The 121,896-nt window shown below is 40.6% G+C and overlaps 3 protein-coding genes across 3 annotated transcripts in view; 2 read left to right on the top strand and 1 right to left on the bottom strand.

The window, feature by feature from the left end:
* The first annotated feature begins 478 nt into the window (after positions 1 to 478).
* On the top strand, positions 479 to 42,333 carry tfpia (tissue factor pathway inhibitor a). The gene is made up of 7 exons (XM_069154844.1): positions 479 to 640; positions 22,931 to 23,134; positions 34,134 to 34,310; positions 35,946 to 36,023; positions 36,991 to 37,050; positions 40,545 to 40,736; positions 40,934 to 42,333. Exons 1-7 carry the CDS (start codon positions 556 to 558, stop codon positions 40,999 to 41,001), a joined length of 864 nt encoding a protein of 287 aa, XP_069010945.1. The 5' UTR covers positions 479 to 555; the 3' UTR covers positions 41,002 to 42,333.
* Positions 42,334 to 44,054: 1,721 nt separating this feature from the next.
* Positions 44,055 to 77,439, top strand: calcrla (calcitonin receptor-like a). The gene is made up of 14 exons (XM_069154843.1): positions 44,055 to 44,323; positions 64,385 to 64,634; positions 65,246 to 65,354; positions 66,125 to 66,272; positions 66,663 to 66,773; positions 67,510 to 67,622; positions 68,054 to 68,145; positions 68,244 to 68,370; positions 68,530 to 68,683; positions 68,804 to 68,864; positions 69,559 to 69,625; positions 70,631 to 70,849; positions 72,161 to 72,202; positions 73,529 to 77,439. The coding sequence occupies exons 3-14, from the start codon at positions 65,280 to 65,282 to the stop codon at positions 73,748 to 73,750; spliced, it is 1,431 nt and encodes a 476-aa protein (XP_069010944.1). The 5' UTR covers positions 44,055 to 44,323; positions 64,385 to 64,634; positions 65,246 to 65,279; the 3' UTR covers positions 73,751 to 77,439.
* Positions 77,440 to 117,685: 40,246 nt separating this feature from the next.
* LOC138201387 (protein FAM171B-like) overlaps positions 117,686 to 121,896 on the bottom strand; it is an 8,981-nt gene continuing 4,770 nt past the window's right edge. Inside the window, exons 4-8 of the mRNA XM_069154841.1 lie at positions 121,611 to 121,769; positions 120,827 to 120,997; positions 120,374 to 120,490; positions 119,798 to 119,921; positions 117,686 to 119,173 (exon numbers count right to left, since the gene is read on the bottom strand). Coding sequence (XP_069010942.1) covers positions 118,243 to 119,173; positions 119,798 to 119,921; positions 120,374 to 120,490; positions 120,827 to 120,997; positions 121,611 to 121,769 — 1,502 coding nt within the window. The 3' untranslated portion in view covers positions 117,686 to 118,242. The remainder of the gene's footprint in view (positions 119,174 to 119,797; positions 119,922 to 120,373; positions 120,491 to 120,826; positions 120,998 to 121,610; positions 121,770 to 121,896) is intronic.

Raw genomic sequence — 121,896 nt, 5'->3', positions numbered from 1 at the left:
AATAGGATATTTTAAAGAACAGGGATGAGAAACTGATTGGCTCAAAAGCGCGTGCAGCGAGATCACTGGGCAAATATGATGACGGAGTGATTTGACAGCGTGGGAAAACGGAAGTGACGCAGAAGATGGCGCAGCAGGATTCATTTAGGGAGGTGGAATTAAACCATAACGGGAGGTTAAAGATCTTCACTGTGATTGCAGTTACGTCATACACAGCAAAAATGATAAGAGATTGTAACAATAATACGATGATAAACAACATCATTATTCCATTTAATTTCTCACTCATCGTTATGAATATCATGGATTATTGTTTTTGTCTTATATTGAAATGTCCCACCAGGAAATTACTGAGTATTTCAAATTCATCGAGCCTGCAGGCTGTCACCGTGTTATCAAACGGAAGTACGCACCCAAACACACACACACACTCTCTCTCTCACACACACACACACACACACACACGCTCACTCACAAACTTCAGCCCTTCAGCTTGATCAGGTTCTCCTCAAAACTTTTACACTCCTGCCAGATCAGCTCCTCCAGTTTAGCAGCATGCCTCTGTCCAACAAGTGGCTGATTTTGTGCGCCGTGTTGCTCTCCTGTCTCGCCCGGTTCGGGTCCTGCCGAAGAGATAGAGGTAAGACGATGGGGGAAAAAAAAACAACTAAAAGTGTGTGCAGATTTGTTATTTCGACCGGGTCTCCTCGTGTTCACATTCCCTTTGTGTTGTTGTACGACCGCGGAGGGGAGAAAGTTTCCTGCCACTAACTCGTGCGTAAAAGGGAACTGCGTCCGTTTTTAGACTACTGTTGTGTCCTGGCTGTAGTTTATTATTGTTGGAATGTCGCTTTTGGACTTGTTATCTTATAACACGTGTTATTTTTTTTTTTTTATCATATATTCTTATAATGCGGAATTTTCTTTCTTAAACTCGTTCTCAAACGGCATATTTGCGCTTTAAAGTGACTTGTTAAACCAGATAACGTTTGTAAAACTGCAGCTTTACTGAGGAAATGATCGATCCTTGTGTCTACTCCTCATAGCAGCCGATCTAACCAGTCTATTTACTTCAGTCTTGCGCGTATCAATACCACTGATCACGCGTTACTGAGTTTGTTTCGTTACTGAGTTTGTTTTGTTACTGAGTTTGTTTGTTGTGTTGGAAGCTTTTTGCCTCTGCTGATTAGTGAGCTGAGAGATGTGGCGTAAATCGAGGCCAAAGTCCAGCTCACTTCTGCAGTTCTCATGCCGGCCCACGACCCACACCTGATCCTCCTGTGCACCTCCTTCCTCGTCCTGTCATGTTGCAACAACAGCCTCTGCGGGCGGTAATGAGGCTGTTGGAATATTGGATGTCAAGATACCCAACTAGCAGTGAAAAGGTCTGAGATGAGGCAGGTCTGGTCCAAATGTGAAAATTCTCTACTTCTATTTCTTCTTCCCTGCAGGCATATGCGGGTTTCACTAATGAATAGCTATGCAGTTAATAGGGGAAGTGCAGAAAGGTCACTTCAAGAGTGTGGCAGGTCAGATATTGGCTAAAGGCTGCAGAGAGGTTTGTTGACGGACTGTAAGCCTGTAATGTCAGCGTCTGCCCTCTCTTATCTCCTGCTGACATACAGCTTGTTTTATACACCATTTCCCAGTATGGAAATAACATTTTCAGGAGTTAGAGTTTGTAATCCCTGGAGCCTGGAAACCATCGTTCACAATGTCAGGACTTTGATCCTAGATTCACACCAAATTTACATTCAAATACAAATGCCCTAGATATGTCTTAGTATAGTCTATCATTAACATTTTCTTGGTAAAGACTCGTCAAAAATCCACCACAGGTTACTTTTCCCTTCCTGATTCGCTTCACATTAGTCACCTTGGCCAGGGCTGGATTAAACTCCTACTGGGCCTGGGGGCAAGATTTAACTGTGGTCCCCTTTTGACTCCTTCAGTGTTTCCCACTCTCTGTGCATTGTGTATCTATCCTGCTGGGTTTGGGTACCAGTTAGGTACAATGCACAATGCCAACAACACATGGCAGTTTAAAACATTATGTCCTTAAATTTTATATATTTATATATATATATATATATATATATATATATATATATATATATATATATGTATCAAGGTATATAAGTAGGAAGGTGATTGTTGTGGTCAGGCGTTCAACCTCGGAAAGGCAAATGGTTTTTGACCGTTTTTGGGGCTTGTTTCTTTAAGTGTGTGTTAAGTGGACTCTTTTGATGGTTACATGGATATTCAAATTTATGCACAGAGGATGCAACAAATGCATTTTTTTTCTGCAAACTAAGAACAGCCTCTGGACTTTTATTGAATGCATCACACCTTAAGTAGCCAGGTCACTCCTGGGTAAAACACCTCAGTAGCTTCGTAATGGACAAAGCTTCTTTAATAGTGAACATGCTTGGAATAACCTACTTGAATGTACTTTGGCTTTATTTATTACAGGATTGAATCCGTTATATGGTTTCCTTAAGCAAGCACTCAACATTTTTGCATTTAGGAGGCTCTATTTCCCCACAAGCCATGAGCTGACATTTATTAATGCTTAACATTTGAAAACAACCAACGTTTATCATTTCAACCTTAAAGCACATAAGGACAAATATGCTTAAATATTCCAAAACAACATTGCAGCATCCAGACAGTTTTACAACAAACAACACCAGCGGCGATTACACCTTTCATCCATCAGAGATGTGAGAGTGCAAGCCATTGGTAAATCCAGAAAGGCAATATGTGCTCCATACATTAGCATGGCCTTCATTAGGGTTCTGTTTACGGAGCAACATTAGCTTTGACTATCTGCATATGTTTTAGGTGCTCTCGAGAGGTAAAAACAATGAGGCACTCAGTTTGGACTAAAACATCAGTATCACCGGACCAACGGTCCTGAGTGCTCCACTAATCGTCTCATGGAGGTGTAAACACTGTGTCTCATTAATTTGTGGAGAAATTTAATTAGATGCTCGCTTGCTGTTTGAAGTGGTCCTTTTATTGGGGAGCCGTTGGGCCGTAGACCGAGGAAACTGTGGAGCATGTGATATCTTCATTAACGGTAGACTTTAGAAGTACCGTCTAATACTGTCAGTAAAAACATTTTACCATAAGATAAATAACTGGAAAGTCTTCTCTGGCTATGACTATTATCAGGTGTAGCCTAATGCTTTCCGCTATTATCCAAATATGCAGGCCCTTAAGATTTTTCTTACTTCTCAACCATTGACTGCATACAAAAGTAGACGTAGCTTTCGGCTCTGAAAAGTGAGGCCGATGCAGAAGTGCCTTAAGGTGTAATACCACTGAGTGCCACTCGAGGTTGGCTCCAAAAAGCCTCCGGCTCCGTAGACTCCCATTAAACTAGTCTCATAAAATTCTCAGTCAATAAAAATTCTCCACAAGTTATCTCGGTGTTGCTAGATAAAGTCGCTCCTTCTTATTAGTTGTCTGGTGGTCCTTCTAAAAATAATCCCGTCATTAATTAGAAAATATGCCTCAAAAAGATATGTTTTTGGGGGCGTTTCTGTTTGATTGACAGGTCTTCATGTTTCAACATGAATCTCATTAAGAAGCCACTTCACTGCGACAAAAGCAGCGGTCCTTCCTGGGGGTCACCGCAGCATTATAACACAGACTGTTCATGAGTATTCCTGTGACTAGTGTGATTCACTATTCCTTGGCTTTTTGCTGTTTTTTCACACACCCACTCCTACTTTTTTATTTGTGTGTCAGTGTCTGCCTGTGGCTTGTGTTCTGTCTTGTTTTATTTTCCAGTTTTAATTTACATTTTAACAAAGTCTGGGTTTTAGTTTGTCGTTTCTGACTCATTTAATTATGCCTTTTTTTTTTTTTTACCGTGACAGATGACTGCAGTCTTTGTCGTCCCCAAATCCATCCGTAGTGTTTAATAAAAGCACAGTGTAATATTTAGACTTTGACTCAAGTTGATGAGGTTTAATAACTCAACTTGGACTCACCTGATGTGAGACTTGACTGTTTAGACTCAACTTGACTTGAGTCCAAAAGGTTGAGGAGACTTGACTTGTTGACCCATAGATACATAAAAATGCTGTGCAGTGCATAGTTTAAATAATGTTTGGGGTGAAACATGAATAATTAATAAAATAAGAGGGATATTCAGAACATCTCTGTAGTCTCATGCACACTTGCATTTGCAGCCGCTGGCACCAGAATAAAAAGGGGAAAATTCAAAGCTTCAGATTACAGAAACTTCTTCTGTAAACTGTAAAAATAGTAATACTAATTATAAACAATGTAAAAATGTTAAGGTTGTTTCAACTTGAAAGTATGAGTGACCAGCCTGCCTTAAACAATTTTGATAAACGTTTTTATATCATCAATTTTTTTCTTTGGACTTGTTGTTAGACAAATTTAAGATTTTGTTTAGTTAACAGCTGCCACTGGTAAGAGCTGCTTGTGCAGCCGGATTCCCAGTCGGGTTTATTTTGGCTTGATTGTAACGGCAGGTCCACAACTACTAATTTTTCTGCTAAATTCAAGGATTAGATGTTCCTTTATAGGTTAGGAAATGCTCCCAACTTTTTAAGCTAAATGTACCAGTCTAAAACCCACTTGGATTCATTGGAATATCCATTGTTTTCCTGAGCTTGTTGGCTTTTTCAAAGATACATGGTTCTTGTGGACCGTGAACAATGCAAGTACATGATCATCTCATGCAATATGATGCATTACTGTAGATGAAACTAACCAACAGTACATAAAGTACTTAAAATAAACACAACTTCCAAAAAATAGTGCACTGAAATGGACATTCATTGAACAGAAATAATAATTCAATAACAGTACACTACATATGTGTACTTTTACTTTTGATACTTAAAGTATATTTAGCTGAGAATATTTACATACTTTTACTTAAGATTTGAATGCAGAACTTTAACTTGCGGTGTTCATAGTTTTACTAATGTAAAGGACCTGAGTACTTCTTTCACCACTGGATCCTATTCTTTCGGTCATGAACCTGATGATGACAGGTGAAGACAGGGATGTAGACCAGCAAGTAAAGAGAGTCGTACCTTACAGCTCTGCTCTTTCAGATTCAGATTCAACTTTATTGTCATTGCACGGAGTACAAGTACTATGACAACGAAATGCAGTTTTAGCATCTGACCAGAAGTGCAAAAGAAAGCGGTAAAAGTGCAGTGCAATGTGCTAGATAAATACAGTATAAACAGTATGAACAGTATAAACAATGGATATGAAATGCAGATATATATATACAGTCTATATATATAGTATAAATAGTAAGGTGTGTATCGTGTATTTATTCACCACTACAGTCCAATACAGTGACAACATAACAGTTTCCATTTCTTCCACCATAATGAGATGAAAAGTTCTTCAATATAAAGCTCACTAGCATTTCAAACACGGTCCCTTGCCCCTTTCAAGTCATTCCAGAACTGTTAGTAGGGGTGCATTAAGATGAAATCCTGGGATGAATGTCATAGAAATTCTAGTTTTTCAAACAGACTAAAAACTTGTACTTAGAACTCTAAAGACTTGAGACTGGATATGGACTTGGCCTTTAAAAAAACTTGGACTTGATCCAAAAGATTTTAATCAGCTCTGACTTTAATTTCTTCAAGAATGGTAACGTAGACAACTTTATTTCCGTCTTACGTTAAAAAGTCCCAGCACTTACTGTCAGAAACTATTTAAGATAATCATGATCATCAGAGTAAATGAGATGTGAGTCCTAAAAACAGCAAAAAATATGATTTTTACTATCTCAGATTAATTTTTAGCCCATTAACAACAGCCACTTTCCAGTCTTTGTCAAATTTCCTCAGCTTCCAGACACTTTCTGCCTGGTACATCACCAAAACGATCGATATGTGAAAGAGGTAGAAACATAGACTTGATTGATTCCCATCTGTGGTCTAGCATTGATATTGCCAGCTTGCTCCCACCACAGTGTGTCATTGTAGGTTATCTGAGGAAAAATGGTCTGAGTTCTGCTCGAGGTGACGCCTTCAGCTACAACGACGGTTGTCGTTTTTTTCTTTACCTCTTACCGTCCGAATGAAGCACAGCGAGTTTACAGTATAGATTCCCATCTAGTTAGTATTTAAAATGTGTTCTGATACACGTACACATCAGGATGCCCCAGAGCTGATTCGGGGTCGTAAACCCACGGTGACGCTTACTTATGTCATTTAATTGACGGGGAGCAACTTGTGATTTTATTTGACTTAACTGACATTAGAGGAAGAGTTCAGAAGTCCTCACTGATTCACCTCCTGCAGAATATAAAATAACGGACACGTCAGTGTGTGACGTGACCACAGCTAAGGGCACTATGAGTGTGTTTCTTCGGGCATGAGTGGGTGTAATGACGCAAAGATAAGAATACAGAGAAGAGACAATGTCCGTTGAGTCAGAGAGTGAATTATTCCGAACAATATCCAGTCAGTTAACAATAGACAGAAACACAACATTTCCACATGTGATGTTAAGTTTGTCGAATTTTGCTCTCGGGGAGGAGGGGGAAGCTGTTCTGGGCATCAAACCTTTTGAATCACTGCTACCCTACTTCCAGATGAAAGGCAGACTACTTTGCAGTATGCTGAATGGATGGTGTCTTGCGAGAGAAAAATACCTGTCCACTTGAGTTTGACACGGCCAGGGAGATGACAAATGCACCCGGAGGAGCGTCAGCCACAGGTTAATCTGTTTTTTTTCCTGAGCGCTGTCGCCTGTAGAAATTGGCAAACGATACTCCCTTGGCTCTCCACTTAGAGAGAAGATGCTGTCTCCTCGGTCATTTCTCGACTAGCCTGACAGTATTTAGTTAGCCTTTTCGCTCTCAGCAGACTCGACTCCGAAACCGACAGTCGAGTTTAATGATGGGCTGTTACTACTGGAATGATGAGGCTGTGCGATAACCGATAGTCGTTCTTCATTTGCATGGGAACTGTACGTTAGAAACATTTAGAAACATTTCATAGAAAATAGTTTGTAGTTTTTCGATGGTTCAGACTTTCGGATCAAATTACAGGAAGTACAAGCAAGTTATCACCAAAAATTAAACAAAATTAGATGATAAAAGACCACAAGAGAAGTAAAAAATGAGTCATGTTAGTTCATGTATTTAACTGTAAATTAGTCTCACAAATAAATCATCAGCTAAGTTGGGGGGAAAAAAACATACAAATGTTGAAACAACTTATTCTGCTGGTTTTAATGGAATAATAAAGATTAAATAGTGGCAAGCTATTGAATGTGTTCATTATTTTTTCTCAATTGATGTAAAGGCTACCAACCAAATTAACAATACGTAGACGTCAGATGCACAAACCAATCAACGTCAAGTATAGGGAGACTGCTTTATCATTCCAGGAGTCAAACCAGACAAAGCAGGCTTGTTGTGCAGATGTCCTCTTCATCTGTATACATGTACGGTACATTGTAACTTGAAGGAGTCTGCAGCTGAGGACACATTATTAGTGTCTCTCTGTAGCTTACAGGAAGCTTTAATCTCATATGTTGACACATAATTGGCATTTTGCGCAAGGGGTGAATGACACGAATATGTCTACTAATTAGGGATGGAGCCCTGCTCTATGTGTGCCTTCATGACTCACTCACTTTACTTTGTTTAAAAAAAGATAGCGGTATCTTTTCAGAGTGTGGAAAGTTTTTGCGGCTGAGTTCAGCTGGAAATCTGCCGATGGATAAGGCCATGGCAGAGTTTCCTGTTTGAGTTGTATTGACGATAAATGTAAGCTTTATTTAAGGAAGACAGTTTCAGGAAGTTATGTGTCTTGCAGGATACTGAACTTGTGAGATAACGGTTATTATCAGAGCACTGTATGGAAATGAGCAATGTTCAGATGTCGAAAATGGAAATGTGGCCTGAGATATGCAATGTTGTTAAATGACTTGTGTTACTGTGTTCTTTCCTTTTTAATGCATTTTGCAAGCAGCATAAAAAAGCGATCCCAGCATGCCGTCACATCATATGGTGGAGAAAAACCTACCGTTATAATAAGGAGTTCTGCAGACTAATTGCTCTCAAACATAAAAGCTAATGTCACAAAAGAAAAGAGGTGAACTAAGTCTGAACTTGTTGAAGGTGCGTTTAAACACATTACTTGATCCAAAGACGTAATCACTTTTTCTTCAGTCTGTTCAAGTTCAGACAAAGTAGACCTGGCTACCTGTTTCTGTCTGCTTGAAGTTGACTATGAAACTCAGCTTATGTTGTTTTTGCACTCCATTGCTGCTCTGTATGAGTTTATGTTCACTCTGTTCAGCTCTGCTGTGGTCTGTTGAGAGTATAGCCAATCCACCGAGTTGTTCTTGTCCCATGTTGTTTCTTAAATAAGATTTTCTCAGCTTCAGCCGCTGAGAAAAAAATTGACATTACAACATTGACTCAAGTTATCACAAATGACAAAGGAGCAAGGCCATTGGACAAACCAATTAACAGTTCCCAGCATTCCTTTTCCCAGCATGCCTTCATAACTTTTGAAAATAAAGAAAAAAATATCAAATAAGCCTAAGTGATGGGTGGAAATTTATTTTAAATAAACTATCCAGTTTTGGAACATTTTAAAAAGACAAAGACAAGACAAATATAAGAACATGAAATAAATGATGTCTCAAACCACAAGAAGATATTGTAGGAATGGGGTATATACAGTATATCTATCACCCAATCACTGTGCATGGTCTTGAATGTCATTGGGGTCCAACATTGAAACAGTGGACTGTCGCAATGGACCTTCAGGTCCCCGGCGCATTGCTCTGTCTACGTCAATATTTACGCCAGTGGGTTGAATTAATGTCACCATTGTTTACATTTAGCCCCACAACCTTTAACCTTGGGAATGTAATGCACGTCAAGGTGCAGAGCAGTGTCAGGTTCAATGCAAGTCCATTCAAAATTAAAAGATGTTGCACAACCCTGCACCAGTCCACCATGCTTTTGTTGTCGTCAGCTTCATCCGGGCGGTACTTTCATATCTAATAGAACATCTTTAAACGGATGAACACGAGAAAGAGACAACGAAAGCCAACTATAATAGAAAAACGTCAACAAGCTCTTTTTTTCAGATAAAATATGTCACTGCCGGCTGATATTTCAAGCATGGTTACTTTTATGTAACCTTGTGGGACTCAATTATTGCACGCAGTTTAAACACGACTGTGACAATTGAACAATTTATTATTGGAAATGTGACATTTTAAAATCCATACCGAGATGTGTGTATACGCACTCGGATAAAATAAAAGGATTTAAAACAGCAGGATGAGGACATATCCGGGCTTCTGAGCAAGTTGAAACAGCCATCCATTATGTACACCAGCTGTATCCTGAACAAGGTCACAGGGGAGCTGGAGCGTATCCCAGCTGACTTTGAGTGAAGGCGGCGTACACGCGGGACAGATCGGCAGTCCATCAAAGGGCCAACGCAGAAAGACAGACAGCTGTTGAAAGATCAAATAATATACGTTTGCATCTGAACACACTGCTTCTTAAATCTTCTATTGAATCTTCCTCTCCGATGTAGTTTTTTTGTTTTTACAAAAAATGTATTGTTTGTTACTTTTTACACAAGGTCAACTTTAACTACCTAAAAGATTAAATCGGAATTGTCTTCTATAATTTTAGCTCATCTGGTTTGTACGACACGCTTGAGGTCCTTGCAAGAACTTCTAGCAAGTCCAGTTGCCTTCAGATAATACTTGGATATAGCGTAACCTGGATAAATGTGAATCTTCAGACATATTGGATGGATTCTCAACATTTTGTACAGATTTCATGTTCACCAGAGGATGAATCCTAATACTTTGGTGACTTTTCATCTTGTGCCTCCATGAGACCGACAGCAACGGTCTGAAGGATTGTCATGAATGTCCCCTCTCTGGATAAATTAGATTATCTTTGATGATCCCATAACTTTTTATTTGGTTGATTTACCAGTCGATCCACGTGCAGACTGTCATCTATGGTCAAGAGCTTCGGATTGTGACTGAAAGAATGAGATTGCGGCTATAAGCATGTGAAATAAGTTTCCTCCGGAGCTTTGCCAGGTTTAGCCTCAGAGATAGGAAAAGGGGCTCCGACGTCCGGAGGGATCTCGGAGTAGAGCCGCTTGTCCTCCGTGTAGAAAGGAGCCAGTTGAGTTAGTTCGGGCATCTGATCAGGATGCCCCCTGGGCGCCTTCCTTTGGAGGTTTTCCAGGCACGTCGTCATGGTATGAGACCCCGAAGTAGAGTTGAACACGCTGGAGGGATTATATATCCCATCTGGCCTGGAAACGCCTCAGAATCCCCCATTAGGAGCTAGAAAACAGGAGAGAGTGACGTCTGTCCTAACTTGCGCGACCTGCTGCCACCACAACACAACCTTGGAAAATGGATGGATGGACAATCAACCTTTTTTTTTAAACTTCAATGTTCAATACATGAAGTAAATTCTTGCAAAAATATAATTTTCAGCTGTACTGTGTTAACTGATAATTAGGGAAACTGATGCTAAACTGAAATGGTGCACATTATATCCGTGAACTATTTTAGAATTATCATTGTGAGCATGTTTGCAATGCTGGCATCAACATTTAGCTCAAATTGCAGCTGTGCAGAAATACCTCGCTAAGTGCCCAGCAAGGCTAAGCGTGTCCAAGGGTGATCGGTGCTAAGGCGTGTTCAGACACAAACGGAAGTGACTTTTCACCTGGCTAAGCTGGACCGTTTGTGTTGTGTTGTCTTTGTACATTTCCTCCAGCTCGTGTGTGAATTTCTGTAAATTTGTAGGCCTGACGTCGTGGGCAATATTTCCGTCAAATATTAACTTTCCATTCACTTCAAATGCAATCGTAGGTCTCTAAAATGTGTTTTGAGGCTTGTCTGATTTAAACAGTAAATCCCCAAATGATCACAGATTCCAGGTTTGTAAAGTTTAGAACATCATTTTCTTCTCTGTCAAATCGTTGCTTTCCAGCGAATCTTAAAATACATCGGCGTCAGAGAGAGAGAGAGGACAAACGGATGCTGCTATTTTGGACAAACTGGAGATGGAACAAAAGCAAACTGTAATCTCATCTGAACTTTCAGTACCCCCTCGTATGTAATCGTTTGCTCAGCTGCAGTATCAGCAGCAGGGTTAGTCCCACACCGGAAAGCATGCTTTCAAACTTAACTTTCGGTCAGACTTCTACTCTCCAACACAAGATTCACTTCCTTTTTTTTCCTCATCTGTATTGTTTGAATGATAACTTGCAATGCAGAAAAGAACCGCTGCATTGATCCCCTAATCTAATGAGGAGTGCATCTACAGCTCGATCGGTTGAGGATGGCATTTGCACAGACGGGGGAATGAGCCACTTGTTCTCGCTCGCTGTCTGACCCATCGATTCAGCTTTGTGTAATCAGATCCACATCAAAGCTGAGGTGACACAAACATGAATGGCTGCAGTCTGTAGAATCCTTGAGGGTCTGTTCAGTGTTTTACAAAAGACAGCTTCATTGTATGCCGAGTATTGACACATTTAGGAAAACTGAGTTTTTAAGATCGGCTCCTGAGGACGAACAAAATCAGCAAATTGCCAACCTGGCTTGATGATTGCGATGTGCGATCCAACAGGTTTCCTGCTGTCGTTGAGTGGCTGCGATTCGGTCCGGCCTTTTTTTTTTTTTTTTTTTTTTTTTAATTATGGGATTCCCTGATGTTGCTTCTTATTTTTCAGAGGTTCTTACAAAAAACAAAAACTATCCCCATAGCAAACAGCAGACCATAAACACCGCTCACACACATCGTAACGGTGTGATAGCAGTGACGGGGAATAAGCTTATATTGAATTCATTCAGAATATTGCAAAACCTGCAGTACAGGATGTTTTGAAATTCATCTTTTAAATGAGTTTCGATGCTGAAACACGCCATTGAGGAGCAGAGGTGCCAGTACCAATAACACTTAATATCACACCCTCCTGTGTACATCACGGCTGTTGTTCTTCTACAAGGTGTCTATAGCCAATAAGAATGAGTAGCAGAGGGTGGATTGTGAGAGGATGAAGAGTGAGGAATTTTACTTGTTTTGTTTTTGACGTTAGTTGTGCCGGTATTTTATCACACAGCTGTTGAAATACTGCTTTTTTGTCAGTACTACTAAAATCTCTAATTGCATTGAAAATTAGAGTGAAGCATTATCCAGTTTTTGAATGTACTTTATATTCCTCTTTCGAAAATTGAGGGTTCCCCAGTTGTACGAAACCACTTTTAAACATTCATACCATATGTAAAACTCTGTTGTAAAACTAATTGGCCTTGATAGCTTGTTTTCCTGAGTGTAATTGCATTTGAGACGAGTGGATTGGAAGGAGACTGTGTAGTGTGTATTTGTCTTTAAAGGCTCAATAGTTCTTTGGTTGTTTTGTTGTTTATGTCGTATATCTACTTTTGTGGCTTATTTTAATTAGAGCTTATCTGCAGGCGAATCAGAATTAGACTTTACATTTTTGAGATCCTGTTCTATTTCACGGCTGTGTATAAAAACAAATGGCGTCGTAGGTCAGATGCAAGTTCTTATTTTTCCTCCACTTTATGCGGTAAATACATGCAGGAAATAGGTGAGTGAAATTTTCTTTGTGGTCATTCATTTTTAAGAATTAGTTTGAGACTATATGGATGTTTTTCTGGTTTTCTTTTTTGAAAAACAAGTTTATATATTTTTTTTTATTAGCATGCCACACCACTAGGGGCAGTATATGTGTGATGGTTCACATCACACAATCAATAATTAATAGACACAGGTGTGTAGCCTTACTGTGCGGTAGATATATTGGTCATTACCGAAAAAAATATAAAAAATTTGATGTGCGCTCTGCTCAAGTTCGTGGTAATCCTAAATGTACGCGTTGCAGTGGACATAAAAACGCATGTAACAAGAGCAGTCTCAGATCTTTTTGATCCACTTTCACATGCACCGGACGTACAGACCGGAAGAGACACGCAGTTTATAATTAATCTTACTAAACTTTCCGATGCGTGAAGCTTCAAAACACAAATTCATATTTCAGAAAGTGTCATAGATTTTACTGTCTCTTTTGATTTAAAATATGCTCCCTTTAAGTATGCGGCCCAGCTGGCCAGGGACTGAATTCTCTCCTGTATCTTCTGATTTCTGTTCCTCGCAGCATTTTTTTTTGCGTAGTAAAGTCACGTAAAATGAAGGATGATGCATACAACTGCTGCTAAATGATACGCTAATTATTTGTACCACAAAATAAATGTAGATCTCCTTTTTTTTTATTATTTTTTTTTTATAAAACCATGCTGACACAATAACGCAATTCCTGAAATTGGACAGGTTTATAAATAATCAGATATAAATTCAAATAATGTGGTTAGATTTGAGGTATAAATCACAAATAATAAATAAATAAAAATGATAAAAAAAATAAATCACTGTTCCAAAGCCTCTGTTTACTTCAAGCCGTTACAGACATGTTATTCTCATCTCATTGTAACACACCAGTCCTCTTTCTTTTTAATGACTGCCGTTGGTTTCATCACGTTTGAACATTTCCTATTACTGGTCTCAACACCTCCGTTCTTGAGAATCATTGCGAGTGACGTGATGAATATTTCACAGTGTTTTTTAACTGGGACTTCCTCCGTTTGGCAGATGGTGCTGTGGTACAACCCCCCCGCCCCCGCCCATCCCCCAGAGGCCTATGCAGCTTATGGCCAACTTATGCCCACATCACTGTTTGCCATATGCTCCTTCTGGACTGAGAAGTCACCATCTTCTGTCAAATTAAAGGGACCAGACGACTGGTTTTTGCTCCTACAGATGCACGCTTGATTTCTTTCAACGGCACCAGCAGGTTTACGGATATCCAACCTGCCGTTAAGCTAATCACACACACGTCCCCATTAGAGAGTCGTCTAGGAAACACACTTTGTCCAATTGATTGGCCGAGAACCGGCGGAGACAGACTCTAATTGGCATTGAGCAGGATTGTTCGGTTCGGCGGCGCTTGGACTTTTGCAAATGTCAGAGCGCGGATTTGGGTGGAATCGCCGAAGCGGGAGGGATTTCTGCTTCCCAATGTTGTTTTGTTATCCAGACCAAGCGGGGAAACAGGTAGGGGCTCAACTTAGATATTGCCAGGCAAAGATAATGCCGCTGCCGAGTGGAGTGATTTCCACCACTGAGCTGACACTGGAGAGAAGTCAGAGAAGTTGGATTGATAAAAAAAAATTAAAAAAATAAGCTACTCGGGTTTGCTGGATATGTGGAAGAAAGTTACAGCCATAAAAAAAAAGGTAGACAGAAAGTTAGATTTTTATTTTGTCTGACCAGAAACTGTTTGAAAGAGCAAAACAAAACCAAAAAAAACTCCAGAGCTTGTCTGTGGAAAAGGCAACTCGAGATAAATGTGGAAATCGGCTTGGCACGGACAAATGAGTCCACAAACGCTATCGACTTTCGGAGCAACAATTATCTCGCTCGTTGCGTCTCTCCTCCCTCACCACCTGCCATACCAACATGCAGGCTCTGATTAAAAATGCATGGCTCTTACCAGCCTTTTAGATCATTAAGAAGGCTCTCCTGCAGCCTCACAACTTATAGCAATGCAATCTTTTTTAGCAGCTCCCCGATAAAACGCAGAGACGAGACAATATGGGCACAAGATAGTGTGAATTTTCATGTGGCCCTGCACAGTTTTTCTTCTTTGCTGTCTCAAATAACAATCAAACCGCTTAACAAGGCAGAGTTTGTGTTATTTGCTGGGCATTGAGCTATATAGGACCAAGCCTGCCGCTACCCAAGCATGAATAGCTTCAGGGCAGCCCCCGAGTCTGTTTCCCGACCACACAACCAGAGCTCTCGCAGCTTTTTATCGTTTCTAGAAATGGCAACACGTTCCTCTCCTGGAGGCACGAACGTGTCCGTGTTTCAGTGGGATTCCTTTGCTCTGCTGGTGAAAATGCTTTCGGAAGGTGCTCGAAGCCCACTTTGATCTCGCCAACACAAAGAGCCATCGGAAGGAACTCTCTCCTGTTTGCTGCAGGAATGAGGTCATCTTTTCTGTAGCTTCTCTGAAAAGCCATAGTCTGTAGCTTCAATGAGCTGCATGACAAATGGTCGTTGTTTCTGTATATATTTCCTGTTCCCCACCCTCGTTTTGAGGTTCACCATTGAGCTGATCCTCCACTCAAGTATCTATCTTCACAATTCATTTGCGTGAGGTCTGCTCCTCTTGTATTTCAGCCAATTTGTTGGAGCCTCTTGTCACTAAGATTTCAAACCAACATGTTGGTGGAAAACAAATTGTGCAACACGGAACCAGCATAACGCATGAATTTGACCACATGACGCACGTAGATTGTCAACATGATACATGGGGTTTTGGAACATTTACAATGTATGAAGCCCGTGGAGATTCCCTTGTAAAAACGTTCCCACATATTTTCCCCATGTTTTCATATGTTGCAACATGTGGTGATCATATGTATCCAATGTGGAAATGCATATGTTTCATATGAAGCTGCAATACCACCGAGAGCTTCTAAAGGTTGGCTCAAAAAAAGCCTCCATCTCCGTAGACTCTCGTTCAATCTCGCTCATAAAATTCTAAAACAATAAAATTTCTCCACGAGTTATCGTGGTGTTGCTAACCAAAGTCGCTCCTTATTCATTTTCTGGCGGTGCGTCTTTTTGATTGACAGGCCTGTGGTGCAGTCAGGTTACAGCTGTCAGTGGGCGGGACGTAGTTTCGCCGGGTTTCCAATCGGATCAGTCAGATCCACCGTTCGCTCCCCCAAAGCCCGTCCAAATGTGGTCACTACCGGCTCACTACTGCCCAAAATCTGAACTTGAGGCTTTATAACGGCCGTTCACAAACCAATGGGTGACGTCACCGTTGGTTACTGCTTGACGTAAACAAATACTGTTGATGTATGAGTGTGCTTCTGCATCTGCATGTCCAGTATGTCACTATTTACTCAGATCATTACATAATAGTATTTATTTAGGCCCAGTATGGAAATGTCTGACACAGAGACAATTAATGTGACTTTCTAAGACGTATATATTGGTTCAGAGTGAGATAAATAAATGAAACCGAACAACGACAGTGTTACCACAAAGTAACACACAAAGACATAATGAGGATGGCCTCATTTACTGAGAGGTCTGCCGTAAAACCATGAGACAGGCTGTGACTCACAGTCAGCCCTTTGTCCGCCGGCCTCAGGGCTCGGCTCTGATAAACACTGACAGCCTCTCTTAGGTTTCAGTCCTATCTGCACGGGCACGGCCGAATCGCCCTTTTGGTTTCTTCATAACAACATACTGCTCTGACTAATGCAATCTAACATCACTTTTATTTCAAGAAATTTGTACTTTTGAGCTATTTAATGAAGTGAGTCGGTAAAGAGAGAATAAAGACTGAGTACATGTATATTTATTCTATATATTCGTACTTTCCTTGCAGACTAGGAGTTCATCATCTAGTTCAATGAATATGACACTTCTTATTCGGTCAAACCCTAAAAGTCATGAGCTTTTATTTTAAGTTGTTGTTATTTTACTATTTGAAAACAATAACAATGACTTCAGGTGAACCTTTAGACTCCTGGATGATGTCACTGATAACAGATTGCCGCCAGGTGGTGCATTCAAAAGGCTCTATCACGCCAAACTTGCGACAAAGAAAACTATGTTTGAAACATGTATTGCAGCATTTGAAATCATCCTTTGTTCAAATATTTCACTGCAAAAGAAACAAAAACAAAATGATCAACACAAATAGGCCTCCTGTACCTTAATGATAGAGGTCATGCTCTTATTCATTTCTTATTGTTTTGATACTCTGGTATTGTCGTTTTACACTTATTCATGTTAGTGAGCAAATATTTGTTTTTAAACGTGACTGAGCATTGGAAAATGTATTTTAAGAAAGGACTATTTTCTCTAATGCAGTATAAAGTCATAGAGGTAAGGCTACAAATGTCACAACCACCAGGAGATGTTGAGACTGTGGCATTGCTCCGCTCCTTTTCTCTGTTTTCTGTTTTCTGTCTGCTTCACTTTCTTAGTACACCATGCTTTTTACAAATTCGATTTCACCATAACACCACACTTAAGCGGGAAGGAGTTATCAAGGATTCGTGCATTAATTGCTGCATTAATACCTCATGAAATCATTAGGAAGTAACATTACTTCCAAGTCTTTCATTCATGTTGACGGGCCGCAATCACGATCAAGTCGTGAGAAGCTAACGCTGAGTTATTGTTGACTACAGTGTTTGGATTTTAACAGCATTCATGAGCTCTGCGCTGTGATTGGCCAATTTTTGGATCAGTCCATTTACCTGGTTTTAACGAGGTTACCCAGGTTACCATGAATAAGACACGGACGTAATAACTCGGACATCATAATGATTGCAAAACATTTGTTCTCGCATTCATTCTTTTAACAGGTTCTAGCAGTTACTGCAGTTTTACCCACACTGGATAGTAAAGACTAAATGTTCACCACTTCTTCACTTCAGAGCCCACAAACATGACAAACTCTTAAGTAACTAATGCTTACTTCATGATGATTTAAGATGTGCTCTGTGCTGCTAAATTTGGTTCAAAAATTCATCACAATCATGCTTAATAAATCCTAATCATTGATGATGTACTCACCTTTATTAATGCTTTAATAAATAGGTTGTCCATGCATGAGATCATGAATTCAAGACTTTGAACTCATGTTACTTCCTGATCATCCATGAGGTATTAATGCATGCAGCAATGCTTGCGTCATACATTCATTCATGATAAGTCATGTACCCTTATGGTAAAGTGTTACTGATTTTACTTTAATAATGTATGAGGGAAATTAAGAAAAAAATCTTATTTACAAGAGAGTTTGGCAAATGCTACAAGACACTCGTACAGTGGGGAGGGCACGGGGTTGAAGTGTGGAGTGCTCTTTGGTGTTTTGTGTTTGACTGAGTCACTCAGTAATGGGCTGCGTCTTGTTGTTTGCTGCTTCATGGCTTCTGTACAGTTGTTATTTCAATCCCCCCGAAAAGAAGATGCAAGATAATCTTCTGGGTACACGAGGCAAGCTGGGACTGGGCCTCGAGCAGACTCAACCTGCCCGTATCTGGAATTACAGAGGTGCTTGGCACAGTCCACATGTTGAGAAACTCAGATCTTTATCCAAATGTATGTGTGCAAATCTCGGCCAAAGCTGAACCTGTCAGCATCACTCAGGGGACTACAGCTGCCAATGGAAATGTGATGCATCTAGAATCTGCTTCCCCATTCAGCGCGGTTCAGAATTCAAGGAGCTGGCTGATTTGTTGGTAGGCTTCCAAGGACTCTGCTGATGCATTGTGTGAACGGGACTATATTTACTTACTCTCTCTGTTCAACACTGCGGAGGATTCCCGATGACAGATCTGGAGCTTTGGGTGGATTTGTAGAATGCTCTGAAAGGTTTGCGTTTAGAGCCTTTTTGTTAGGGGTGTGTATTAGACTTTTATTGACTTTTTTATTTTTTTTTATTGACTGCATACTTTCTCATCTGCAAATTTTATTATGCATAATATAGCTTATATGAAGCCATTTATATAATTATTAATTTAAAAATGATTCTTTATATAATTCTAAGCTAGCAAGAGGGTGTCCAGTTCCACTTGCACGAGTTTTGGATTTAAAAAAGGAGGAAAAACTAGATATTAGTGTTGTTTATTCCCTTTGTTTCAATGTTTAATATTTGTCTGGCTGTTAGCACTTCTAACTGCATTACCATCATGCTGTACCATGAAACTTCAACTTTAAACAGAGTAGCTGTCGACTTTCAAGATGCACAAAGGCTGGCACATCAGTCACATCACACTTGCCAATCTTATGCACAAAAATGTAGTTTTCAGGGTCTGATTACCTCCTTTTGCTGTTCTCCTAACTGAACTTAATCGTACAGATGGTTTTTCACGTAAAAAGCTTACCCATATAGGCAAGGCTGCAAGACTTCCCAAAGTAAAATTCTGTAGGAAAGGCTGTGTTTCATTTATGGTAGCTTCAAATTGTTTTGAGAAAAAGCAATTTGGAACACCTGACACTGAAAATGTGTTATATTCTGAATTTATTTGGAAAAAATATACACAGATCAATGTACATCCTTACAACTTCTACCTGTATCTAGTGTCCCCCCCAACACCCCGCCCCCTAAAAAAAAAAAAAAGAAATACAGTGCGAACATACTCATAGAACTGAACTGCACTTATATCCAGTAACTACTATTTATTTACTTGCGTTACCATTTCATTTCAGCTCGGTGTGAGATTCGCTGATGCATTTTTCTGTGGGAAATGGTATTTTGGTAGTAATGTATTCCCAGTCAGGGATCATGAGGTTACGCAAAATTACACTTTGCTGTTGGGTGTCAAATAAGATTTAAATACATAACTAGACACGGGTCAACCTTTTAATTTGATTAATAGGTGCACCTACTGGTTCTACTGTTTTAGCAATTTTTTTTTATCGTACTATAAGTTGCAGTCTGTATTTAAAAGAAAAAATATGATTAAACCCTTAACTTGCATGCATCTCTGTGAGTCCATGTTAATGTGTCTTCAAGCACTTTTCTTTGGTTTCCTTGCAGCAAAAATGCTGTACTTTGTCTGTCATCATTGTCTCCTGTTTTGTTTCTTATGGACTGCCTCCCAGTGTGCGTGAGTCTGGCTGTGGAACACTAATGATGGAGAAACACACTGCTTATTGTACTTTGGTCTGTCTGAGACGAGAGGAGCAGAAATCAATAGGAAGGACTTGTTTTCTTCCTTCTCCTTTTTGGATGGACAAATGTTGCCTCATTGAACAGTCTCTCACAGTCTGCTCCATATCTGCACTGTTTTTTTTCTCTAAAAGGAATTACTTTGTTGCAGCCATGGTAGCTCCCGGGCATTCAGTGACAAAGACAAGGACAAACAATCCCAACTTGCCATCATTTCTCTGTAAAGTTTGTTCAGTGAGGTTCACCAATAATATGTGTTTACGAAGCCAGAATGGGCTGGGTACCAGACGAAGGCCCGCATCACCGGTGTGGTGTTGTTGTGTAAACCATCCCCCCCCCCCCACACACACACACACACCCTCCCTGCTAGATGACCCAGTCTGCGGTTCTTATCAGCCACAAAAAGACGAACGTAAATGTGAAATATCGAAAGATGCTGCAGGGAAACCTCACTGCCCTCACCGCAGGCAACAGGTCTGGTGGAGGGAAGGAGATTGGGAATATTTGATTGGTGTCCCTGCAGCCTGCCTATAAACTGGAGCTGGACGGATAAAAGGAGGACACCAGGTTGAAGTGGTGGGCCGCTGCCATCATTACTCTGCCCGGCTGAGGGACTGTTTGTTGACTGTTGTGCCGATAGGAGAGGACAGTGTGGTTCCCATTAGAGGAGATGTTTTCGTGGAACTTTTTACATTGCAGGAAAGAAAACTTGACCTTTGTTTTTCAAGTTCGTTGTCAGAAAAGAATTTACTAGAATTGACATTAAACCACCTTTTGAGTTAAAGTATATTTGAGTGCTTTTGAACATCACGTAACAGTCAGTGAGGTTTGTTGGACCCTGCCCGCAGTGGCGCTCAGTACAATTAAGGCGCTTTATGAAATGGCTCTACTTTGCAGGCCTGGAGAGTACGTCCATTTTTATGTACAGTCTATAATTTATTCTCTAAGCACCGTGAATGTACAAACTCAAAGGCCATGTTCTTTTAGTCTGAACCAAAGCGATAGACCCTTGCGTAGTCTTTGTGACCCAGACCAAGTTTAAGCTGATTACCTTACACCAAACTCGCAAATATTTTAGCTGAGTTTTTCTGTGCCAGGCAAACTTTTGAGGGCTGAAATGGTCTACTCCTGCCTGTCACCCACGTTTCGTCGGATAAAGCAGACCCATCGTTACCCGCTCTGGAGTCTGTCTTTCAGTCCCCCAACATTTTTGTGGCATGCTTCAAATTATTGCCACACAAATCTGAGAAGGTGCTCCTCTAGTTCTGGCAGCTGTGGGAAAAGCTCTGAGAAGCAGTGAGTGACAGCCAGTTGGACATCAAATTTAAGCTTTATTTGTCTCCAACAGGTAATATAGGTAGAGTTTTTTCTGCCTGAATTATTACTCTCACTATATGACAAGCACATGCTGGGGATCCATAGCAACAGCAATCAATTTTTGTATGTTTTGTGATTTCTTTGTTTTTGTCGTGACTATTGATTTCACACAACTGGGAGACTAAATTCATTATTAATTCTGTGAAGAAATCACATAAGATTAAGGTTATTGATTACAAGGCTGTGCAATAAAGAAAGAAAATTTTTTTTAAACACTTGTCACTCAAGCTTCCACAGAGATCTGAGACCGGACTGAGATCTCTCGGTTTTTGAAGTAACTGCACCACTGCAGGCTAGAATAACAGAGGCCTGACCTAAAAACAGCAGGATTGAGGGCAGAAAAAGCCCTTTTTTTTTTCATTTTTATTCTCGAGCATCACACTGAGATAGTGATTTAACATTCGGCAACAATAGTTAGCTGAGCACACAGGGTTCCATGTCTTCCTGGATCTGACAAATCCCGCTTTTTATAACATAATGACATTAGGGAGCTGTGTCTATGCACAGCTTCATTGTCCACACCTTCATCAGATCTGGACAGTTATGAAAAATGTGACCTTGGTCTCCTCCTCGCAGCGAGCGAGCTCGCTTTCCAAAAACAGGGCCGATTATTCAACACACCGATGATCCAGTCTCTCAGTCTTTGCAATAAATAGCCTGATTTGCTGCAGTGAAATCGCTGTGTGCTGCATGCTGTCTTTTCTTCCCAGCTGCCACCTGCCTGGATCTGCTTTTATGTGCTGGACAGATTTAGGTGCTCCCTGATGGTTCCTTATTCTCAGTGCATGGCCAAAAAAAAAAAAAAAAAAAAGGACTTTAGGTAAAAAAAACAACGGTTTTATTTTAAGTTATTTTACAAAGACTGTATGTAAAAGTGGTCGTAGCTTCTGGCTCTGAAAAATTAGGCCAATGTGGAAGTGCTTTAAGCTGCGATACCACTGGGTGCCACTAGAGGTCGGCTTCAAAAAGCCTCCACTGCTCCATAAACTCTCACTCAACTAGTCTCATAAAATTCTCAGTCAATAAAATGTATCCATGAGTTATCTTAGTTTTGTTTGCTAAAGTCGCTCCTTTTTTTGTTTTCTGCACGTCCATCTGAAATTACCCCGTCATCTATTATAAAATAAGTTTCAAAAAGGTTTTTTTGGGGGGGCGTGTCTGTTTGATTAACAGGCCTGTGGTGCAGTCAGGTTACAGCTATCGTTGAGCGGGATGTACTATCGCTGGGTTTCCAATCGGACCAAGTCAGACCCACTACTCGCTCCCCCCAAGCTCGTCCAAAAATGGTCACTACTGGCTCCAAATCGAACTAGCAAGATGGCGCCGGCCAAAATCTGAACTTGAGGCTTCATAACGACCATTCACGAACCAATGGGTGACGTCACTGTTGGTTGCCGCTTGGTTATTTCCTAAAAAATTCAAAATAAATGTTTTGCAATACGAGTGGCTTTTCAGTCAGGTCACATAGTTTTTCATTCTCTGCAAGTCTTTCTCACCGTCTCCCTTTGCAACTCAGTGTATAAAGACAGTAAGCTGTCAAACCGTCTGAAGTCTTTTGGAAATCACGCTGCCATGCAACTTTACCTTATCTCAAAGCCCGGGGTTAGAGCTTGATGCTGTGACCTAATTTCTCTCCCACACCCCAAAAAAAAAAATAATCCTTTTTTTTTTTTTTTTTTACTGAATTCCACAACAAGCAGAGTGCTAAAAATTGTCCTCCCGTCCCACCACAGCACACGGAGAACAACCCGAGCTCTTCATCTTCAATGAGCTGTGCGCCCTGAAGGACAATCCGGGACCCTGCAAGGCCATCAAGAACCGCTTCTTCTTCAATGTCAACACGGGACGCTGTGAGCTCTTCGAATACGGCGGCTGCGGGGGAAACGCCAACAACTTCCAGACCATGGAAGCCTGTGAGGAGACCTGCGTGGTGTCAGGTGAGTCTGACCCTTTAACCGACTCCGGTGAGAAAGAAAAAGGTTTGTTTTACTGGCGAGCACATTCCCAGACATCACCGATACAGACGGGTTTATTTGTCATAATCACTGAACACGGGACAAGGATGTATTACAGCTTTGTATTGTTGTGTTGTTGTTGGCAACTGATCAGTTTTCTTTTCGAGGACTGTTGTTCCTCATTAGACTTCATTGCCACCTTGGGCATAAAATCCTATTACAAAGTCGTTTTGTTGGTATGCGGCTAATATGGAACGTTGCCAGCACATTAATTCTGAACAGTTTTGCTGAAGGCATCTGGTTAATGAAAAGAAAAAGAAAAAGAAAAACCTCTGAGAGTGCCAGTCAGCACTGTATTATTTATAGGTTACAAATACTAAACTGATGATACATTGCAGCTGAATTAATTGATCATGACTAAAAGCAGAGTGCTCAAACTCTTATCAAGTGAGTTTCACAGTTCTCATGAGTCCTCAGTAGATTTAAAAATCAATTTTCATTCTCACTGATCATATTTATGTGTAATCCAACATTTAAAATGAAAAAAAGTTAACGAAGCCCTGAACAGCAACAGATGCTGGATGTTTGTGACCTTGAGAAAACTTATATAATATCTATGGATCAGTCGGAACCTCCACACCGGCAGAGTGCTGCAACTCAGCGGGCTTCCTGGAAGTTGGCCAGTCAAAGGAAAGTGAGGTTGGAGGGGGCCTTAAAGAGACAGAGCTATCATGGCTTGATTCAGATAAAGGATGTCGAAAAAGGGCCAGTATGAGAGACAGGAAATAAGTATTTAAAAAAAAAAAAAAAAAATTAAAAAAAAGAAGAAGTTTAAAACAAGCCTGAAAATGGGCATATAGGTTTCCTTTAATTAAAAACAGAAATACAACAGTGTAAAAATACTTTTATAAATAATTATCGATAATAATAATCATTAGTAAGATGTATATAAGCATAAAATGTAAAAATTCTCATTATAGTAAAAAGACCCCTGTGAGTGTCATTATTATACAAGAAAAAGAAAATCTAAAAGTACCTGTTGCACATGTGCAGCAGTGGGACAATGATTGTTTCAGTTTTCAGCGTGTTGTCATGTTGCACAGCCGAGGTGCCATCACGCAACAATTCAGGTCGTTGTTGCTGACTGTTTTTCCTCAAAACACCTCAGAAGGTCACAGTAGAACTCGGTGTTGACAGGCTGATCCTGGGGGATGAATTCATGGAGCACAACCCCCGTGAATATCAAAGAAAACCCACCTGCTGTCTCCTGACCTGGCGCGCCTTCTTCAGTCTTGGACAGCGACGTCTTGCACCTCTTGAGACGTGAATGTGACCCAGAACACCTCGCCCGGCTCATTGCTTCTTTGCCGTCGGCTTTCTGATGCATTTCAAGGCTGTCCGTTGCCAATTTCTCAAGGTTGACACAAAATTGGATGTGCGCTCTGCTCAAGTTTAACATCCATTGTTAAATCACAAATGCCACTGTACACAAAAGAGTTTTATGGCATTGGTGGACATAGTTAGCTGTGAATGGAGCATTATTGTTCTTGGATGTGTTTTGTGAACAAGTGGTTTGACCAGAAAACATAATTCCCAAAAATGCCAATGCACTGTTGAACGTCTCAAACTAGATTTGACAGGAATCTGCCCACATTATGTTGGCAGCCTCCACAAACATGTAGTAATTTTGTCATTACAGGCAATATAACAATTCACTATGCAATTAGATTACATAAAAGTTCTCACTGGGGAAGAACTGCACCAACCATGTGTACAGAGTGCGGAGAGGGTATGAAGAAATGAAGTATTGCGTGTGGTTTACATCTGTAACGTTGCACGTGTTTGTGCCAGCGTGCTGCTTGAATAATTCAAGCTGTAAAAGATCCTGATTCAGAGGAGAAGCTTTTTTCAGCTCAATTAGAGTGAAAAGAAAAATGTAGTTTAAAAATACTTGTGTCCCGCTGGATGCTGGATGGGTGGAGAGAGTCTGTATGGCAGCGTTCCCAGGTAGGGGTTCAAAACGCACATTCAAAACTTCCAGATATTCATCGCGTGCAGTTTATTTTTCTCTCACACCAACGAAACATGCGTCTATAAGTTACTATTACTACTGATATTTCTGCACTTTTTAAAGTTATCAGTATTGGCATAAATCCCAGCAGTTGTTTTTGCACCAATTGTCAGGCATCAGTAGATCGTGATGGAAATTTTTTGTTGCTGTGGTCCTCTTCACCTTCGTGCAGTGACACAAGTTCAAACACGTTATGAGGCTGCTTATTTTTTCTGTGGTGTGGCGTGACTGGGACGCGCGTGCGCGCGCGCGCGCACACACACACACACACACACACACACACACACACAAAAGCTCAATTACAACAGAAAATCGCGGCTCACACGCAACATTTACATTTCATGTTTTATAACATTGTAAGAGTACCCCGAGGATGACTAAAAGTAGAGAGGTAAAGGTCACTGTGTGTGTGTGTGTGTGTGTGTGTGTGTGTGTGTGTGTGTGTGTGTGCGTGCGTGTGCGTGCATAACTAAGGCAATGGACTACAAAAAAAGGAACAACAGAATGCCTTCATCGATCTTCACTGTATCCCCTCTGATCAATTGCCGTTAAAAGCACGGTGATACCTGCTAAGTGCAACCTTGCCTGTGCAGCAACACATCCCGTCACTCACCACTTAGCTTTTTGTTAGAGGTCAGGAATATAAAAAACTGCAGCACTGAAAAGCAATCAAAGCTGCAAACAATTAAGACTCTTTCAGGGAGCTCGATCTGTGTACTGTGAGTCGATCCTCACAGGATGCACCGGCTCAGTTCAGACACGCTTCAGGTGAGTGAAATACGCGTTCGAAAAACACTTGAAGTCAACAAAAGGAAACTCGAGAACGGCAGACCGACAGTTTTCTTTGGCGCAAGTATGTAATGGGATCTGCCGTGTGCGGCAGGAAAAACAAAGGCGCGTGAGCGACATTAAAAATATTCCCGCAATAACACATCTAAGTACTTAGATGCCATGTTATTCTGTGGCGTGACGAAGTGCTTTCTCCCACCGGCAAAACTGTAACCTTCGCCCGTGGGATGCATTATGCAGTCGAGACAAGAGGATCATAATCCTGCAGCCGTTGCTGTATGCAATTGATGCTTTAATTTTTTTTTTTAGCAGTCGTCACACAAACAGTTCAGTCAAGACAAATCAGGTGTGTCGGAGTTTTTAGCTGCAGTGTGATCCAGTGATGACGTTCAAGAAATGTAAAGATGACTTAGTGTCGGGTCATAAAGCTGGTCTGTGTGTCATGAGTTAGAAACTTGCCGCTTTTCGATCATAAAGAACGACACCGCGTTAAACCGAGCTGTAAAACGTACTTTTATACATACATTTGTATGATTGCATTTAAAGGGCACTTTCAGGACCGCTTTTATTGGTTCATGGTTGAACAACAGCAACAGCAACAACAAAAGCATGTTACAGCGCAGGATAACAGTAGTGGTTGCTTTTATCTAAATTGAATCTTACATCCATGAGTGTATCGTTTTTGCTGCGCTGGGTGGTGACTTTGGTTCAATACTCAAAGTCGAAACTACAATGGAAAGAAATAAAATGTCCCAGTTCCCTGCTAAGTAATTCTGAGCGGGTTTTGACTGTCGAGTGTTCAAGCAGGAAAAGTGACAAAATTAAATAGACGCAAGGAATTTCTTGCAACTTTTGCATGCACGTTGGCGACATGGAGACGAACCCTTTTTGAAGCCAGCACGTAGTAGCACTTGATGGTGTTGCAGTTTATGGCACTTCCACATCGGCCTCATTTTTCAGACCCGGAAGCTACGTCCACTTTTGTACACAGTCAATGCTAAGAACCTCGAGGACCGTGTGCCCGCCGCACACCCTCAAACATCCCTCTCTCTGAGGGCTAATATCCAATTAATGAGGGAATGAATTTCAGAAGGACCACCAGAACACTGATCAGAAGGAGTGAATTTAACTAATGACACCATAACGACTTGTGGAAAAATTTTTTACTGACTTTGTATTGCATGAGAAAAGTTGACGCTTTTGTAATGGGAGTCTATTGGAGCCGGCCCCTAGTGGCAGTCAGTGGTACTGCAGTTTAAGGCACTTTTTCAGACCTGGGGCCTCATTAATAAAACATTGCGTGGCATCCATACTAAAAGTGTACGTGTGTACAAAAGCAGCAAACGGTGTGCGTATAAAAACATTCAGATTTATAAAACCGTGCGCACGCACACCCGCACGCAATGTTCCCTTTATAAATCACAATCCCCTTGGAAATGTGCGCACATAGATCAGCCTCACGCACCCTTCATTCAACCATGAATGGTCAATGCAAAGCATATTATAAAAGTTGATGCATATAAAATTATCCATGTGGATCAGTGGTTGTTCGGTGAATCGTGTAAACAACGGAGAAAACCCGAAAATATAATTTTTCCGACACAGAACTGGAAGTGTTTTTGGACGAGGTGGAGGATGTGAAGCTCATATTTGTTCGGTGGTCACAGCTGTTGGATCAAAAACAAAAGAAAATGCAGCGAGTGGTCACGTGTTGCTGCTGCATTGATAGAAGTTCCACCACGATGTCTCCATGACGACGCACCCCGTGCGCCTGAGAGCGCCGTGGAAACACTTTTACACACAACAACTGCATTAAACTATATGTGCACAATATGGGAATGTAAACAATGCAGGATTTTGATATTATGAAGAAAGACCTCAAGGATACACACAATGCACTTCTGTGAGAAACACTGAATGTAAACATCAGTTTTGTTTGTTTACAAAAAAAATCTCCGCAGGGCACCTTTAAGTTTCCTCAAAACAGCCATCTTTAAAGGGACGTTTCTTTCTTTTCTGTTTGATCTTTCCAAAGCTGCATCTTATATAATTTCCTGTTTGAGTAAAGTATGTTTTTTTCTTGGACACCAACGTCTGAAACAGTACACTACAAGAATGAGTATGCAATTAGTATTCAGTGTGTGAATGGGACACACCAGTATTTTACAAACAGCAGATATGAGTGTGCGTGCTTTCTAACATCTGAAGCCATTAATGAGGAAATGAAGTCGCCTTGAGCTCCACTGCAGTAAAACTAATGTCACATTAATCTAGTCTGGTTGATTAGGTCTAATGACTTTGTAAATGAATTTGAAAATCAAACTATATTAACAATATAAGGTTTCAATTATTACTGATCATCACCACCTATGCTTGCCTGTGTAATAATATGAAATACAGACATCAAATTCTACACTACGAGGTTGAGACTTTTCTACTGATGCATTCAGAGGTTTGAAAATGTCGTTGCACTTCTCACTTGCAGACAGCAAGATCTTAAGGGTTAATGTATTTTTGTGCATTTTTACGTAACGTCACTCATCCTTTGCAGCGGCGCTGGTATCATCAAATCAGTGACATTTTAATTCTCACAAACACTGCGAGTTGACACACTGATTTGATTTATTTCGCCTATCCCTTCTTAACGCCCGGCGATGACACCGTCACGGGCAGCTTAACAGGAATGTTCTCATAAAGGTTACAAACAGTCGGAGTGTTGAGGCTTATGGGGTACTTTTATTTGTTTCTTTATCTGTTCGTCTCTCGTCCTGACATTTTACTGCAACGAAAGTTGACCAGAAAGTCTTCCCTCGGTCTGCTGTACCTTTGATAGCTCTTTTTGAAGAGGTCAGAGACTCAGTGTGGCTCCGATGCACTTTTTTTTTTGTCCCCATATTCAGTCTGTCAGCCCAGAAAAGTAAATAAAGTAAAGAGGGAAAGAATAGCCAACAGAACAAATGATATGATACTGCTGTGGGTGACCAATGTTATTGCTGCTTGAGTTGTAATATATATATAATATTACATTTATTACTCAAAGAAAAAACAATACATAACCACAGCCAACATTCAACCAACAGAGGGCTGATGGGACGGATCAAATTAATAAAAAGAAGGGTTCCTACAGAGAGTTGTAGGTCCTGGTGTCTTCCCTCTAACCCTGAACCAAACATCAGAACTAGACACAACTACCAGGCCCATCAGAAACCACATCAAACAAAACTCTAACTCATTTGGTCACGAAGCAAAGATTTCTGCTCCTGCCGTGGCCGAAAGGTGGAAGAAGGTGAGCCAAGGTTCCTGCCCCTTCTTTATTGGTTTCCACTCAATCAGACCAAACCAGATGCACCTGAGGGAAGAAGATAAGACATCATGAGTCAAGGATCAGGCTCATGTCCGTGGGGGAGAGTGTAACAATGGACTGCTTTCCTTTTTAAAAAAAAAAGTCATTTTCCCAAGCGAAACCCTGAAACTATCAACAGTTGGAGCTTCTCACTGATGAGGAGTTTCTGTTTTTATTTTCCTTATGTGACAGTAATTTAAAAGTTTTGTTGAGTTTGGCCTGTTAATGAGGTTTAACATGTCATATTTAGAAAACTGGATTGACTTTTTCCCACTATCTAGTTTACATTTCATACACTTAGTGATTAATCAGATTGATCTGGAAAATAATTGGCAGATAAATTGCCCAATGACAAATAATCATTGGAGATAATAATTAGTTGTTGCTCTGCCTAAATCACTGGCATGTCTCATCTCGGAGAGGGATTCAGCCCTTCCAATTTATTGAGACAATGCCTGACATTCAATTTTTGTGCTGCGATAACACACTCATATTTCCTGTCCTCTGCGCTCAGCCTGCAGACGTTTGAACTTTAACACTCGGTGACATTGTCTTTTTTCTGGCCCACAAACTAGATTTACGTGTCACTTTTCAGGAAATAACATCATAACAAAGTCATCAGAAATATAGAAGATGCTTTTTGGTTTTTTTTTGTGGTTGTTGAGGTCAGTGTTTGTCATGGTTGCATTGGAGTACATCTGTCTCCATCCAGTGGCCGCTGTTATTATTACGGCCCGATTTCATTTATTTTGCTGTAATCTGTAGATTGCATTAGAAGTCAGCTGTCTTTTTCTTTCCATGGAAGGCCTTGCCAAGGCTGTGTCAGCACTTTTGGAGGTAACAACAACAAAATTCTCTCAATATATGTTGAAGTGTATTGAAGAAAATGTAATAAAGAAGAGGAGAGAAAGCAACTGAGGAGATAAAGGAAGGATCCAAAGTGATGTCCTAACTTTAGTTTTCATTAGCTTAATTGCACATCGTGTCATTTTTCTGCAGATGACATGAAAACGAGCCAAAAAATGTGAAAACAAACATTAAAATACATGTGTTTTTTTTTTACATAAAATCCAGGCTCTAGTTCTCAGAATCATTGCCGGTCTTCAATGTTGAAGTCTGTTTTGCTGAAATATTGAGATTGTCTTTGGAAAGCAGCCAGACCTCCCTACAGTGATGGGCCGTATGAATCACAACCAGCGTTTGAAATAAAAAATAAATAAAACTGACCAATAGTTCTCCTCAAAACACAAATCACCTCTTCCACCTTCACAGCTTTAATAGAGAATTGTGTTTCTGAATTATTCATCGCTGCACTGCTCCAGACAGAACAGCACCACTACCTTTTGACACATCTCTGCCCGTGCTTTTAAGTCAAAGTCACCTCATAAAATGTATTTAGATGTTACAATGATAGCATTTTAATCATGGTCACCCTCCAGTAGAGTGTGGCTATTTCAGAGGCTCCACTGATAAACCAAACAGAGAGTGCGTAGATGTAAGATACCCCCCTCGCCCTCCCCGTCAGCCATATTAAAGTCCTCAGATGCCGAGTCGCAGTGAGTCCAGACAGGTCGCACACATATCGGAACTCGCAACAGAATTCTAATTTTGCTTCAAACTAGTGTGATTGATTTTGTGTTTGGTTGCCTTGTGAGCCAGTAAATCACACTCTCTCTGGCCGGCTAATTGTTGCAGTCTTGATGTGAACACATGATGCATCTTCTCACAAAGTCCTGGCAAACACATGAATGTACTTTAGAAAATGTCCCAGAACTTTTGCGTTTGCTCAACTCTGTTTTGATGCAATAAAATTGAAATCTTTTTTTGTGCAAACTTTATCTTGACCAGATTACCCTTTCTATGAACACAATGTAATGAATTTGACAAGTTGCTAATGTGTTGCTACTGAAGGTAACGGTTGTGTGATTTAGCGACGATTGTGTTGTTACAGGAGAGAAACTTGTGTGTTTTGTGTGTGTGTGTGTGTGTGTGTGTGTGTGTGTGTGTGTGTGTGTGTGTGTGTGTGTGTGTGTGTGTGTTATGCTCCAGCTCTCTATCAAAGCTATATGTTTACAATGAGGAAAACACTATTCAAACCCAGGTCTGCAGCAGTCCATGAAACGAAATCTTCTCCTGTTCTGAGCATCATTTTCGACACATTTCCTGATAAAGCCGCCTGACGTGTTTGGTATTTCTGGAACCCTTGAGATCACACTAGAATATGAAATAACATTTGTGGGTTTTATCACAGCGTGTCTTTGTTCCCACTGATCTACTGGTGCGTGTGTGAGGTTTAGGGTGTTTACTTATTTATTTCACTGCCTCAACCATCTTCGGCATACACATTCAGAGAGTAAAATGCACCATTAGTGTCATTGTAGATGTGAAACTGGAGATAATGATTATACTTTGCACACCTCATAGGAATTTGTTGTACTATGGTCATATATTTAATGAATAAATGATAAACCGCCTGTGTCATGGAATACACCACAAAGTGTACTTCCCATGGTGAGACACACACTCTCTACTCCGTGTTGAGAAATGTTGATCACTACAGTCACGCCTTGCAAGGTTGCACCTGTGGTGGTGCATTTCATACTGTGATTGTGTAACAAACTCAAATCAGGCAGGAGCCTGTAGCGAGAGTTTATAGATTATTTTTCTTTTTTTAGGTTTTGCGACAGCTTATTCAAATAAACAGCAGGTTCTTCACAATCTCCCAAAACATCCTGAGCGCTCCTCACTGCAGAAGGTGATAACAAGATTTTAGATTGAAGTAGCGGCGAATGCAGTTTGGGATGCCTGATTTTAAGTACAATTATACAACAAGTAGTTCCGACCCGGAGATCTGATTGGTCAACTGAACATTTGTAACGTGTTTAAATCAGCATAACAGCACATCCTGCTCATCACTAGAAAATATCACTCTGCCATATCGGACAAATATATAATTGGAGTTATATTGCATATAATATGCAATATAATATTGTTTTTACTAGTTATGGGCCTATTAAATGTGACCCATTACTCAAAATCGGGTCTTTCTTTGTCCTTTTTTGTTGCTCCGAGCACCCATACTGTAACACCACAGATAGCAGCGCACCTAAAATCCAAGCGGCAGCTAGCTTGACCGGTTGGTTTTAACATATGACGGCTAACTTGACCGAAGTCCGGGTTTCTTTTTTCAGCAGATATCTTAATTACTAGAAGATTGAGCTAGCTGAACAGTTTTGTGTTTCTATGTGCTGTTTTTATTCAGTTTGAGAAAGCAATAAAACGGACTTCAAATCCTCTCTGTTGCTAGGTCGTTGCTAAGGGTCGGCCTACTTGTTGGAGATGTAAACATTGCATAGATTACATAAAAGTCTACTGATGCAATCCAGTTTTTAGTCATACCCTATGTATTTCCATGGAAACAGAGATCGCACTAACTAAAACTTTTGTATTTTGAGAGCGAATTGCCCCACAATATGAATGCATTTTGATTACATATTATATTTAGTTGGTAACTTGTTGTATCATCGTAATATTACACTTGAGGGTGTGCTTTAACGTCATTGTACCCTCTCCTGTAATTTTGCTTAAATCTATAATGGAAAGGCCTCGAAAGTGAAACAAAACTGTGTTACTATACCAAAAAAATAACCGTACTGTACATATTAACAGAGACAGAATTTAGATGAGCATCAAACTGTCGCTTGGCGCCTTAAGGCCCGAGGCACAACACACCCAAGACCCAGGGGTGATAACGTATGCAACGGGTGTTGAGAGAAGGGAATAAGAGTCGAGGTAAGTGGTAGAAAAGATATAACAGAAAAGAAAGCACACTCCTGGCAGAGGAGGGGAATATGTGTCTCACCAGGGACGAGGGAACATAAGGAAGTTTTAGCTGCAAGTGTTGACTGTTCAGCTTGCAGTGGATCGTATCGTAAACCTGACTGGAGTGGAAATGTCACTGCACTGCTGGAGAAAGCAGGAAGTGGTCTGTGCACAGAGAGACTGCCCGGTGATTGTAAAGTGGGTCACAGCCTGTGTAGGTTGTCGTTGCACCCCATATACAGGCTATATGACATACACAGGTTTGAATAGCCTCCCTCCACTTGTCTTTATTGTTGCGACCTTTCCTTGCTTGGGTTTTCTTTTCAAAGCATGCTTCACTGAACTGTATTGAATTCATCTTTCAAATATGTAATTTACCGTTCATGGCCTTCAGATATAAGCAGAATCTCTGGCTCTGTTGTGACGTACTTTAAAAATAAATAATTTACCAATCAGGACAATAGATTCAAACCAACATTAAAAACCGCATTGAAGCAGCAAAGTGAGTCATGTTTTGTTTTTCTTTCTCCTTTTTTGGTTTTATTAAATTTTTTGAAGAGAAGTCGATTTCAGAGTTGTTGGAGCTTTTGTGTTCTGAACACAAATAACAGAAACTGAAAAGTATTATTGATCCCATCCAAACAAAGTAAGGATAGTTCTGTATCATGTGGAATGCAGGAGACAGTTAGACACTTCTATCAGACTCTTGGTTTCTTAACTTGGTAAGACAAGCCCGCCATGAAAGAAGTTTATGTTCAATAACTTAGTAGCACAAGTCATAAATCTTCTATTTCGGCTCAAAGATGAATTGGGAACAAAACTATGGATCGACATGCACTCTGATGATGAGAAACTTCACTGATTATTTATTTATTTGAAGACAGACTTGATAATTACACGCTGTGATGGAGTCCTTTCTCAGTTTCTTACAATTGTTCTCTCTCTTCCTTTCCTAGATGACAAGAACCCGTGTCATTTAGCAGAGGCTCCGGGTCCCTGTCGAGGCCTGTTGATGCGCTACTTCTTTGACGGCAAGAGTCAACAGTGCAAGCAATTCTTCTACGGCGGCTGCTTTGGCAATGCCAACAATTTCAGGATCATGGCCGATTGCCAGGCAAAGTGTCAGAACCCAGGTAGGCCGAAACCATGAATACAATCAGGAGGGGCCGCTGAGCTCAGCAGCCGTGAAAACGACACAGATGATATCATCTGGTGGAATGTATATTTACACCGATCAGCCACGACATTGAAACTGCTGACAGGTGAAGTGAATAACACGGATTATCTCATCACCATGGCACCTGTCAAGGGGCGGGATATACCGTGTTAGGCAGCAAGTGAACAGTCAGCTCTTGGAGTTGATGTGTTGGAAGCAGCAAAACATGGCAAGAGTAAAGATTTGAGCGACTTTGACTCGGGCCACAGTTTTGCTGCATTCAAATGGAGTTGTTCTTACCCTGTCCACAAGAGTCCACATGAACTCCAAACCTCAATTTTATGAGTTGTGATGTGTTTGCTGATGTTTACGAAAATGTCAGAGGCCATGGAAATTCCTTTTTCATTGGATGTTAAGTGAGTTTCTCTTCATAACTTGCATAATAGTCTACGTCTGAGGAAAATGTTGATCTTCCTACTGGCCTCATCTTGTCTCTGTGCCTTTGCGTTTCCTGCATAATGTTACCACCTGTTAGCTTGTTAGCCTGTGTGGCTTCTAGACACCCTCCATGTTGCCATTGCCTCGCAATGGTGATTTTCCAACTTAACCACTTTAACGCCAAGCATATGGTGCAAATGACTTCCCATTTTGTAACCATGACCTCAGGAGATCCATTTGAACGCAACATTACACCAGAGGACACATTCAGAGGTCTTCTGGAGTCCATGTCTCAACAAGTTAGAGCTGTTTTGGTGGCACAAAGGGGACCTACAGAGTATAAATCGGATGAATTATAATGTTTGAACTGATCGATGTGAATATACAGTGACATTACATTGACTTACATTATAGAGACTTGCTTTTAAAGCCCAAAAGGGAGGCAGGTCCCCACAATGTGTCTGAGCCTCACAAGTCTAGCTACAGAATTGTAATTGTAGTCTATGCTATTTTTACCTTGTCGTTTTAAACTCTTTAATTTGGCTCGACAAAAATAATGACTTTCCCGTCTTTAACTCAAAGCAGTATGCAAGGTCTCATAATGTATACTTCAGGGTCCGTCGTCGGCCGCAGCACGGCAGATCACAGTTGCTGCATAACAATTGAAAAATAATTCCAGAGAGGTGACATAATCAAAACAGCGCTACCTTCAGAAAATTAACTTTCTGATGAATTTTAGCTGGCCATGAAATCACATTCCACCTTGATTAAGCATTTAAATAGTTTTAAAGTTACCAATGCAAACTCAATTATGCCAGACGTAGGCCCACCTTAGAAGTCATTTAGATATTGAAATTGTCGAGGAAAATAACAAGCAAGTCGCCAGACTGTGACCAATTACACCAGCAGCCAAACTTGTACACAAAATCAATTAAAGAAGTTTTATTTTTAAAAAGGATAGTAATTTAAGACAGATGATTATTTGGCTTCATTTGTCGACGATATGCTTGCTGCCCTTTATACAGTCTGATACTAATGACATGAAACTTACTTTAATTGTGATTGATCTGTGGGATTTAATGAAATTTGTTTTAGGTATATTGATTGATGGTCTGCATGTTGCAGTGGAGACACTTTCTCAAATTGTACCTCCCTTTTTTGTGTGTCACTATAGCAAAACCTACGACGGCACCAGAAGTCCACACGCAGCCCATTAGGAAGGCCGATGTTGTGCAGCCAACCGTATTAACTGGTAAAACTGAATGTACACCACACCCTACATGTGAACAAGTGTGTGATATTCAGTTTTTTGAAGATCCTAGTAAACATTATTCCAGTAAATGCTCAAATCATCCACCCACAGCAAAGGTTTGCAGAAGTTAAACACAGGCTGTGTCTCAATTCACATACTTCAGTACTTACACAATTTTTTGTGCTTTCAAGCGGACAAGTATAGAAACATGTAGTGCACTCAGCCCGTCAAAAAACTGAATATGAAATGGTGGACATTTGTCACCCTTAACGGTCGCCATCGTGGCTACTTTACTAAAGAGGGAGGGGCCACCTGAAACTGAAACTACCGCCTGAAGAAGCTGCAACTACCAACTTAAGTTGTATATGTCTACATAAAAGTGTGAAACAGTGGGGACGCGTTCATTTTAAGTAAGATAAGTTATCAAAGAAGGCAGATATTTTGACAAGTGATGCACTCAAATGTTGTGGCCGTTATTTACAGTAAGTGGACAACGGCTGTGTGCGATTTAAGATAACAATACTCTGTCGAAATTCACATACTTTGCAATTAAGTGTACTAATAGTTAAGTGTCCTGATGGAGGTGGAAAAATTGAGACACAGCCTTAGTTTAAAGTGAGATGAGAAGATTGATGGAGGTTTTTAGCCTAACTTAGCATGACTGGAAGAAGAAGCAAACACTCATCCAACATGAAAAAAATCTGTACAGAAGTACTGGGCAGATGGATACACTGGTCTTCAGCAAGAAATAGTTACATATAAAAAAAACATTGGTTAGAGTTTTCAAAGGTTTCATAGATGTATTTTAGAATTTTTTTTTTAGCAACCCAAGTAATTTTGTTTCCTGCTGTATCTGGTCTTTATACGATCACAGTTACAGTCGTGTACTTTAAACACAGACATGAACCTGATATCAGTGTTCACTCACTATAGGAGAGTTGAGTGATTGATCTCGTTTTTTTTTCAGGAGAACTGACTGTCAGTGAACCTCTGGTGCAACTGAATAACACTAATCAACAGACAAGAGGTAAGAAAATATGACTTTAAATGTTATGTTAAGACACATCGCATGGCCAGTTTAAGACATGGTACACAGTCCAAAGTCAATGGAAAGCTGACCGAGCTGAATTTGAGTTTATTCATGAAAATTAGTCCAATGTTTTGCAAATTGAGGGGAAGATGGGTCGAGCACAAATTCATCTATGTTTGCTTCATAAAAGTACAGACTGAAGTTCCTGAGTTCTGAAATCAGTCAGAGACCCGAACTCATGATCCTCACAGCTAGTTATCTCTGGTTATTGACTCTACACTCTGCACTTTGTTTTTTTTTTTTAGGCCAACGCACAGATGTAAATAATGCGAGGTGAAAATTCGGTATCAAAAACAACAGCCTGCTGTGTCGCTGATTACTTTTCTTTTTCCCTTAAGTAACTTTGATCAGCGAGAAAAATATTGTGACTAATAGCGTAAAAAATAAATTCAGACAGCAAGGCAGAAAGCCAGAATTAGTAAATGCAGTGTTCATTTATTACACCAGACATGTGGGATAGATTAACTGTTGAAAGGGATAATTAAATCACTCATCTTGTCATCAGAGTAGCAAGCAATCCCCGATGAATTCTAGAAAATATGTTCAGACCTCAAAGTAAGCAAATTCAGGCCATCTATTAAACCACCGTGCGCTACCGGTATCTTTTTGTGAAAAGTCAAAGAAAAAAACGTCAGGGTGCACTGATGCATAAATGGTGGACAGCTTGCAAAATTGCTTCTGTTGTGAAAATCAAAGGGCAGAAACAATGTATATCAGTGTCTCCTTTCCAGGTCCCATTTGTCACATATATCTCCACTTACTAATTTTCTCTGTGTTAGCAGTGGGGGAGTGTATATCACATCTGTTGTGCTCCAAGGCTGTTTAGTGCTGCAGCGGGAGAGCACAGGGAAACCCGGGCCAACTCATTCAAAGAGTTATAATTCAACAAATTCAATTTAACACTTGTCAGAAAATATTGAGAGGGAAAGATTCAGTAGTTTTGCCTCCTTATAAATCTGTTTTTTTGAGGTGCAATTATTCGATGAGATCTCCAGTGTGCAGCAAAATACCTCTAAGAGATGACATCGCTTTTAGAATTAAACTATTACAATACGTATGTAGATATAACAATCTATTATTCTGATCTGAAATTAAACAGAATCACAAGATAAAAACTGGCTTTGATTCTTGCCAGTACTAAAAACCAGGTGGCACCACTGAGATAAACTGCAGTATTTGAATATCAAAGTTATAAAAGTTGAAAAATTTGCATTCGAGAATTTGGCATGTAGTTTGATGCAAATGCTTCCATGTTGAAACCAAAGACTGACATCTTGTGGCAGAACAAGGGTGCACACTTGGGAGAAGATGCAGTGGACCCATGTGTCGAAAGAGAAGAACTATTGTTACAACAATGAATCTATTCATACATCATTATTAATCATTTTGATTTGGAGGGTTTCTCTATCCAAATATGGTCACTTCTGGTTCCAGAAAACCAAGATGGGGACGGCCAAAATACTGAAGCATCAAAATCACGAACCAAAGGGGGACATCATGCTTGGTTGCCGATTGGATACAACCCTGATCTTTTGCAAAACTGTTTTGCAGCTATCAAAATAGTTTGGCAATGCAAAACAATCCAGTGATCCTGCGATTCCAATCTTGTGTTTGAGGACAGTATGGCTCCTGCTGCTGTGTGATGCTACAAAATCAACACAGACGCATTGTTGGACATTAGTACTTGAGTTGGTAGTGTTCAGGTTTCCTCGGTCCTTCAGATCAGGTTCAGTCAGTTTAAGATCCAGTTTAAGTTCTGAGGTCAGTTTAGAGTCTGTGGGGTCATCACACATTGGTTCAAGTGCGAGTATGTTTCTGTGAAGGAAGCGCCATCTAATGGTGATGCCCTGCAATTGAATGAATGGGATGGTTAACAGCAGAAACTAGATAGACAAGTTTAATTGAATTTCTTCTTGTGTCAAATCTTTTAGGTCATAAAGTGAATGCTTTACTACAACTAGTGACATTAGTAGAGTAATAGCTGTATAGATAGTATGAATAGGTTTGTTACCAGTAATCAATTCCTTGACTTATTGTCCCTGTTAACCCCAGCTGACCCCAACATATTAAGTTACAATAAGATAAATGTTGTAGCTTTGAAGTCACCGTGTTTCCCAACGATAATCAGTGTGCATCAGTTGTGGAAAAGACCACTCATGAGTGTTAACAAGCTCTCCTGCAGTCAGGAATCTGTGTCTCACCCATAAGAAAGCTACGGAATAAATCAAAGGGAAGAACTTGCACAGCCCTGTGGGAAGCCACAATAACAACTCTCACTTAAAAAAAAAGAATCTGTCAATTGAAGTCTTGATAGCCTGCAGACACTGGACCAAATCTATTCCAGTCAGAACGAAGCTTTGCGTCTGACTGTACGAACCCATGTGGAGTTAAAAGCTAAGACGGAGCTTATGAAAAGCAAACAGGCGTCATTAGTTTTCAGCCGCTTTAAGGCCGTGATATCCTCCAGCCTCTTCCTGGCCCTGCAGTCCAGCTGGACTGGAGCATAAATGCAGTGATAAATCATTTCAAGGAAGACATGTAGAATTCTGGGTCCCATCTAATTGTTGATTATACAACAAGTAGCTCCGACTCAGCGATCTGATTGGTCAACTGAACATTTGGAACGTGCTCAAATCAGCATAACAGCACATCCAGCTCATCACTAGAAATATCCCTCCGCCTTCTCAGTGGGAATATATAATTAGAATTACATTTGATATAATATGCAATATAATGTTGTTTTTACTTGTTATAGGCCTACTAATTGTGACCCATTTGGCAAAATCGGTCTCTTTTGGTGCTTTTTTGCCGCTCCGAGCACCCGTACCATAACACCGTGGATAATCACGCACATAAAATCCTGGCGGCGGCCAGCTTGACCGGTTATGTTTAACACGTGACACGGTGCTAAAATCTTGAAAATACATAAGTCCGTCGATATCTTTTTTCAGCGGATATCTCACCTACAACAAGATTGAGCTAACTAAGCAGTTTTGTGTTTCTGTGCTGTTTTTATTCAGTTTGAAAAATGATCTCTTGAAAGCAATAAAACTAAGCAGAAATCCTCTCTGTTGCTAGGGTCGTTGCTAAGGGTCGGACTACTTCCTGGCGTAGTAAACATGGCATACATTACATAGGAGTCTACTGACACGACTGATTGTTTTCCAATTCTTAGTCATTACCTATGTGTTACCATGGAAACGGCGATGGCACTAACAAAAACATTTATATTGTGAGAGTGAATTGCCCCACAATATGAATACATTTAGATTACATATTTTATTTAGCTGATAACTTGTTGTATAATCGCAATATTACACTTATATCACACTTTAACGTCATTAAAGCACAATCTCGAGTGTAATATCGCTTCAGGACACACTGATTGATAATAAGAATAACTGTTATCGGCCTGATGCTGTCATTTACAGACTTGAGACCTCCCTCCGATCTATGCTTCAGTCCCGTGGACAGAGGGACATGTCACGATTCAGTGAGGAGGTTTGCTTACAACCGAGAGACCAGGAGATGTCAGATGTTTTCCTACAGCGGCTGCGGGGGAAACCACAACAACTTCACATTCCGGAAACACTGCATTCACAAGTGCATTAAAAGCAAAAAGGGTAGGAGTGTTTGAGGAGATCGATTCGAAACAGCCTGTTACCATTCGGAAAATCAACTACCGTGCCTTGTTTTATTATAGACAGTCAAAGTGAATTTGATTAACCAAGAGTAGTTGTTTGAGATGTCATACTGAAGAACATCTTTGACAGAACAATTGTGATTGTTAAGATTGTTGTTTCATTTTGTTCTTTTGCAGGTGATGGGAAGAGGATGATCCGAATAAGGAAGAAAAACATAGGAAGCATTCTTAATCGCTCAGTGTGAACACTTAGCTCTGCATGAGATCCTGCACTGCTGTGCAGTCATCTGTATTTATGTTCATACTTTATTTTTAGCTTTACTCATTTCCCTTGTCTCATAGTGTTTGCCAAAACCCGGGTTGTCGTTTTTCTTCACAAAATACCGTTTTGCTGAACTCTATTAATTCCACGCAACACACCTTTTGGGGTTAAGTAGTTAATTAAATAAAAATGTTAAAAAAAAAAATCAATTTGGTCAAATTCACCATGCATTCACCTGAGTTTAATAGGCAATTTAGGGAGTCATCATTCAAAATCTGCATGTAGGATGTAAAGGTTGGCTACTTATCAATAGTGTAACAGGCCATTCATTGTACCGTCTCATCATTTTATAGTTGATTAGAACCTAATTACTTCGGTAAAACAGTGGTGTAGAAACATGCATGAAAGACTAAAAGACGTAGAGAGAAGGAAGAAATATTCTATATGTGGATTTTGAGTGATAACTTGCTATATTGCTTCTTAAACAGCAGGTGAGGAGCCATACTGTTCAGAACAGCCTATTTTGCCACAATTTTGAGCCCAGAACAGCAAACAAGAAAGAAAAACAGTGATTAAAAACACAGGTTGTGGAACACTTGGTTTGTGATTGCAGTACTTGTGTAGAGATAATTTTTATTATGCCTGAATTAGCTTTTTAATGACTGAATCATTATGTAGATTTGTCTCTCACTGACAAAGAACAGCTTTTGTTTTGCTGATATCAAACATAGCAGTTTTCTGCAATGATGCTTTGCATGTGTGGTTATTTTGTACGCAAATATTATTGGCTTTTATTGTTTTAAGATTCTGTTACAATCATCCTTAGACAAACATCTCTGTAAGCTTTACGGGAAACACCAAAGTTGCACCAACAATCACAAAATGAATTTATATTTACTGTGTGTAAGTGATATTTTTTTCTACAATGTTTTTGGTATAGCTTTACTGTTGTTGCTCAATGAGAACAGCATTTGCAGATTAAAGATGAAGGACAATCATTTTTCCTGCATTAATGGAAAGAATGCATATAATCAAAAGAAGCATGTCCTCACAAATGTAAATCAATATGAGGAAGCTAATGACTGCTTTAATATCCTCAGACTTTATACCTTTTCGATCATTATTGTGACTGTTCAGTCCTGTTAATGGTGTTGGTGAAGAGAACCAGCAGGGGGCAGTGTTGTGTAAAGAATGTATTATTCTGAGCCGCAGTGTTTCTTTTGTTTGCACAGTGTCCACTTTTACTGTCTCATTTTATAACCACGGCTGTAATACATTGGACTGTAAGAGTGTGTAATAAATGTCACTAATCTTCTTCCTCTTTCCTCTGGATCTGTTTTGATAATCCCATCAGTCTTTTGTGTGTATGTGACGAGAGAAAATAGTTTCCATCAGTTCCATAAACCTTCGAACTGTCAACAATTCCTTTTTTGGATAGTAAAGGAAATCCAACTGTGTTAAGCGACCTAAGTGCTTACGTTTGTCAGCCTCTATACAGGACCATAGTTACCACTGAAGTCATGTCTTGTGTAATATTTTAGGGGATCTGGGAAGTTTTTTTGCACTTTCTACAATCAAGACTATTTTATACGCTGATGATTTTTGAGTGTTTTATTGAAATTTGAAAAACCTCTGACCGATAAATACATGTGAATTATTCTGCATTTCCCCAGCATTTAATTTATGGAGCCGCATCCAGGTTTTTATGTTGGGACATAAATTTTGCAACTCACAAAACAATACAACTACAACAGTCACTTTAAACCTGCACTGGTCTAGCTCTTTTTCCAAATGTTATCATACCAATTGGATTCAAATTTTGATCATAAACCAGTCATGCTGCCAACATTTATAATCTGCATATAGGATGTCTTTGACGTAAGCACACGTCAACACTGTTTTTGTAATGATTCTCACTGGCAGGAGGGGGAGACAACTGCAAGTGTAACACCAAATGTCTGCGTGTATTGTGAAAGGGGTTGACCGTAGTGAAAGAAAAATGACCACCTGGCTCTTTGGTTCCTCACAGCTAGAGATTACAGTGTCTAGCCACTCATTTAGTTCGATAACTTTCTGCTCCTTAATTCAGTGTACAGTATCAACCAGCAACAGGAAGTCGTTTTCCGAAAAGACGCGCTGATAAATCCACTGTACACTACCGGGTCTGAACCAAAGGGCTGACAGACAAAGTCAGCTAGAAGCTGGTCAACATGCTGGAACATTCATCAGCTAAAGACACATATATTTACCTCAGCAGTTTGTGGACACCGTGGGAGGTTTCGCTCTGTATTATAACAATAAGGTTATACTTCCATCATAACCTGATTTTTAATGTGAGTGTCTCAAATGGGATTGCAAAGATCATTATATAATGCCCATAAAAATGTCATATTGGATTGAAAACAGTAGTGTCTATTGGATGCACACTTCTTTCTGCTAACTATCCCACAATGCAATTAATAAAAAAAATAAATAAAGTGGAGAAACTCAGCAGCCGTTAGTGATGATGACACTTCAATTTACTGCTCACTACTAAGTGAAATATAGAGTGTTTATTATAAATCTTAATAGAGAGCTAAAATGAGAATGAATATTGGACTTACATTCATATATGCTACAAATGAAGTCTGCAAGATGTCTTGCCACTAACATCACCACCAGAAAGCCTACATTTTAATATATTATTGTTTGTCCGTCAAAGTTCCCCTATATAAGTAAAATACAAATAATTACAAGTCTGGATGTCATCTTTTATTGGTGTTGTGTGGGCTGATGGGGAGCCTCAGATCCACGATCTAAGTACTTTTAAAACTCTGCTACGGCCCTGCTTTCCCTCATAACCCATTATCGGACCGGTTGTACCGACCACGGGCGAACAAGCGAGTCAACAGCTGCAAACTCTGCACGTTTCCAGACAAGTTTTCTCTCCTGAGGTGCTCATACAGACTGCGGCGAGGCAGGTGGAAACCGACTATTTCCGGGATAAATTACAATGAACTGCACTTATAAAGCCTGTATCAGTGTGGGAGTTGAGAGTGCACCGTGCAAGACTCGCCTCGGATTCCAGGTCTTCAGCTGTAGGCTCCAAGTGTGATGTAACAGGAAGTAGTGGGTTGCCTTCCAACGTCAACCTGACAGCCGCCTCAGCTGCGCTCATTGAGCGCCGGAGATCCGCCGCGTTTGGTTCTCTGCACCGGAGCCCCAAAAGCGAGGAGACGCTTCTTTTTGGAGGAGTGCTGATTGCCTCGAGAGTTTTATTCCGGTTCAACCCCGCTGCAGCGCTGCAGGATTTTACTCTCTGAAAGGTAGGACACGCTGAGACGGAGTGAGAATTGTGTTGCGTTTGTGATACTTCCATGTTTTCCAGCAACGTGAGTGAGCCGCAGTGATGTCGAGTAGTGTTAGTTGACACGGCGTTTAGTTCATCGTTGCATGATTATCGAGGTAATTTAAAACTGTAACTGCACGGATTACATATATTGATTACTTGAGCACAATATGCTGTTATATGGCCTCAATCCAATTTGAAGCAGCAGCATGAGCATCCAGTTAAACTGCATTGTCCCTCAGTCAGGAGACGCATGTGGAAATTTTGGCTGTGACAGAAGAATATAACGAAACAGCAGTGTTTTTTTTTTTTTTTTGGGGGGGGGGGGGGTTGGACACCATTTAGTCGTAGTGCACGATCATTTATATCACATACGTGTTCCTATTAGATATTAAAACCCACCTTTATCCGATAAAAGTAGGTTTTTCTCACGATGTGCACGTCGAGTGATGCATTGAGGGGTTTTTACTCTGCATGTAGCGTGCACGCTTAGTGGAAAACCGCAAAAGCTCCTTTTTAAAGATAATAAAACTACGCCTGATCCTATTTACACGAACCAAAATGTTCCAGATGCTTGCACGGCTGAATCAGCTGTGGTTGACACAGCCACCGATGGCTCATGTGGACTCCACCAGACTTGACATCCATTGTATAGATTGAATAATCTCCAGTAGAGAATATGAAGAGATGAAACGCACCCAGGCTTTTCACATTGATTAAACTGGAAAGCAATGATTGAGGGTTCATTCGCCACTTGAACCTTTGATGTAACGGACGGTCACTGGTTGCTAAATCATCTGCACGGTTACATAAGCAAGCAGATTTGGACATGTTGGAAGTTTGTGGGCTGGACAGTGCAAACGAGAGGGATGATGCTGCTGAATGATGGCGATGATGATGATGGTGTGTAGGAGGAGGATGTGATGACGGTGGTCACCACTGGCTGGGTATGCCGAGCTGAGGAAAGATGCACAGGAGTCATTAGGAGGGAGGTGACAGAGCAGAGGTAACACACAGTCCACAGCCGCTTGGTTCTCCACAGCAGAGTTTCTGGACTTCAGTGGATGCAGCAAGTCTAATTTGTTACAGTACAGCTGCAATGACACTGCAGAGTTCTTGTTGTGTTTGTAATGACGAAGCAGAGCGTTTTTCAGACTGATCATTATGTATATTAACTATTATAACGTAGACACAGCTCTGTGTGAAGATTTGAAGCAACAGGTCTTATATGTGCTGTTTTGCCTTTTAAACTGCTTTAAGCTTTGAATTGCAAGTTTTAAACCCAGCAGGAAATAACCCTAATAAATTATTTGACTTTTCCCACCACAATGTTGATTTTTGGCAGCAAGAGAAAGAGTTTGGGAAACAAAAATTATTTGTTTAAGGAAATACTGTAGCCATGCTTAAATATTAAGTATTGTTGGTCCCTTAAAATGCATTAAAAATGTGACAGCTTAAAGCCAGTGACCCATTTTTTATTCTGATATCTTTAATGTTTATGACAACAACAAAAAAATAACCACTAAAGTTTTGGTTTTGATTTTATTTTTAAGAAAAATGTTGATTGATAATTCAAAATAGGGAGGAAGAGAAGAACAGAAACACAAATACAAAAAATTCTCACATTCTCAAATGACTAAAAACGGCTCCAACTTTTGCAGATTATTTTGTGTTCATTTTACAATCCATCACTCATATGAAGCTGACTTGAAGGAACTTCTGTCACTAGTTGCATATGGTTAGAAAGTTGCGAGCAATTCAACTAAAAAGAGTGTTGTTTTTTTTCAATTGTTTTATTTGAGCCTGAAAAGGTCCCATTTTTATGTAGCAGAAGTAGTTATTTTACACTTTGCTATCCTGTTGATCATCTCACAGCACCTCAGATTTACCATGCAAACTCAACAAGTATCCCAACCCCAACTTTTCTTTCATCAAAATTATTAAAGGACACGCATGTTGAGAAATAAAACAAAAATAAGCTTTTACTTGCATGACAGCTGTCAGGACTCTTTGGACGGTGAACGTATTATAGCTGCCAGTTGGCAGCGCCGTCAGATGAGGAAATCTTTTGCTCTGACAGCTTCCAGTGGCCCGGGCCTTCACTGACTACATGAGCTGATTGTGCGGCAGGAATGTCGTGCAAGCCGTCATAGTCAACCCCTCTAAACTATCATGCTGAGTGTTTACTGCCAGAGTCCAAAAAAAAACAGCTATTAAATGTGGGTGAGACAAAAGTCTTGGCAGCATAGCTCCCAAAGCTCTCCGCGATCTCCATGGTATGGTGGATGAAAAGCTGAATATCGGATAATTTCTTTGCACTGAAGCAGCAAACGGAGGATTATTTTTGTTCTGCTTTTCATCTAGAAGTTGTCGTCTGGCACTTTGCTGGGATCATATGTGTTGAAGTGATGCTTCTGTGAGGGATTCATCCTGTAAACAATGCTGGCGACCTGGTTCTCATGAATGTAACCCTTCATAAATCACAGAGGCCCGGTGGGCTCCTGCGGCCGGCTCCTTATCGATTCCCCCGTTACGTTCCCTGTCCTGTCGTGACTCGGCACAGCTTTCGAGTATTTATTAAGGGTTATGATCACCAATTTCAAGTTCTTGCAGCGTCTTTTACAGTCCTTTTGGATGCATTCAAGTTGACTCTCTATTGTGTTTCAGCTCAAATTAAAATCAGCAAGCATGTATATATTACCCCAGGCTGAAGTTATTACGTTACACAAAAGCACAATGATGTACATATGCGGCGCTCCGCCCCGGTTCTGGATTCAGTTTCGGTGATGTGAAACCTTTGGAGGTTAAATTTTCGACTCATACATTATGAAGGCTCATATTCCCCCCCCCCCCCACCCCCCCCCCCCCCCCCCTCTCCAGTTTAGTTTCAGGTCACGAAGGTGCCCGATTGGACCCGTCATGGTGCGACTGTGTTCGGGAGCAGCACCTGGGCAACTTTGTCCTTGTGTAGTGATTGGCACTCTTGAGCTGCAGTGCTTTATGGAGGGATAGTGGAAAGAGGCTGTGCGGTTTCTAAGGGTGCTCCATGTTTATGTGAGCTAAACAAACTGTCAGTGTCACAACCTTCCTGATTTATTGTGTGGGAAGGGGCTGGTAGCATACAAAATAGAGGAAACGGCCCCTGTGATGCTCTGCGTGTTTGTCTGTTTATCTTCCAAAGGTGAACCAACCTGCAGCACTGAATAGTCCTGCAAATGAGTATTAAATGAGTTCCGGTTTTCTTATTTTTGGGGAGGATTTGACCCAAAAAAAGTTTATAAAATGTGGTTTCAAGTGTAGAGATTTTTGGTTTAAAAAAAAAAAAAAAAGCTCCCTTTCAAACCAGTTTACACTGCTCTGGATCTGTCCTCCATGCACTCTGTGTTTTCTGCTGCTGCGAGCAAATGTCTGCAGCAGACATTTCTGTTGGATCCCCAATTAGCTAACCTACTCTACTGTGAAAATATGACTATCATTATTGTCGAGCCCGGGCTGCCCTAAGCTATGCCAAAAAACCTATCCATATTATCGCCGTTAATTGGTTTCCAAAGTTAATAAAAATCTCAAATTGCTTGGTTCCCCTTTGAAAAACATAGTATATTATTGTGGGTATTCTTTATAGTGGCCATTATCACTACTCATAGCGTGACCATAACACATTTCTTGGAGCGGGTTGGTAATTTGGTTTTAAATACATTGTCATTGCACTCATTGCAAAACATCAGTTTCAGTTGGACTTAAGTTAATGTAGCACTTTTTTTCCTTGTCAGTGTTACTGATGCAGTTATTTTAATCAATCCAGCTATTCTGTGTAAAGAGGCTGCATAATAATAATAACGCCTTACAATTCAGTAGGTATATACACATTAAAAACATGAGCCAAAGCATATTTTCTTCCATTTTACATGCATAATCGCCATAGTGATTGTATGTCGTGGTCAGAATGCTACTAAAATGCGGGTGAACGACACTCCATAATGTACCTGAATGCCTCCTGCATGTCCAGAAGACTGAACATTGATGTATTACGCAGAACTGGATAGCGGACTCAAGTCTGGCACCCACACACTGTAACAAAAATCATCTCACCTGGCGTGTAAGCCCCAAAAAAGTTTGGTGACTTCCGCATTTGCGATTGCCAAAAAGTTTACTTTGAAGGCAACGTGGACGTTTTTACAAATATGACGGCTTCATGATAACGACGGTCTGTGAGTGACCACTGGGAAAAAAAATATTTGAACCAAGGCTGAGTGGTGACGCTGCATCAAATGCTGCATTCAAATGGGGGTCATGTATACAATGTACACGAGAAGAGTTCATATGAACGCCCTCCTCTTGTCGTGTAATGTGTTTGCTGACATTTACAGAAATGGCAGAGACTATAGAAGTTGCATTTTTGTTGGATGTTAAGCTAATATATTGTAATTTTAGTCAAATTTTTCATTATATCTTAAATAATGCGTCCTAGGAAAATGTTATCGTTGATCTTTTCCCTCTGTCATTATGTCTCTGCATTTCCTGCATTACGTTATCCCCTGCTAGCTTGCTATAATCGTTATCCCTTGTAGCTTCTAGACGCCTTCCATGTTTCTGTTGCGTCGCAGCGGTGTTCTCACGACCAAGCCGCCAAGCATACCGTGAGCACGACTTTCCACGTTGTAGCCACGAGCTCGCGAGTTCTGTTTGAACGCAGCGAAACTCTCAAAGCGCATCCACTTGGTTTGCACCTGTAGACAACCAGCCAGCAACCTGCTACACAACACAAGAGCTACAGTCTTTGAGTAACCCATGTTACACGATCATGTCTTGTTCTGCAACTTGGCTTGTCGAACCAGAATCCAAAAAGACATCCCCTGAGGAAAAAGTGCTCTGCCAACATCGGTTTGCAGGCCAGTTAGCTCGTGAGCTGATCTGCTGCTACATAATGAACAGCTCACCTGCAAATGTCACCGTGGTCCGTTTCGATACTTGTCAACTCTTCAACACTAGCGACTGTCTTTTCTTGCCTTGTAATCGCCACTGATCTCTTTACCCTTTCTGTGTCTTTGCTTTCTGTAGTTAAGTCTTTGGTTGCCTGTCGATCCTCAACCTGCCTGCTGCTGCTAATCAGAGCAATGAGACACAAAAAAAGGAACAATTTCTTCCTTTCTATTGATAAAACAAATAGTTAATAATATATTTAAAATCACTTTGACATTATTTTTGACAGCAAAAAGGGATGACTGTCAAATGAACTTTAAATGGGCCTTTATATCACTTTATTTTTCCTAATAGTAGTAATTATTATTTGTATTTGTTTATCTTTAGAATAAACTTTTAAGGCCTTTATTCATATTAATATTCTCCCAATATAAGCCAGTCTCCTCTGGCTATGTAAAGGCTTGCTGCTGTGAGTAGTAGTACATATAAATAATAGATTAGCTGACTGACAGATGATTAATAGGCAACTATCTTGATAATTGATTGATGGCTTAAGTACATTTTAAAGTAAAAATACCTCAAATTGTCTCGTTACTGCAATTGCTTTTTCTTGATCTTAAGGTTCTCGACTGCTTCAAAATAAACCAATTAAAAACATCACAGAGGCCTTTTAGGACATTATAAATTGTTTTTTGTTTTTTTTACATTTACAAACATTAAATTAAATTGTTAATGGAGAATCAGCAGATGAATAAATAATGAAAACAATTCCTACTTGTAGCTCCATTGCTATTGCTTATGTTGATCGTTCAGATAGAAATTTTCCACAAATCCTAATATCGCAGAGGTTTTTACATCTCTGTATATCGTAGCTCCCACATGTGAGCCGTCAAATGTTTTTGTTACACAAACCCGAGGCATACGGAGCAACTTGAACCTGTTAGTAATGACGTGAATAGCACTCTTGGAGGTCAAGTCCAGGGCTCGCAGCAGGCACATGAAGGGTATTCCTTAGCTTCCTTGGGGACGTTGAATTTGACTGAGTTATTTTTATCGTGGCACTACCCACAGGGAACCACTCGCACATGTCCCTGAAGGCCCCTGGGTTCACTGTTTACATAGTCAGACTCCAATAAATTGCTAAAAAGAGTTGTAAGTGTTCTGCCAGAAGAATAAATAAATAATGCATCAGTGACATCATTTTAGTTGGTAGTTATAGCTGTCTAACGACCTTTCTGCTCGTCCATGTTCACTGGGATCAGTGTCCGGAGCAAAGTGTGTCATACCTTACCTTGGAAATTCGAGAATTGAGTGAGATATGGAGCTGCGGAAATGTTTGGATGGAGAGAATGACACTGAACACAGGGAGCATTAGGGAATGGTGCTCGATTGGCTTGCGGAGACATCCCAAAGGGCGTCTTTTCGGGTTTATAATATAGCTGATAACTGAGCTAATTAAAATCCACAGATATAAAGAGCCATTTTCATGCTCCCAAAAGAATTATCAAAGAATGTGTCAACGCCTTTTGTTTAATCTCAGGGCAGTTTTTGCCCTGAAAATCCCCGCCGCCATCCCCCCTCACTCTCCTCTACTCTGGCTGCATGCCACTTTAATGACCGCTAATCACTGCAACAAACATCGTCGTAAAACTTAATTCTCTGCAAAGCAACAGCTTGTTAGGATGCAGAAATTTCCCACAGAAAGTGGAGGGAAAAAAAAAAAAAAATCCTGCAAAGGCAGCTTAGGCTATTGTGTAAAGCTGTCAAGCTGTCAGTGCACCTAAAGCACTTGACAAAGGAAATCTAGTGACCTGTGAAAATGTGGTTCTGTGTAGTGGAAAGAATCGGTGGAATTAGCCACACATTCCCACCAGACTGTACTGTATGCCCCAGGTTAAGCAGCGAGCACATGCTCAGCAGGTTAGTCTATTTTAAACGCAGCCCGCTAGTAGCCCTGTGCACATCAAAACATTTACATTAGCACCAAGGAGAATTACTAACCCCGCTATGCAGGTGCAGTGCACGATGGAGCCCGGCTTATTTTTAACTGGTGTATTTTTGTCAAGGTATTTGTCCTATTTTTTCCTTTACGTAGACTAGAGGCCGCTGGAATAAGATCCTTCTTCTACGGCGAGACCCCTAGTACTCAAGGCCCCCTTTAAATGTAACCGAAGGTAAACGTGGTGTTTGTCGTGCTTTGTTGTCAAGTTTGATTGACGAGGGCGCGATATTAAAGCCAATGCTATTGCATGCAACAACTACAGTCTGTTGTCACGCTGCAGCGTGTTCATGTATGTTCACTATTTTAATAACTAACGTGTTACTTCTCACTTATTTATTTAATTGCTTAAGAAAAAGTCACTTTTGGGCCGAAGGAACTTTTTCATTGTTTTAATATCTGTTTGAGGAAGTACCCCCGTTTTTTGTTTGCGGGGCAGGAACTGAAGATGATTGTACGTCGGTTGTTGATCGGTTGAACACATGAGCCAGTGCGCCACCAACAACGGTCGGGTGCAAAGCCCTAAAAAAATGGAACCAAACACGAGCAAACGGACTGTTGTTGTTGCATGTCGCAACGAAGTTCATGGGTAGTTCGTCTCGGGGAGTCCCCAGAACTGTTTGGTCAGAAAGCACCGCCAGGCAAACTGTAGTTTTGGACGGTTTATCCAAGATCATGTTAGATTGTGAGTTTTAGAGGTGCTAATCAGTGGATTGTTTTATCAGGCAGTGGTGAAAGAAGAATTCAGGTCTTTGGCTTGGGTGCTATATCCTTCCACACAAATTGGCAAAGTTATTGTTGCTTCCCCCGCACTCCCAGAGGCTGCGACCTCGGCAAGGAGTCGTTTAAACGATGGGATCGCCAGTCGATGTGGTTCACCTGGGCCTTCCAGGCTATAAAAGCACGACCTCTCACTGTCTCTCACCAGTCGTCCTGCATCAGACGACTTTTTCGAACACCTCTACAGCTCCCAACAACGCATCCACTCACTCATCGCATCGCTGGTTTTTCTGTCATTTTGTTTGTGTCAATCTGAGGCTTGATAAATTTCAGTAAATCACCTTGTCGCATTCTTTTATTCAGTTCGTGACAGGGGAGGTAAAAGTCATAATTTTGCTGGTGATTGACATTAAAACTGACGCATCAATAAGCATTTGTGCGTTGTAATTGGTCCAGGTGGAACTAGTTTTCATTCATGTTTGGCCGTTTAGCCCAGGGGTTCCCAACCAGGGCGTCATTGAACATATATGAGGGGTCAAGAGGTGATTCCTGGGGCAGGAACGAAAGGGAGAAAAAAAATTCAGCCACATTTTACTGCAGATGTTTCAGATTTTTCTCAACTCTTTTTGCTTCTTTGTGAAATAATAGGAAGTTTTTCCTCTTTGGTGGTCAAACTTTTATCTGTTAAAACCACAGTGACGAGGAGCCCCGATCTGTTCTGTGTTTTTTGTAAGGAGTCACAAAGGTCAAAAAGGTTGGGACCCCTGTGGAGGTTTAGACCTCCTGGTCAGGAGTCGGTGTCTGTTTTGCTTGACTCGTGCACGAAGACTCCCGTGCACATGTACATGCATGTTGGTGACACAGTCCTGCCAATTGTGCCACACTCTTTTTTTCACTGATCTGCAGATGGTAGTAATGCACGAACGCAGCAAAAAAGCAATGGAACAATATGCCGGTAAAGGCAGGATAAACAAGACCGCTCTTTTATAAACATACATATAAACAATACAGGATTAAAAGTGAAAAAAAAAGAGATTGGCTTTGTTGTGTTTCATGAGGAAGGAAGGGGATTCACTGGGTTTAATAAACCTCAGGGACATGCCATATGTTTTTAGTGAGTAACAGTGACAATAGAACTTTGTTTACAAAAATGTTCCACAGGATACCTCTGAGTAACCCTAACTACAGCTGTTGGAAATATATTTCCTTCTGAAATGTAGTGAAGTAGAAGTACCTCAAAATTGTACTGAAGACCAGCCCTGGCCTTTAGTTCCAGTCTTAATGCTAAGCTAAGCTAACTAGCAGTTAGCTCCAGCCACATTTTTATGTACAATTGGGGTCAATTGTCATTTAATTTGACGAAAAAGCAAATAAGTGCATTTTCTGAAATTTCTAACTTTTCCTTTAGAAAGAAAAATCTGTTATTTGGTTAAATGCTGAGAGAATGAAGAAAAACAGGGAGTTTATATTGACAGGGGCTCCTTTCTTATCATCATTTTGGATGATGTAACAGTGACGCTGTGGCAGGTGGGGATTGATTACAGTTTTTTGGACATGTCTCGTGTTAAGCAGTTGTCCCGACACAATAACATCGCTATCAGTGAGCCGTGACCGGTGTCTGCTGTTTGATGATGCTGTTGTGTTTGGCAGTTTTTCAGAATGTTTTTCCACTCACCACATGAAATAGCTCTGGACTGTGACTCATACACCTGCTGTGGAGTTTCAGACAGTGAATAGATAATAAGGCCGTGAAACCACATCCTGTAGGGACGTGCGTGGAACTTTTACCTCATGTTCAACAGGTGTGCAGAAGAGCACCCGTGTTTTGTTGCCCTAATTGCTACCAAACTTGTAAAAAAAATATTTAAATGTTGACTTGGCTAAATTTTAATCAGTGAAATGCGAGAGACTTTATGAAAGGTTGGTTGAAACATATCCATTCAAATATGTCAACATGTTACCTCTTATTTGTAGTTCTATTTTTATATCAACAATTGGTATATTTTTGTATCATTGTTTTTGATTTTCTGGCTCACAAATTCTCTCATTAGGTTCCTCCGCAGCACAGACAGTGTAAAAAAAATGTGTTTAAATGAAATACTTTTTTTCTTAGAGGTTAGTTACATTGGAGTTAAGAGTTTTCTGAACCACACACAAAGCACAAACATGTTAATGTTGCTCCGTGTCTACTGGATGTGGAAACGTTGTTGCTCACACGTTAATCCCTTCACCTCAATAACAGGATCATATTTCCATCTTGTTTTGGCCCAAGAGGCCAATAAGAATTAATTAAGGCAACTATATTTCTACAAAGTCGATGCACACGAATTAAAGGTCGCACCATTTTTAGATGAGTGTCCAAGCAACGAAGAAAAATGCTGTCGTATTCATGATCCGAATGATTGGTTAAGACTGGTTGAAGACTGCAGATACTGTTTGAAAAATAAATCTCGCATCAGTAATTGGTTTGGTTTATCAGTTAACAACAACTCCATCGTAATCTCTATATGTCCACACACCAGCCCACCTCGACACATTTACCCTCTCCACTGCTATAAAAAAAAGGACATGCTATGTTCTGTTTAGCCACTGAACATTGGCATTGGATGAAGATTGTGTGCGACACCATCTTTCAATATTCATAATTCCTCGGGATACTTGGCTGCGTCATCTCTCCTTTGACCGAACAGCCTCAAGGGCTCGGAGGACTATAGACTCTAGCTTCATAACAGCTGACACCACCCAACAATATTTAGCACCAGCATGAGTTTCTCCCGTCTTATTTTTCCCATGAGCATATGTACATTAGTTTGAAAATGCCGGCTTTTCCTCTTTTCAGCACCACAGGTGTAAATGGATCCATGTGCCTGCCCCGAGGACGCTGGCATGCCGACGAGGGCGTGAATGCAATGACATGAATACTTTGGTATCTCGGTGTTGCTTTCTGCTTTGAAAACTGCGACAACACGACCTCCCTGTTGCCCCGTGCATCGGTCGGAGCGGTACTCGAGGAGGTCTTTTCATGCAACAAAGACCCGACTCCTCCTTCACATCTGTGTCGGGACCGCTATTGTTATTCCCAACATCTGGTGGTGATGCCCTTTGCAGCTCGGAGATCGTTTCTCATGTCCTGCCCTCGGTAACGTGAGGGGCTGCGATGGTAAACACTAATTCAGGCCTTTTCTCTTCTCACAGGAGAGATCTGGATGTATAGCTGACCCCGAGGGAAGGTCCACCAGCTATATTTGGCCTTGTTGATTGAGAGAGGAAGCTCTCAGAGGAACCCTGTTTTGACAGCGTTGTTTTCACATGACCAGCATCTCTTGCAGACAGACAGATGTAGGTTTTTACGTGGGTTTCCTCTCTTTTTCGTCGACTCTTTTCTATCCACACTGTTCAATCATTAGCTGTCATTGTTCCTACAAAATGACAGAAAACAGCAGGAGACGAAGCGGGCTTGTCAGAATCCATTATAATTTGTTTTTTTCTTATACATGTCAAATAAATTAGATGAGGTAAAGGTTAGCTTTGCCCCTAAATAGTCGGGAAAAAAAAAACATCGTTCATTAATATAATTAATAGAGAATTTTTTGATTTTTAGCAGCCCTAGTACGGGTAAATTATTTATCAGAAAATAATGCTGTGTTCAAATGGAATTTCGTAAGCTCATGGTTACAACATGGGAGGTCATGTGCACCGTGGGCAATGGTAAAATGGATGGCGTCTAGAAGCCAGAGGCTCGCAAGCTAACAGGGGCGTAACATAATGCAGGAAGTGCAAAGACACAGAGTGAAAAGATGAGGCCATTGGGAAGGTCAACATTTCCCTCAGACAGGCTGTTATCTAACTTATGAAGGAAAACTAATTGTAATGTATTACAACATATTAGCTCAGCATCCAAGGAAACATGAACTTCCATGGCATCTGACATTTCCGTAAACGTCAGCAAACACAAATTTTCTAACGAGTTGTGACGTGAGGCTGAAAGAAAATTTGTATTCCGATGTCGTGAATACCACGAGGGGGCCGTTCATATGGACTCCTCTCCTGTACAAGGTAAATACGACCCCATTTGTAACGCAGCATAAGTAAATGTGTAAGAAAGTACAGTATAGAAAAAAAGAAATGAAAAACATAAAAAGCCAAACACCACAAGGCACATGGAAGTTAACATGCAGCAGCCGCTATCACCATCAAAGAGAGGTCGTGAATAATGTTTAACTATCTGCACCGTTGTGATTTAACAGCAAACACATGTATGCACAGAAGGGCTCAGCTGGATGAGCAGTATTGTCTTGCTCATTAGTTTGTGGTGATGTTCTGTGCAGACACCTGCACCGCTCATGTTGTTGCCAACAAACACGTTTGATGTTAAGATAACATAAGCCTCGCTGATAAAGACACATGCCGCATGGACAGCAAAACAGGGCTCGTCAGCGTTCAAGTGAACACATCATGATACAGAGTGTCCTGAGAGAGAGGATTGCTCTCAGTATGAGCACATTTAATCTCGTATTTATCACAATCTGTCTTTTGCGTTTCCAGCGTTAAAGGCTGACAATACAGTGGAATTTAAAACTAACAGATTAATATCTGTGTGACGTAATGCAGTTCATACACGTAGGACATGTTGAAATATCTTCGTGGGAGCTCATTGTGATAATGTGGAGTATTTTTTTTTACATCACCACATTTTGTCCAGCTGATAAAATTATTGTTGTTCTTCTTATAAAGTCTTTCTAAGTTTTAAGTTGAACTAAAAACTAAAAAAAAAAATTAAAAAAAGTGTCATCCTCCATTCATTCACCTGATGTAGACCTCAGGTACTGGACAGTTTCCCAACTGCTGAACAATGAAGTCTTCGGATTAGCACTAGCTTTTATGGCCCAACTGATTTTTGATTTTTACTGATACTTTTGGACTAATACTGATCTTGATATTCAGAAGTTTAAAAAAAAAAAAAAACGGGTCAATAGTGTGGTTTTTTTATGCTTTAATCACAGACAACGTACACAGGTTACAAATGGAACATGAGACTTTGCAGTTGAAGAATCAACTTGTCAGTGCTTACTGATGTAAAAACTATATAATGATGACATTGTTGTCTTTGTTATTTAATTGGCTTGTTGGTTTGTTGGCATTTTTGTTGCCTCGGTTTCCTCTCACACGACATACATCAATACCTTTGTAGAGTATCTGCAGGTTTTTGAAGGTCAAGGTCTAGTATTTTTTTTTATTCAAATTTGAACGTGGGAGGAAGGGACATTAAACGTGCTCTTTCACGGTCACTGTTATGTCTCCGTCTGCAATGCTTCTGTGTTCCACCCTCAGCACAGTTTCACACCCCATTGGAAGGGTTTTCAGAAGCAAAGCACTTTGTCTGCCCGATTTAACTGACTTCTTGATTTTGTAATTTTTCCTTTATAGTTTTTTGTGCTGCTAACGTGTGAAAACCTTCATCCTTATAATTATTTTGCATCTATATTTCACCCACGGTGCCTATTAGCAGGAATACAACACATTGTTTCTCCTACTTGAAAGACCTGGAAGATAGACTAGGCGCGTATTTTTAGCGGGCAGACGCCTCTGGGACGCTTTTAAAATGTTCTGCAGTGCGTCTGGAGGAATCGCAAGCATTGTTGAGAATGGCAGCGATCGGTTACATTAGAATCCAGCCTTCACCATAATGCAACCTTGTCACTCCGTCAAGGCCGCGTCTTTGCAAAACAACAGTTTAGCAACGTAGTTAGGAATTATGCTGAACAGGCTTCGATATGAATTCAAACAAACACCTATTCGTTCAAATTTGATTATTTGGAAAATGTAATTCCTGCTTAATTTTGCTCTCTTCTTACACCTTCAATCGAGTTACGAATAGTCTCAGAGGTGCATTCTGCTTTGGAAATATAATTTCCTATATGGTCTATTTATATGCTTATATAAATGTGTGCTTGGAACATGACCCTGCACCAAATGCTCCGTGACTCCCACCGTCCATTGAAAGGATGGCTGATGATCTGACAGTTGAAATCAGATCCAGAAGCAATGACCGTGATACTTCCCTTCCTCATCTCTTGTTTGGACTGCGAGCGCAAGACTCTCAAGATCGCTGCATCCCGGCGACCAGTTTCGTGTTCGTCTCTCAAAGACTGATAACAGAGTCAAGCAAACATTGCAGTGAGACGGCAGTACGTTGTTTGTTTACCTTCCCAGCAGATGTGCCGGTATTAATTTTACGGCGTAGAGTATCATCTGAGATTGTCTTTTAGTACTTTGGTTAAAAAAAAAAGGATCAATGTGCTTCATATTTGGACAAAAAAAATATCAAAGGTTTTTTCCTCTTGTTTAATTGCCATTATACTCCAGCTGGACTGCAGGTTGTAGAACTAGTGTAATGTTTTCTTGAAGAATCTTTTATTTGTCACTCACAGCACATGTGTACTCCAATACGTCTCGTTGTGAATGTTGAGGCGAAAACCTCACAGCATAAACGGCAAAAACAGACGCACAATGCAAAACCGGCAGTCCACGTATTGATCGCCTGTGCTTCTGCGAGCAAAGCATCCATCAATTCATCTCGCGTTAAGCACGTATCCTGCTATAGAACGAGGGAGTAATGACGTTATGGGCCCCTCACCAGCCTAATGGACATCCGAATGCCACTGGGCGGAACTTGGCGTGTGGGGCGCCAAACATCCTGTGAGTGCAAAAGGATGTTTATAGTGCAGCACAACATCTCTGCAGGGAAGGTGGGAATTGATAAGTACAGGCTGGGCTCTGGCACCGGGTGGGAAGACAGCAGATGTTATGCATGGGCTTTTTTTTCCCGGGTAACTTTTCTGCACGCTGCCAGATGTAATAGGTGATGTCAGCTCTTGTGCAAAGTGTACGTGACTAACCGCTTGAGCGAAACACTCCGAGGTACTACAGATAATAGTGGACCACCCACAGTTTGCGCTGGTCTACGGTTGGATTAAGTTGACCAAAACATATCAATAATCGAGTGTTGATCCTCTGTGGAGGTTGTTCTCTTTGCTTTGAGCTGCAATTAGCAAAACAAATATTTTCCATTAGTTCTTTTCAAGGCCTTTTGTGGACCAATTTATCTCTTCTTTGTGTCATTTTATTTCCGGTTGTTTAGTGGCAGAAGAAACAAAATCCTAATGAAATTATGATAACCTTTAGGGTGTTTGGCTGCAAAAAAACTGAGGAAACGATAACAATTTAAACGATGAACAATTTGAGATATCCAAATAGTTTTAGACTTCAGGCAGGAAAAGGCAGCAGAAGTTAATCACTCTCAGAATTTCCAGGTTTGACCTTCAGGAAGCTGCGAACAGTTTATATCAAGAGATAACTTCTCATAGGTCGTGTATTTTCGTAGCAACTACAGCTAACTTGACTTAACACCGTCTACATATTTCTGATGACCATTTTCTGTCACGTAAACAGACATGTCTGACTCCTGTTTCCTGAGGAGAAATGTGGTCCAGGTGGTGGCAAAGGCAGGATGTCTGCAGATTCTGAGAAAAAACCACAACAGATATCCATACCAAAGTAACTGAAAACAGCTTCAGGAGCTCCAAAAGGCCTCCGGCTCCATAGAGTCCCACTCAACCGGTCTCATCAAATTCTAAGTCAATCTTTTTTATTTTTGTTTTGCTGGCTAAAGTCACAGTTTTTTATATGAAAATAATCCGTCATGAATTTGAAAATAAGCCTCAAAAGCTGTGTTTTTGGGGGCGTGTATATTTGATTGACAGGCCTGTGGTACAGTCAGGTTACGGCTATGGGTGGGCGGGACGTAGTATCGTCGGGTTTCCAGTCAGATGGAGTCAGAACTACCGCTCGCTCAGTCAGCTCGTCCAAATATGGTCAATTCTCGCTCAGAACTAGCAAGATGGCGCCGGACAAAATCCAAAAATCGAGGCTTCATGACGTTCACAAACCAACGGGTGACGTCACTGTTGGTTGCCGCTGGGCAACAACATAATTGTCGTTCGCCACCGTCCCTCCACACCAGATTTGACTTCCTGCGACTTCTTTTTGTTCCTCAAAAATTTGACCTAAACTTTTACGTGTGCACTCTGCTCAAGTTTTAAGTCCACGGTTTAGGAACAGTCTACAAACTTTTTTAATTCCCCTCATTTTTGCAATTGTTAATTGTTTTATAAAACAGTTGTATTGATATTTTTATATGGCAAACTGTAATGATGTGAACTGGTTTTGGAGTTCTTTTGCCACTTTAGACAACTTTTTAAATCAGCTTCAAGCTAATGGAAGAAACATTGTGGATGAAGTGCAGTATGTTCGAGGTTAGACTGGGACATCACACCGCTTCCTGCGTCGGGACTAATTATTGCCATTCAGCATAAAATGCTGTCATACGTTAGTTGCATACTTTCTAAAAGAATCGGTTTGGGACTTTTAAAATTAAAACTTTACTCTCACAGTCTCATTTGGTTTGAATAAGGACTGACTATTTGATGTGTGGTTTCGGAGATAATTGAAAACGACCTACGGTATTTAAGACCGAGCGCTCTTTATCCTTCATGGCATTCATTACCCAACATTTGATCATTCAAGAAGAGCCGGTCTGGAGTTCATTGTGAGCCGTTCAATATCTATCCTGAGTCCACCATGCATCTAGAGTACATCTGTTTTTTTGTTGTTGTTGTTGTTGTTGTTTCCGTCATGAACAAGGTTTTTATGGTGAAACTGAACAAAATGTAACTTCCCACAACGACAAATGGATTCCATTTAGATGAGAGGGGTGGGGAGTTTTTGTTTTTTTACCCTCTACCACCTTCCAGGATCAGTTACATGTATGACCAGTTGAAACAAACGCAGGCCCAAGAAAATTAAATGAGAAACAAATCAAAATGACTCTTAACCATAAGCAAGAATGAAGCAACTATTGGGAAAGCAGTCTTTTACGTCTGTGTTGCCATCTGACGAGATATATCCTCTGTATCACTGCTAATGTATGAATAACAGCCCCTGCCAAGAAACAGCTGGGGAACTTGGCAAAGTAGAGCGCTGTGTGTCTATCTCTGTGTGTGTGTGGGGGGGGGGGGGTTGGGGGGGGGTGGGGTGCACGTACTCGCACATGTGCATTTTTGTGTGTTTGCATGCATGTGACAGAGCAGCTGATCTTTTCTTGGCTGTTTCTAATTTGCACATCACTATAATGTTTTACAATCCCACTTTCAGTAACCTCTCCTCCTCCCTCCCCTGTCTCACCCCCTCCCCTCCCCGGCATTATGCTGCTTTAACTCTGAGCAGACTTGAGGAGCCACTGAGACACTTCCTGTGGTGACGGAGCTGCACTGAGACCTGCGAGAATTAACTGGGTCACATCCTTCTCTAATGTACCGACCCCTGCTTCGCCCCCTCATTTATTTTTCAGTGTGTTCGAAGACTGCAAAATTTCCGTCAGCATTTGTTTTGGTATCTAAACAATGAATTTTTAGGCCTTTAGTTCAGTTGAAACTGTACAAAGTTGAACTATTTGCATAATTTGTACCAACTGTAGACTGTATATAAAAGCGGACATAGCTTCCGGGCTAACAAAGTTAGGGAGATGCGGAAGGGCCTTAAGCTGCAATACCACTGAGTGCCACTAGAGATGGAGTCCGATCCCTTGCTTGCTGACGCCTCCCCCAGCAACATGGTCACTTCTGGCTCCGAACCGCAGGGCCAAAATCCAAACTTGAGGCTTCATAACGTCGGTTCTAACAGCAATGGGTGACGTCACTGCTGGTTGCTGCTTGGTACCAACACCCATTTGTACAGTGATGCATCGATCCCAGCGCGCCTGCTGCACTCCGAACACTCCCTGTAAATAGTGTTCTGTGAGTGCGTCAAAAGGCCATCTGTGACTTGGGCTGGATCTCCTCCATGTCATGTTGGAGAGCCCACTTGCCATAGCACCACAGCTCAGGTCATTTGCACAGATTTTTTTTTTTTTTTTTTTCCCTCAGATGCCTCAGAACATCACAGTAGAACTTGGTGTTGACAATTCGGCCCCGGGGGGAAAATGCGCGGTGCAAAACCCCAAAAGCGTCAAAGAAAAGCCTTAGCTACCGACACGACATCCTCAGTCTTGGACAGTGACGTTCTGGCCGTCTTGAAACGCAACTGCCGCCTAAAACACCTCGCCCGGCTCATTGCTTCATTGCCGTAGGCTTTTTAAAGCATTACAAGGGTCTCCGTTGCTGACCTGAAATACAGGAAGGTTGCACTGGCAGTTACAAGGGGACCGGATTTATTAGCCTCACTGGATCATAGAAAGAGACCCCGCTTAACTATTTGTGATTCTTTTTTTTTTATATATAAATAATAATTATAATGCTTTTCCATTTTCCATCCAAAGTTATCCATCTGCTCCTCTGTTGCTTCACTCAATGAAACTTTAAACATAAGAGCAAATATTCACAGTATTTAACTGTTGGAAATATGCAGTGACGATTTGGGTTATCTTATCTTAAATTGGGTGTTTCTTCCTCAGCAGGTTTTCTGCACACGCCTTTTAAATTCCAGAGTTCTGACCACATCGAGAGATGCAAACAGCCAAATCATCTTTCTGACATTTGATTCACGCAGTTTACGGAACAAAAACAACTCTTCATGATGATCTCGTCATAAACATATTTACTCCGGTTTGTTTTCCAGCTACCTGTGCAGTGCCGGCAAATGTCACGGCTACATCACATCACAAAGCATACATCAACTCAACAGTATAGTGTTCACGTTGTACTTCTATACTGTTTCACGATTGATTGTTCATTATTGATTGGGGAGAAGAACACTAGTTGAACCGCAGTTTTCTTCGCAGCTCTTTTTGCATTTTCTATCAGCAGATTCGTATTCTGAGCCGTCACGAGCGGTAAAATCCATCAATTTATCATCAGTGATAGAACATTTTTATTTGTGTTTATAGTTAAATGCATTGTGAATACTCACCTTTATTTTACTATTCTCCCGCTGCAGTGTTCGTTCCATTCCACCAAATTTAATTAGACCTCCGATGTGGCACATAAAAGTGATGACCTAGTTCCTTTGGGGTATGAAGGACGTTATTAAATTTCAGTTCTGAATGAGATGTAATCCACCCCGGCATGCCATATACCCCGCATGCATCTCATCCTGGTTTCAGGTTCTCCCTCCGTCTCTGCCATCCTCCTGCTTATTGCATCGTTTCACACTGAAACACATTGCTGCCACAAGAATCTAGACTAGTTTGTGTCCGGTATTATCACAATGCTAACAACCTGGTTCTGGTTTGGCTGCCAGTATGGAACTCTTGGTTGATGCTGTGATGTTTTTATGGCACAAATAACAAATAATAAAAAAAAAAAAAGCCATAAATGAATTGGTCGCTACAGCTGTGGAACAGTTTCAGACCCGTGACTCTTTAACAGTCGAACATGCTTAAACGGTCTGAAGCTATCCGAGCATTAGTAAAGCCAAAAGTAAATTTGCACAACCTGAAGGGATGTGTCTGTTTTAATTTTGTCTCATCCGGTATGCAGCGGCCTTAACGTGAAATCCCACCTGCCCGCAGCTTTGCTCAAGACAACCTTGTAGGATTTTCTGCTTTGATGAGACGTGAGCGTCAACTTTAAAAGTGAAATTAACACAAACCACTAACAGATTTACAGCTGCTGTCACGGTGGAGAGTTTATGAAGGAGCTGTAGCTCAGAAAACACATGGCAGTAGTGAGAATATGATATTTTAGATGAGGTGTGCTGAGGTGCGTTTGACTTTTGTGAGGGAACTGGATCTCACTTGGGTCGTTAGGGTTCTTGTTGGACTGATTCCAGCTGCTTATTTTTTCAGCTGTGCTGGTCTTTGATCACCAAGCGACGATACTCCATCGTGGGAGCATTTAACTTCTTCAAAGTGACTACATGTACAGTGATGGCATGCTATGTTGCTTGTAAATGGGCAGACATTCAACACACGTGGGGTGTTGGGCAGGATTATATGAAGGCATCTTTTATTATGCAAGCCAAAAAAAAAAATATTTGATTTGCAAACAAATTTGTTCAGTTTTGCTCACAGAATTCAGAATTCTGCTCAAGAAACTAGACTCTTTATGTCTCACAAAAACTTTTGATTGCAAATTGTTTTTGGTCGCAAGTCAAAAGCTTTTGTTTGCGAAACAGAAAACCTTTGATTGCGAGTCGAGTTGGATTTAACAGCCAAGACCTACGCTGATGAATGAGACAGGAGTTTCTGCTGGTCAGATCATGACACATCAGATTGTGACAGACATCTTGCCATCACCAAGGGTTCTTCCGGCCCGAACGCACAACAACCAGCCAAAGTACAGTGTGTTAATGTGTTTTATTCCACACAGCCAATCTCACACCTCCGTTGTGTTTTCCTCTCAGTCAATCGAGCACGCACCGTCCGCAGCCAGCCAGCCAGCCCGCCCGCCCGCTGCTCCGTGTCCTCCGTGTCCTCCGGCGTGAGTCCCTGGTGTCCTGCTGCTTGGGTTTTTAAGAGCAAGAGAGAGTCAATCAGTGATTGATCTCAGCTGGGGCTAATCAAGCCCCGTCCCGGCACCGGTCCCTGAACCACTCCCCCAATCAGTCCTTCCTGCAGCTGAGCCAAACCACACCCCGCCACCGCACAGATCAAGTGAGATATTTTATATGTTTTTGCAACTCTGGAGCATGTTGGTGACAAAATCCACAGTTAAGCAATGGTGATCAAATTAGTTTGTTGTGTTAAATGATTCTGATTTGTTTACTTTGTGGTTCATTTGCTGCTCATTGTTTCCAGTTAAATGATTTTGATCATGTTTGACTTTTATGACTCTGAAACTGTTCATGTAACAATTTCTGAGTGTAAGAAATCAGAGCAGGCCAAAAACGGTTAGCAAATGGAAAAATGGCCTCATTTTGGCCATTCACTTCCTTTCGATCTAACATGAGGAATTTTAATCGTTATTTATTAGTTTTTTTGAGACACCCATAAATTCAAAATGTTGCTTCTGTGAGAGCCCCAGTAAATCAAACACCGTTACCTGTCAGTTGGATTGATCTAAAAATCTGTGCACGTTGTTTTGAATGAATCGTTATGTGGCGGCTGTTCAGTCGAGGTTTCAATAATCCTACAGTCACGGCCACACTGATTAAAGCCACTTAGTAAAACATTAATCAACAGTATGAGCGATAAGGAGCTCTGTGAAGTGCACGCAGTGAGTGTATTTTGAATGGTTGAACTTTATTGTTCCTTCTATTTTACAGATCTGCAGCTGGTAGATCATCAACCAGCTCCGACATGGCTGAGAGGAAGCTGGATGGCTTTGGACAGAGTTGGATGCTGACACTCGTACTGCTGTGGAATCCATCAACGGTAGGACGACCTGCACTTAAACACTCGATACACTCCACTGCACACATGTGTGGGGGGATAACACACAGACTACAGTTTCTAAATTTAACAACACTGCATCTTCTTTTCCGTCATGACTTATTTGAACCTCAGGCTTATTTACTGTAGGTCCATTTATGTTGGAGATTTTTTTTTTGGTATCTGCTGCTGAACGCATCTCATTAGCAATGCCTCTGCGTAGATGTCATGTAGCGCAAATGGACTTAATGAAACGTTGTCTAGACTCCCTTTTCCAGCATTAAGAAGGATATGATGACTGCTTTACTTAAATGCATGCCCAGCGGGTTGACATACACAGCTACAAGAAGGTTCAGACGGTTCATACTCGTGTTAGGCATTTGCTTGAAAGAAAACAGTTTGTTTTTTCTTTTTTAACCCTGGAAATTTGACAGGAATAGGATAATAAAACACTAAAATTTGTAATATTTCTTTAGGAATATCAGTCAAGGTGTTCTTATTGATAAAACGTCAATAGAAGTTCTGCTTTTAAGGTTTTTTTTCAGGTAATTTCACTATTTCTTAAATATGATTTAAGATTTTTCTTCAGCTAGAGCAGAGACATTATGTAGAATACAGTCCAAAATACTGTTGTCTCTCAATCTTTGTTCTATAATGCTGATTTTCAACAGATATGTTCTGCTACTTATTCCAGGACCTCCCAGGAATGATATCAATTGGTTATAATAAGTGGCTAAAATGATTTATACCCCTTTTTCTTTCCTTTCTTGCAGTTTTTGGTGAAGGCCAGCATGGAGGTGAACGACACGCAGCATCCAACCAACGTCTACCACGACATGGGACTCACCAGGAACAAGATCGTGACGGCGCAGTTTGAGTGCTATCAAAAAATCATGAAGGACAACACCAACATCCGACAAGGTAGCTGCGACGTTTAAAGTTTCTACACCTGGAAGCTGTTTTGATTGCAAAATAAATAAGTTTGAAATACTACTTGAAAAAAATTCTACACGTGTATTCAGTGGTCTGTTAATAAATGTTAAAGGGTCCAAACAGAAAAGAGAAAGTTGTCAGTCTTAATAGGAAAGTTTTTAAAGTGAAATAAAGCCTTTCCCGATATTGCATATATGTAGTGTCTGTTAAAATCACAATGTAAGGAACAAACTGCACTGAAGCGGTCTGCAGAGAGTATTTATTGATTATTAAAAGTGACATTGAAATACTGAACATGATTTCTTTCGTATCAACTTTATTGTAAAGAAAGTGTTTTATCAGAAAAAACTGACTACACTAACATCTCCGTGGTTTTAGAGCCCATGTGTAATCGCACGTGGGACGGCTGGCTGTGTTGGGACGACACCAAAGCAGGAATTACACCCGAGCAGCACTGCCCGGACTACTTCCAGGATTTTGATCCTTCAGGTGAGAGATCTGCCGAGCTGGTAGGAGCCAAAAAATGCTGGGTTCAGTTTCAAGTTTGACAAAGCTGAATCAGCAGGTGTGGAGATTTCCTGACTTTTAGTCTTTGATATTGATGAAATTCTGATCCATAGTTTTCAGACTTTTACTTTAAATTCTGAATGCTGTCCAGGACTCTATAGCGATGACAGTGAAAACTGTGCCTTACAGGCTGCTCGGAGACAACATACAACCCAGTTACAGCAATGAAGCATGAAGGCCTTCTGCTGTTGAGTAAATAGATGTGCATTTATAATGCTTGAGATGTCTAAAAAAGATGGTTATAGCTCCTCTTTATGGCGCAAGCTTTTATGTGCATTTATCAATTGTCCTTCCATGTTTGCATTGGTGTTAATGCACCAGTGTTTTTTTAGTCCAAGATTTTGAATCAAAACTTCAGTACAGCACGTCCTTTATCAGGATATGCACTTGTACGATTAGATTCAATCCCTCTAAAATAGCTGTTTTTAGCAGTTTCTTGTATATTAAATTTATTTTATTTTTTTCAGAATACAACAATAATTTCTGTTTGCATTTTATTTAAAAAGGCACAGGAACCTTCTACCCGCATATACCCTGCATAAATACCAATAAATATTTGTAAAATTCAGCGCATAAATGGTTTAAAAATTCTGAAATTAATGGCGTGAACATCAGCTTCCTGGATGAAGTGTTTTCTTTTCTTTTTTTTTTCCTGCAGAGATGGTCACAAAGATTTGCACTGACAGCGGTCATTGGTTCCTGCATCCTGAGAGCAACCGAACGTGGACCAACTACACCCGCTGCAATGAACACACCAACGAAGGCAGAGTGGTGAGCCAACGCATAAAACTGCATTAATGCATTTAAGAAAATAAAGAACTGAATCATGATCAGCAACAATCTTTTCATAAATGTCTGTGAATTTACTGTGTTTTAACAAAGACAAGAAGACGGTATAGAAGGCCGTTAATGTGCATATAATAAGTGTCATTTTGAATTTAGGCAAATTTAGACACTTGTATTTCAAATCTATACTGAGCCGAATTGTGCGTCTAAAAAAGTTCCAAAATTATTCTAGTGGTGCTAAAAATGTGCCGTTTTAATGTTAATATTCACCAGCTGGGGATTATAATTATCCACCACAAAAGCACCGTATTTTCATTGATGCTATAGTGTTATCTTGTCTCAAATACGTAGTCATTAGGAGATTAACTATCAGACCGAACCACATCATCTAATTTCCTGCTTTTGTCTCCTTCCAGACGGCGATGAATCTCCTCTACTTGGCCCTCATCGGACACAGCCTGTCGCTGACCTCGCTCTTCATCTCGCTGGGAATATTCTTCCATTTCAGGTGAGGCGACATCCCATATCTCTGCATGCTTCACAGACACCGATTTCCCAGTCTTTGCACGAGTTAAAAGCTATAACTTTGTCTTTCTCTTCGTGCAGGAGTTTGAGCTGCCAAAGGATCACCCTCCACAAAAACCTCTTCTTTTCTTTCATTCTGAACTCTGTGATCACCATCGTTTCGCTGACCGCAGTGGCAAACAACCAGGAGCTGGTGCAGAGGAATCCAGTATGTTTTATCCCATTTATTAATTGTTTATTTATTTTTTATTGCCATTTTAGTTAATGTATTTAAAAATAAATTTAAAAAAAAAAAAGCTCCACTGAAGTTGCACAACTGGGTGCAGCCAGCATCCATATTTATTATGTGCATGTTCTTCCTCCTCAGACGAGCTGTAAAGTGTCCCAGTTTATTCATCTGTACCTGTTTGGCTGTAACTACTTCTGGATGCTGTGTGAAGGAATATATCTGCACACTCTCATCGTAGTGGCCGTGTTTGCTGAGAAGCAGCACCTGATGTGGTACTATCTGCTAGGCTGGGGTACGTAGGGGTACAAGCACAATAACATTTTTTTTTTTTTTTTTTTTTTTTTTTTTTTTTAAAGATCTTTTGTTTCATTACTAATTATTCTTTTTTTTTTTTTTTTTTTTTTTTCTGCAGGCTTTCCTCTTATTCCGGCTTCCATACATGCCGTTGCTCGGAGTTACTACTACAACGACAAGTAAGCGAACACTACAAAGGGGCGCAGTATAAAAGATTAAATCAATAAATGAAGAAAAACAACACTAAATATGATGAAGTACAAAAATTACATAAACATAAAACCGATAGATTCTGTAAATATGCAGTCCCTCCAGGAAATGTTGCGATCGCAATAATTAACGTAAATTCATGCAATTTTTTTTATCAACAGAACCTGTGCTGAAAGTATTATGGCATGAAGTCGTGTTTTCAAACAAAACTCATTTGAACAGCATGATTAATTTGACAGGAACTGACTTTTTTTTTTTTTTTTTTTTAATCTCTGCTTGCATTTTTTGTAATTCCCTCAATTTTACTGCAAAAACTCCACATTTTACATCGCAGTTTTTGAGAATATCTTCTGCAAAATCAAACATTTGTGATCACAACAGTCACTAAAAAAAAACACTGCAAAATCCTGGAGGGACTGATAATGGTATAGATCGTCTGAAATTATCTGCTGTTTGTTTATCTGCATCTTTCACAGTTCAACAAAGCATTGAACCTCACTTTCAGCTTCTCTAATGAATCTGTCCACTGAACTGTTGCAAACTGCCAATTAATTCCCCAGAAAACGCACTGATCTGCATGATGAGTCAGCTGTCATGTGATGCATTGATACCATTGTGTAAACCTTTTTATTTTTTTTATTTTTTTTTGCACTCCACTTGTAGCTGCTGGATCAGCGCCAAAACATCGCTACTCTACATCATCCACGGTCCCATCTGCGCTGCTCTTTTGGTAAAAAGGCTCGCTCTGTTTCCTCACAGCATTCAAGTAAAACACAATATTTACAATATTCACTAAAACAAATCATCTGATTGGCTCCATGTTTCTCCTGGTGCACTGTTTTTATTGCACAATGAGCACAAAAAGCTGCTTTTGTCCTCTTCTGAAGTAGACACTGCAGGGGAGGTCGGGGGGTGGGGGGGGCTGCAAGAAGGCCACAGTTTCATAGCACGCATAATTGTGTTTGTCTTGTGAAATCAATGCATCTGCCCCTCGGAGGATCCACCCACTGGTCCCCAGGCCAGTGTTGTTTTCTAGGAATTCACCTAATCAGGACAGTGGGGCATGCTTCAGAGAAATGCTGGTCCCTAAAGACCCTCTGAGCACTGAATGTTCAGCCTCGAACAACATTTATAATGATTTATTTTTTTGCAGGTTTCATATCCAAAAACAGGTTTGGGTGTTTTTGTTTTTATTTAAACCTTATCCAATTTCAGAACTGATTTATGTGGAAATTAACTTAAGAGTCTGTGAGTTGTACCATTATCGATAGAGCAAATGCAGTCATGAATATTTAACAGAAATTGATGACTTTTTCATTACATTTGAACAAGGAAACACGTGAGCCTCGTTAAAATGTTGTTGTAAGGTACTATACTCAAACAAATCACAGAGAATTTACATTTTGTTGTCAGTTTCAAATAAAAAAAAAAATGTATTAGTTACATGGAAAAAATGTAATCAATCCTTCAAATCCATTAAATTCGAATCAGGGTTTACACAATAGGTGCTAAATCATTAAAACCTCCTTTGGAAGTCAAAGGTGAAAGCTGTTCTTGTTCAAATATGTCAAAAAGAAATTCAACAACTATCAAGGGGTGCACCTTTTTTCACTTTTTTTTTTATATCTTTGTACCTTTCTATGACAAAGTACTGCTCAGTATTTAGAGGATGAATTTACATTTATCCTAAAAGCCAGAATATTATGCTGATTTATATACGTTCTTCTCTCATCAGGTCAACTTGTTCTTCCTCCTGAACATCGTGCGAGTTCTCATCACCAAATTGAAGGTGACCCATCAGGCGGAGTCGAGTCTCTACATGAAGGCAGTGAGAGCCACCCTCATCCTGGTGCCTCTTCTGGGAATTCAGTATGTCCTGCTTCCTTACAAGCCAGAGGGACGGGTCTCCTCGGAAATATACGACTACATCATGAACATACTAATGCACTACCAGGTGAGAGGATGGTCAGTGGTCAGTCCCTCCAGGATTTCGCAGTTTTTTTTTGTGATTGTTGCAATTCAAAAAATGTTTTCATTATGCGGTGGATTTTTCCAAAAATTTCAATGTGATTTGTGAAGTTTTAAGTGAGTTTTTTTTTTTCTCATAAAATTACAAGAATTAGAAAAAAAATTCCAAGTCTAGAAAGCACTGCCTGATAAAGGAATAATTAATTCTAATCATGCTGCACATCACTGAAATATTTTAGTTGGAATCTTTTTTTTAGCCATTTATTGAACTTAGAAAACCATGGGGCTAAAAGTAAAACAACTCTGACGTAGCTTTACAGAACAGACAGTCTGTGACTAATACAGAAAACAACCACTACGTCAGCTGTCAAAATAAGAACTTTAATGCTGTTTAATTATAATTAATTCAACACGCAGGTAAAGTGCAGTCTCTTACAACTTGATGCGTGTATACAATTATTTTAACATGCAGTAATATGTAATCACTTCCTTTGATAAAAAGCATTTAATTTGATCTTTTTATTGCGAAGACAACATTTAACGCAAGCTTTTTTCTGGTTTCCTCCGGTGCACTGAGTTTTATTTGGTGCCAAGAAAACAGCAGCAGATATTGCGAAGTTTGCTTCAATTTGCGTTAATTATCACGATTTCCTGAAGGGACGGTTTAAGGGCTTGAGTCATGTGTTATTTTGTCCAGTCAAGTCGTTACCGAGTCATTATGCTTCTTCGGACATTTAAAAAGAGTACACAAACGGCTGTACATCGATATGTTATGTAGGTGCGTGTCAAATGTATATTTTTAGGAAGGTATTCAAAGGTTGCTGCCTGTTGCATGCACTGTTTGTAAAGCCCTGCTGTCTTTGTAGTGTATATAACATTTATCATGAAACCTGACGACACGTTAGTCTGTCTCTCTCTCAGGAATGTATGTCACTGAAATGAGCCGCTGCCTGCAGTTCAACCTCATTATTTTCTTAGCTTTTAGTAAAAGCCAAACATTCTCTTTGGCCTCCGAGGTGGTCTTTGTTTATGTTCTGGAACCACTCAAAGAACAGCGGGAAGGAAGGCATGAATTATCCGAGCCCAAAAAGGGGCTGAAATTAGTTGGATGTTGACAAGGTGTTATCTGATCATCCTGAGCTCGTCTCAGCACGGGCAGCGAAAACATCTTGAGCAACAGGCCGTATCCGCTCTCAAAATATATTCAGATTGACCCCTTTTAATTTTTTTGTACTTCACAGCTCTTTAGATAATGTCTACAAACTACTTACTAAGCTGTATGTCGTCTCTCTTCCAGGGTCTGCTTGTGGCTACCATCTTCTGCTTTTTCAATGGAGAAGTAAGCTGGGGTCATGCCCTTTTTCTTTTCTTTTTTGTAATACATGCATCCACACAAACTCTATTCCACACTTTCCCTTAATAATGAGGAGCAGCCTAACAAAAACTCCTCTACACTGGATGGTGGAGGAGGAGGCGGCTTAATAGGCACTCCAGACACTAAAGATTTTTCTGTTGGCGAGCAGCTATATATATGGGCTGTAAACAGATTCCTATCAATTATGCAGGTGATAGATCTGCATACAGAATAGCTTGTTTTTGCTTGAGGTACTGTAAATGGCGTGCAAGAACCGCTGAATTACTCCTCTTTGATGTGGAAAGAAAAAGAGTTCGCACAGATTAGTAATTTTACTTGCTATCTCGTATAATTTGCTGCTGTGTGTTCTGAACCCGCGCTCATTGTTTGCTCAAAGAAGCACTGACGTTGTTATTTCTATACGCAGGAAGAGAAGAAATGGATGCACAGCCTATAGATCCTTGATCAAAACACAGTTGTCTCAAAGTGCTTCAGAGAGAATTCAAGACATGATCAAAAGCGAAAGATGACATCAGTCCAAAAGCTTGAACATTATATAGGCCTTCTGTTTTTAATAATACGTGGTCTTCTTTCCAAAGCTGTGTTTGAATAGAAAAATACCAATATGCAAATAGAGACAAATAGGCTATTAGCCTACCTCAGCATTAAGACTGGAAACAGCATAAATGGCATGTCGGGCCTTTTTTCCACCCGTGACATCAGTTAAGTTGCCAAAACGTTAGCTTTCGAGGCGCCGTCCACATTGCTGTTGCTGAGCACAATGTTTTTATGACTTGACCACTTGAACTCCAAGTATACAGTTAGCACAACTTCCCATGTTGTAACCGCGACTGTGGGAGTTTGATTTAACTGCATACTGGAAACGGTGCGGAACAGCTAGTCCTGAATCATCACTGGCATTTCTTTCCACTTATGACATCCGGGGGTGTTGTCACAGTGTACCTCAACATTGCACAGAACGGGTGAATTAATAAACTGTTATCCATGAAAAAAATTATTAGACTACTCCAACTCCCTCTAAAATCGCAGTGTTGTTTTTTTTCTGTTTGTGTACAGATTTAAAAAATGCGATACGGTTTGCTAATTAGTCAGCTTTTAGTTGATGGTATGGATGTTTTTTTGTTTTTGTTTTTTCCCTCAGAGGAGCCGTGCTGGCAGATTTCCCCGGTCTTTATAGCTACAGTGTTTATACATAATTTACTCTGAGCTAATCATGTACCAGTTCTAGCTTTTACGTCAATTAATGATTCAGACTCCCATTAATATCTAAAATGCGGTTTCTCTGCTCAGGTCCAAGCGGTTTTGAGGAGACACTGGAACCAGTATCAGATCCAGTTTGGCAGCAGCGTAGGAAACCACTCGGACGCCCTGCGCTCGGCCTCTTACACGGCCTCCTCCATCACCGAGGTGCAGGGCTGCTACAGCATCGACAGTCACACAGAACACATGAACGGCAAGGGCTGCCACGACGCAGACGCCTCCATCTTAAAGTCGGACAGCCCCTTCGCCTGACACCGACAACCCGTCTTAAAACTCTCGTCCGTCCCGCCACGCCCCCCCTTAAAATCTGCAGCATGTTCGGAGCTCCGTGGCGACCGGGGGGGAAACACGCCTCTTCCTTCAGCTATAATGTCAGAAGAAATGATCGAGGAAAAGGATCGTACACCCACACGAAGGAAATGAATCGCCTCATGCCAACACAGGCCCTTGAACAGTACTGTAAGATGGGCTCAATGCAGCTTCTCCTGCGCCGTGTTTTGTCTCCAACTTGCACCTGAACTGCTTCACTTGGACTAAGATACATTCACGATAATCACAATACGGTTACGATTTTTCTGCCTGACAAAATTGTTTTTTTTAAATGGATGAGTACTGACTGCTTGGCTTTCCCTTCGGGGGTCATGTTGTGCGCAAAAAAAAAAAAAGCTTTTGGTTACACTGTAAATTCTTTTGACACGATTAGTGCCAAACCAAGAACTCTCTGCCTGCCTCATTTAAATTTTTTTTTACTTTCAATAAAGAACCAGAACGGCGATAGGACGTCTAACAGGTGCATAATAATATATTAAAGCTATATTATATCTTTCACATGTTAAACTTAATTTATCTAAACAGTATCTTGTTTATTAAATGAAAACAGAATAAATAACATACAGTATTTATAAAAAGTTGACACACAATTCAAGATTAGTCCATTTAATACTAATATGACTTGTTGCCAGCTACATGTAAACTTTTCTTCTTTTTTTTTGTATCTTGTGTTTCAGGGTTTGTCGCTACGCGTGTAGTTAATGCAGATGATGATTACAGAATCACACCGTAACTGTACGTTTCGATTCTACACATTTGGGGATTTTTTTTTTTTTTTTTTTTTTTCATAACGTTGGACCGTCTTTAAGTGATCCTTACCGACATGCATCCTTTAAACCACACAGAAGCTCGTAATGTTTACACAGAAGCCATCGTGAAGTTACGAGTACTCTACAATCTGCTCACAACACTTGAATGTAACAGTTGAGCTTACAGACGCCGGCTCTGTTGAACATAAGTACATCACATTCCCTCTCACTGCAGTCTTTACACTTTCCCTGAAGATTTAACTGAGCTATGAGTATTTTTGCATGTTAAGACTGAAAAAAAGCATAGGGTTTAAAAAAAAAAAAAAAATGCTAGGCGCTGCATCAGCAAGGCCGTGTTGCTTCAGTTACTGGTGGCACGAGGAACAACGGTTCAGGAAGTCCAGATTTGTTGATGCGTACATCTGTAAGTTTTTAAGGAACAGGTTAAGATTTTTTACATGCATTTCAATACAATATTCACATACAATTGCGAGAGTTGTTTGATAATTCCATCGGTTCGTACGAGGCGTGATTGTACTCCCATCGCAGTGCAACTTATTGTCACTAAAATAGGGGAAAAACTTTGGTTCGGTTCACGTTCGTTGTCAAAATATTATTATTCGAATATAAGCATATGCTCACGCAATCTTCAACTACAAAATATTTTTAAATTTGGGAAAAAAAGATGTTGGTCTGTCAATAATGACATTGATGAATTAATTGAATTGACTAATTCATTGACTTAAATGTCTATTAAAGCTTCCGCTACACTTTAAAGAGGAAAAATGGCAGAAGAGCAAAAACATCACATCTGTGTGGAGCGATGATTGATTGATTGATTGATTGATTGATTGATTGATTGATTTGTCTAAGGGGCACTCCCTCAATTACTTTCATCTTGTTGAGCACAATTCTTCTGCCCTGGAACCCGACTGGAGAATTAGTGGCACCGCCAGCTTACCACAATAAAACAAATCCTCCTAACTGCAGAATAAAATGGATGCACAGATTTTTTTTTTTTTTTATCTCATTTGTTATAAATGTCCTAAACGTGGTTATTCAAGGCAACGGTTATTTTCATTCTCTCTCTGAGCGTGAGGTAAAGAGGCAATTGTGTGTTTTAAGATAATGCTGCTGTATTGTAGCATAAGTGTGGTCAAATTTTGGAAGATAACACTGTGTTGTTGTTTTTTTTTGCTGGAGCCCTTCTGGTTTGGCTTTAAAGTCAGTATGTACACAGCCTCATTCAGAAGTACATGGGATGAGAAGCTGTGCAAAATATATTTTTTAAAAAAAGGGAAAAAAAAGAACTACAAAATTAAGTCTTTGTAAAGCATTTAGCTGCATCCGGATGTTTTCAAACCTGTTCAATAATCACTGCACTTTTTCACAGTTATGTAATCATTTCACTCAATCACATCCCACAACCTTTTATTGTTGTTTTTGTCTTTATTTTTTTTTAGCATTTTTAACACATTGTCCATAATGCAGGGAACACGAGTCACGATCAGTTGATGTAAATATTTTTGTAAATCTAACTTTTCTGAAGAGGTCAAGCTGAACGTGTGTGTGTGCGTGTGTGCGCGCCTGATTTATATTTACAGTATTTATGAGTATATTGTACTCGCAAGCATTCAACCACGACTTCTGTTTTTTACAATGGGAGGGACGGGGCTACATCCTGGGACCTCTCAACATGCTACTGTATCTGTCTGCCCGTTTTACTCGTCACCCTCCTCATTAGGCTCTGTCACCTTTTTGTTTTGTCTGTAAGCGCAGAAATGGCGCAAGTCTGACTACGTGAAGAGTCACATTCAACCTCCCAAAGGGCATGTTTTCTTTACCGTTTCAAATCGGAGTATTGAAAACCAAAACACACCTCTTATGTCCCAATTTTTCAAGTTTATTCATTCTTTCTTGTCGGATACAGTAACTCAATTATTAATACACACAATAGTTCAAAATAACCATCTTCCAACAAAATGTAATTAACACTTACAGAGCTGGCTATTTTTTTATCTGTGGTCATTTTTAAATGTCACCATTTTCAGTCTTCAATCCAACTGTGATGACTTGACGAACTTGATTCTACACAGAACAGGAAAATTCAATATTTCTAAGAAACATCATTTAAGAAAACATATTCTTGGTGGCCAATGTTTGAGGGAAAGGTATCATTTCAGACACATGAATATATTCACAGTATTGAAAGCCATTGCTATGGTATGAGATCAAACTGTAGTATCACACATACCAGTTTGTACTTTTCTATGTCAGATCTGCAGGACAGTTTCTCCATTCAGACATCAACTACATGACCTACATCTGTGGCTTGCTTTGCAGCAAGTGATTAATGTTCAATGACAGAATTATGAAGCCTTCATGAAGTCATGTCCAGTGTAGTGATGCATCATTTATGAAACTACAGTAATTTCACCAGAACTGCAGAAAAGCCAGAGGCTTTTTTGGCAAATGTAGTAAAAATTTGTGTATCATTTCAGTTGTGTATTTTATGTGTGAAATTGACTCTCCAAAGATTTTGTGAAGTCCCCAGTGACACTTTGGTAAAATATGTAAAGTATATGACAAAAGCATTGAGGACAATGTCAGTAGTTTTTGTTTGTACTGTACTGTATCTAACTTTGTAGTCTTGACGCGTTGACTCCACACTGCTGTTTGAATGTAAATGTTTTTGTTTTATTTTCTGGATGTGAAGAACACATATATATATATATATATATATATATATATACACACACACATATATATATTTACGTACAATGTCTCTTTTTATTTCACTGACGTAGACAATGTTGCTATCTTGTTTGTATCTGCATGCTAATACAGTATAGCACAGCACTAGCCCTCAGCTGTAGTTGTTTTTTTTTGTTTTCATTTTCTGGTATGTTTTTTCTTTGCGTCTGGCCCAAGTATATTGAAATTTTAACACAACAAACATTTGCGATGCCATTCTTGTTTCAACCAAGCAGCAACCAGCAGACTTCACCCGCTGGTTTGTGAACAACCGTTCTGAAGCCTCGAGTTTGGCCGGTAGTGACCATGTTTGATCGAGCTGGGGGAGGAGCGAGTAGTGGATCTGACTGCATCTGATTGGATACTACGCCCCCCCCCCCCCCCCCCCCCCCCATCGATAGCTGTAACAGCACAGCACTGTCAATCAGACAGACACGCCCCCAGAAACACGGCTTTATGAAGCTTCTTTTATAATTAATGACGGGATTATTTTCAGATGGACCACCAGAAAACTAATGAGAAGGAACGACTTTAGCTAACAAAACCGAGATAACGCATGGAGAAATTTTATTGACTGACAATTTTATGAGAGAAGTTGAATGGGAGTCTACGGAGCCAGAGGCGTTTTGGAGCCAACCTCTAGTGGCACTCGGTGGTATTGCAGTTTACGACACTTCAGCATCGGCCTCATTTTTCAGGCCAGGAAGATGCGTCCACTTTTGGCCACTACGGCCACGCTCTATTGGGAATCGTTTGCCACCGTGGCAGCTACCCTTGGCTGAAAGCATTTTCTGAGTACAGCATATATTTTTTTAATTGTTTTATTAAACGCGAGCAGCTTGACGAGATGCTTGGCGCTCGGAAAGCTTTTCCCATCAGTGAGAGTTGAAAAATGTTAAAACTGTGCTCGTCACTGTCACCAGCCATCCAATCACAGCTAAGGAGGGGCGGGACAAACGCGGTTAACCACCGACACTGGTTGCTGATTTGTCTGCCCTTCGGGGTGCATGCATGTGCAAATGCTACGATACGAGTTCCCAGACGGCATTCACATCAAAGAAAACTGAAGCTGTGAGCGACAGTCGGTGCAGTCATGTTAGTTTGAGGAAAGATTTATCTTTCACTAATACGAAACTACGTAACTACAGTGTTACAAATGTCATCCACCAATGCAGCTAGTTTCTGTTCAGTTATTTAAAAGCCAATCTACAACCATACAACCAAATCAATTCGCCTTCATTTTAAGACGTTATACAAGTGTTTGATATCATACACGTTGGTCCCACCTGAGTTGAGTGTTAAAAGTCACGCCTGCCAAAAGAACGTAGTGTAACTGACTTGTGTAGACACCTCTGTGGCTCTGTAGTGGGCTGCTGTAATGAGAAACATCTGTTGGGAAAGAGTCCCCACAGTAACTGTCAGAAGGAGCAAACAGGCTTAATGTTATCCATTTCCCAAATCCCTTTTGTTGTGAGCAGTTTGAGAAACGTCTGTTACAAAATACGTGATTGTGGGACATTGTGACCGACACCATATCAATACAAATTATCTGATTCAAACCCACTTGAGTGTGATAGATTTAATGTGACGGGAGGGAAGACATGTTTAGAAAAACAACTTCAGTATGTAGAGCTACTGCTGGTAGAGAACAGCCTCCGAGGTTTCATGATTTTAAAATAAGACTCTTTGTACACTGAAAAACATTATTACATTGGAATTATGAGCAGAGTTGGTGTGCATTTGTCTTCAACCTTTAACCCTTTTCAAAGTATACATATGCATATGTTTATACTTAATACTTCACCGTGACCTTACAGAGTTTCAAAAGGTCCCAATACAAATTATATAATCTGCTATATAAGATACTCAATCAGTGTTCGAGTCGACAAACTGCAGTATATTTTTGTTACATTTATAACACCAGGTAGGTTGAGACCTTAATGACACACCAGGATGTATTCAAGTTGAATGCGATGTGTTATTACTGCATATAATGGTCTCCAACCTGTAGCTCGCCACCCGTTTCTAAGTAGCTAGCGGACAGTTCGAATATTATGCAGTATTTCTCACAAAGACTTTTGGTGATCCTTTTCAGCATTTTTTATTCATTTGTTTTTTTAATCTGTCTGAGAGAACCAAATTAAATTTAAAGACAGGAAAGACTGAATACATAACATGCATGTGAACTACAGATGGAGGAAATGTGAAGGGGAATGATGTGATACAATGATGTGCAGATAAATAGAAAATAAGTACAAGTAAGTAATGAACATTGTTTTGTTTTTCTATAACAGACGTGAGAAGTGTGAGCTTCAGAAAAAAAGGCACATGCTGGTGTGATACAAAATGTGTGTGAAGATTATCAATCTGTCGTTGCACACAAAAGAAGCGTATTCAGGTGGTTTGTGTGGAGCTCAGCTATGTAAATATTTGACTAAACATGAGTAGCTCTCTGGGACGCTTTCATTTTGTGGAAGTACCTCGCGCAGGAATTTTCTTTGGAGACGTTTGATTTTGAGGCAAATTAATCAGAAGGTTTAACATTCTCTGATTTCTTAATCCTGAAATTTTGTTACCAAATATGTAATGATTTCTCCCCCTTTTTTTTTTTTTTTACCATTAATCTTGACACATTCTTACTTTTGTAAGCTCGTTTGAGAGCCGTGCCTCACCAAATTTCTTAATTTGGAATTTGCAACTAATATTCATGCAAATCAAGTCTTAAAACTTAAAATACTTCAATAATATTACTACTTCATGAAATAAAATGCTCTACATTGTTCATAAATATTTCAGATGAGTGTGGTCCTAATGGAATGTTTAGTGCTGTAATATTATTCATGAGATTATGAGACTGATTCATGCGGACTATATCCTGCATTAAGACCAGATTCTGATATTAGGACCTTCCTGAATTTTAAAAACTTTCGCGCACAACCCTTAAAACATCCAAACATTCTGCTATGATTTTTATTTCCACTATCTGCCTTAAAACAAAAGAGCCCGCCGAGTACAAAGCAAGCAAAGCTGTTATTTCATGTCGAGCCATCTCTCCACAAGAATGCTTTCATAATGTCATTTCAAAAGCTGCTCTCGGCCGAGTTCAAAAGTTCACTCACAACCGTCTAACTGTACAGTATATACAGTCTATGATGGTTACTCAATCAGTAACAGATACATTCCACCAGCAGCCTCCTCTGTATCCCACTTTGTCCAATTATAACTCCCTGTACCACTCATTTACTACTGCTCCACCGCCTGCACCGGCCTGAGCTCACAAACAGAATTTCTTATCACCCTTATCAGGCTTTTGAGCGTGTTGCAGGAGAGCTCAGGTCTGAGTCACCTCAGCAAAAGTAAAAAAATGTTTTTATTTTTTTTCGCCCAGTGATGAAAATAGTTGATGCACGCATTTCCTGTAGTTCTGTGTGAACATTTCATGTCTGTCTTTTTTTTCCGCTGCTGGTGGCTTGTCTCCCTCTTACGTGACCTGAATAAGTGAGGCTGCACTCCATTGGCTGGTAAATAACGAGGAGAGAGAGCGCTTTAGGGAGCTGTCACCTGCACTTAGCCTCAAAAGCAGTGATACAGTTGTATACACCACAAAGTGCAACATTAGGGGGCAACTACATTGTTCTCTTGTTTTGACCCCAATTAAAGTGCATTTCACACAGATAAATACATTTATTCTAGATGTGGATTAAAGCAACAGAAATTAGTATTCCAACGTGTGCTGATTAAGACTGTGAAGCAACAGCTGTTTTATCAAGACGCTAGAAGGCTTTTAATTTGAAACAAACGCTTTTTAATTCATTAGATTTAGCAGTAATGAGGTTGTTGCATCAGACGGTGGTGAAGAAGGAGCTGAGCTTGGAAGGTAAAGCTCATTCTTTACACTACCTTCACATGAGGTCATGACCCATGGGAAATGACCGGAAGAAAAAGATTGCAAGCGACTGAAATTAGTTTTTCTTGGGTGGGTGTTGGGCCTCACTCTCTGTAAAAAGTGTGAGATCTGAAAGGAGCTTCCACCATCGAGAGAAGGCAATTGAGGTGGTTCAAGCAACTGATTAGTATGCCCCATGGACACCTCCTGTTGTAAGTCTATGGCCACAGCCAAATGGGACCCGACCCTGAGGTCAGCCGACGGCCCGCTGGAGAGATTACATCTGCCAGTTGTGCTGTGAGCAGCTCAGGATCCCTCGAGACAAGCTGGAGGAAGCTCCAGGGATATCTGGGCTTTCTTTGCTTTCCATTTTGACACTATGAACCTTATTGGACAGTTAAGGAAATGAGATGAGCTTTTAATTTGAAACAGATACAGGAAGTTGCAGCATTTGGCTGACCAATGGTTTTACCTGTGGTTACCAAGCGGCAACCAACACTGACGTCAGCCATTGGTTCGTGAACGGCCGTCATGAAGCTTCGAGTTCTGATTTTAGCCGGCGCCATTTTGCTAGTTCAGAGCGGTTTGGAGCAAGAAGTGACCATATTTGGACGAGCGGGGGGGGCAGCGAGTGGTGGATCTGACTCGATCTGAGTGGAAACCCGAAGATACTATGTACTGTCCACCGATAGCCGTTACCTGACTGCACCACAAGCCTGTCAATCAAACAGATGGCTTTTTAAGGTTTATTTCTGAATTAATGACAGGATTATTTTCAGATGGACCGCCAGAAAACGAATAAGAAGGAGTGACTTTAGCTAGCAAAACCGAAAAAAACTAGTGGAGAAATTTATTGACTTAGAATTTTATGAGACTACTTGAACGGGAATCTATGGAGCCAGATGTTTTTTTTGGAGCCAACCTCTAGTGGCACACGGTGGTATTGCAGCCTAAGCCACTTTCACATCGGCCTCATTTTTCAGACATGGAAGCTCCGTCCACTTTTATATACAGTCTATGATGGTTACTCACTCAGTAACAGATACATTTATAAGGCTTGACCTGTTGTGGTCCAGCCAAAAATAAAAATGTACACCCCTATCAAAACAATGCTGTGCCTTACTTATTTCCGTGTTGGCCAGTGCCTCATTAAAGCTGCTACAGTACAGTCTATATTTTTATAACAAAAATGCACCAAATGACAAAGTGAAAACCACGTTACAATGTAAAAAGGATTGCTCGTAATGAGGAGCCGACAGCCTGAATCTGCAGCTTGCTTCTGCTTAAAATCTTAATCGTGAGTTTCAGCTTGATTTTTTTTTGCCATAACTTAACTATGTTGATTTCCGCTCGCTGCTTTCATAGCTTTGTTTTTGGCTGCTGCAGACAGTTGTTGTCAGCTGTGTTCAGCAAAATAGCTCTAAAAAACCCCACTGCATGCTACCTACACAGCACCAGCAGTCAAATTTATCACTGCTGCTGCATTCTTGTTACAGTACACCCACAAATCGCTTTTTTTCCCTTTTTTTTTTTTACCCTCCATCAATGAATCAAAGGGAGATACAGCGGAGATAAGCAGGTTTCCTCAACCTATTTTCTGCACCAAAAATGCACAGCAGCTAAAAGAGATGTGGCTTTCCTCACACAGTAGGGAAGGTTACCGTGTGAGTTTCCCATTGAGCAACAACAATAAACCTGTAGCTCAGGACTGCAGCTGTGAGCCAGGTTTGATTAATTTCAACACAACAGTGCAGTCTCAACCCCTCACTGCACCAATCCTAAAAAAAAACTGCACAGGATAAGAAGGCGCCAATGTGTGTGCTAGCCACTGTCTATCCACCCCCACCCGGCACCCCTCCAGGACAGCAGAGGAAAAGGGGACGAGGGGAGGCCTTTGGCTTTATGAAAACATTTACCATGACTTGTACTGATAGCTTCTGTTGTAAACACGCAGGAGAACTTTACAGGGAAGACGTTCAGCGAGTTTGTTTACCTTTGTCGGGAATCTCGGAAATTAATTTAGGGTTGATGTGTGTCAGGGAACCAATAACAGCTAGGTAAGATAGACTTAGTCTAGATAGACTAAGATCATGTATCTTGTTCTTAAAATACTGTGGTGGTGATTCAGAGGGAATTCATCAGTCAAAGAAAGGACACGGCCTGATTTTAAGGAATATTTATTTGGTTAGATAAATCTAAACTTTTATTTGAGCTTCACTTTTGTGTGTGCAGATAAAACCATCCATCCATCCGACCGTTCTTCCATCCATCCATCCATCCATCCATCCATGGATGTGGCATCCCCTGCAGACAAATGTATCTTATCTTGTAATATGCCTAACATAAGGTTGAATGCTACGTGTCTAAAAAAAAAAAAAAGCTAAACTTAAAGGACCTTAGTGACCGTTGTATAATTAGTAACACAGAAAATTGAAGAGCAGTCTTGTGGAATAAACTCTTGAAACGTGTAACACATGGGAACCTCTCCTGTGTGACATTATCCAGCCTACAGGAGCCATTTTCAACATCTTTTACTGAGCTTGTCAGGCTTCACTCCACATTTCATCTGTGCAGCACTCAATCAGCCTCAAATGCTGTCAGCTCGAGGTCATTAAAGACTCGGCTGTGCTTGGGGCTGGTGGATTGATCATATTAGCGTGCCCACATGCTATCGTTAGCTCGTTTACATGCTTGCTAATTGAATTCAAACTATGTAACTTTGTCATCTTTTTAAAATGTTAAATTCCTCCTTCCTTTATGTCCAGATGTCTGCAAAACCATTCGTCAACCTTAGCTATACTTTGTGTTTAGTGCATGCAAATGTAAGCTGAGACGGTGAATACACACCATGCTGCGACACCACACTGCAGTTCATTTTGAGTTCATTTTTATATGTGGTCTTTTGTGGAATACCAAATGTTTATCCTGGTGTGTTTAATTAATGGTTTTACACTGCTATGACAGGTGTCCTCCACAGTTAAGATTAGATTAATTCAAAGAAGAGGCTGTCTGGAAAATCTGAATTTAGCAACATAATGTTCCAGGAAATTGAGCCTGACTTTGTCTGACCTCTTCCGCTCTGTATTTCTCTCTCTGCAGTCTGTTAATCTCCCCATCGCTTTTGTTTAAACCCGACAAACTGCTCTGCTGTTCCTTGTAACATCTGTAGTGGGGGTCTCCTTCGGTTCACAGCACGGACCGGTGTGGGTATATGACAATCTTGGTATTGCTTTTTTCCTCTGACCGTGTGTCGGTGAGAGGTTCACAGAGCCATCTCATTCCTTGGGAAACAATCAGGGAGCTGTGCTGCACAAGGATGAGACATTGTAAGACAGTAAAGTCGTTTCTGTTTAGGGAGACTTATTGGAGTTAATGATGATAGTTGCTGTAAGTCTCTCACAGGTTAAGGCAGAGACCCTGATAAAGGTGGAGTGGAAAATGTCCACGGGGTTGGAGTCGGCTAATGTGGCCTTACAGGTGGAGGCAACCAGTAAGAGAAGAAGAGGGCATGTTACTGAGAGGTGTCTCTTTGGTCAGAAGTAATTTGAACTGAATTGTTTTGTCAGAGGAGAGCGAGAGCAAGAGTAGATGGTCAAACAAGCAGCAGCGGTTTTGTTATTTTTCGACGATTTTGGAGGATGTCACATAAAGGACAAGGTTGCAGTGTCTCAAGTATCGCAACCTGTGGGTTTAGAGGTGTAAGATGAATATTACCCAATACATAATACAGTGTCAGTAATACCAGAAACCCCCTACTGCTTCATAATATTCACAGAAGTGCTACAGCACTTTGTCAGTGATGGCTAACCAGATGCAAAACAGGAGGAAAGACCACAATAACAAGTGTAGAGTTGCAGTTAGAACACTCTCTAGTTCATACTAATCAAGCTGCTGACAACCTTACTGATATCAATGCAACATACCAGGAGTGTAAATATTATTATTGCATGCTCATGTGTCAGCAACCAGTGGTGCATTTTCTGATGACTTTTGCACCACTGCCGGCCAAGTCACATGTTGCACAGCTGGAGAGATGTTAGTAATATGCCTGAATGAGGTATTTAATATTTGATTTTTTTTTTTTTTTAATTTTAAGGGAAGATTATCTTGATTATGTGAGGATATGTGCGCTCATCGCAGCATATACAGCCATACTATTTGTCTAAGGAAAGTTTCTGTCAGTGTCACTGGTCGATCCGTGACACCGTGCTGTGTCTGAGTCTATATCCAGCTATTACAGCTCCCAGGAAGCACTAATGCACATCAGCCAGCAGGCTGTTTGGCAGCTGACGCTGGAGGAGTGTGATGACAGGTGTACCGTAACGGTGGCACGGACACCCCAGAAAGTGAGAATAGATGATAAGCTGTGACTGAGCGTTTGCGTGTGTGAAATTAGAGCTGTGTGTGTCTTCGCATGTGCATAGGTGTGCGTTACCGCATGTTTCTGTCTTTTGAGTGAATGCAGTTTTGTATGCACGTTTTTATTAGTATGCTTCATGTCTGTGCTCTGCAAACATCCACCCAAAAAAGTAACTCTGTCCTATATTCAGTCCTAAAAACTGCAGATCGCGCAGTTCTGCAAACCATGCAAGTCATGCATTCGTGTCCATGGCGACAAAAATACACTACACCGTAACAGTCAGACTTCCTATGCCCTTGGATTTGACACCAGGGGTTTAAGGATTTAACTCCCTGCTAATTCTGTCGTTCGGAACCCAGAAGAGATCAGCAGTCCAACACCATCAGGACGATTTCCAGCTGCTCCTCCAGAGCAAAAGATCTACTGCAAATCTGCTTTGTGGGTTTGCTGCAGAAACATGCAATAACCAAACAGAACTAAGCCAAGATCTTGAACCAGTGACATGCGTTATGTAATTTACTTGTAATGTTAGCCAAATAATGTCATACGTTGTGAATTCTGTAAAATGTATTACACCAGCAGCAGGGATTTAAACATGGCATTCTTGGTTGATTAGATGTTTAGGCCACTGCTTTGATCTCGTTGTAGATGAGATGGATTCATATAAAAAATTGTAGATTCAGTCTTTTTGGTCTTTGATATTAGTTTATTTTGTGTTGTTTTATTTTATTTGTTTTGCTTAATTGCCTAATCCTGTCTGAAGTTGTGCAGCACTTTGGTTAACGTATGCTGTATCTAAATGAGCTACGTAAATAAACTGAGTTGACGACTTCATTTTTCATCTCTTACCATAAAGAAGTTTTAAGCAGTGAAATGGAAATCGCTCTAAAGTAGTGAGTTTGTTTTCAGACGCATTCCCATCTGTATTAGCCTTTATTTCGTTTGTCCAGCAGGGGGCAGCAGTAAGCAAGCAGGAAGTAAACGAGCGAGGCTTACCAATTAATCGTTTTACAAGGAATCATTAGTTGCTGATGGCTGCGTATGTCACTATTTTGCATGAAGGCCTCATGTATGGACAAATCCATACAGGTTTTACTGTCTCTATCTGTGTGCCTGCCATTCAGTGTGCACGAGAGAGTTTTCTGCGTATTATGGGTTGAAGTTCATGATAGTTGTACGAGAGCTTTATTGATAAATTAGAGGCATGATGAGGTTGGTTATAGTATGGCATTTTTAATGAATAAGACTGAAGGTAACTGTTGCTCTGCTGTAAAGAGGCAGTCTTGGTTTTTGCGAGGAAGCGTGATGCTTCAATTACGCTTTGTTTATGCATAATATATTCAGACATTCATGATTCTAATATTCCAATACTATAACTAGATCTGCCTCTTTTCCGCCTGTGCCACCAACAGATTGGCATTTTTGGTTTGGATTCAAATGTATTGACAATCGTAGGTGTCTGCTGTGAACTTTGCAACAGATATTAATGTTCTCCTCAGAATTAATTGAAATAACATTGGAAATCTCGTGACTTTTCATTTAGGACCATCATCAAGTCAAAACTTGAACTTTGCCCAAGACCTTCTCGTGAAAAATACCCCACCAAAACGAATGACACGCCCATCAGACTAACGTTTACTCGGTGTTAAGTGGCATATCTTAGCATGTTAACACATGAAACTGGTGTCCACATTTAACACTTAAGCATGACACAAATGTGTGGGCCTCTCTTAATTTGTCATTTTAACAGTTTGTTGCTTTTGCTTCGCGAAGACAAAACAAGGTTTCCTCAAGTAAAGCCCGTCATTCGGCAGGTCGTACAGGAATGTTCAACAATTTCGTTTCGAAGAGAGAAGGGGAAGAGGCGGCTTGTTTGTGGAGCTGATTGTTCAAGGCGTCTGCTAACATGACAAACGACGGAGAGTAGCTCTTCTATCACTCGAGGAAATGTCTGTCCAGGCCGCTCACTGCCGAGAGGGCCAGAGGCTTCCTGCGATTGTGAAATACCACCGCCTTAAAGTGCATTTAGTTTCTTTGCGTGTGTTCATAAAGATAATTATGTTTCTCCACCAAAATGTAACCCATACCAGGTTGAGTGGTAGGCGGTAGGAAAAAACACCTCGAGTGAAAACAAAACATAGAACTGATGGTACGACACTAAAGAGAGATTACGCAGCCTATCGGCATCTCAAATCTGTTTCCTGGATTGTAAAGTGAAGAGACACATTTTCTGCATTCTGAGCATTATAAAAAGTCATTTTGTCGTTCTGATTTTGAAGGAACCGTGATAAAATAATTTCACGGAGCATCAAATGAGATTATGGGTTTGTCAATGCATTCATTTACAGCAATGTCATATTTAAAATTTCTGATTAAGACCCTGTTAACTCTGTGCTATGACTATACGTAGACTATATATTTCTTGATTTCAAAGCAACATTTGATTCTTTTGATCAATGCTCGCTACTTACTTGATTTGTAGGTGATGTGTGGTTGTTTTTTTTTATGTTGGTTAAATAATCTTTCAGACATTGTGGGAAAAGAACTAAAACTTCAACGACAACAACAACAACAACAACAACAACAACAACAACAACAAAAATCGTCATTTTTTTCCCCATCATTTTCAACCATTTATAACAAAAATATAAAAGGTGTGAAAGTCATAGCTGGTAAATTATGCTGGAAATCACAGCAAAAATGCATAAATCTAATGCAACCCTCTAGTGTATCAAACTCCAGTTTGTAATTTGAGTATAATTTGATTTGATTTTAAGTTGGGATAAATGAATTAGACTAGTCAAAAACCAAACATAGAAGTAAGCCAATGCAATTTTGAGAGGAGTGTTTGTGATTAGGAGGCAAACAACTTTACAATTTTAACAACATACCACCGTCTGTCCATAGACACTGGATTCTGATAAGGACCCCCCCCCTTTCCCAAAAGAAAAACAACCAAAAAAAGCAAAACCTTGTTTGTTTAAACCTTTCTGCCAACAGCAGTGCGCGGCATTCAAATACGCAGAGTGTCTTCATTCAGGGTGACTCTTATCGATGAGGTTAATTCATAAAAAAGCAGGAGTGCATTTGTTTGACATTTACGACTCTGCACTTAACCGCCGTCTGCTGCGGGGATTCAGATCACTGCACATCATACGACAGCATAATTGGGGCAGATGGCTTTTAGTGAATTATGAGCTGATCAATAATAGCGAGATGTCAGCCAGCTTGTTGCGAAGGTCAATTATTCATCTGAGTTGTGGTGACAATAGAGGGGATAAAGGGCTGCATCCTCATTAAGATCCTTCCTCCGCTGCAATTAACAAGGAGAGACGGAGCTGCAGGATTAAGAGACCAATGAAACATATTATAATTGTAAAGGAGTTGAATTCTCTTCTTGTCTCGTGTTTACGCAAGTTCAGTTAACTGGCAACATCACTACAGGTCGGTTTAATACAGTTGCCTCACAAAAACAAGATAATCTGCCATGTTTATTTCGCCAATGAGACTGTGTGCAATGCCTGCAAGACTTTGCACATGTGCCAAAAACATTGGAAAATACCAAAGGGAATTTGAACGGGTTTGATACAGAGAGGGATCGCAGAGTCTCCAGAGCTTCTTTATCTGGCTCCGAGCAAGACATCCGAGCGCAAGAAAGCAGACGGGACTAGCGGCACTCTGCAAGTAAGAATGAGCAGCATACCAGAGTATAAGCGAGCAAAATCCCAAAGAGCTTTGGCATGGCATCAGAGATCGCCTTATCAAGCGGTCGTCTGCACAGAGGCAGTTGGTGTTGTAACAGCTAGTGTTGTCACTTAAATGCAGCGTTTCAGTATCAGGATAATGAACTGTGATGGGGGCGAGCGCTCGCTGCTTCTCCCACATGCATACCGTGATATCCTCAAGCCATGTAAAATGTATTACACATGAATGCGCGCGCCATGTCCCGCTCTAACAGAGGTGTCATTACTTCATCAGTATTTTATGTACCTTATGTATAATACAGGGCAGGTACTGTAGTTACCGGTGGGCCACAAAGTTTCAACAAGTCGTCTAAATTAGAAAACAAGTATTTTTGCCCCCTAGAATAACACGATATCATTTCCTGTTCCTGTTGACATCATCATGGGACTTGTCTGTCAAAACTGTTACAGATCACTGTTGAAAAATGAAGTGAAATTTCTATGCGAAGACACAAAAATGATTTGATTAGTTATGGGGAATGTTTATTGTTTGTGTTACTGTGGGTTCAGACAACACAATCATTTTGTGTTTAAAAGATCTTTTGGTCGGGATGTTGCGAGGCAACCCGGATGCGACGTCAGCTGCCATCAACTATGATACGCGTCATGGGATAAAGCTAACTCTTCTCATGTTCCTTTTCTGTCCAGACGCACTTCAGGTCGGGCCATTTTCCCGGAATTTAAATAAGTACTTGTTAAGGTCACAGGAAGGTTAGGGACACCTTGGAGTCATGCTTGGATGGTTGATTCTAGTCATGCTTAAAAAAAGGGAAAAGCCGACTGTTAAAGTGTGATGTTTTGATGAAACGTCTTCCAAAGACTGACTTTCCCCTTTACTTCAATGTTCATTTGCAAATACTAAGCAGTTAACCAATTAGCACGACATTAATAATATGTCCCCAAAATAATTCATATATTTGACGCTTTTCCGGTGTTCTATCTGCAGTCTTTTCACAAGAGGAGTTTTTTGTGGTTTTAAGCTATCTCAATATAGTTTTACATCTCCTCTCTTAAGCTTCTCCCTGCATCTCTACCAACAACAGGCTGCTTTGTCTCTGTTTCTTTCAGGTGTATTGATATCAGTGACCCTCTCTTGTGATTGGCTGACTGTTTTGTTAGTGATGCACGCCCAGGCCAACTGCAGGTTTCCTTTGGTCTTGTCGCTTGCTTGACTGCTCGGTGTTTTCTTCCAGATAAAAGTTTGGACAGTAGGCCTTGATGATGGTGAACACGATTGTGAGTTAGTGACACCCGTGGACCGATCAGTTTGATCATTTCAAGTGTTTTTATTTGGGATGTGACATGAATTTCGTATAATACAAAAATAATCGATGAAGATGTGCGATTATTGTTCTTCCTTATTTCCTCTGGTTTTACTGGCGTTTACTGGTTGTAACATGTAACTCCCGTCAGAAGGTGGCGGTAATTGGCCTAAAAGCTGTCTGCCAGCCGCATTTAAACAACACAAGCAGAAGAAGAGCACGTTGTGAGTATTCGATTTATGTTCGAGTAGTTACGTGAGGATTTCGAATGCTGCTTTTGCTTGAAATGCCCGTCCTCAGTCTGTAGAGCACCTTGAACAGTTGTGTGATCTAAAAAGACGAGACAACCTTTCAAATGTGTGATGGCACAGTGCAAGATTGCAAATGAATGGCCGGTTGTCGACCTTTCGGGCCTGTGAACCTTCCTAGTGAGTCTGTGCTCGTAACCTCTCATCACTGTTGGTCAATAACCTCCAAGTACTGTGGGCAGACAGTGATGTTTTGTTCTGTATTTCTTTTTCAAGGCTTTACAGTCCTGAAAAAGTATCTTGAATAAATTATTTGCTGCAGATATTTTGTCTTCCTTTTTTTTTATTATTATTATTCACCATGCGACCCCTTCAGTCTTATCCTGCAACACAGCGCAGCAACAGATGCAAATCCTTAATATTAGTTGTGGTAAGATTATGAATCGGAGGTCCCCAAACAACATAAGCAATAATAAAAATGAAAAAAAAAAAAACATGGTTTAATTCAACGCCATTGTTTAAATGTTTTATAATGGTTCCGGTGTCATGTGTATATGATTGTAATTGTAGTGCGTCACAATGCCCTTTCCTTTGCTGGTTCCGAAACAAAAACAAATCTTCCTTCTGTTTAATCTCCGGCACATTCCCAGATAAGACTTTTCTGTAAACACCGGATTGATTGTTTACAAAATCTCGATTCTCTCTTTTGCCCTTTGCTCGTAATTAAATGCAATTAAGGAAATTATATTGACTCGATTGTGATAGCGCTGCCGGGCTCTCCATCAGACGGCAGACTAAAAGAATAACAAGTTTTCTGTTGCCTTTAAACCACAGACGAGAAGAAGTTTTAGGCCGACTCCCATACGAATGAGCAATTAGCGTTCGTTAAAGAAGTGTTTAGAAAATAATTATCAATACTGAGTCTGCTCGATGGACCAGAACGGAGAGATCGGAGTCTGAAGAATGTAGATAGTTTTAGTTATGAAGTTATTGTAAGCACAGACGTGATGTCCACCTGCCTACAGCTTTTGGTTTGCTGTATACCTCATGGAAAATGTTCTCCAACCCAAACCCTAACCCTGTGGTATTCCAAGCACTTTAACACTAACTAGTAATCCTAAGAATTTAGTAACTCTTATAGAGTTATTGCCAAACTTTATTTTACTAAAGCCTGATTTAAACACGTAAATCCTTTAAGCAAAAACTTGAATTTTTAACTTTAATTGTAGTTTAACACGAGTATGAGTACAAGGATGGACTTTTCTGCAAAGAAGGAGGTATGTGAAATAGCATGTACTTGCATGTTCATAGATTATTGATTTGTCAATAATGTTGATAAAGTTTTTTTCTTCTGAAGTTTGTTGTGAAAAAACGACATAGACTGTTATTAAAAGCAGAGCATTTCTATGTCTTAAAACATGCTAAATGGGATATTTAAACAAATGGACCAAAGTATTACAGAAAACGCCTCTTCAGCCAAATAAAACATTTAATTTAATGTCTGCTTTGATTTGTCAAGTACTACATGGAGCTATATTTACTTTATAAAGCACTTTGTTCCAAATCACTGCTAAAGCAGCGTTCCCCCCCCCTCCCCCCCCCCCCCCCCCCCAGAAGTGATCTCTTCTTCTCAGGAAATCACTTTGATATATATTATTTACATCAGGAAGATACTTTGAAATAACACTGGGACTCCTACTTTAATAAATACAGGTATTATTGATTATTTCAGGGGTTTACCTACTGTTATATGTGCTATAAGTTCTTATAAGTCTTGTGTGCTCCATCCAAGGATAGAGAGGAGTATCAAAATTGTAGTTGTTCTCCAGTGAACTTCTTTAGGAAGGTTTTTCTTTAAGATTTTTTTTTTTTTTAAGTTGTTGCTAATTTATCAGCTGCTCTGTGTTTTCCAAAGTTTTAGAAAACTTTGCACATATATGGGAATAGTAAAGGTTAAACAGCTATGTGAAATTACATATTTTTTGATTAAACCTCATGCCCTTGAGTCTTCCATATACTTTTCTGTATTTGGTAAAAGAGTTTATTCCACTCTAAAAGTGAAATTATTGATAGAGCCGGTGAGAAATAACTTTCATAATGTGTGTGTTGATTTTTCATTCTTCCAGTATGTGTTAAAAAAAAATTTTTTAAATCAATTGAAAAAATAGTTTTTGTCGTGTATAAAAATGATCATTTTTGGCCGTGGAAAGGGTTAAACCCAACAATTTTTCCACTTTGTTTTTACAGGGCTGCTGAATGTTAGATGTAGGACTTGATGGAGACATAAAAAAAAGTCTACTGTAGTGTTTATAGAAAATAAACTCTATCTGACGCAGAGTTCTCGTCTTCTCATCCCGATAGTTTCAGCACTGCGGTATTGAATGACTCATCATAACAATGACTAACATGACCTGTGAGCACACTTCAAGTGACAGTCAACTCGGGTATAGAATAGAATTTGCTCTCGGTGTTGCATGATGGAAAAAAAAAAAAAAAAGACAACTCAGCCCACCCACGATTTCAAGTACTCGCACACAGGTTTTAATGGGTTTCAGGAATAGTCCAGCCGCCCCTACTCACTGCTCCTGCACATTGAATGTCCATGTGCACGAAGAGAGTCTGACCGCTTCATCTTGCATTGCAAAGTTAGACATGGCAAAATGTACATACGATACTGGCATTCGAGTAAGTCAGTATTGTTCCTGAAATGGCAAACAGTTGTACTGTGAATTGATATCTTGACATGAGATATAATAAGTGTTTTTTCATGGACCACCTCATTATGCACTGGCCTGCTGTACTGCCTCCCTAAAGTATTGCTTTTTACATTTTGTTTTTCAGTTTAAAATCATGACCTCATCATCATTGTCCTTAGTGTTTTACACTGTGTTTCTAACAATCAAAAATGTGCAGTAGTAAAAGCAATGAGAAAAATGAGGTAAATCATAAGAGACAAAACAAAATTATAAAAATCTGTTTCGAAAAAAAACAATCAAAGTGATGTTTAGTAAGTAAAAGATAACAGATGATTTATTCTGTGTTCCTCCTGCAAGTTGTTTGGAAGTTGACCGAGTCTAATGGCAAAAAAAACAGACAATTTGTCTTTAATCTCCAGCCAAAAAAAAAAAAACTAATAAAAAACGGCTGGAGGGCCTGAGGCCACAGTCAAGCTCATCTGGAGTTTAAACAGCTGTCTCATCAGATTACACTGCTGTTTAATTTAAAAATGAAGTGCTTTCATACAGATCTCGCCGAGGGCATCAAGGAATCGTGCAGCTGCTTCGTGCCACTCGGCCACCAGAGACCCCCAAAGCAGGCTTTAAATGTAATGTCATGTGTTTCAAATATTAAAGACAGCCAAACATCGTATGGCATTTTTGCTCGAAATTTCAGGATCGTGTTTTAGTGCAAAGACAAATTTCAAAACGTATTATCATAAAATTATTACATCTCATGTTTTAACTCTACGTTTTCCAGGAACGTGGCCTCTTTACGTTGTTCATAAAATCGACTAAAACTGGGAAATTTTGCCCGTGTACCACAACCAAGCATGTCCCTTCAACACCACAAACATGTCCTGACTTCTGTTGACTAGCGGGGTGAACGGCAATATTTCCAAAACCATTCGTGCACAGGAGCCAGTTAATGCTAAAAAAAAAATTAGGTACCCAAGCAAAACCGTAAGCAACATTAATGGAGCATTACATTACATTGCATTTCATTTAGCTGACGCTTTTATCCAAAGCGACTTAAAATAAGTGCATTTCAACCGTGAGGGTACAAAACCCAGAACAACAGGAATCAAGAAAATACAATTTTCTTCAAGAAAGCCAAACTACAAAGTTCTATCAGTAAGTGTCATTTTAAGCGCTGCTAAAGTTCTACTGTTCAAGGTAAAGTCTGAAGATGTGTGTTTTTAGTTTGCGGCGGAAGATGTAGAGTTTCTGCTGTCCTGATGTCGGTGGGGAGCTCGTTCCACCATTTAGGAGCCGGGACATCAAACAGTCGTGATTTTGTAGAGTGTTTAACTCAGTAAGGAGCAACAAGCCGATTGGTAGAAGCAGAGCGGAGGGAGCAATATCTGCACTCAGAGAGAGTCATGTGATGAAAAAGACCAGAGGAAGTGTGCATCAGAGGCTTTTTTTTTTTGGTTGAAACCAGCCTGTCGCTGCATCTAGAAGTGACGCCAATGAGACTGATTTTAAACAGTGATGGTACAAAAAGTAAAACCAGAAAACATTTCTTCTGAAAAATGCTAAAATGCTCCTTAAAGTTAGAGAAAATCGCAGCCTGGGTGATAATTCTTTTGCCTGGGTTCCACGATACAAGTGACCTTTTTTTCATATTCCGCATAAAGTGGATTTCCTTCCACCTGCTTTTATGCACATTTACGGTTGTGCAAAAAAACAGGTTTTGAAAGGCAATAAAAGGTTTTACACTTGGCCGGGGTGGAAAACAAACAAAACACCTTCTTGAGGTTCTGTCAAAATTTGCCCCCACATTTGAGTTAAAACCCAGCCCTAGTAAATAATTTCACCGTTAATGTGAACATATTTATTATACCCAAAGCACCAACTAAAGGCCTGCTTTGTTGTTAATATGTTCATAAGGACATTTTGGCACTGTAGGTTTTGTTGTTTCAGCCTCTCTGGCGAGCTAAACTTTACATTCCCCCTCATCCCATTGTGATGCTGTGTTCTTGGCAGCAGAGTTGGGCGTGTTCATCTAAACTCAAATCTATACAAAACACAACAGGCCCATTCATGACTTTTTCTGTCAGAAATAATTGCGACGATGAGATTTACAGTAATCTTCATTGTGTTTGTCACAGTCTGTTTCCTGCCTCTGAGATTTGCTGATATTTTGATAATACGATGCGACATTCGCGATACAATGGGGCCTACACTATTAGAACTATTCATTGCCGTGTGCTGATCGCTTTTGCACTCTTCTGTTTTATTTTCTGAACGTTATCACCCGAAGAGTGCAGCTTCTCGTTTCGGTTCTGTTCGGAAAGTCATTTCCGTCATCACCTGCCGAACTGTCTCGTTTAGGGATGATTGGTACATCGACTTTTTAAGGTACGACAATATATTTTCAAACGAGATTTAAGAAAAATCCATTTATATCGAAATAGTTTGACATTGCGCCACATTTGCCGTTTCTTCCGCGAAGCTACGCCAGTGTTAGCATCTCTCCTCTCTGACTCTGACACCGGCAAAGAGAGACCAGAAGAGTGAGAGGGAGATTAAGAAGACACCGCCAGCTGCTAAGCCAAAGTAACTGGCGGATCTGAATGGCTTTTAAACAACGTCAGGATTGGCGAGAACGTTTTTGAAAGAAGGACAACTGTGAAAGCTTGAGCAGAACTAGTGTACGTCTAAAAGTGCAGCTGGTAATTAGCAGCTGTAATTAAGAATATAGCAAATTCATGGGAAAAAAAAACATCACCACACAGTAACACCGGCAACCAAAAATGCGTAAATACGTTTACTGCATGCAGCAAAGATATGTTTTTTGTTTTTGTTTTTCATATCGTCAAGCCAGAGTCTGTTGTCAGTCACTGGCTGCTTCTACCTTTCAGTTACACCAGTAAGAGTTTGATATTAAAATACAGATTAGATTTTCTAGCTCTCCTCTGAGAAATATTTTCCTATTACTGAGTGAGTTTCGGTTCGCAAGGTCAACAACTTAGAGGAAGTCAAAGAATTATAAACTTGGTGACTTCAGAATAACGATATGGGCGAGCCTGAAGTGGAAAATATGAACAAAGTGGCGGCTCTTAAAAGATGCATATACTTTGGCTGCGAAACGTAGGTGTGGTGAGTGGAGATGAGAGCGTTTTGTGCACTCAAGGCGCTCGGTGAGATGGGCAGGAAGGATAAGGTGGATCTGAGACGAGCTGAGAGACACCGACACAGAGAAGCGAAAGTCATACTGAGATCAGATCCAGAACCACGGCCCTGTTTTAACCTGCTCGTTCAGGCACCGGTGACGTAAAGACGTGCAAAATATCATTGAAGTGCTCTTCATCCTGTTTAAACTGTAAAGCCCTTTTTTTTTTTTGCTTTGACTAGAAATATGTGTCAATAGAATAGTCCGGCCCACCCGGATCCACTCTCTCATTCAAACACCGAAAAAACAAAAATGTTCAGATATCTTCCATTCAGCGGCTCTGTAGGACTTTGCACAACATCTCCCTCAGAGCTCTAGTTGTGTCCCAGAGTGCTCACCGAGTGGTTGTGGAGTGTCGAGTGAAACAAGAGCCAGCCCAACCTCTAAAACAAACTCACAGCAACTGTTGAGAGGATATTGGAGTTGTTGGTTGTATTAGCTGAGATTAACATCGCAAGAGCCTGCACTGGGGATGTCCTGTGGAAACTTCCTGCATGTGTTGAAAAGACATTGCCCTTAATTTGGACCCGGAGCGTAATGGACACCCGGCGTTCTGCTTTTTGTAGAAGAGACGCTTCCCTGAACTTCTGTTTTGGAGGCCTACTTTCTCCAACAGCAATGACGGTGGCAATTTCAGTTGCCATTTATCTGAATGTAATATTTTCCACGTCTCTTTTTTTTTTTTTTTCTCCACATTATTTCACCTGTTTCCCGTACTGCGGGAGGGTTTTTATGACTTCTCCATTTGTTAACAAGTGGCAAGCACTTTAGGAAAGATGTGCCTTTTCTTGTACCTGCTTATGATGAAGGAGCCTACTGGCTTCTTACCGTTCCACATTTGAAAACATTTTTGCACTTTGGTGTTTTGCGTGTGTTTATAAGGGTGCTCAGGCCTTCATGTATGTGATCATAATTGTGAAGTAGGTTTAAGCAGAGAAAAGTTTTGTACTGAAAATGCCTGTGAGTGTGCAAATTGATGGGAACAAAGTAATGTAGCTGTTTCAAGTCTGCTCAACACAATGGCAGCTGTTTTTTTTCTGTTCAAAAACGTTCAGCTCTTGATCAGACTTGATTCAGTAGACATCCAGGATTTTAGCTGAGTACAATTGTGGTATCCCTCCCGCCACCCCCCATGTTTTTTCATGTAATTTTAAAGTGCTTTTTCACTTTGAAAGTAACTTATACCAAATGTTTTATCTATTTGGTATTAAAATCAAGGAACAATTGTGTGTTCATGATCGAATCCCCCTTTATTGTTTTATTTCAGGGAAACTGGGTTTAAATCCAGTTAATGAGGTTGATGTGAGTCACAGTGCACAGATGTGGGAAAACCATTTGACCACAGCTGTGTAATAAAAATACAGTAAAAACATTTTCATGTGAAAACAAGATATGATGCAAAAATCCACTCTGGCAGTGGTACAGCATGCCATTATTTAGGAATTCCCACTTCACAAGACATGGAGGGGCTTCTGTTGAGAACAGCGTTACATAACATACAGTCAGTGTTTCCAGACCAGCTTTGACCTGAGCTGTATCGTTGGACTCACTGGGCAAATTTCTACACCTTTCTTTCACCCTTAAAGCTCAGAGGTCTGTGATTAATGATAAGGAAAATGAGCCAGGAGAAAGTCCGTCATAATATTGTCAGTTACATTTCTCACGTTGTGTGATTCAGTTCTCCTTTTTAGTTTAAACAAAGGATTCGGGTTGGTGAAAGATAGAGGTTTAAGCTCTAGGGATTTCCTAAAATTTCCAAGTCTAAAGGCGCGCACTCACAATCAATATATGTGGTGTGGCTGGTACGTCATGGATCAATGAAAACCAATTATAATATATCAAGGATCAAGGCTGATCAAACACTTGGTTATAGTTCGTGGTTGATGAGTGCCTTTGTGTTTACCAACTCTCGACCCTCACTGCTTGTCTATGTGTTCGTCAGGGGACTTCGCGTTGGTTGTTTTGTTAATGAACATTTGGATTCCACTGAGCTGTTGCTGCGACCTTTCCGCTCCTGCCATCAGTGCTTCTCTAGTGCCAGTAGTGTCTGAATGAAAACTGATGCCTAAAGTATGAGCTACAAATATGTTTTTGTCTCGTGGGGTAATAAAGGCACAGTTTGACTCTGGTTATGCAACATACTGTATTTTCTGCAGCTGACTTCTATTCCCTTATCCCTACATTTGTTCCCATCTCAAATTTGCAGCATGTACACACAACTTAGAGGCCTTCACTGAACTAAGGGAGGTTTATGAATCTACAAAAATCCTCACTCTGGTGGCCTGTGAGTATTAGATGCTACTTAAATATATTTTACTTGTCACAAACCAAGAATTCAGCCACACCCAGAAAATCTGCCCCAAAAAAAAAAAAAAAAAAAAGTGTTTACATCTGCTACTGTTATGCAAATATCAGAAGTTGGCAAGAAAAATAGTTGGTGGAAATTATTTTCTTGTTGTTACCGTTAAACCATAGATTGTATTTCAAAATGTTTGTAGTCTCTGCGTCTGAAAAGTGAAGCCAATGCAGAAGTGCACCAACATGCAATACCACCGAGTGCCAGTAGGGGCTGGCTCCATTAGACTACCATTCAAAAAGAGCCAACTTCTCTCATGAAATACAAAGTCTATAATGTTTTTCCACAAGTCATTCTGGTCTCATTGATCAAATTCCTTCCTTCTGGTCAGTGTTGTAGTGGTCCTTCTGAAAATAATGACATCATTACGTAGGTATTAGGCATCAAACAGAGGTACGTTAAGAGGTGTGCCTGGTTAGAGTGACATGCCTGGTTTACATTCACATTACCTGTATCGCTCTTCTCTTCAGCTCGTCCAAACGTGGTCATTAAGTATTTAAGACTATTTAACTAGGAAATGGGGAAATTAAGAGTGCCGGTCAATGCTCAAACAAATGAAAAGTAGGAAAATATATTTGTTTCATTTATTCATTCAGTAAAAGTTACAGTTTTCTTCGCTCCACACGGATCTGATGTTGCCATTTCTGTTTTTCTGCAGTGGAGCTGACACTTAAGTGGACATTTTGATCGCACGCTTCATTTACTTCATGATTTAGTCACGGTCATATTAAAAATATGATTTGATGAGCTTGTTTGTGTTAGAGAAAACAAACCCTTTTCCATTGTTGAACATCCCCACATTCTGGCACTCCTCAAGTAGTCCTAGTGCTCAACTTTGTCCACAAGATATAAAAAAACTAAGAAGTTTCCCATGAAACTCGCTGTAATTAATCATAAACACCAGATCCTAAATGTAGTATCATTTTATTTTTGTACTTTGTGTGGTAAGCTTTGCTTCCACTGCGCTGAGCTGGGCTAAACAGACAGTGAACTCTGACCTCAGAGCTGAGAATCCACCAGATGTCTGCCGTTGGCAAATCTCAAATGCAGCGGTGACCTCTCGCTGGCCCGAATATGTAATTTATGATGATGGTCCAAAATGTATTATGAAGAGTTCCAACTATTCTTACAGCTGTTATTGTTCTGTCGGGCCTTCACAAACAATTTTACACAGCCTTTCAAATAATAGATGTGTCCTTTTAGTCAGGCACTGTTGCAGCACATTGTTGTAACAATCAGCTTCAAATGGCATGACTTTAAATCACAACTGACACTGCTTCAAAACAATAAAGAAATTCTGTTTTAACAAATAACAGCATATTAGATATGTCAAACAAGAACAGAGAAAAGAATAATTTGAGTTTCATTACATTTATGCCCTTTTACTTATTAAAACGGTACTAAATGTGCACGTATAGTTAATTCTGATTAAGATAAGTTATGAGCACGCAGAAAAGGAAATTTAATGAGGCTGCAAATCTAATTGTGATTATATAGGCTGGTAATGGCCTTTTAGTTCAGAAGCAAAGTAGTATCGTTTGTATTGGATTTCTCGTTCCAGCAAAACAGGCCATAAATGTGGAAATGAAACAGACCATAATGACCGCATTTATGAGGCATTTGCTGCAGCCTTAATTTGTCCATCTGCGTTTGTCTCACAAGGCCAAACTCACACTTCTCTCACTCCGAAAGCTCGTGATTTTATTTTATTTTGATGACACAAGTTGTCAAAAATATAGAACAATTTTCCCAGGGGAAGATTGTTTCGAAGTTTTAGGAAATATCTTACAGGAAATCTCTGTCTCTGGCTTCATGCAGAAGATATATTAGTGCGCTGGTGGTAATATCTGCAACCCATCACGAAAGCAATTTCCGTAGATGCTGGACACCAACAGGTGCATCCACTCTCGCTGAAAACACATGGAATATTTTGGAACAGAAAATGGAAGTCCTAAAATATAACTTCGTAGTCCTGAAGGAAAACATGACTAATAACATAGGCAGACATGGCTGTGCCTGGCTGGGTTCATTTTAATTAGGGAAACATGTTTCCACTCTGCTGCATTTGCTGGAACCCCAAAGCAAAATCACATTATTAATATGTTTATTTGTTAGTGTGCAACATTGATGGGAAAAGAAAAAAAAAAAAGAAAAAAAAATATATATATATACATATATATATAAATAAAGGTTTTTGTCACGTAAACCATTTCATCGACAAGTCATGACCCTTTTAAGAATCAAGCCACACCAGAAAGCGGTACAGCTCAGTTCAGTTATGTCTTTACTAACTAGGTGGTTCTAAAGCCTTTTTCCAAAGATACTACTCTCAGAGACATTTGGCAAACTACCAGAACCTATAGGTGTCACTGCTGACATTCAAGTCAGGAATATGTTAGCAGTATCTAAGCATTATTCCAGCTCTCGTTTTTTGTGAGGCATCTAGTTTAAGGCTCTGTCATGTGCTCTCACGCTGGCTAAACAAATCTGATGCCAAAAATAAGAGCGTCTGTCTTGAACATTATTCTATAAAGTACCGTAGTTGGCGGAGGCATCCAGACACAGCTGTCTAAATTCACAAAAGTGTCCGTGCAGATTCTTTGCTCTTTTCCCTTCCTTCTACAGTTTCACATCTGTTTCAGGAACCGGGATTAAACTCAAAGACTTTAACATCAGAGACCACCAGAGTCTCCTGTGTCTTTGTGTTTAGGCTACAAAAACACTCAAATATTTAAAAGTTGTATATATTTTTTTTACATGCATTCATAAGCAACTGCACGCAGGGTGGTACACTAGCGAGGCAAATGAAGAATCCACGGGTGGATCAATTAGTTTGGAGACGGCTCCTGTTTCTAGCGAATGGTGCCCGGCACCTTGACATGCATGGAGCACAGAGAAGCTATAACCTTTGTGAGTAATTACTCAACTACGTGTTGCTAGATCAAAATCAGCAACTCGGCTACAATATGAAATAAAAATGCACGTACAAGTTCATACTGTTTGTATACAATATGATTATATTCGTAATAATAAAACTGGTTTCATTGCCTTGGACCGCCCTGAGACCTTTAGGAGAAAGTTGACAGTACTGGTATAATTCCATTGCAAGTTTTTTCAACAAAAGGTTTTCCAGGAATTCGTGACATTAATTCTTTGCGAACCCAATTTCAAATCCAAACGCGTTGCTGTCGCTGCACCTTCTCAGGCAGAAGGCACAGTGAGTGTTCAGGGTGACGTTTGCATTATGAATAACCCGGCTCGTCTCAAACCAACCGAAAGGGAAAACAAGGCAACACAATAGAAATAGAAAGTGGGGAAGTTTAAGTTCCTGTTCCTCTTTTGTCCCCCTTCTTGAGAGAAGTGAGAGAGAGAGAGGGAGACACTCTGGGTGTGTCTGTTTTTTAAAGTGGGAAATGGGGTTGGGGGAGGTTGAAGCCCGACTCTCTGGAGAATGCAGGAAACTGAGGGGGGAAAAGGAAGAAACACTCACATTTTTAAGATATCAGTTCACCAGACCCGGCTTCAGCGTGTTTTCACTTTGAAGATGGCTAAACAAAATGGCATTGTTAATGTATGTGGCAGACCGTATTGGTCAAGACACCAAAGAGAGGGAAGGCGTCGACAGAGGAAGGAAGTCTTAATGGTGCCGGCTGTCTGCTGCCTGGCTCCCGAGCCCGGAGATAACCCGTCAGAAATAAGTGGTCAGCACAGACGATTTCTCAGCCAGGATCAGTAAGTTCCTGGAAATAATCCGATAAAGCCTATATAACTCTCTGTAAATCCACAACCTGTAGTTCTTGTCTTCTCTTTGTGTAGGTTTTTAATAAACAGGTTTCTGTAAATGTTTGGAGGAGATTTTTATTCTCACAGGACATAGTTGGGATTCGCTGCATGTATCTCCTTGTGATTAACTAATGATTAAATGTCTGTAGCTTCATATTTACACATATGAGAGTGTTATTGATCTAATTGTCTAACTCTCTCCAAAAAAAAGAATTTGAAATTATTTCTCAAAATGTCAAACTATTCTTTGATCTTGGCAAAATTACTGGAAACAGCTGGAATATAAAGTATGTATTTTGCTTTCCCGTCTTTTTACTAAACTGTTTTCTGGTTGTAGCTTCATATTTACAGATATAAGAGCGATATTGATCTTATTGTCTTAATTCTCCAAGAAAGAACATTTCTCAAAAAGTATTTATTTCCATTTCAAATATTTGTGCTCAGCTAACGGTTTTCTGGCTGTAGCTTTATATTTTTACAGATATGACATTATTATTGATTTTCTAAACTCATTATTTGCATAGAAGAAAATGAAGTGATTTCACAAAATGTTAAACCAGTCTTTGGACTCTACACAATTGCTGGACATAAACCAGGTTTCACAATATGTATTTCCATTTCCAGTATTTGTGTTAAGTTAATGGTTTCCTGTAGCTTTGTATTTACAGATATGAGAGCATTAATGTTCTACTTATCTAATTCTCAGCATGAAAAAAAACTCCCGAAACTGTGGAAAGACTGAAAGTGTAAATATTTTAAGACACTTGTCTGATATTCATGAGGTTAAGAATGTAATTATATACACGACCCTCCTCTTGATGGACGGACGTATACATACATGCAAAAACGTTGCTGTGAACGTCAGACATAATCATAAGTCAGTGCAGTTTAAAAAAAAAAAAAAAGGTTCACATCCTCCAAAAATTATATTTTGCATGAGAGAATTTGCTCTTCATCTCCATCTCTTTAGAAAAGGGCAGCAGGTCCTGTCTTTGAAACCAGGCTCCGTGAAATGAAATCCAGATGTTTCACCAGAAGATTCTCACAGAAGAAAAATGCATGTGCGTGCATCACAAGAGGGGGGGGGGGAATTATGGGATAGGACATACTATAAATAACAGATATCCTTATGGGTGAAACAGTGCTTTGAAGAGGAACATTTTTTTTCTTCAAATTCTAGCCTTTCGTCAGCTCGTTTTGTGAATCTCGTGCCATGTAGTCGTAGAAGGATAATGCAGCTGTGCAACGTCAAGGTATTTTGTAGTTCAACTGCTCAGTGTGCCAGATTTTAGACATAAAATCATTTCATAAAAAACAATTTTGAAAAATGGAGTGCAAATAGTACCAAAGTAAATGTCAGCACCCGAAGCCCTGACAGCTAAAAGCGCACACGGGCTCGGCCTCAGAGCGAGGTTACCAGGACAACCGATGACCCTGCTCGCATGTGTTCGCTGAACTTTAGTCGCGCCGCTTCCTCTGAGACTTCTGAAATGGGGGAGGAAAGGTATTACACACGGCAGGCTCCGAGTGGCCCGCCCAGTATTAGGAATAAAACAACAACACAGAGTTTAAGAAGAGACGATTACAAGGAATACAGCTTTGACAGACGTCGGCTTCCTAATTCTCAGCGTTAGTGTCTTTTTCACGAGATAGAATACCCAAATTTGACATTTTTCAGTATTAAAGTTAAGATACGTGAAATAGCAAAAACATATTTCTTCAAAAAGAATTGCTCGCCAGTTTCACCTACCTGTACAAACTACACAATGCATTTAATCATAGCAGTCCGCGACGGTTCGTTGATACGTTACATTCATTTACTCCAACATAAATATCATAAAACTTACATGATTTAAAATGAAAATGTGTTCAAGTGGATGTAGCCTGCATTGAAATTTGAGACCAAATGAAAAAGGCATTTGTTTTTGTTTTTTTTTTATACTGGACGGTACTGAGCCTATTCGGCCCGCCCAATAAAAGGATCAAAGTTCGGTCCCAAGCCCTCGTTACGATTGATCACCGCCCACAAGTGCAGCACAGATGTGTGAGAAAGGATATATTCTTTACTTCTCTGCTGCAGTTGTAAGAAAACAAACGCGGGGGCGACTGGTCTCTTTACTTTGAGATGTACGACTTCCCGGTGTAAACATTAACATCTCGGGATCTAAGGATCATTGCCGTCAATGAGGACGACGAGCTCATGACGCGCTGCCTTGTCAGCCACAGCTGCGCAATCAATCGGCCGGGAATCAAACGGGGCCAGATCAATAAACACGACGGTCCTCGGCCCGAGGCGCAATCAGCACCGCATCAAACCCGGCTCGGACATCGACGCCGCATCCTTTTTCACCGCCGCGAGTCGCTGAACCGGCCCCGCGAAGGTTTTCTCCGTTAACCGGAGAACGATCGGCGTTGAAAGCGGCCAGTTCGCCGAGCCGCTGCGTGCAATCGGCAGCTCGGCGATCTTCAGCACATGCGCGTCAGACACTCGCGCAACGCCACGCCTCCCACGCAGAGCGCCGGCAAACCGCCGCGGGAGAGTTTACTTGCCACTTCGAGCCACCTCGAACAAACAAAAAATATCGGGCCTGGGATTATTAATTCAGGAGTTTGATATTTTGCTTTGTCGGAGGTGACCGACGCCACGCACACGGCCAACAACAGTTTGAGTGAACTGACAATTTTATTTTAAACCGTCTTCAACTGCTTTCACGAAGCTGATTATTTTTTGAAACATGCCCAAGATTTTTTTTTTTTTTACTGTTCTCTTTAATGATGGCGAAGGTGTTTCTTGACAGAACGAACAGAGCTGCCGTACATCAGCCCAAATAAGATGACATCAGTGGAAGTACGGAGCTGGCTGCAATGCAGAAAAGAAAAGGCTCTCGATGGCGAAGTGGAGCCTTGTTACTGCGTGGTGGGCTCCGCCTGCATATTATAAACACTCAGGCTTTACGTTGACCTACTGTTTAAGGTGTCACGGTTCAAAGTGAATTCAATGCAAAGATACAAGGGGACTCAAACTAGCCTCCTGGCGCTGTGAATGGAGCGCGAGGGTTCACGCGAACTGGACACGTTTCAACAACAAAAACCGCGCGCAGATGTCCGACCTTCATGAATCACGTTTCTAAGTGCGGTGAGACCAGAAACATAACTTCACTCGCGTACCACGCCGCCACCCTGTCGGCGCTTACGTTTGATGGATAGCTTTCAGCTGAAGTGTGCACAGCTGGTGGATGGGCTGCCTTGTGCAAATACACAGACGATCACAACACAACCCGTCCGATTACCACAAAAATCTGCTTTGTGTAAGCCATTTGATATTGCGCTTTGTATATTATTAACATCTACTCTTGCGAGTAGCAATTCCAAATATTATGGGAATTTATCTATATGATCATATATCTGCTCGACCACGTTAAAATGTCGCTAATTGTCCGTGAGATGCTGAGTGCCGCTGAGATAAATGGTTAATAGACTCCTGTTAAACTCAATGAGGAAAATGTAAAAAAATCACCTTCATTTGACTCTTTTTTTTTTTTTTTTTTTGATCCTCTGAATTTGATACTTGAAGGACAGTTAACACAGTAATCTGACGTTATGACAAGGAGCTTAAATTAACCGCTGAAAATGAATATTAATGTTAAATTAATAGCATTTGCGGAGACATACGTCAACGGTACGAAAAGGTTGAGCTGTGGGGTTCTAGCACTTTTGTGGCGAAGCTAAATGTGTCTCGATCACGCCGTTCGCTCCATTATGTCCAGAATCCACAGGGCTCCCGCGAGACAGTCGCGGCTACTCCGAAAGAAAATAGGCTTCGGCAGGGAAACAAAAGGAGCCAAAGGGCAGTGAAAATGCTCGACTTGAGGTTTGCTCATACCCTACTCCTTTTTTTTTTTTCTTTTTTTTTTCTCCCTCAAGCAACCCCCCTGCTGTCTGGAGATAACAGTGGTACAGTTCAATCTGGGAGATGAAAATGGGGGGAGGTGAGAGACAATCCAGGGTTGCAAAATTTCCTTCAGTACAGTCATCGTTATCAGTGGCTCTTTTTGTGCGTACATATACTCACATGTGCACAATATATTCCATTAACAGTGTATATTGCACTACGCTGACGCACCTATTGCTGTTACTGTATACTTGTTCTGTGAAACCGGCTGTAATTTTTGACGCGCGTTGCAATACAGGGCAGTTTCCTGTCTGAATTAGTTCATCATCGGGCTGGTAGGACCAAATGAAATCATTGGGAGGCTGACATGCTTTATGGCCACGGACCATTTGCTCACATTGGAGTTACGTAAGAACAACCATTTCTACACCGAGTGTCTCAGTGAGTATACCAGACAGGAGAAGGGAGTCATATTGTGAAATGAGCAGTGTAGCCAGGCCAACAACTCACATCACCTCTTGTCTCTGGGGAAATAAATGTTTGAAAAGGGGAGTATGATAAATAAAGTGCACAATTTTTCTTTCTTTAAAAAAAATAAATAAATAAAACAACTTTGTTCCACCACATTGAGCTCCCTACAGGGATCATGTCAAGCAGCGTTATTGTCTCCATCGTTGCAATTTAGATGGACTGTACTTTCAGTGCTCCTGTGTTTGAGTCGAAATGAGGTCCTGGCTTCCGCTTTAGAGATCTGAGACAAGTAATCTCACTAGATATTATGTTAAAGAGCCACATGGTGTGTGTGTATTTATCTTTCTTTCGTGATATGGACTATCATTGTTAGCACATGTAGGCCAGTTCAAGGGTTAAGTTTAGATTTAAGTTGATGTTAGCGCTGGGGTTTCAGCCCAAATCAGTTTTTTTTTGTCATAGCCAGATTGTATCCAGATTGATTTTTGAAGGTCTGGTCAGAAGAAAATGAAATGGGATTTTTGCAAATCTGAAACAAACCATGTTTGAAGGTGGTTTGAAATGCGATTTCAATCGGGTTTCTACAGATGCATCCCAGTCCGGACGCTGTTGTGGCTCTAGTGAGCAAGAAATCCGATGTCTTACGAGACATTATTGGGACGGTCAGGGCATTTGGACCAGTCCTCTACAGTGAGACCTTCAATGAACTCTTTGAGGGTTTAGATTTTAGGTCTGGGTAAAGTCTGGGGTTTGGCATTAAGTTGTAATTGTTAGTAGTAAGGGGCTAGTAAAAGTGAAGTGTCCTCATACAGATATAGTGCCTTGTGGCGACTGCCACTCCTGTTAGCATTCCAGCTTAAAGTTTGCCAGCTTGAATACATTTGCACTGCAACTCGTTAAATTTGTATTTATTTACAATCTTTAAGATTTTAAAGTTTGTCCAGCAGGACCGGGTTTGATTCTTCGCGTCATCAGTGTGATACGAAATACTATCACACGATAGGTCTGCATGCTTAAACCCATTGAGATGCAGGATATAATACTTTTAATACATTTTGTTAATGCAGTATAGCTGTCTGTTTGTACTGGCTTCACTCAGTTGATTGTAGGCCTACACAGCCGCTGTTGGAATGGACAGGCACCAGGTTAAATGTTCTTTTTTGTTTCTTTGTTTTGCTAAAAATAAAAAATGAAATCAATATTTCCATACTTAATACTTTATTTAATAGTTAAATACTTACCAAAATACACACATAAGTCAGCAAAGGTAAAAATCCAAACAAAATATTTGCAAGGATATGCTGGGTCAGTTTAGGAAATCCAAAATACCGCAAAGAAAATCACAAAGTGCACAATCTGGGAGAATTGAGCATTTGCCTGAAGACCTGTATGACTCTCTAATTCTCCACAGAGCCTCAATCCTTTATGATTTATTAGAGACCAGTCTGAATAGGAAGAAGCAGACACAGCCCTGACTGAAAAAGACCATGCATCTTTTCCACAGACAGCTATTTAGAAAAACACCTTGGGGCCTCTTACAGTTCATGAAAAGGTCAACGATCGACTGTACAAAAGGTTAACGTGAGGTTATCTAAGAATTTCCTCTTATCATATCTTCCAGATGGCCATACTGCTACAGATAGCCTCATCTTCCTGACCTCCAAGTGGAACCCCTAACAACATTATTTGGCTCAATTAAACTGACATTTGAAACTTTGCCTCAGTCTCACATTATCTCATTTTGAGCCACGGCTGCACGTACACACAATCATCTGTGTGCAGCCACCAATTTGCAGATTCATCCTAATTTCCGTAGCTTGGAGGAGTGATTTATTTTCATTATTTTCAAAGCCAAATGCTGCCTGTCATTTTATTGTTTTGCGGATAAACCAGAGCTGGCTTAACCCTCGCAGGTCTGTTTAATGTTCAGGCAATTTTATTGAGGCTTTCACCGTTGGTGCCATATCCTGTCCTTGTATCGCTCAAAAACGAGCCATAAAAGCGAGAGTTCGTATCCAGGAATCAAACGCGGTTAATACAGAGTGATCAAACCCTGAGTTCTTCTGTTCTGACCCTTATCTGACTCCACGCAGGTGTCAGACCACAAACATGACAACTCAAACACATTATCCCAGCACGCAGCCCGCTTCCTCTTATTTGTACAGCTGAAGCCCCAGTCGCCTTGGTTGAAAGGCACCGATGATGCACTTGCGTTACCAAACAGGTGAGGGGGGCCTTTTGCGGCCACACAGCCATGAAAAAGTCAAGTAAAGTAAACATGCGCATCCTCGGCTCGGCTCGGCTCGGCTCGTTGTGCTCGTTCACCACCGTCATATCTTTTTACACCGTGCTTCGGGCAGTTTGATTTTTCGGATTCAGCTCGTGATGCCCACGCATACAGTAACGTTTCCCCTGACTCATGAGTCACCTCGCTCAAACAGAGAGCTGGTTTCTTCAAACATCCATCTCATGCATTTATCTCGCAATGAATTTATTCCCACAGTTAGTCCAGCTTTTTGGATTAAATGTGACATGAACACAGCTTTGGGTTTGGCACTAAAACTACTTGGTTAGGATTCAGAAAAGACCATGGTTTTGTTTAAAAAAAAAAAAGAAAAAAAAAGTCATTTTATGCAACGAAATAAGTTTACTCCATTACTTAAGCAGCTAACTTGCATTACTTTAAATAATTTTGCATGTTCTTTTGCTTCCTCCAACACCTGTTTCTCAGGCAAAGTTTTGATCCTCAACCTCCTCCCTACGCACACTTTCTCACTCTTTCTACTAAGTCACATGACCTCCTCCTTCGACCGGGGTGTCTTCTGACAAAAGAAGGCTACCTTGTGCGGATCTTTGTCATTTGACAAAATGACAGTATTTGTCGCCTTGGAAATGAGAACGGGCACATTTTTCTCAGGTGCGGATTTGACAGCGACATTTCCTCATCTTGGAACGAAATTCAGAATCCGCCTTGTTACTTTTGAAGGCTACCAAGTCCAAACTTGGAATCGGCAACCATCTGTCAAATGTGTGACCGAAATGAAGCATTACAGGAAAAACAAAAACAAGTCGAGGTCAAGAAACATCTTCATCATCAAAGCTAATTTCACATAACAGAAAGTCTGCGAAGCATTTAACCACAACAGACCACAGACGGAGCGAAACCCCGGTGTCTTTACCGAGCCCTTCTTGTGACATACGTTGGGTTCAGAACAGCATGAGAAACAGCTGCTCTGCATTTGCACCCCAAGCCAAACAAATATTGAAAGACGTTCCAGCTAAACTTCATAAGCAGCACTGGTGTTCTATCCCTGCTGGAGCGAATGTTTGTATGTAACTCAGTCAACTGTGAAAGGCTGAAACAGCAAGTTCACCATCATAAATCAATTTGACGACGTTTTGGGCTTTAAAGCTATCAACAGCCATCTTTGATCCACCCTGCCTGCAGAGCACATGTCCCATCTTCTATTGTTCACACGGGGTCAAAATCCCCTTTGTCTTTTGAATGCAAGATGTTGAAATCAGCTGGAATCGAGCAAGTTACATAATTATTTAATTGTAATAGATGTGCTGTCATGTTGTACAAGCTTTTAGCCGCGCTAGCTGCTGGTGTTGTGGGTTTTAGAGGCGGCCGCTCTGTCAATCCACAGTGAAATACCTCTAAAATGATGTACAGTCATTAATGGCTGCCACAGCTAAAAAATCCTAACAGTTCTTGTGATTCCTTGACTTTTCTCGTGCAATAGACTGTATATAAAAATGGACAGAGCCTCAGAGTCTGAAAAGTGACACCGGTGCCTTAAAGTGCAATACCACTGAAGGCCACTAGGGGCTGGCTTCAAAAAACCTCTGGCTCTCATTTAAAAAAATAAAAATAATACTGTCAACTCTCATAGAATTCAAAGTCAGTATTTGTTCTCCACAAGTCTTTTGCTCAGTGCTCTAATGGTCCTTCTGATAATAACTCCATAATTGATTCGATATTAGGCCTCAGAGAGAGGTACATTTGGGGTCGTGGTTTGCTTAACATGCCTGTGGTTTAGACAGGTTTCAGGTACAGGTGAACGGAGCCTAGTGTCTTAGGGTTCTCAGCCAGATCCACCCCTTGTTCCTCCCAAGCTCCTCCAAATATGGTCACATCTGGCTCCAAAAAACCAAGATGTCAACGGCCAAAATGCCACACTCGAGGCTTCAACACAACATTTCAAAACCAGCGGTTGGGTTGGGACTTGGTGCGAGCTGAAGGTTGAATTCTTTTGCTTTTGAGTGAAATCTGTTGCCATGAAATGCAGGGTTCATAAATTTGGATTTTAATGAAATCCCCTGAATGTCAGAGTTTCCAGAAGTATCTCCACATCTACTTGATGGAACGGCAAAATCCTTTCCGTGGGATTTGTTAGGTTAAGCCCTATTTTTGCCCGGCCAAAAGAGGTATCTCACTTCCTGCACATATACAGTACATAGATCACTAGACTGTCTTGAAAACATGACTTTACATTCCAGCATTTTGACCCCAAACCCTTTTCACTCGTCCAACCCGGCCAACTGCACCACAGAGTATTTTAGGAATCACATCCAAAGTTTTTATCATTTCACTCACTAGCTTTATTTATGGCTTTTGATTTACTCACAAGCTGATGCTGATTAGGGAGCATGAAGATGTAGACAGAGTGTGACACAGATGAAGGCCTGATTACTGAGCAATGCAATTGTCCTACAGGATGTCCTCTGCAGGGTTGGAACACATGTATATAAAGTGGATTTCATTTCAGCAGAACACTGCAAAAGGATATCAAAATTGAATTGTATTAGAAACAGAGCTGAGGTACAGTATTGGTTGTTTGCAGAATGGCCAAATTTACTGACCTAAATCCCCTCATCCTGCTGGGACCTAAAAATGAACGGCGTGAAATAGGCTTTTAGAAAGTGTAAACCCCAGTTTGAGAATGAAACCTATATGGCCGCATGCCTCCATGCTCACATACACATGTGTGACAAACACCAATGGAGGAAGTGAAATGACCCAACAATCTCACAGGGTATCCATGTCTACCCTCTTTTCAACTCCAGGCTATTTCTGAACTCATATACAGCAAGTGGTACTATTTTGGGTCAACAGGGGGACTGGTGTGGGAATGGGAGGGGGGGGGGGGGATGGAGGGAGGGAGGGGGACTCTCACAATAACTCCAACAAACACCAGCAGTGTAACATGTAACATATGCAGATTGCTCCAAGCAGTGAAACCTTTCAAACCCAACCACTGGCTTCAAAAACCTCCATTTTATTTTCAATTAAAGCCCAAATTACGGATAATAGACAGTTAAAAGCAGCATTGAACATTTAATGAAATTATTCAAGAGCTCTCTCACAACGGTTTTCAACCAGGACGTTGCTCATTAATGCTATAATTAAATTAAATATTTATCCAATTTGGGTTATTTAGTTGGGTAGAATTGAACGACAAACTAATCGTAATGTTGAATTCTTTCAGAAGACAAATACTTATTCTAAACAAAAGCCTGCCACTATTGTGCATTATTCGTATTGTTAGCGACTATTGAGAAAACTTTGAAACTGTAAAATAAAATTTCTCTGATATACATTTACCAAAGGTGTCGCAAAGTACATTTTGAAGTCAGTTTGATCTCAGGGTCTTGACATGCCTTCGGATGTAATTGAAATTAAACAGGATTCAAGAACAGCAGAAAGTACATCGTAATCATGGTTAATGGAGTCGCTGGAAAGCTTTATTGCGTTCCTAAAAGTCAAAACACAGGGCAGATGGGGCTTCTTGAAAACATCAGGGTCTAGTTTGTAAAACACGCATGTTAAAAGCAACAGATGAGCTTTGATTATAAGTTATTGTAATTTAAAACCCTGAATTTCTGCCAGAATGGGCCACGTCCACCGCAGGTTGTCCTGCCAGTTCATTTTGCGGAGATTAACTTGACCAAACTGTGACAGTTCGATTTGAGAGTCTTGCCCAGGGTGGATTACAAAAACAGATTTTAGTATTTAACACCATTAGATGCAAAGCGTGCGTGTGTGTGTGTGTGTGTGTGTGTGTCTTCTGTATTTGGGGATCTTTTCCGTCCTTGTGGGATCCATTATCATGGGTATCAAAGGCAGGTCCTAATGAGGCAAAACGTCATTCTGGAGGTCTCGTAAAAGGTTAGAGGTAAGGTGTTGATTGGTTCGGGTTGAGGTTAGGTTGTGCACAACGCATTGCAGTCAGTGCAGCGTCCTCAAGAGGATAGAGAAGGTCATATAAATTCAGTAATTTCTGCTCTATAAATAAAATAGCAGGGTTAGTGGTTGTATACGTGTCAAAAACACACAGTCCACTTCTTAGCCCACCAGTAGTAGTTTGATTTTTCAGTCTTGTAAAAGTTCTCCCCCAACTTTAACCAACACTCTTTCACATTGTGTACTGTACATTTTGTGTGTACTGGTGGTAAAAGTAAAAACAATTTAAAAGTGTAGATCTTCTGACTAAGGTGTTTTTTTTTTTTTTTTTGGAAACCCGCAATTAAAAGAAACATTTAAAAAAAAAGAAAAAAAAAATATGTCCGTGGCTTTTCAACTTTTGCACTCATCTTCATCCAGTGTGGTCCGAATGAATTAAAAATGCAACCCCTTTTTTTCTTCACTACTAATGAGGATTTTTGACATAACTGGAAACTCTTGTAAATACACAAGCTAAGCACGCCTGCTAATAGCCTGCTGTTAAAACAAATACTGTTGAGCTGGCCTCTTGCCTGTGTAACAGATACCCCCCCCCCCCCCCACTCTTTTTTTTTTTTTTACCGGCGGGTTGCATTCGCTGTCTGGCCCGGAGGAGGTTCACGTTTCGAAAGCCTGGCAGTGCAGTGGCATGTGAAAAATTTCCCCCATGTGGCGAGGACAGGAGGAAATGTAGAAAAATAGGGCCATGTTTTTATGCATCGTGTTGTTTGGTGCTTTGTTATCGTGCAGCTTATATTTCACAAACTCCAGACCTTGGCCGACAACAAATTACAGAACGCATTATTTATGAGTAACGCGATGGGTTGCTGTGAATTTTTTTTTTTTTTTTTTTTTCTTCCCATGTTATTAACATGTTTTATTTAACAGCATTTGCTTGTAAAGCACAACTATATGCTATCCTGGTATGACCAGAGCCGAATCCTCCGTGTAGCTGGACACACTCCATTGGGAATTGTTTCCAGTTGTTGCATCCGAATGGGCGTGGGACCTCGGGTTAATTTCAAAACTATTTGAGCAGCCTTTCCCTAATTGGCTTTGACCACCACATGACGCGTGCTTGTGTGCCAAAACTCACCACGCCGTAAACAACATAAATCCTCCTCCAGTGTGAGCAGATTGCAGTGCCATGTGGGTAAATGACCATCGCAGACTGCGTAGAGTCAATTCACGGGAACAAGGAGCATTCTTCTCGCTCCGGCTTCGATTCTCCAATATTTGCTATCGATGTTTGTCTGTATCACTTTGTCTGGCCCTCCCACCACCTCCATTGTTGGAACTGCATTTCCAATCAATTTACTTGACTTCCAAGTCATCAAACTCAGCCGCCCACACTGGTTGCTAATTGGTCCGCCCTTTAAAGCGTCTGCCCGAGCTTTCGTTTGACCAGGGTTGCCGCGCTGTAACTTCTGCTGTGGCCTTGTGCTCACTCGAATAGGGGAACTGTGGCTCTTAACGTATCCAATCGTCATGGGGACGAGTCATTTCGCCGGGGGTCGTGACGCTAAAAACAATTTATGCGGCCGTAACCGTGGCGACGAAGTAGGCTGCAGCGGATCAGAGTAAGTAAGCATGCGTCGGCAGTGTTGTTGTTTTTACTGTCATTGGCAGAAGAACAAGTCAAAAGCTTCACACAGACGTAGCTTCCAGGTCAGAAAAGTGAGGCTGGTGCAGAAGTGCCTTAAAGTATAATACAAACGAGGGCTGCTTGGGGTTGGCTCGAAAAATGTCCGTATTCTCCCATTCAACTTCTCTTAAAAAAAAAAAAAAAAAATCCCATCATAAATTTAACATTAAGCCTGAAACATTTGTATGTCTCGGGGGCGTTGTCTGTTTGATTGACGGGCCTGTGGTGCAGACATGTTTCCACTGCAGGTGGGTGGGCATAGTATCCTCAGAGTTGAGTCAAATTCACCGTAAGCTCCTCCTCAGCTCGTCCAAATGTGGTCAATTCTGGCTCAAAAATGGCAAGACGGTGACAGCCGAAATACCACAGTTCAGGCTTCAGGAGGGCATCTCACAAACCTGCTTGGTTCAACACTGCCGGTTCAAAGTCAGCTCGAGAGAAAAGGCTGGAAAGTTGGGTAAGATGCCTGTAAGTCGCAAATTCAGACCACTTAAAACTGGATTGAATTATGTTTTGAATTCTATAAGTTTTTGTTCATAAATCAAGTTTTAGTAAAAGGCAACTCCACTAACTTCATACATCAAACTCTGTTTACAGGTCTAATGGCAAACAACTGCATATTTGAAAGTTGTGTCAATCCTTTTGTAGCTCTGGAGGGAGCAGTTTAAAGTCTGATAAATTACCTCAAATGATCTGGTGTTAGAACAATGTCAACTTGCCAGATCTCTTCAGCCGGCTCCTCATGTCTGCTTACAGCAAGAATATTTAACGCTACATCAGTCACTACTAACAGAACAAATGCAAATCTCTGCCCAGATTGTCATCATCTCTACAAACTGACCGTATTAAAAAAAAAAAAAAAACACAAAATGGAGTTCACTGCATGCAACATATGAACACACCACAAAAGCTCCATGTCATGGGACTAACAGTTCCCTCAACAAATCATTCACAGTCGAGTGCTTTTTGCCTCAAAAAGAGTTGAAGAGCTGTAAAAATGCCGGAGAAAAATATAGTGGTGAGGCAAGCAAGCAGCTCACAAGAGGTGTAAGAGTGTTTCATTTACTGTCCCCCGTAGGCCAGTGATAATCCCGCTGGCGTTTTATGATCTACCAAGTGCGTCACGACTGTTTCCATTCCAAACGGATCCTCCAGCCACCTTGTTTCTGCACTCCTACTCCACATGTGCAGAACCTCTTGGTCCACGGCCAAGTACTCAAGGCCTCTTTCCAGGACCGAGAGGCAGAGGGTGTCGCTGCGTGTGACGCAAAATATTCATATTCACCTGCCAGTATTTCTACGCAATAGCAGAGAGCAGAAGCTCTCGGTTAACCGTGTGAGGTCTGGGTGGGTACATGTTGCACTCGCCGATCTGGAAACGATTATAATGAACTTATTTCCCAATCACATCTGATAAACACGGTTTGTTTCTTATATTCAGTACTTTATCCGTGGAGGCAGCCACCGAGAGGTCAAATGAGCTGATTGAAGAATCCAATCCAACTGACTTGACTTTTCAAGGGCAACAGCAAAAGCTCTGGAATAAATGTGTCAGCGGCCTGCGGATAAAAGTGATGAAACCGCTTCTTAGATGCGTTCGGTTAAAACCAACGGCATTTGTATTTGTATCATTCATGTTCAGAAGTTAATGCCTTGTAAATGAATATTCTTTAAAGCTGAATCATAATGCCGATATAGGTGTTTGTCAGTCTGACAAAACCCCAACATTCAAGAGCAAACCTTGTGCAATTGGGACATCTAGTGGCTTCATATCAGTGGTGCTGGAAGAACCTGAGCCATCTGTGAAACCTCAAAATGTGCACGATTCCGTTATTTTAGGGGAATTCTATCAGAATTCATCAACTTTTATGAATGTCTTCCAAATATAAATTAAGATATAAATCCAAGCTGTAATTTTTTGCATGCTCTTTTAATGCATCTAAATAAAAGAGATACAATACTGGATAAAGTGTACTTTCCACCACCACTCTGAAGCGCCATACAATGATTATCCAGTACCAGATACCTATCCGAGGCTACCTGCCCTGGCGGTAGCCTCAATTATTCAGTAGGGGAATATGTATTAAGAACCTTTACTTCAGTAAAAGTACTCAAAGCAAACTTCAAAAATACTTCATTACAAGTAAAAGTCTTGCAAAAATGTTACTTCAGTAAAAGTATGTAAACATAATCAGGAACATGTCAAAGTAAGGCCGTCCCAGCAGAAATATTTCCCTACATTCCTGTATTATTAGATTATTATTACTGAAGCATGAAGCAGCATTTTATTGTTGTAGTAGGTTGAGGTTATTTACCATTTAATCTAGAAGTGTAACTGATGATTCTTTTATGGATTAATCTGCTGATTGTTTCCTCAATTGATCAGTTGATTGTTTGATTTGTTAAAATTCACAAAATAAAGGGAGATGTTATTGTAATGACTCAGTCGCGCAGCAGTCCAAACTTTAAAATAAAGAAAATAAAACATGAATTAAAATAAAATTAGAATAACAACTTTTTTTCTGCATTAAAATAGAAGCACATGAATCGACCGCACTTGTACTTACAATGAACAAATAGACTAAAATGTTATTCAGATCAGTTTTTATATTAAATTATGGACAACTTATACAGTTCATAGACAAATAATGCACAAATGCATATGCACAAAATGAAAAAGAATAAAATGGGAATTGGGAAATAACAAACATTCAGCTGTTACAAGTTAGCCTGTGAGTGCACGAAGGTGAAAGATTGGTTACTATTGTGGCCTTGCAATCAATCACACTGCTGACTTTGTAAGTTGCAAATGTGTAAGGTTGTAAACAAATAAATAATATCACATTTTAATGAGACACTGTTGACGAAACATGATAGAATTCAGGTGAAGAAGAGAAGAGACGAAACGGTCGGCAACGAAGCTACGACGAGTGACCGCCGACGTCACGTGCTCTTCTTGTGTGATCGTTTCTACGTGCGCAAAATGGGAAATGTAGATTGTGTGAAATCGGATGGTAAGAAAATCCATCTTGGATTGTAGATTTGACCGGGAAGGTAAAATAAGTCACTTGTCACGGATAAAACTGGTGTTGTTAACGTAGAGAACTGAGGAAAATGAGGTTGCAGGATTTTTATTTTTTTTTTTTACTGCGGAGGTGCTTGTTTACCGCCGGTTGTGCTTTTCACAAAGGTAGCGTTGCGCTCCAGCGTCACGGTCCTCCTGACGGACGTCTGGTTCAGTTCGCTCATGTCCACCCCCGAGTCCAAACTGGTTTCTCGGCTCTCGACCGGCCTGCGTCTCCTCTGCTGCTCCGACACGGCGTAGTGGATCTCGGCCGCCGGTTTCCCCTCCAGGGATACGAACCAGGCCCGAGGAGGAGGCTGGGGCGAGGGGATCGTGGACAGTCCCTTCAGGGCGTGCATCAGTCTGCGGTTCCCGATTTTATTCAACGTCCCCGGCACCGACAGCGACTCCGGGAAGGGACCCCTGGATGTGCCGGTGGAGGTCGCCGCCCGAGAACCCTCCGACACCCCGAGCCGGCCCTCGGTTTCGCCCGCCGGGCTCTGGGTGGCGAACGGACCTTTTGTCTGAGCGAAGCCCTCTTCGCTCAGCGGCTCGGTGTCGGCGCCGTTCGAAGCCCCGGCGCGGGGCAGGGTGGCCGACCTGCTCCACTCGGTCGGCTCCGGTCGCTCCTCCAAATGGAAGAACGCCGGGGCGTGAAGAATGGCGACGGGCCGGTTGTAGAAAAACAAACTGTCGGTCAGAGACGGCGGGACTCGGATTTGTTCCGACGTCTTGAGGTCGTTCAGGTCGGCGTTAAGATCCAGGTCGTCACACTCCAGCGCGATGGCCGCGGCGCTGGGGTTGGCTATTATATTATCACTGTGCATGGTAATATAAGAGGCCTTGTGTTGATTGGCATCCCTTTCTGTGAATGATTGGTTCGGTCCATCGTGTGGATGAAACGCATTCCCTGTCAAAACCTCAAAGACCTCATTATCACACGTGGAGGTGGTTTGGTCTTTTTTCATCACTCGTTGCCTCTTCCTTGCTTTATTTTCACCTCGGACACTTCTGTGGACAAAACAAAAGATTTACCTCAGACAGAACCATCGGTACGCCTTTAATAGCACATCAATTTGGAGGTTTACTTTTGAAATCAGTGAGGACTTAATGTACTTTCCTTTTTTTTTTTTTACACAACAGAAAATGATCAAATACTGGATTGTTCCCTGTGGGCTTGAAAATTGAGTCTAAAATATGTGTAACTTTCTCAAGAGATCTGCTCCAGTCAACTTCAGTTCACCCCCAAAATATGTCACAACAAAACCTCTAAAACTTCTCCAGCAACACGTCCACGAATATGTCACCATGTCAGCTTGGAAGCTTTAAAGAGGTGACGATAAGACACGGAAAATATGCTAAATACTTACATGTACAGATGACTAACGGGGTTACGCTGCAGAGGCACGGCATGAACTTTTAAGAGCAACGCTGTATTTGATATGTAAAATATTCTCAGAGCTTCATTCCTTTCAATAACTAACAACCTTTAGTGACGGCCAACTGTGACATTGTTAACCAAACAGTTGAACATCTATTTTGGGATATAAAAGTTTCTCTTCAGGTGTTATTCTCAACTCTGGGATCACTTATGGAGTATGTAGACTATTATGATACGAGAAGTGTTTTGTTTACCTGCAATAATATAATACCCCAACCAGAAGACAGATGACAATAACAAGCGCTCCTCCACAGAACACCATCAGGAGAAACGAATGGCGTAAGAGGAAGTCAACGGCGACGGCAAATCCAAAGAAACCTTGAAGAAAAAGGACAAAGAAAATAAATCACAGAGAAACGTGCAATAAAATTCAACGCACATTTTGTATCTAAAAATGTAATAAATATTTTGCTGTTCTTCGCAAACTCAAGCTAATTCAATACCAATTTGAATGGATTATGATAGCTGGTTACAAATTATGTTCCCTCACAGTCACTGATCTTTTTTCCATTTACTTTCACGGTTATAAAAATGCAATCGCCACAAACAGAACTTCATTTTACACACAGAAGTTTACACAAGCCATCGCAAAATCAAAGCATATCATTCATTCCAGTAATTTGCATGTAAAATATTTTCATTAATTGCCGTTGTGTCGGCATGTTACGGCTCCACAGGCAAAAGACGGTAAAGCAAACCCCTAGAAGACTATTCTATACGCAGCTGCTTCTTTTTTTTTTTTTTTTAACATTTCCATGGTGAACACGTGCCTCTGGTGGATGACAGAGGCGCCGCAATCCAGTATCCAAGGTGAGGAGCTGTGAACGTCCACAGGAGTTTTCCGTCGACCGACATCACCTTTCCAAGTCCTTTTCTCATCCAGCCGCCTGAGGAAAACAAAAACAACCACGTTTGTTTAAAAAAAAACAAAAAAAAACAACGACAAAATCACTTCCGAACGGACGGCAGAACTAAATTTAGCTTGTAGTCTTCCCTTCAGATATAAAGTTACGTCACGCATCTTTATCGTAATTATTGGAAAAGAAAAATAAAAAAAATAAAAAAAAGGTGTGCCGCGCAGGTGACTGTTATTTTCCCAGGTGCAAGTTTCAGCCCTCACTTTAATGCTGACTCAACAGTAAACCACCAGCTCCTTTTCCGCTGCTCATGCCAAATGACGCGTCAAGAGAAAGTGGGATTTGGGGGTTCTGCCTTCCACTCACCGGTGGTCCGGTTAAAGAACCACGCTGGAACCACATCTGACGTCTGAAGTCCGCAGCTGTCAGGAACACTGAGGCTGATCTGCACGGGCCCACTCACATGTAACTCCGTGTCTCCGGAGAAAAGCTGCACACTGACGGCCGCCACCGGGCTTAGCTCCACACTCACATACCCTTCAAAATATAATACCAAAAAAAAAATGAAGAGAAGAGAGTTAGAAAGTCATTTTAGTCCGTGTCATCTATTTCTTAAATGAAATTCTTGCGTAAAACGACTTTATTTAAACGGTTTCTAGTGGTACAGGTGCTGCGGTTTGATTGACAGCATTGAGTTTTGCTTGGATTATGTAGTTAAAGTAGTTTCTGACAGTCGGTCCGTGTTGATTTAAGTTCAAAGTGATTGTTGCATTTTTCAAAATATCCTGACGCCGTCATTTTCAAAACGGTGAAAATTGCTACTTTGCTTTCAGCCCATTCATTTGCACTTGTTTGATTTGGTGTCCGTCTCTGTGGCTTTTGTCGTTACAACTATCAGAGACTAAATAAACGAAGACAAAACATTCAAATCATACGCCGCCACATGCGCAATAAAAATGTACATTATCGCATAAATTAAGGACAAGAGTAGAGCTAACGGTGAGGAAATATAAACGTTTCTATTGTGCCGAGAGTCCACTTTCCAGACAAAAAGTCAAACCACTTTCCATTTCAGAAAAACACTGACTTATAATTAAGGATTTTGCAAGTAGAAGTTTGCGTAATATCTTTACAAGTTAAATATATCTACCTGATTTACTGCTCATGATGCCTCGTGTCTTTAGAAAGCCGTCCTGCTGTGACGTCAGTTTGGGAATAGTCAGGTAGGCTTTAACCGATGTGACATCGCTGCCGTGGGTCAGGTTCAGCAGGCTCTTGGGAAACCGGATGACGGGCTGCGATGAGGCATCTACGAATAGAAAATAAACAAACAATCAATTTCTTTGTCAAACATAATGCGTTTCCTTAAATGGACTGATAAGACCGACAATCGAAAAGAGACACAGAGAGAGTGTGCGCAAGACAGAGAAAGAAGA

This window comes from Embiotoca jacksoni, unplaced genomic scaffold (assembly GCF_022577435.1).
Source record: "Embiotoca jacksoni isolate LCO1_2020_lvr unplaced genomic scaffold, fEmbJac1.0.p SCAF_2, whole genome shotgun sequence".
Taxonomy (NCBI): Eukaryota; Metazoa; Chordata; class Actinopteri; family Embiotocidae; genus Embiotoca; species Embiotoca jacksoni.
Note: the sequence above shows the minus strand (reverse complement) of the source record. Positions and strands in the feature narration are given on the sequence as shown.

Coding starts and splice junctions, on each gene's coding strand:
- tfpia (XM_069154844.1), top strand. CDS start 556: ATGCCTCTGTCCAACAAGTGGCTGATTTTGTGCGCCGTGTTGCTCTCC. Junction 641..22,930: donor GTCCTGCCGAAGAGATAGAG/GTAAGACGATGG, acceptor GTCCCACCACAG/CACACGGAGAACAACCCGAG. Junction 37,051..40,544: donor CACTAATCAACAGACAAGAG/GTAAGAAAATAT, acceptor TGTCATTTACAG/ACTTGAGACCTCCCTCCGAT.
- calcrla (XM_069154843.1), top strand. CDS start 65,280: ATGGCTGAGAGGAAGCTGGATGGCTTTGGACAGAGTTGGATGCTGACA. Junction 67,623..68,053: donor ACACCAACGAAGGCAGAGTG/GTGAGCCAACGC, acceptor GTCTCCTTCCAG/ACGGCGATGAATCTCCTCTA. Junction 69,626..70,630: donor CCATCTGCGCTGCTCTTTTG/GTAAAAAGGCTC, acceptor TTCTCTCATCAG/GTCAACTTGTTCTTCCTCCT.